General features: G+C 48.2%; 2 protein-coding genes across 3 annotated transcripts; both read right to left on the minus strand.

The window, feature by feature from the left end:
* Positions 1-55,702: 55,702 nt before the first annotated feature.
* On the minus strand, positions 55,703-119,118 carry LOC119441304 (heparan-sulfate 6-O-sulfotransferase 1). Its single transcript, XM_037705926.2, has 5 exons — positions 118,537-119,118; positions 107,978-108,155; positions 97,199-97,512; positions 72,229-72,326; positions 55,703-62,488 (listed from the first exon to the last, which is right to left on the minus strand). Exons 1-4 carry the CDS (start codon positions 119,025-119,027, stop codon positions 72,236-72,238), a joined length of 1,074 nt encoding a protein of 357 aa, XP_037561854.1. The 5' UTR covers positions 119,028-119,118; the 3' UTR covers positions 55,703-62,488; positions 72,229-72,235.
* Positions 64,965-68,161, minus strand: LOC125942891 (uncharacterized). Of its 2 annotated transcripts, XM_049661145.1 has the most exons (3): positions 67,082-68,161; positions 65,996-66,036; positions 64,965-65,520 (listed from the first exon to the last, which is right to left on the minus strand). In XM_049661145.1, the coding sequence occupies exons 1-3, from the start codon at positions 67,470-67,472 to the stop codon at positions 65,368-65,370; spliced, it is 585 nt and encodes a 194-aa protein (XP_049517102.1). In that variant the 5' UTR covers positions 67,473-68,161; the 3' UTR covers positions 64,965-65,367. The 2 variants fall into 2 exon arrangements, with proteins under 2 accessions (XP_049517102.1, XP_049517101.1); XM_049661144.1 differs by lacking the exon at positions 65,996-66,036 and having other exon boundaries at positions 64,965-65,561.
* Positions 119,119-144,179: the final 25,061 nt, after the last annotated feature.

A 144,179-nucleotide genomic window follows, 5' to 3' on the forward strand; every position in this document is an offset into this window, starting at 1 on the left:
ACAATAGAAGGATTAAGTGCCAGTGGTGGGCGCCCGTCGCGGTGACGGTGCCGAGATTAGGCAGAGGCGCAGCTCATGACATGCCAATTATACATGACACGTGGTGAGGCGAGTAGAGCCGGCTGGCACTGAGCAAACGTAGAGGGTGCGTGACGAAGCCATTAGCACCCAAAGGTACACAAAGCGACCTAAAGAAGAGGAAATATCGGTGCTTCGTCACGTACATCGCGTGCAGTCACCCTGACAGCGAAAGCTTAGATGTTCGTGACTGTCGCTGGCTCCTGATGTGCGCGTGCCGGGCGTGTAATGGGCACAGGTAGCGTGAACGCAGTACTCAGGCACCCTTCCCATTGTAACCGTTCTTGCATTTCGTTTCGGAGACTATTCACAATCGACCATCGTGAAAAGCTTCTCCGAGCAAGCATTTACTGAATAGGGGTACGTGAGCCCAAAGTGTTGTTTGACAGCTTTCATGGACGTATGACCCGCAGCTACTACGCTATCAGTTTTTCTAATAAGTGCGAGCGGAGAAGGGATCACACCAAAGGTCAATCACTTTGGCTGGCAGGTGCTGCCTGCTTATTAGAATTCTATTGAACCCATTGTGCTGGGCACTGTGGCTTTGCGCGGGAGCAGGCATGCTATGCATCTGTCACCCCCCCCCCTTTCTTGGAACGTTGTTTTTATTGGTATGTTGTTTTGAGGGAGAGGGAGAAAGACACCGTAAAAGGTGGTAGAGAAAAGGGCGCTTGGAAGAAGCGCAATACTGGCAGCGCCGGCGAACAAGACGATCCTAGCACGGGATTCGTGATTGGTGCGTCGGCAGATCACTCATAGCCACTCGGTGGCGATTGGGTGGTAAATGCTTGGGGCGGGGCACCGGAGGGTAGAAAACGTGGCCCCGTTGCCCCGTCCAGGCGTTCTGGACAAACTACGGTGCTATGGGCCATCGACTATGTCGATATAGGGTCGCCCTATGTGTATCAGTTCCGCCTTGTATGTGTACTTGCATTTGTAAATTCTTGTAAATAGTTGTAAATAGAAAGTGTTTTTTTTTCTCGTCATCTCTGTGTCTACTTCAACCCCGCGAACCTGTCGCCGCTATCGTTAGCGGCAGTACATCCTCTACTTGCGTAGACCGGCTCTGGCGGTGCGTCTCGGACGCCCAAGTAGAGGAGTGGTACGAAAAGAACCTGGACTTTACTATGTCTTTCTTAGCACATTGACCGGTGAGAGGTTGAACGATGGCATCAAAGGGAGATACGGCAGAGACGGAAGCGAACACGGCAACTGACCACATGGACCATGGTGGCACTGTCAGTTCATCGGAAACAACCAGTGTGTGTCTTCCGCCGGCGGCTGCTCGTCACCGAGGGCAGGAACAACTTCACTGCTGACTGAAAGTTCACCGGTGCCGCAGTCGACGAAAGCGCCACACTCTTGGAGAAAATCAATACCGAGAATAACTTCGTGTGTACACCGCTGCAGAACCAGGAACGCAGCTGGGAACACCTTTCCAGCCAACAAGACATTAACGACGCAAACTCCCACAGGATGAAGTATTTCTCCACCGACGCCACGAAATCTTGTAGATTCGTGTCAAGAAAACAACTTTGCGGCCACTGCGATCTTTCAAGGAACGACTCATAACAGAAATGGTTGCACCAGTGTCCACTAAAGCCGTTGCACATACTCCATCTATTAACACCTGTATCTTGTTCTTAGCATCGTAACTGGCGGAGGCATCTGAAGTAAGTCATTTTGTGCGACCTCACCTCCATCGGTCGCGCGGGCTAGTTTCCCGGTGGTGGCGGTGGTGATAGCCGCCGTCGCGGTGAAGGCGAGCGGCGCAGTCGGGCGGACGGAGGTGTCAAACTACCTTCAGAAGCGGGAAAACTATTGCGCCGATTCTCCTGTCGTGAGGTGCTCCTGGGATCGTTGTTGTGACAATTGCCGGCGCGAAGAAACGTTGGTGGTGGATCGTATCGTGATGTTTCCCTGCGCCGACGACTGAACCAAGCCATGCGTCCGGTAGCACCACAGCAATAACACACAGGAGGTTGGCGATATGCACTGTACGCCTGAAAAGCATCGTCGCGACGGTGTCGGACAAATGCATCTTCATGCTGCGCTCCTGGTGTGTAGCAGCCGGCTGACGAGGATAGCTGAAGCGGCGTTCGTACCGCGACTGGGTAGTGATTGCGCTGCGGCCTCGGCGGCGAGCGAGAACTGTAGTTGTAGTCCTCTATACGCCCGTTGCAGCGATAGAAAAATGATGAGCGGGGGCTGGGATTGGCGCAGCGTCATAAGGTGTCGAGTGCACGTGTCGGGTGAGCTCTTCCCGTACAATCTCACGTATTGTAGTCGCGAGATCAAGGGACGTGTAGTCGTCAACACTCGCAGCGGTAGTCACATTCGGTAACCGACCGAATTAAGCGTGATACGCCGCATCTTCAGGGTCTCGAATGTACGACAATGCCGTATGACGTTAGCTACTGTACTAAGCTTCTCTTTGCCGATGAGGAAGTGATATACATCCTCGGCAATTCCTTTTAAGAGGTGGCCGACCTTGTCCTTCTCTGACATGCGAGGGCTGACGGTCTTGCAGAGCTTCAATATACCTTGTGCACGTCTCGCCTGGCATTTGAGCTTTTTGCAGCAACGTTTGTTCAGCCTGCTTCCTCTTCGCGACTGAGTCCCTAAAACACTCCGTTATTTCCGACACGAACCGATCCCAGGTCGTGAGGGTGTCCTCATGGTTGTCAAACCACACAAGTTCCGTGTCCGTTAAGAAAAACACGGCGTTGGACAGCTGAGTTGCTGCATCCCAATGGTAATAGTTGCTCACCCGTTTGTAGTGAGTGAGCCACTCATCCACGTCCTCGCCAGACTTGCCTCCGAATGTGCGAGGCTCTATCAGGTGCTGACGCTGCCAGGGACCAGCCGCGGCTGAAGCAGGTACCGAAGGGGCCGCTGTAACCAGGGCAGAGGCTGCAGCTGCAGAAACTGGTACAGTCCGGGTTCCGTCTTCACCGCGAGACATGTCGACCACCAGCGGCAACGGCGGCTGTCCAGCTAGGCGGCGACTTCGGCACAGATCAGGTGGTTGCAGAACCGTGTTGCGTGGTTGAGTATCCCGCACCTCCACCACAAAACTGTTACGGATAAGGCGTGTTTATTTACAGGTGATGGATGAGAGTCTAGGAAAACTGTCCAGCACCGGTTTCGTTCTGCGCTCCGCACCCCAAAAAGATCCGTCTTCCTCCTCTGTAACGCCTAACCAAGGCGTTACAATATCAATAAGGGACCGAGACAGGCGTGCTCGCTATCCCCGCTGCTGTTGATGATGTACATGGTAAAGATGGAAAGGGCGCTAGAGGGAAGCAATATCCGGTTTAATCTCTCATGCAAACTGGCGGGTCCAATAGTGGAGCAGCAGCTTCCAGGTTTGTTTTATGCGGACTACATTGTGTTGCTAGCTAACAACCAAAGTGATATGTAACGTCCGGCTAATATCTGTTGACAGGAAGGCGAGAATTTAGGTCTGAAATTGAGCTTTAAAAGATTAGCTGTTATGGTATACTCAATAAAAACAGTGAACACACGCTGTCAATACAGTGCCAGAAAATACCTCGGGTAAAATAATATAAATACCTTGGTATATGTATAAACAAAGGCAATAGATGTATGAAAACACAGTAAAAAATAATAACAGCAAAGGGGAACAGAAATGCGGCCATAATTAAACACAGAGCGATATGGGGATACAATAGGTACGAGGTGCTCCGGAGTACGTGGAAAGGTGGAATGGTTTCAGGACTTACATTTAGAAACGCAGTTGTTTGCTTGAAGTCAGGGGTACAATGAGGACTCGATGGCCACGAAAAGTCAGTGGGACGCCTCGCATTGGGCGCACACGGGAAGACTACTAATGGAGCTGTGCAGGGTGATATGGGCTGGACAAGTTTTGAAGTGAGAGAAGCTCAAAATAAAATTGATTCTGAATAACGACTCAGGAATATGGAAGAAAGTAAATGGGCTGGGAGAGTGTTCAGATATTTGCACAGGAAGAACATAGATTCACAGTGGAGGAAAAGAACTAGAAACCTTACCAGCAAGTACGCGACCGGTATTGTAACATGGCAACAAAGAATGGCAAGCGCAAAGTCGGAGATGCTGAGACAATCTCATGGGTGGCGGCAATGGAAAAGAAACCTTCTATGAGTAACTACTCAAGAGGAAAAAATGAAATCGGGAAGAAACAATTTACGATAACTCAAAGGGAAGCTCTTTACTTTTCGAAGCGAGATCAGGATGCCTTAGAACGCGCACTTATAAAGCGAGGTACAATAAGGAAGAAGAAGCATGTGCTTGCTGCGGTAAAGCTAGGAAAACAATGGAGCATGTTCTATTAGAATGGGAAGATATATCTGCCCAGCGGTCGATTTGGGCACCTCTGGCCTCCTTGAAGTCTTTGGGTTCTGCGAGAGCGGGGCTAAAGTAAACGTGTCCACAATAAAGATTACAAAGACGCGATTGGAAGCTTGGTGGAAGAAAAGTAGGAAACGACAAACGAAAACAAAGTTCCCAGTATGGGTTCAGAAAGATTCGTGATAAAAATTCTTCGTGTTTTCTTTTTGTCTTTTTTTTTTGTGATGACATTAGGCAATATAACAACGAGCTTGGTGGCGCAACCCACCGCCCCGTTCCAAAGGGGACGCTCTGGCGGCGGCGCCAGCCGCAAGGCCAGCCGTGCGAGGGAAACAAAAAAAAGAAAGCTCACCTTCGTGCATAGCCTTCGCAGCAAGTGTTTCCCGGTAAAGATTACGGTTGCATGAGCTGCAGTTGCCGGGAAGCGTGAGAAGCAGTAATCGAGGGGCCCTTTTATGCTAACGCGTTCTCCTCTGACAGGCGAAGCTTAAAGGCACGTTCACACCGAAAGCACTTGCCCGCTTTGCCACTCCGCCTTCGGTGTGAACGTGCCTTAAGCGTATCCCAATTTTTTCTTGTCCGACAGCCATAGTTGAGGAATATTTTGGTAAGTTCTACAAACAATTAACACAAGCAATGGTCTCCTTATATATATGGTCTCCGTACCTGTACTTATATATATGGTCTCCGTACTCCGTACAATGGTCTCCGTACTTATATTTAAACAAGAAAAATCACTCACAGGCAGCGGCGGATCCAGGTTTTTTCTGAGGGGGGGGGGGGGGGGGTCAGCTTCTGTCAATGATGATGATGATGATGATGAAGATGATGATAGTAGCCTTTCTTATTATTATTAGTAGCCTTTCCCCGTTTCTACTCACGATAAACCCATGTTTTATACGTCTAGAGCCACACCTGTAGCCCACCGTGGTTCCTCAGTCAGCTCAGGCGTTGCGCTGCTGAGCACGAGATCGCGGGATCGAATCCCGGCCGTGGCGGCCGCATTTCGAAGCAGGCGAAATGCAAAAAATGCCCGTGTGCTTGCTTTGTAGTGCACGTTAAAGAACCCCAGGTGATCAAAATTAATCCGGAGCCTTCCACTACAGCGTGCCTCATAATCAGAACTGGTTTTGGCATGTAAAACCCCAGAAAGAGGAAGAAGACCTGTAGCGAAGCCAGATATCGGTTTCTCCGAGCTTATAGGAAAAGGACGTTACCCAATACAGCCATGTGCTTGGCGGCTGTGCCTGATAATACAGGGTGTTCAAAACTATAGCTTTATGCTTTTCTTAAAATTAGGCACTGGGAGGCACGCGAAGACCACCTGTGCAAATAAGTTATGTAGCCAGGTGGGCACAAAGTGAGATTGTAGTAAATCAGTCGGACGCCCAGTGGTGAAATGAACGTAGGTTTATTGACGCACACTCCTTTTATAGCATGAGTGAAACTCGTGATAAGGCCACCGCTGCTTGCGTGGGTGATAAGCGATGAAATGTACATGTGACGTCAGTACATAACACTCCTTCCTTCTAAGATTAGTTATACAAAGAATACAAAGCTACGTTGGGCTATTCATTAATGCCATAACGTAGGACAGGCCGTCGAACGCGCGTTGACCTTCGAGGCGCGATCGAATCTTGGTATGCTCTGGGCTTGCCTCTGGTGCCTCTGGGTTCGTCAGCTGCTGCTGTGGGCGTCTTGCGCTTGGCTCTTGAACAGGTTGACTCGAGCTCGCCCTTGTGGTTGCTTCTGGGGCCGTCGGCTGCGGCTGGGGTCGTGTTGCCGTGGGAAACAACTCGGCATGGCAGCCCTCCCCGGTACCTTTGTCTGATTCGGACCTCGTCCAGGCGCTTCTCAGTTGGTTCCGATGTCGGTGATGGCGCTCGCCGTTATCCAGTTGGACCGTGTACGACACCGGGCCTCTGACCGCCACCACTCTGGCCGCCTTCCACCTGGGACCTGGAGTGAAGCTTTTAGAGTAGACAGTGTCACCGACACAGTACCTCTTGGTAACTGGGTGTTGAACCTCAGGTGCATGTTGTCGGTCCGGATGAAGACGATCCAGCGCAGTTCTCAACCTTCGCCCCATCATCATTTCTGCTGGCGATTTCCCTGTGACAGAATGTGGCGTCGTGTGCTGTTTAAACAGGAATCGCGAAATCTTGCACTGTGTTGTTCCTTCCCGTTGCTTTTTTAAAGCTTCTTTCACTTCTCTTACCATCCTCTCGGCTCTGCCATTACTGGCGGGATGATAAGGTGCAGTAAAAACAGTACGCACACCATTACACTTCAAAAAAGTTTGCAACTCAGCGCTTGTGAAGGCCGTTCCATTATCCGAAACGATAACGTCTGGCACACCATGTGTCGCAAACATTTTCCTTAAGCTTGTCACGACGGCCGCAGCTTTCATTGATGACATGATTTCAACCTCCGCCCAGTTGCTGTACGCATCTACCACGACAAGGAATACATCTCCTTTGACTGGGCCCGCGAAATCCATGTGTAGACGACTCCAAGGTTGGTCTGGTTTGACCCAAAAGTGAACGGGAGCCTTGGGGTCACTTTGTCGGTTGCTCTGACATGTCTGGCAGTACCGTACGTACTCTTCAATCTGGTGGTCCATTTTTGGCCACCACATGAGCCCTCTAGCTGCTGCTTTCATAGCGCTCATCCCCGGGTGATTTGCATGCAGTAGTTGGAGCACTCGCTCTCTTGCGGCTTCGGGAATTATCACACGATTCCCCCAGAGTATGCAACCGCGGTGCAACGACAACTCTGTCTTCCTCACCTCGTATGGTGTAAACGTGCTGTCTAGTTGTGTCGAAGGCCAACCACTCAGGATCCAGTCCTTCACCCTGGTCAAGACGCTGTCTTTTTTGATCAGCTTGACGATGTCCGGTGCCTGTAACGGTGCACACTCGACAGCTTCCAGTAGAAGCACGTCTCCAGGTGGTTGTGGTTCGTCCTCGTCCCCGGGGGCTGGCAGTCGACTGAGTGCATCAGCGTTGGAGTTGTCCTCACCTCGCCTGTACTGGATGCGATAGTTATACGCAGACAACAACAAAATCCAGCGCAGCATTCTGGGTGACAGTACTTCCGGCACTCGCTTGTCCGTGTTTAATAAACCCAAAAGCGGTTTGTGATCTGTTATCACCGTGAATTCTCGCCCAGCCAGGTACTGATGAATTTTTTTTACCCCGAAGACGACTGCTAGACCCTCCTTGTCAATTTGGGCGTAGTTACGCTCACTTGCGCCTAGAGTTCGTGAAGCATAAGCTATGGGTTGCTCCCTCCCGTCAGCTGCTTTATGGGCCAGCACCGCCCCCACCCCTACAGGGGATGCGTCACAGCACAGCATCAAGGGACGCTCGGGGTCATAAGAAACAAGTACGGCATCGGAGCTAAGTAGCTTCTTCAGCTTCTCGAAAGCACGTTGGTGCTCACCTTTCCATTCCCATTCGTGGTCGTGGTCTAGGAGCCGGTATAGAGGTTCCGCCGCTCCGGTCCTGCCCTTGAGGAAACTGCTATAGAAGTTCAGTAGCCCCAAAAAGGCTTGCAGCTGCTTCTTGCTAGTGGGCGTTGGCGCTTGCTGGATGGCGTTAGTCTTGCTTTGGCTCGGGTGGATCCCTGTATTATCAATCCGATGTCCCAAGAATTCAATGCTCGTCTGGTTGAATTCACACTTCTCCTTGTTAACTCTCAACTGCGCTCTTTGCAAACGCGACAGCACAGCCTCCAGTCTTTCTGCGTGTTCTGCTGCGTTACGCCCGAAAATCAGGATATCATCAAGATAAGCTTTAACGCCAGGAATGCCTGCCAACAACGTGTCGATGACTCGTTGAAACACCCATGGCGCGACAGAAATTCCAAACGGTAGCCGCCTGACCTTGTGTAGCCCCTTGATAGTGTTAACTGTGAGCACTTCGGCCGACACCTCATCCAGAATAAGCTGTTGATAAGCTTGAGCTAGGTCGAGCTTAGTAAATATCTTGCTTGACCCGAGAGTCGACAATATTTCCGCGGCAGTAGGCAAAGGATACCCGCTGATTTTAACTGCCTTGATAAGGCCACCGCTGCTTGCGTGGGTGATAAGCGATGAAATGTACATGTGACGTCAGTACATAACACTCCTTCCTTCTAAGATTAGTTATACAAAGAATACAAAGCTACGTTGGGCTATTCATTAATGCCATAACGTAGGACAGGCCGTCGAACGCGCGTTGACCTTCGAGGCGCGATCGAATCTTGGTTGGTATGCTCTGGGCTTGCCTCTGGTGCCTCTGGGTTCGTCAGCTGCTGCTGTGGGCGTCTTGCGCTTGGCTCTTGAACAGGTTGACTCGGGCTCGCCCTTGTGGTTGCTTCTGGGGCCGTCGGCTGCGGCTGGGGTCGTGTTGCCGTGGGAAACAACTCGGCATGGCAGCCCTCCCCGGTACCTTTGTCTGATTCGGACCTCGTCCAGGCGCTTCTCAGTTGGTTCCGATAATACAGGGTGTTCAAAACTAAACTTTATGGTTTTCTTAAAGTTAGGCACTGGGAGGCACGCGAAGACCACCTGTGCAAATAAGTTATGTGGCTAGGGGGGCACAAAGTGAGATGATAATTATCGCTGTGAGCAGCCCAATTAACTAAAATTGAACAATTATTTTTTGTCGACTGCAGTAAGTGGGTATGTTTGTATTGAAAACTTAGAGGCAGTCGTGTTTCTTACTGCAGTCAATAAGAAGTTAATTAATCAATTATAGTCAATTCGGCTGCTGACAGCGATAATTATCATCTCACTTTGTGTCCCCCTGGCCACATAACTTATTTGCGCAGGTGGTCTTCACGTGCCTCCCAGTGCCTAATTTTAAGAAAACCATAATGCTTAATTTTGAACACCCGGTATATCTAGCCTGTGTTGTTTCTTAAAATAAAATTTGGGATGATATGTTGCAGGTTCGTTATAAATGCGTAAGCACGGGTCCATCTTTGGAGTTCTGTTGGGACACCTTGTTTTCCTTAAGGAGATTCTTTGTGTTCAGCTGAGACACCTTCGTTTGCTTTGAAGCTCCAACGCGGCAACCACTACGCTGGTTGTTTACGATATGCGAATCACCGCGTATGAAGACTCACGACACCACCTACAAGAAGAACGATATGGTGTAGTAGCCGAGAGCGCGAGCCAGCGTCTTCATGTTTTGTTTCCCACGCTACGCCATTCGTTTACACAAGGCGCGCATCTGCTCCCGTTTCTCCAACCACTCGACGCCATCCTAGGCCCACGCGCTGGCGTTGGCCGCTGACGTCACGCTCCCCCACTTCGCAGCCGCTGCTCGAGACTTAGCCCCGCTCCGCGAGAACGCCCACTCAGATAAACGATTGCGGCGGCTTTGACCCTACTATGCTTAATGTACGGTAATAAAACTGCGAAGTTACAATGAAAAACTTGTAGCGTACGAACGGTACTGTGCTCGTACTGGATATTGTCAACGTGTAACTGTGCTCACAATGAGGGCTACAGTTAAAAAAAAGTTGCCCATGCGTAGTTCTTAGTTTAGCTGTTAGTTATTATTTATACAGGGTTTGTCCGAAAAGTAATGTCAGTGAGTCGATTAAAAAGAAATTATTGATCAGATCAGTACAACACAATAAAATGTTTCGTCGTTACATTGCTTCTAGCGAGATTTCCAACCATCGAAGGCGTCACGGTGGGCCTCCTTAGGAATGTCCTTTAGAGCCTTTGTGCAAGCCTTTTCGACTTTGCCAACTGTCGCGAAATGATCTCCTTTCATCGGAATTTTCAAGCGCAGAAAGAAGAAGAAGCCTGGGAGAGCCACGTCAGGACTGTAGGGTGGCTGGGGAACCGTTGGCATCTTTCAATCGGCCAGGAAGCGGGTCACAAGGAAGGCGGTGCAGGCTGCATGGTGCGTTGTCATGGTGAAAATTCCAATCGCCCCCGATATCAGGCCGGGTGCGATGAATCCTTCGTTTGAGTCGCTTGAGCACTTTTACGTAGAATTTGGCGGTCACGGTTGTGCCATGGGGTACAAACTCATGGTGGACAAGGCCACTGATGTCAAAGAACACAATCAGCATGGTCTTGACCTTTGACTTGCTAATTCTGGCCTTCTTGGGGCGAGGGGACGCCGAGCTGTGCCACTTGGCACTTTGCCTTTTTGTTTCGGGGTCGTATTCAAATACCCAAGTCTTGTCACCTGTGATGACATTGTCCAAAACGTGGGGGTCACTTTCGCACAAGTCCCAAACCTCCTGGCACGTTTCAACTCGGCTCGATTGTTGGTCGTCCATTAACATTTTGCGCAAGATCTTCGCGCACACTTTTCGCATCTGAAAATTATTCGTCAAAATCTCGCGAAGGGTACTTTTTGGAATGTTTACTGTCTGTGCCACTAACCGGACACTCAAACGAGGGTGTGAGTATAAAAGATCTCTCGCGCGCGTCACATTTTCGTCGGTGATGGTCGTTGACGGCGGTACAGCGCGGGCTTCATCGCTGACCTCTTCACAACCTTCTAAAAAGACCTTGTGCCTCCGGTAAATTTCACGTTCTCACAAACAATTATCACCAAAAGCTGTCTTTATCATAGGAAAAGTTTCCACTGCAGACTTGCCGAGTTTCACACAAAACTCGATGGCAATCCTTTGTTCAAACGAGTGCTGCATTACGGCTTGCACGGTAAATGAAAATGAATTGACGAAAAACCTTGTCCTTACTCTCCAGATGGTCGCAGACGACTGAGCGACCGCGCATGCGTAAGCTAACTTCCCCCTCCACCAATCCCAACTGGTCTTAGTGCGCTGCGACGTATAGTCGCTTCACAATGTAATCACTGACATTACTTTTCGGACAAACCCTGTATATTAACACTTCAGCAAGTGATTTCTTTCATTAAGCAGGTTGGTCGCGGAACCGATGACAGCCAATGAGGCAACCGATGACACCCCAAGGGGCAACTAAGTTGATCAGGTGCGAAGGCGCTCGCACGGACATTGGCGTGCTTGGCAAAAGGGACGTCCCCTCGTTCATTCGACGCCACCGACGGGACGGGTAAGGCACCGCCGGCGCCAGGAGGTCCAAGGTGTTCGTGAGAAAAAATAACTAGGGCAACTTCGCGACACCACACCCCGACGGAATACAACTAAGATTGTGAGCGAGCTAGTTTTACTTCTACGTGGCTGATATCACTGGTACTCGAGAAAAATGCTTTTGAAGAATGCTGGTGTGGCCATATTTTTTTGCGACAGGGGCCATCCCCCTGTCAGAGAGGGGGCGTTGCACAAATCTGAGGGGGGGGGGGGGGGGTCAGGACATCCGGACATCCCCCCTGGATCCGCGCCTGCTCACAGGGACATGTAATGGCAAAGAGAGCTGCACGCAAACCATTTGACCAACTGATCTGTACAAGTCCTCTCGTCATGCATTACAATTAACTTATTTATTTATGGTGTTTTACGTGCCAAAACCACGATCTGATTATGAGGCACGCCGTAGTGGGGCACTCCGGAATAATTTGGACCACCTGGGGTTCTTTAACGTGCACTTAAATCTAAGTACACGGGTGTTTTCGCATTTCGCCCCATCGAAATGCGGCCACCGTGGCCGGGATTCGATCCCGCACGATCTAGTGCTCAGCAGTCCAACACCATAGCCACTGAGCAACCACGGCGGGTATGGATTGCAATGACATTTAAAACAAACCACATTAACGAAAACAACAAATAGAGACGGGATTGGCGATCTCTCTTTCCCGTATTTTTCTGCACTTTTAACAACGGAAAAAGTACAAAAAGTAGTGCGTGATGGCGTGCTTCGCAGGACTTCGTAGGACATGTTTTTCCTTATCCTATATACAGGGCCTTTTTTTGACGTACATTATTAGTACTATACGCATCTGGAGCACTTCTTTGTCCATCGTAGAACTCTGTCGGGCCTTTCATCCTTGCCTGTTGCCGTCTTATTTTGCTGGTTCCGATTACATGCTATTGCGATATTGCGAAAAAAATAATAAAATACCAACTAGACGAATCATACACCTTTATTTAAATGTAACGTAGCTGGGTAGGCGTACTCTAAAAATTCACAGCTACCGTTAATTCACTTCCTGCCATATTCATGTTCCTACCGCTGTTAACGCACATGCGAGGCGCGGGAAATGCGGCGCAGTGCGCCATTTTCGTATTCATGTATCATGTAAACACCGCTACTAAGCAACCAAGAAGCTTTCGTTCGCTCATGGCCGGCAGGCGCGGACGTGCGCGCGCGCCCGCGTGTGTGTGTGTGTGTGTGTGTGTGTGCGTGTGCGTGTGCGTGTGCGTGTGCGTGTGCGTGTGCGTGTGCGTGTGTGTGTGTGTGTGTGTGTGTGTGTGCGTGTGCGTGTGGGTGCGTGTGCGTGTGCGTGTTCATGAAGCGCGCAGTGACGGCCGTAAGTCCGAGACGCGCGAAAAGAAATTATCATCATCATAAGTAATAAGACGACAAGTTCGCGCGCACTTCCGGAAAATGCTGGGCTATGATCGTCCAGCTTCGCTGTTTCAAGCGTTGCGCGGGCGAGTGCAAGGTTAAGCGTTTTTTTTTTAGTGTTAATCTTTTTTCGCTGTCATTGTCATTTTTGCTCAGTCATGGTCATGACTATGACTTCTACAATCATCCTTTAGTGTTTCCTTCACTTAGTATCCACGTGCAAACCCATTTCAGTGGTTTTTAGGTGTCATTCTTTTTCGCTGGGTCACTGTATGTCATGACCTATCACTTATGTTCGTCATATACTCTTCTTAGTATGCCAATTTTGGTACATACCAAGTTAACGAAACGACCATGAGAGCACAAATACGTAGGCGGCTAGATAGATAGATAGATAGATAGATAGATAGATAGATAGATAGATAGATAGATAGATAGATAGATAGATAGATAGATAGATAGATAGATAGATAGATAGATAGATAGATAGATAGATAGATAGATAGATAGATAGATAGATAGATAGATAGATAGATAGATAGATAGATAGATAGATAGATAGATAGATAGATAGATAGATAGATACTGTCAAAGTAGCAAATGTTCACCAAGAAATGCTTCGCATTTAAAAACATGTATAGCATACCTGATTAAATCAAGCAGGCTAGGCGACTATTTATCACCGCCCCGTTTCAAAGGAGATGCCAATAAATCATCATCATCATGAAGAGACCGGAAGTAGGCACCACGACATCACATCATGACGCAGAGGCAGTGAAGACATAGCTTACCCTCGATCGCAACTTGCAATCGTCCGTAGCTTGCTTTAAGGGACTCTGAAACAATTTTGTACAAGCGTACTGAGTCGTTAGGTAGGTCCGCCTGATCATTAAGTGACGCGTCTAAGCGCTCCACGTAAAGTGTGTGACTTATGTTTTAAAAATGTGCATCGCTACCAATCGCAGTGGCGCTACTCCCCTGTTTTCAGCCGCCCCCTACCAAATACCGCAGTTATCCCAACTGACATCAGTTGGGCGAGCTATCCGATTGGCTATCCAGGTCGAGTCATCGAAATTTTTCTAACTTTATGGAAAACAAATGGTGTTCGTGATAGTTGGAATGTTGGCTAATGTGTGTCTATTGACCCTTTTCGCGGAGCAGTTTGTTTTATAAAAACAAGATGGCGCTCACGGTGGCGCGCCATACTTCTCCTCAGAGACCGCGCACGAATACGAAACCATTACTGCTTCTACCTTGCTTCTGTGCGATCAGCTATCGAAAATGCAACTGCGTTTTCGCTAACACACTGTGCTCCAGTCATGCTAGATTGAATCATGTGGATGGAAGACGTGTGCAGTAGTTGGCTGGAAAAATAGTGACTGGCATGTTAAGGAATAGAATGAATCTGTGTGGCCAAGTTCGCGGACCGCTGTTGCAACTGTCCGAACGTGTTACCGGCACTTCGTGATGTACGGCTTTCCTCGAGGATACAGAAATTTGCTCATCCGCCAGCCTTGTATCGCTAACCTTCAAAGAAAGGGCTTCATCCCCAGAACGTCGGCAAGAGTGAGTACCACTCATTAAACAATGAAAAAGGAAGTAGCGCTGCTTTCTGTCATAGTAAGTTTCGCGCACGTTATCTATACACATCTGTCCCAAATGGCAGGAAAACTTACGCCCACTCTATCGCTGACGTATCAAGAATACGCGAATGGGCGCACACTTGAATATATGCCCACTGTATAGATAGTATTCATGTGACGTCACGCAGCCATATCTCACCGCGCTGGTACCCTAAGATGGCGACTACGATGACGTCAGTGCAACGTATTATCACGCGCAAACTGTTTTGTTTTTTCACAGCGATTGTTTTTCACCGATTTATCATTGTTATCGCTCTGACGTTCGACGCAAGACGCGCTTTTTGTTGCTGCCATGCTGTCATGTTCCTTGCTTACGCCCCTTTTCGACCTGCTGCTACCCCAATATGGTGTCCGTGATGACGTCCGTGCAACCTATGTATACGCACAATAAATGAGGGACTACACCGATGGCGCACGAATGGTCGAAGCTGAATGTCTTGTGATGGTCCGCAAGACTAAGCGAGTTACTAGCTGTAATATTGTAACGATGTTGAGGCACACAGGTTAACAAAACGATATTTATTCAGGGCAAACCTGTGCCCACGACTTAAGGTCACTGCGGTCGTGAAGAATACCCGGCAGTCGTGTTCTAAAGCTGGCGTCCAAAAGTCTTCTTCTTTCTTCTCGAGAGTGCTGTCTCGTGCGCGTGGCGCATGCGAGCCCGGTCCAACCGGGTGCTCGTGCCACGCAGAACGCTGCCTGTTGTTGCTGAACAACACCACGGTACGGCGTGCACAATACGAAGGGCGCGCAACTTGAATGTGGCCAAGTTGTCGCGGCATTATCCCCCTCCCTAACGCATCGGCCCGATGCGTGAGAGAAAGTAGTGGTTCCTGTGAGCTCTCACTTTTTTTTTCATCATCTCTCGTGGTAGGATTTCATGCGGACGATATGTACAACTTCCGTGGGGTTGCGCCGTCTTGAGCTCTCGTGTCCAGCGGATTTCACTTCGTAAGTAACGTCACTTATACGACGAAGTATTTCGTAAGGGCCGAAGTAACGGCAGAGAAGCTTTTCCGACAGTCCACGGCGTCGCACTGGGGTCCATACCCACACCTTGTCACCGGGCTGATAATGCGCATCACTACGTCGCTGGTTGTACCGGCAGGAGTCTATGCGTTGTTGGCGGCGCATTCGGTACCTTGCCATCTGTCGTGCCTCCTCGGCTCTTTGCAAGAAATCATCTAGGTCAGATGAGTTATTGTTTTCTTCGTCTAACGGCAACATAGCATCCAGAGTTGTGGTTACTGCTCGGCCGAAAACAAGTTCAAATGGGGCAACTCGTGTTATTTCTTGAGCGGCCGTATTATATGCGAAGGTGATGTACAGCAAAATTTCGTCCCACTGCCTATGTTCCACATCGACATACATCGAAAGCATGTCTTCCAGTGTTCTGTTGAGACGTTCAGTTAAACCGTTTGTCTGAGGGTGGTACGCCGTAGTTCTCCTGTGATCAGTATGTGTCATTTGCAACAAGCATTTCATTAGGTCCGCAGTAAAGGCTGTTCCACGATCGGTAATAACAACTGTGGGAGCGCCATGCCTGAGCACGATATTGTTGACAAAGAATTTTGCAACTTCGACAGCCGTTGCACTGTACAGGGAATCAGTTTCTGCGTAACGAGTCAGATAGTCCGTGGCCACAACTATCCACTTTTTGCCTAAAGATGATGTTGGGAAGGGTCCAAGGAGGTCCATACCGACTTGTTGGAATGGGGCTTTTGGTGGCTCTATTGGCTGGAGGAGGCCTGCCGGTTTTACGGACGGAGCCTTGCGCCTTCGACACTCGCGACAAATCTTGACATAGTGCTGCGCGGATGCTAATAACTTAGGCCAGTAGTACTTCAGACGAATCCTGGCGAATGTACGACTCACGCCCATGTGTCCAGATGAGGGTTCATCGTGACATGCACGCAAAATTTCTTCTCGCATATAGCTGTGGGTACGACAAGTAAAAACTTTGTCTCGCTGTTCTCGAAGTTTCTCTTGTAGAGGACACTTCCTCGCAGGCAGAACGAGGATAGCCCTCTAGAGAAAATACGCGGGAGTTGAACGGAGAGTCCCTCCAGGCGCTGTATAAGTGGGAGCAATTCCGGGTCATCTCGTTGTTGTTGAGCGATTTGTGACGCGTGAACAATGCCAAGGAACGGGAAATCATGTTCTTCTGACACCGTTGTCTTGACTGGTGCGCGTGACAAGCAGTCGGCATCGCTGTGTTTCCTCCAGGATCGGTATACGACAGTAATATCGTACTCTTGCAGCCTAAGGCTCCATCTTGCTGTCCGGATGGATCCTTGAGATTCGCCAGCCAGCAAAGCGAATGGTGATCACTGACTGCTCTGAATGGTCTACCATAGAGGTAGAGTCGAAATTTACATATTGCCCAAATGACTGCTAGACACTCTTTCTCGGTTGCCGAGTAGTCTGCCTCTGCTTTCGAGAGCTTACGGCTGGCATACTTTCTCCTGGCCGTTCTTCCACTGCACTAGTATGGCACCGAGGCCGACGTTACTCGCATCGGTATGAACTTCAGTGTCGGCTGTCTCATCAAAATGGGCAAGGATTGGAGAAGCTTGCAGGCGTTTCTTTAACTCGTCAAAGGCGTCTTGTTGTTCGCTTTTCCACATGAAAGGTACATCTTTTCTTCTTAGTATTGTAAGGGGCTCAGCAATCTTTGAGAAGTTTTCCATAAATCTTCTGTAGTAGGCGCATAAACCCAAAAAACGTCGCACTGACTTTTTGTCTGTGGGTGTCGGGAACCTCGCAACGGCTGCTGTCTTTTCCGGATCTGGCCGAACGCCTTCAGCACTGATGACGTGTCCGAGAAACCAAAGTTCGTTGAAGCTGAATTGACATTTTTCCGGCTTAATTGTCAAGTCTGCGGCGCGAATAGCTTCTAATACTAGTCGCAGTCGCTCTAGATGTTGGTCAAATGTTGCGGAAAATACAACCACATCATCCAAATACACTAAGCACGACTGCCATTTCAATCCAGCGAGCACAGTGTCCATCATTCGCCGGAACGTTGCAGGCGCCGAACAGAGGCGGAATGGGAGCGCTTTAAATTCGTAGAGGCCGTCAGGGGTTACGAATGCTGTCTTTTCACGGTCCCGCTCATCCACCTCTATTTGCCAATAACCGCTCTTGAGATCCAGGGAGGAGAAAAACTTTGCACATCTGAGCCGATCTAACGTATCGTCGATGCGCGGCAGGGAGTATACATCCCGCTTAGTTACGCTGTTTAATTTACGGTAGTCAACGCAGAATCGAAGAATCTTTTTTATTAACGAGCACTACGGGAGACGCCCATAGAACGCTGGAAGGCTGAATAACGTCATCTGAAAGCATCTCCTCTACTTGCTTCTTGATGATCTTTCTTTCTCTTGGTGAAACTCGATACGGGTGCTGGCATACTGGTCTTGTGACGTCCTCTGTTATGATTCTGTGCTTTGCAACAGACGTGCGCCGTACCTTCGATGAAGTAGAGAAGCAGACAGAAAAATCCTTTATCAGGTCATGTATCTGTTTCTTTTGGGCTTCTGGGAGTCTTGGGTTAACGGTAATTGATCTGTCGACACTGCAGGTTCCTGGCAGAGCAGTTGACGTTGCCGTTAGGCTGCATAATTCGGTCGCTATACAGAACTCGTGGAAAAAGGCAATAGCTGTTCCTTGTGCGATGTGTTGGAATTCATTTCCGAAATTCGTAAGTGCGACATTTGCATGGCCATTCTTAAGTGCACAAGACCCCGAGCCACGCAAATACCTTTGTTCAAAAAGAGCTCTATGTTTCCATCCGCTATGCCTTCGCGGTCGCAAAATATTTCATTCTCCACAAGAACCATTATACTGCAGCGTGGCGGCACAGTTACATCATCATCAACGACGCGGAGGGCAGCAAGACGTCGCTCCTCCGATTCTTCCACAGGTATAGCTTGTTTTGTCGAGAAAGACACACTGGACCGACGTAGGTTAATTATGGCGCCCTTAGCTTGTAGAAAATCCATTCCCAATATTCATTCAAGTTCCCGTGAACATTCTGGCAGTACAATAAAGTCAGAAACATAAGTGAAGCCTTTTATCGTGTGTCTTGTGGTGCATCTGCCAAGGGGCGTAATAAGATGACCGCCTGCCGTACGTATCTGCGGTCCAGTCCACTGCGTCACAACTTTTTTCAGGTTCTTCGCCATCTTGAAGCTTATTACCGAATAATCAGCGCCGGTGTCGACTAAAGCATTCAGCTCGCATCCGTCTATTATCAACCGCAAATCTGACGTAATCGTTTCGTTCCTGCACCTGTTCACTGGAATTATCTCGTCATCGTACTGGAACCGTGTTGGAGGATCTTCGAAACTCTGGTTATCAGCGGCCTCACCTCCACAGGTCGCTTGCTTCAGTTTTCCTGGTGTGGGCTTGGTGAACGACGCCTAGACAATCTTGGAGACGCGCGTGGGCTAGGCAATCGGTAGCGCATGGGCGACGGTGACCGTGATTCATGTTGGCGAGGAGTAATGGTGCTTTGGCGCGTGGACAAGTATTCTTCGATCTCTACTAGCCGTTCACCGTTTCGCGGGCATGGTGCACTTAACGGAAAACCTCTTAATCCAGCTTGACGGCACGGGCAGAACCTATACAGGTGACCCGCTTCTCCGCAGTGAAAACACAGAGGCCTGCGCTCCTGGTCACGCCAGACGTTACTTTTCCGGGGCCTTTGTTCCACAAAACGAGGTGCACTACGTGCTGGAGGCGGATAGGCAGCCGGTGGTTCCAGCAGACGAGGTGCACTACGTACTGTCGGCGGGTAGGGAATGGTCGTGGCAACTGCTCCACTACTGTGTACCGCAGGTTGCCTGAGTACGTCGGCGTACGTTGGGGTGCGCCGCATCGGCTGTGGCTCACGCTCTGGACTCCGTATGACCTGCCTCAGTTCGTCCCGGACAACGTCGACGATAGATAGTGCAGTTGGTGTCTGAGGTGTCTTCAACTTGTTGAGCTCTTCTCTGATCACTGACCGGATGAGCTCCCGCAGGGCTTCAAGGTCATTCGGCACGCATCCAGAGAAGGCATGGGCAGGTGCACAGCTTGCCTCCTGGTTGTATTGCCGAGCCCGCTGTTCCAGCGTCTTTTCGACGGTCGTTGCTTCGGCTCTGAACTCTGCGACGGTGCGCGGTGGGTTGCGGACGAGAACTGCGAAGAGTTCTTGCTTTACCCCACGCATGAGATGGCGCAGCTTCTTATCTTCATTCATGGTGGGATCAGCACGCTTGAACAGGCGGGACATGTCCTCAATGTACATCGCCACGTTCTCGTTTGTGAGCTGGTTCCTCGCTTGAAGTGCAATTTCCGCCTTTTCTTTACGATGCGTGCTGGCGTATGTTGCTAGCAGTTGTCGTCGAAATTCCTCCCAAGAGGACAAAGAGGGTTCGTGGTTCTCGAACCACGTTTTTGCGAAGTCCTCCAAAGCGAAATATACGTTACGGAGCTTCTGTCTCTCATCCCAATCATTAAAGCTCGCCACTCTCTCGAACAGTTCCAACCAGTCTTCCACGTCTTCAAACGAGTCGCCATGGAATGTTGGCGGCTTGCGAGGTTGGCTTACGACCAGCTGTGCCGGTGTTACCTGGCTAGTCATTGTGGCGGCGTCCGTTGTCCGAGTTTCCCTTGGCGTGAAAAGAAGAGGGCCGAATTCGGGCGAGTCACCTCGAAGACGGCGGCTGGTCCGCTGGTGCACAGGTGTCAGTTCCACGGGATGGACTCGCTGGTGGTCGGGGCTACGCTGACTTTGGTTCGTGGGGCTTCGACTCATACCCAGCACCTCCACCAGAAATGTAACGATGTTGAGGTACACAGGTCAACAAAACAACGATATTTATTCAGGGCGAACCTGTGCCCACAATTTAAGGTCACTGCGGCCGCGAAGAATACCCGGCAGTCGCGTTCTAAAGCTGGCGTCCAAAAGTCTTCTTCTTTCTTCTCGAGAGTGCTGCCTCGTGCGCGTGGCGCATGCGAGCCCGGTCCAACCAGGTGATCGTGCCACGAAGAACGCTGCCTGTTGTTGCTGAACAACACCACGGTACGGCGTGCACAGTGTCCAATACGAAGGGCGCGCAACTTGAATGTGGCTAAGTTGTCGCGGCAATATATATTTGCTACAGGGTATTACAATGTACAAAACAGCTACGTTTCAAGCCTTGTGCGCAGCAAGAACAAATCTATCGGAACTGAGCACACCCGCGAGCGATTAGGCACAAAATAATGAGATAGTGGCCGCGCACCGAGGAACTTCACTGAGTCAGAAACTGACAAGCATGCACTTCTTCACAATACTTACCGAATAAAGAACAAAGAGCAAAACACGCTAATCCTGACTGAATTCATGAGCGGAATGTTTGGATAGCTTGGAATAGATATTTAGCCCCGCATTTAGAACAAGCACCATATACGCTGCTTGCGCCGTTTGGACACAGCTTAATCGGCTCCGAAAGCGCTTTTGCATGTTCTCTGAAGCTGTGATCAAAGCTTTGTGTCGTCCACCTAGTCGATATCTCCGAAAACAGAGGTTTTCTAAGCCGCGCCGGCGTCATACACTTCCATTGTAAACAAGGAGGCAACGGAGGCAGTTGAGGCAAGCAATGGACGCGTCACCACGTGATCAAACGTGGCAGCGCCCCGGGATCGCCGCGAAAAGGGTCAATAAAGAAAGTAAGAGAAAGAGAATACACAACGGCAATTTATTACTACTCTCAAGCACTCCCGGCAGACAGCAATTAAGTATCGTCTGCTTGTGTTACAACGTTCTCCGAGTTGACGCGAGCTGCGCGGTCAGTGCTGGACTCGAGATTTCTTTTCTCCAGCACCATGAATCACCCTTACTACGTTGCGGGCTGCAAATCTAGTGATCGCCGGAGGATTACTACAACAATAGAGAGTTTAAGCGCGTCCGGTATTCGGGTAAACGCAACAGCAAGCGCATTGTGCCTGGGCGTTTTACCGCATGAGCGGGTATGCGGATGCGTGCACTACCTGCACGGTGCAGCCACCTGGTGGCGCATAGCTCAACCAGACAAACAAAGAGATAATACCTTTATAGTTCTAACCAATTGTATTCTACTTTGCTGTTGGTGTAAATATTTACATATCTTTGTATATTTAAAGTTTGGGACAACTTACACCCTGTATAAAAACACCCTGTATAAAAAAATTGCCCCCACCTCCCCGAAGGGAATCGTGAGGAAATGCGAATGCATTTCTTGCGCCGAGAGTACACGGCGTAGCAAATTTAATGCCGTAAATTAATGACGAGACGAGGATTTGTACCGTAACCATTTATTTACACATTCATCAGCACCTGTTAACGGTAGCCGAAACTCACACTCATCGAAAGGACGCGCCCGTTGACCAGAGACTCGCGGCACGAGGCACACACCAGGTACGACTTGAACGGCGCCAGACGAGGGTTGTCGTCACAGACGGCGATGATGGTGTCGTCGGGGCCTCCTCTTCCAAACTCGTTCCAAAGAACCCGAAGCGCGTTCAAACGACTCGAGTCCTTCTTGATGTTCCCTATCACGCTCAGATTGTTGTCGAACCACAACCGATCGCAAACCTTGCAGCTGTGACCAAAGCTGTGGTCCTCGAAGTCGCGCTTGAAAGGGGCGTCCGGCTGCGTAAACTGCCGAGCGCGCGCCGCCGCTTGCGTGGCGCGATCGAGAGCGCGGGCGGCAGCGGGATCAGCCTGTCGTCGTTGCCGCTTGGACTCGGCCTCGCGCCGCTTCACTCGAGGATCGGCGGCTCGCCGTTGACGTTTCTCCGCCGCGTCTCGAACACGAACTTCAGCATTCTCGGCTCGCCGTTGACGTCTCACAGCGGCGTATCGAGCACACATTTCCGGATCTTCGGCTCGGCGTTGGCGTTTCGCAGCGGCTTCCCGAGCACGGAGTTCGGTATCCGCAGCTCGCTTCGCTCGCTTGCGTTCGGCATCACGCGCTCTTCGCTTCGCAGCCTTGTCTTCCGCTTCTTCTCCTCCGGTTGATGATGACGTTGAAGCTACTGCAGTGACGTCACCTCCAGCGAGAGGTGTAATGCTCGGGTTGAATTGCATTGCACTTCTTGTTAGGGGTACCGTTGCCGTCAGACATTCGCCTTCACCGACTTCTGCCATCGCCTTGAGAGGCGCCCAGCCAGCGAACGGTCGAGAGTGAGGCACGCGCTTCACTCCATTTGCGAGCGAGCGAACGGGAGAATGAGGCGCAGGGAGGAGAGAGAGCGAACGGCGAGAGAAGGAGCGGCGAAGCACTGCACCTACCCTCTCCTAGACTCTCTCCACACACGCGGGAGCTCCGCCGAGTTCCCGCGATGCGAGCGCCCTCACACGCCAGAGCGCGCTCCTCCTCTCCACTCACTCTCCGCTACTCCGCCCGCACCACGTGCTCCGGTTGCTAGGGGCGAGGATAAGCGCCCGCACCCGCAGCTGTTGCTATGGGAGAGCGAGTGACAGCGGAGAGATAACACCTGCCGGCGCGCGGACACCGACAGACGCCTGACATGCCCCGACTAAGAAATGCATTCGCATTTAAAAGCGGCTGAAGAAGATGACGATGGCTGCTAGAGGGCGAACTGGTAAAGCGTTTGCTCAGGGTTACATGTGCAAAAGCTTCTTGTCATTCAGAGTGTTTTCTTTTATTTAGGAAACAGGAAATGTGTGTAAAGTGTAACATGGCAGTGTACAAACGTATTCACTGGTTTGCAGATGATTCATTTCGACTTTATGCTTGTTTTTTTTCCGGAGTGGTACATATGTGCCTCTTGTACAATGTTTTTCATATAACCAAGAATTACTTCCTTCGTTACTTGAATGAAGCTTCCAGTTGAATAGTTTTAATTTCCAGGTTTATATAAGTTTGTAATATGAGGCTTATAGATCCGTGTCTCGTGTACTAGAATGCTAAAATTATTTTATTTATGTAGCAGTACTCAGTCTCATCGTACACTGCAATACAATGGGGCACACTTAATGTGACACTGATTTCCCCCGTTTGAGTATTCTATGCTATTTTACTTGATTGTTGCTTTTTTGGTTTTATGGTTCTTTTAATTTGCACCATTACATTATTTGACGTATGCCAAAGGCAGTATTTTTTTATTTTAACATGTTCCTAGTGTTTGTTTTTGCTACTATGCGGCGTTATTCCTTTTTGTGTTCTTTTCAAGCTTCTATATTATTGGTGACATTGCTTGTAGGCAGCTACCATGCGATTGAATCTCACATTTCTCAGTGTGCTTCTTGCAGTTGCTGTGATATCAATCTCTAAATAACTCTAGTCTGTTCATCTGACTGCATGGGCTGTTTACTTTGCTAAATAAGAAACTACAAATTAGTTTGTATATTGTAGTCATTGTTTATCAGTTTCTAGTTCATTAAGAATTGTATCTGCGAACTTTAGTCATTGTTGGGGTACATTTAATTCAATTTACTTTGTATTTCTTATACATTTCGCTGAAATCTTGCACTTTTTCAATAAACTTTTGCTATGTCGTACTGGCCTCATTCCATGCGCACTTGGCGCAAAAGCATTGGCCTGGAGGCTCGTCCAGACGCGGCCATTTTTTTAGCGGGATTTCATTCCCATTTCGGTTGTAAACATCGTTGCTGCATACCAAAGACAGCATTCTAGATTCATTTTCGTGGACATGTTCACTTTCATGTGACTTGGTAGAGGATGCGTCGGCATCGACAGGCAACAGTGATTGGCACTGCACCAGGAGCTCTTTTGCACTCGACACCGACCCTTCGACTCATCTGGAACCCCCGAAAATTAGCTTCAGATTATCGTAAACCTTTCAAGACCATTTCTAGACCAGCTTTTTGATGACGTCTTAAAAACGTTTAGAAATGGGATATGAATAGCTTTGGCGAAGAGCTTATTTGTTTCTTTCCCAATCCAATTTCTAGACGAGCTTTTCGAATACGTCTTTAAGACATGTTATAGATCGTCTCAGAAAAGTAATTAAGCCGGACGTTAGCCGATATATACGACGTTTTACCGACGAAGTTGTCTCACTGATGTCTTCTTTAGACCATTTTTATCGTCTTGGATAAACGCTATGAAAACATTATGTATCTCTTTTGTGCTACCTGGGATATATACATATATATTGATTGCTGATTATCACTACTAAAACATTGCAATCTTTGTGGGTGCCTGCTCATGGATGCAGACTCGGGAACACGCCGCTTTGCGTATACTTTTTTTTTCGCGCTATTCATTTGACTCAGAAATTGTGGATGGCTCAAGTTAATTCGCTTCGGCGTTGGTACCGCAAGCCATGAATCTGAATCACGGTGTAAGAATAAGCAAGAGAGATGCTGACGACTCTCCTCACAACGCGCGCGAAAGCGCCGCCCGCTCGCGTCCAGATTATGTTCGGCTCGGTTACAGCTTGGTCGGCGCCGTCGTAGAGGGCGCTGCGGAATGCGGTCCCAGCCTCGGCGGCAAGGCGCGTGCTGCCGCTGCTTTGTCTTCCTGCTTGCATGTGCGGTCGCGCTGTTTTCAAGGCATGCTTGGGTACTGTCGCCATGGGCCCTCGACAAAGGTGGCAGCGGCCTTCCGAGGGGCGTTTGAAATGACTAGAAAGTGCTTCGTTGCGAACTGCAATTCTGGATAACGGACTTGTGCGGAGCGTGTGCCTTTATTCAAAGCGCTGTCCGACAGCGGTCGTCTAGAGCAGTGGCGCCGTGCAAGTGACCGAACGCTAATGCCTACCGACCATGTCTGCGCCAACCATTTTAACACGAAAGTGTTTTATGCCGGGGTCCACCAAGACTTCACTGACGTATTTCCGTCACGGAAATACGTCACACGAACATACACGAACATAATACAAAGAAAGAAACCAGAAGAAAAAGTTCCACAAACATGCAAAATTTGGAAATCGAACCCACGACCTCTCGGTCCGCGACGATAGATCGCCGAGCGTTTAACCCATTGCGCCACAAACGCATTTGCAGAGAGCTACACAGACGCGCCTTATATATCTAACACTCCTCCGTGTACCCGCGCTCTTGCTCGGGGCGGTGCCGCCGCCTACGAGCAGAAAAGAGAAGTACTGCATTATGACACTAACGCGCACCGACAGTGAACGCTTCGGTGGTCTCAGCACTACGACGCCTCGATGCCAGCATTCGAAGGGACGCTGGCATCAAGAAGCACTACCAACGCGTTCTCGCAGAAGCACTACTAGGTGGCGTTCACCGTACTCAGCACAGCGGAGCGTGGCCTCCGCAATTAGCTCTGAAAATGTTTCTGAAGTTGATCGCGGAGGCTGCAATTACGACGCGCTGTACGCGCTGATTTGACTCGGTGACGATTCAGTTACGTGCTTTGTCTTGCGCGTTGTATTAGTGTGTCAGTTACGTGCTTCGTCTTTCGCGTTGTGCTAGCGTGTGCAGCGTAGTGCAGCTTCCATATGCACGACGGTTGCTCATGGTCATCGACGTTGGTAGTCGTGATGGAGGAGACGTGCCACCAGGCGTCAGCGTGGGTGCATCAACGCCTAAGGGCGCTTTAGCCACAAAACACCAATAGACATTATATATCAATGTGCAATAAACATTACACTACTTCTGTGAAGACACGTTTCACTTTCGTGTTCTATACCGATTCCTATATAAGAGGGATCAACCACATTTTTTTTTTCAGAGGATGCGATATCGATGGCATATTACGCGGAGCTCGATAAAAGGGTGCCCACCTTATTTCCGAACTGTCCAAAGAACCTCACACGGTCAAATAAACCTCGAAAGCCGCTGCGGAAGAGAGAACCTTCTGTGTGCCACAACAGTATGTGCAAATTTTGCTGCATGTACAAGATATATACTGGGTGACTTAACTATAATGCACCAAGATTTAAAAATATGCAAATGTCACGTAGCTGGACAGAACCAAGGTAATGTTGTCTGCCGTGCTTGGAGATACTCAGATTATTTTTTTGCATTCCGACAAAATACATAATTTTCATAATGGATTAATCAACTTTTCTAACGCTATAATTAGATAAAAAGTGTGAACGAGAGCATTGTACAGCAACATGGAAAACTCCCGATACAGCTCTCTTTTGCTGAATACGTGATACATAAACTCGTTTTCCGAGCGTGACAGCAACCCGCGAATACACGCAAAATTGCCGCGCGACTGGCCGCTTGAGGCACTTTGCGTGAATTCGTGGGCTTCTCTCACGCTCGGAAAAACACTTCTACGTAGCGCGTATTGAACAATAGAAAGCTGTATCGGGAGTCTTTCATGTTGCTGTACAATTTTCTCATTGGCAATTTTAATCTAATTATATTTGAGAAGTTCATTAATTAAGACTAATTATGTAATTAGGCGGAATGTAAAAAATAATCTCAGTATCTCCAAGGGAAGGGAACAACATTACTATGGTTCTGTCCAGCTACGTGAACTTTGAATATTTTTAAATATTTGCGCACCCTGTATAATACTGCTGCTTTCTGTGTAGATGTGTGCCTGCTTTTGAAATTTGTTCCATCTTGGCTACTCAGTTTTTTTTTTTTTTACAATTCGCGTGCGGTGTATATTACACGCTTGCATGTTTTTATTCAACATTTTTCCATTGTGGGAGTGTATGAGCGTAACCTTCTGCGATGGTTATCCCATATTAAAATTATCGAGCTGCTTCATGCACAATTTTTTCGTATTGTGTCCTTGCAAAAAAAAAATAAAAAATAAAAGGTATATGGGATTATTGTGTCGTGGGTGTAAGTGTAATCGTGGACAGGCTGTAGCATCCATTGTCAAACCCGCTTACATTGGCATGTTCTCATATGGAATTTTAAGAAAAAAGAAAGTCAAAAAGATCATGCAAGAGCCACTCAGTCCTCAGTGGACGAAAGCCAAATTAAGAAAAAAGAAAGTCAAAAAGATCATGCAAGAGCCACTCAGTCCTCAGTGGACGAAAGCCAAATGAAGAATATACACGGTCTATGTTAAGCCTGCCTTCATCCCGCCTAATAAATTCCCATTTGAAACAGTTTTTTCATAGCCGATGTGCATTCTCATCATAAGTTCTAGCCATGAACAGCCACTTTACTCTAGTGCATTGCATGTCGCAAGTTTGCGCCGTTTCATTTCTTAATTTATATCGCGGCCACACTGAATTCGCGCAAGGATGCTTGAGCGGTTTTCTGAGTGTGAATGCAAGCAGCGATAAGTATGAAATACAACATTATCCGATGCAGTCACTATTTTCTTCTCATCGAGGGATAGCACGTCGGCTAACGCTTTTATTTTTTTTATGCTTGGATGAACGGCTAGACCGGATGAAAGAAATTGTGCGCGCGAGCGTAACTTGAGTTGACTTTGAGCGCTGCCCGATCGATTCGTGTTCACGTCATTCACGCCCTGCACAAGGAACCTTCATATTAGCGAAGCATTAACCCTGGTACACTTATCACTGTAATCTTAAATAACGAATTTCCTTCGCGCTTTGAGTTTTATTCACTCCACTATGAGCGAAAATTTAGGGGAGGCAGAGCAATGTCAAGCTGCCGGCGCCGCTAAGCTGGGACCGCTGAGCGCGGCGCCATCTATCGGCTCACCGCAAAGCTGCTCGGTGCGCCCGCGCGCAGCCGAACATATTCTGGACGCTCGCGCGCGCGCAGTGTTAACACCCAAATTATTCTTACACCATGATCTGAATATACTAAATCTCGCAGGCTGAAAACGAAACTACAGGTGAACTCGTAATTAAAATTAATGAAAATCTGGTGCGTTACGTGCCCGAAGCGCAATATGATTAAGATGTACGCCTTAGCTAGTAGGGGACTTGAGGTGAATTTTGACCACCTGGGGTTCTTAAACGTGCACTACAACGCAAGCACACGGGCGTTCTTGCATTTCACCTCCATTGAAATGCGGCCGCCGGGATTCGATCCCGCGCTCTCGCGCTCAGCAGCGCAACGCCTTAGCCGACTGAGCTACCGCGGCGGGTCACGCTGTTGTGAATTGCTGCTTTGTTTCTTGTTTACCCGTTATTTTATCAGCGCTTTATGGGATCGCCGGTGAAATGTTCCTCTTATGTAGCGATTTCCTCCAACGCACTTCTCTGGAAGGGAAGGAAAATGGAAATTTGAGGGTTGTAACGAACGTTTAGCATAGCGCTATCTATCGCTTTATAGCGTTGCCGCGACGGTCTCAGGTAGTTGGTAGTTATACGCGTGGCGTGCTTAGGCAATGCAAGCAAACCAACTGGTAGCTTGCAGATACGGTAGCGGCAATGGTAGAGCGGCATATGTAAATGCTTGTTAATTTAATGTTCCAGTGGGAGCCTGTGAGGTACCTGGATAATTAAATAAACTGAGGTATGTGTGCCTACTCGCACGTAGCGTCAAGCGTTGAATAAAATTAGAGACTTGCAGCGTTCCATCATCAAGCTGAAGCGCTGGTAAACAAAACGATGCACGAGAGAGTGGTTTCCTGTTATCCACATAACGATAGGCCTTTGTTATCGCAAGACTAATTATTTGCAACGCTGAAAAGGTCATTTCGTATTCCTCTTGTTCCATAGACATGTGGAAATGTAGTTGACAATTTAAGGCAGAAATTTGGGCTAGTTGGTTGTAACTGAACTTAGACATCGTAACAAGTGCTGATGGACGGGAACACAAAGAAGAGACAAGTAGACTGGACGGGCGCTAGACAGCAACTGTTGATGTCTAGTTGATGTCTAGCGCTCGTCCAGTCTACTTGTCTCTTCTTTGTGCTCCCGTCCATCAGCGCTTGTTACGATGTCTAAGTATAGTTTACAAGTCAGGCCGCATTATTGTTCCAGAGCGGATGATGTGTTGCCATATACGTGGTGTCTTTTTAGCAGCACCAATATTTTAAAAAATTGCCTGTGGCAGATAGCACAATTATAAACCTTGATCAAAATTACTCGATAAAGCGGCCATTACCTTACGAGAAACCAATATGCTTTTTGAATAATTTACTTAATTGCGCTAATAAACACTCTAACTACTTTGCAACACATATTTTAATCTACGAATGGGTATTCTAAGTCGATATGCCTTGCATAACCACTAGCTACAATTCGTAGATAGAAATATGTGCAGCAAAGTAATTAATAAAAAGTTAATTCGTGTAACTATGTCAATTGTTCAATTAAACGTTTTGATTTTTCGTAGAAGTAATAGGCCACCTCATCGAGTAATTTAGAACAATTTAGACAGCACAATTGTGCTGTCTGCCACAAGTTGTTAGAATTTAGTTCCGCTAAAAAAAAGGAACCCTGTAGAATGATAACATACCGATGTTCTCATTCTACAAGATTTTATTTTTTGTAACTAAAGCAATATGTAAAGAAAAATTGCATGTGGCACATAGCACTTGGGCAAGCGCAATGGTCCAGTCATATCACATGCTTCAAACCATTACGTTATTAAGCTGCTTTCTGTGTCACATAGAGAGAGAGAGAGAGAAACATTCTTTAATGAGATGCTGGAGATATTAGCCTGGCTATTCGCCTGACATGCTATTCCAGGTGCTTAATAACGTAATGGTTTCAAGTAGTGATTTGACTAGCCCATGGCGCTTGTCATATATCTAATTGTCATTTTAATTGAGTATGCTGTTACGGGTAAGCTGAACCAACCACTGATCGAGTAGGCTGAGCTTACCACTGAGGCGAGCATGACAGGAGAAGGTGAATACGTCATTGCGGAGTAATGACAGAACAAGATGTTGGCCTTCAGAATAACACACGGATGTAATGCCCTCTCGTTTGCGCCTTCAAATAAATAAATTCTAAGTGTGGCCTGTATGTGCGGCATATGTATTTTTGTGTCCTTATTAACTGCTAGTTTGGACCGATTTTTTTTTTATGCTGCTGCACTTGGTTTTGACAAATCTATCGGTCCTAATTTAAACCACAAGAGTGATTAATAAGTAGAATTTCGCCGTCTTCAGTTTTTTTTTTTTTTTTTTTACTCACATTGACTTGCATACTTTGAAACAGCTAGGATAATAAATTCAAATTCGAAGCTGCATCTGGCTTATGCTTTCTCTTGGTTCTGGAGTTCATTTACAAGATGAAAAAACGAAAGGACGCCGATCAAAAGGTGTTAATAAGAATTGGACGTACCGAATCCTTGTTCACAACACGACCTGCTCGAAACGACGGCATTCTGCGTATGCAGGCGGGACAGTGGCGCACCGACGGAGGGGGCGGGGGGTTGTAGCCTGCACCCCCCTGAGGCCGACTTAACCCCCCCCCCCCCCTTTTGTTTAACCCCTTTTCTTTCCTTGCACACTTGAGTACTGCAACTAAGATGGTAAGACGCGTAATCGTCTGCACAGTCGCAAAAAGCGCATTTTTTGACAATTTCCCGTGAAGAAATTGGAATCAGCTGCTGTTTAGATGGTATTGGCAAATTGTCACCCCCCCCCCCCCCCGCCCCCCCTGGCAGAGGTCCTTGGTGCGCTACTGAGGCGGGATATTGCCATTGTTGCGATACAGCGTTTTTTCTGTAGTCTGGATAGCGAGGGATTCGAGATACTCCCTTCAAATCCAGTTTCCTTGGCAATGATAGCAGCCTTGTTTCGTCAGTGGCATATTCAGGCTGCCACGTGTTCCGCGCAAGTGCATTGGAAACGACATTGTTTCTTCACTTCTGATTAATTTATAATTCACTCTTTGACATGGATTTCTTGTTTCAAGCGCTTTCAAAATGACTGATTTCGCTGATGTAAAGCTAGTCGCGATTCGCCCAGGCTGTTCTGCATACAATGCTTGGAACATATCTTCTGCATCTTCACATCTGCCTGTTCATGTTGCAACTAGTGGGCCGAAACATGGGACATTGACTTCATAGGGTTTCAGAACAATTGGGATGGCCTTGCTCACTCAAGGGAGATAGGCGAGGGTCGCGCGAGCTCGAGGGCGCGTGGCCGGCAATGTGGCAGGCCTCAACGATATGTCATGGAACGAATGAAAATTTCCGGTTATGCTCACTCGGACGTCATCTGCGCAAGTCTTTGCCAAAAATCTGGTCGCCAGGATTAAAGCAACAATCTTACAGCGATCCCAGCTAAAGTTACTCTAATCAGGACGCTCGGGGCAGTAGCGTATCGGGTTGAGGGGGGGGGGGGGGGTGCTAACCGGGCTCCCCCCCCCCCCTTTTTTTTTTCTACGGCCGGCGCTCTGCCCGCTTTTGTGCCTGGCACGTCACCTATTAATAACGGCGCGTATCCTTCGAACGCGTCTCAACGCTTGTCCGACGCCTGGGAGCTTAAAGAACGAGGCACCACAGTCAAGACGATCGCGGTGCTGTAGCTCCCCCACCTCCGCAAGAAATATCGGGGCTACGCGCCTGGCTCAAAGTACGTCGCGAACATTCTGACTGCGGTGACACCGGAAGTTTCATTCGTTGGGTCGTCTTCTCGGACACGCCTCGTGCGGGCGTCATGATCGAGCCAGTGTGATGTAGTACAAGGGGAGGATCTTTCCCCTGAGGAGATGCTCAAGTGGCGGCAAACTCACATATACGACGCCGCATATATCGACTCACTCCGTAAGGACACCATCACTGCCACTGCCAAGGCTGCTGTATGGAAACAGATGGTCTCCAGGAATAACAAAGTGAGGCCTCCCAAGTTACCCGAAGGTTCATACAAGGCTTTTTTTTTTTTTTTTTTCGTATTCGCGGAGGTTTCAACGCCTCCCGCTTCAGCCACTTCCAACTCTCCAAGCTTCTCTCTACGGCAGCCGGCGTTCCAGCCACTATGGAGCTGCGACAAGACGTCGTTACCATCAACCCCACCACCAACACTGTTACCCTCAGCACGGAAAGCTACGATCGCCTGACGAAATATCTCGGCATCAAGTCGCTCACGGTCGGCGGCCAAGAGCACGAAGTCACCTCCTACCAGTGGCGCACCGACGGGGGGCGATTCGGGGGTCGTAACCCCCCCCCCCCCCCTGAGGCCGAGTTAACCCCCCTTTTGTTTAACCCTTTTTCTTTCCTTGCGCCTTTGAGTACTGCAACTTAGATGTAAGACGCGCAATTGTTTGCCCACTCGCAAACTTGCGCATTTTCTGACAATTTCCCGTGAAGAAACTCAAATTAGGGCTGTTTAGATGGTATTGGCAAACTAAGGCAAACTGTCACCCCCCCCCCCCCCCCCTGGCAGAGATCCTGGGTGCGCTACTGCCTCCTACCATTGGCGCACCGACGGGGGGGGAGGGGGGGTGTAACCCCCCCCCTGAGGCTGAGTCCCTTTTGTTTAATCACTTATCTTTCCTTGCGCCTTTGAGTACTGCAACTAAGATGCAAGACGCGCAATCGTCTGCACACTCGCAAACTTGCGCAAAAAGCGCATTTTTTGACAATTTCCTGTGCAGAAATTGAAATTAGTGCTGTTGAGATGGTATTGGCAAACTGTCAACCCCCCCCCCCCCCCCCGCGGCAGAGATCCTGGGTGCGCTACTGCCTCCTACAGCGTTCCGAACTCCGAGACGTGCAAAGGCATTATTTACATCGACAGAGCATGCCTGGGAGAAGTTATATACGAAAAGGACATTCTACCCATGCTTCGTAAGTGCAATCCACAAATGCATTTTCTAGAAGCCAGATGAATGGGAAAAACTTCCGACGCAGTGCTCGTGACATTTTTGGGGACGAAAGTTCCTTTTTGGATCAAATATGAAATGGCAATGCTCCGGTGCAAGCCTTTCTGACAAAGAATGGAGGCCTGCACACGCTGTTGGAGAGTTGGACATCGACCGGACGTGTGCCCTACGCACAAAGAGGATACTTGCCATAAATGCGGAACTGTGAATCCTCCGATTGATCATGTGTGCATTCCCAAGTGTGTACTGTGTAGTGGAAGTCATGAGACTGGATCCATTCAGTGTGCACTGCGATATAAGCCCAAGATCTCAATCCCCAAGGCTGACAAGACTCCTCCTCCATCAAAGACCAAATCTCCTCCTTTGACCAAGAAACAGGAACCTCTACCTAAGAAAAAGAAAGATGAAGATTGGCCTCTTCTATCGGCTGCTCCCTCTAACAAGACATCAAGCCCACCTCAGGTAAGCTGGGCATCCTAAACATCCTGATGCCCCCATCTATGCCCTCCTACAACAGATGCAGGAAGAAAATCGTGTTCTGCACAAACAAATTATCGACATCCAAACCCCTTCACTATGTACAACTACTACTTTTCCATCTGAACCCGCTATTGATAAACAACCCACTATAGCCCCTCCCCCTGTCAATGAGAATGGCGATAACACATTATAATCATGGATACTTCTCCTCCTCTCACTACCACTGAGTCAGAGTCAGAGTCAGAAGTGGTTTTATTTCGGCATTGAATGAATTACAAAATATGTGTATACAGAAGGAGGTCCCATAGTCGGAGACTGAATCGGGACCTCCTACAGTAGTTAATGTAGAAAAATTAATTAAAGCAGCAAACAGCAGTAGCAAAAACAAAAATAATATGGATCGCAGACTACCGCCACAAAGCGCAAATCTATTGAGGATGGGAGAGATACTTGGGATGAACATGATAAGCTGAGTCGTAAACTGGCCGCACACATTCGCAACTTTAACAACCGCTTTGAGGCCCTCGAGAAACGCATGGATGCCGTAGAGGCTATGCTTGAGTCCCTTACTACAAACGTTCATAACCTCAGTACCAACATAAACGCTAAATTTAGCCAGGTTGACGAGCGACTTACCCAAATTGATGAGCAATTCAATCAAATTATCGAAAGACTCGATCGCCTGCATGGCCGCATCCCCTAAGCGCTCCAAAATAGTTGTGTGGCAGTGGAACTGCAGGGGCTTTTCCAAAAAGAAGGCCAGTCTGCAATAATACATAGCCAATCTCACGCAACCCCCCGCAGTCATTGCTTTACAAGAAATGCATGGTTACGTTAAATTCCCCGGATACAACACATTCCAATGCAGAAGATGCGAACGTCCCAATACCGCGATCCTAGTACAAAAAAGCACTTGATCGTTACTTGCTCCCATTTCGATGGTATCGACATTGATCACGACTTCATAGAAATACTTTCTAAAAAGACCCGGTCGGCTCCCCCTTTACATCCTTAACATTTACAGCAGCCCCAGCTCTAAACACCACCACTTTACTACCGTTTTTGCTCGGGCTGAACAGGAAGCTCAGAGAACCCCGCTCCTCATTGCTGGTGATTTTAACTCTCCAAATCAGCTATGAGGTCATACTACATCCGCACCTAAAGAACGAGCTTTATGGACCCACATTCAGGATCATCAACTCACCCTCCACAATGACTTCGACACACCTACCCGCCTAGGAAATAGTGTCTCCAAATATTTTCTTTTTTTTTTTGTATGGGGTTTTACGTGCCAAAACCACGATCTGATTATGAGGCACGCCGTAGTGGGGGACTGCGGAAATTTGGACCACCTGGGGTTCTTTAACGTGCACCTAAATCTAAGTACACGAGTGTTTTCGCATTTCGCCCCCATCGAAATGCAGCCGCCATGGCCAGCATTCGATCCCGCGACCTCGTGCTCAGCAGCCCAACACCATAGCCACTGAGCAACCACGGCGGGTAGTGTCTCCAAAGATACATCACCAGATCTCACCCTCACCTTTCGGGTCAACTCAACTAAATGGGAAAACCTTCAAATCAATTTTGGTAGCGATCACTACGTCATTCAGATTTCTGTTACTTTCCCTCACAAGCCCTTTAACACTCGACCTCCCAAACTTATGGATTGGGACAAATTTCGGCAAACTCGAGCAAATAATGCTCCCAATTCCGTACTTGATCTACAGCAATGGATCAGTAAACTCCAAACGGATGTTGACAGTCAAACCACAACTATGCCACCTGATGCTCCCTTTCAAACAGCTGATGCCAAACTGCTACACATGTGGCAAGCGAAGGAATCGCTATTAAAGCGGTGGAAAAGATGCCGCCACAACCGCAAGCTTTGCATCCGTGTAGCTAGGCTTGATCACGGCATCCAAGCATATGCGACGCAACTAGTTAATCAGCAATGGGGCCAAGTATGTGAGAGCATGCATGGTAATCTCAGTAGTAAAAGGACTTGGCAACTGCTGAGACATTTGCTTGATCCCTCGACCTTGCGTGCGCAACATAGTCACTATATCACTCAATTATTGCACAAACACAAGAATAATATTCCCCATCTTTTTCAGGAGCTTGCACGATTACACCTCCCTCCAACCACAACTCACGAGAATGCAAACTACACAGGCGAGGTTAATCAACTTCTCGACGCCCCAATAACAGAGACAGAAGTTCAACATGCCTTGGTTTCCCCTAAAACTACATCTGCTCTGGCTATAGATAACGTAAGTAACAAATTACTCCGAAACCTGGACGACAAATCTGTCTCCGCCCTCACAGAATACTATAATCAATGCTTCGATAACAGCTCCCTTCCGAACGCATGGAAAACCGCTAAAGTAATATTTATTCCCAAACCCAATAAGCCCTCTGACATAGCTAATCTTAGATCTATTTCCCTCACGTCATGCTTGGGCAAAATGCTCGAACATGTCATGCTTAATCGTTTAAATAAATACGCGAAAGGCCATCAGTTGTTCCCGCCAGAGATGATTGGCTTTCGCCAGTCACTCTTTTGCCAGGATGCCATGCTAAGGCTCAAGCATGACCCCCTTACACCTACAGGTAGCAAAGACACCCAAGCCATGTTGGGACTCGACCTTCGCGGTGCATTTAACAACATAGATCATGAATCCATCTTACGTGAATTGAATGTTATTAACTGTGGTAGAAAAATGCATGACTATATACGCAAATTTCTTACCAGTCGTAAGTCGTCATTACTCTCAATGATCAAACTTCTCTCCCAATCACCCTAGGTAGCTTTGGCACTCCTCAGAGATCTGTGCTCTCGCTGTTTCTATTTAACCTAGCTATGAGGTCTATTGCAGGGGCGCTGGAAAAAATACCGGATCTCCAATATTCTTTGTATGCAGACGACATTACCCTATGGATTAAGGGTGGTTCAGATGTCTACATTCAAGATACCTTGCAAGCGGGTGCAGATGCAGTGGCTACAAGAGCCGGGTTCATGAAACGAGTGCTCGCCCGCTAAATCTGAGCTGTTACTTCTATCCGCAAATAAACGCCATATGCCCAACATTCAGATTAATATTAACGGGAAGCAAGTTTACGTCGTCGACAAAATCCGTGTACTTGGCATGCACATTCAATCTAACAGACTCAGTACTTATACACTTCAAACGGTTACTGCCAGCGTAGACCACACCACACGGCTTATAGGAAGGGCGTCTAATAAGCATGGAGGTCTCCGTGAAGCAGAACTGCTAAGACTGGTACAAGCGTTTTCAGTTAGTAAAATCACATTCTCCTTTCCCTATCTACACTTAACTAGGGCCAAAGAAGATAAAGTTAACGCACTGATACGCAGACTCTACAAATTTGCCCTTGGAGTTCCAAGTAGAGCCTCCACTGAGAGACTTTTGGCTACAGGTACTTTGAATACATTTAGTGAGCTCGCAGAAGCCCACCTGACAGCTCAATACCAGCGCTTATCGAACACCCACACTGGCAGGCACATCCTAAACTCCGTAAATATTACCCCAGCACCCATGACCAATGAGAAATTTAATATTCCCCACCTGATTCATGAGCACTTTCATATACCTCCTCTCCCTAAGAATATGCACACTGTTCATCATGAACCTAGAAGGCAACAACGAGCTAAAGCCCTACAGAAAAAGTTATCTAACTACAAAGACGTGGTCTATGTCGATGCCGCAGAGTATCTGTGTGGAAACAAATTGGCCATATCAGCCGTTGACTCCACTGGCAGTGTTATGACGGCAGCATCCATTCTAGCCTCTTTGGAGGAGGAGGCGGAGGAGGCGGCGGTGGCACTCGCCGCAACAATACCCAATTACTCTGTCATAAGAAGTGATTCAAAAACTGTCATATTGACCCTTTTCGCGGAGCTCCCGTGGGCGCTGTCATGTTTGATCGCGTGGTGACGCGTCCATTGCTTGCCTTAGCTGCCTCCGCGATTACAATGCAAGCGCGTGACGTCGGTGCGGCGCAGTAAACCTCCGTTTCGACGCATATCGTAAACGGTGACTGTGTGCACGACACGAAGCTTTGGCCATAGCTTTAGAGGATATGTAAGTGCTTTCAGAGCTCATTACGCCTTGTCCAAATGGCGCGAGCAGAGTATACGGTTCTTATTCTAAAAGCGGGGCTAGAAATGTTTTCCAAGCTGTCCAAACTTCCTGCTTATGAATTAAATCGGGATCAGCGTGCTCTTCGTTCTTTATTTGGCAAACATTTTGACAAACGGTGCGGCCACTATCTCATCGTTTATTTTCAGCCTAATCGCTCGCGGGTGTGCTCTGCTGCGATAGATTTGTTCTTGCTGTAGCTTGCAGCAAAGACGTATTATCGCTAGGCGATCCCTCGCTTACTCTGTGGACCGTCATGAAACGTTCAGCTTCGAACATTCGTGTCTTGTCAGTGTAGTCGCCGTCATTCATGCTTCGGCAAGTGGGCACCCATTCACTTATTATGGATACGTTGGCGATAGGGTGGGCGTAAGTTTAGGTGCGAGTAGGGGTGGATGTGTGTAGATGACGTGCGAGAAACTTGCTATGCCAGTAAGTGGCGCTACTTCCTTTTGTAACGAACGGTACTCACTTTTATTAAGTGCCGACGTTCCGGAGTTGGTCCTTTCTTTGGAGGTTAGAATTATCTTTTTTTATCTTTGAGGAAAGCCGTGCATCGCGAAGGATGGCTACACAGGCAGTCCTTTTGTAGCAGTGGCGACACAGGCTGATTCGATTCCTTAATATGCGAATCACTATTTTTGCAGCGAACTACTGCACATGTCTTCCCTTTATCCTTACACATTTTGGAGCATGAATTGGGCGCAGTGCATTAGCGAACACCCAGTGTTGCATTTCCGACAGCTGATCGCACAGTAGCAGGGCAGAAGTAGTAATGGTTTCGTATTCGGGCGCATTTGCTGAGGCAACGTATGGCGCGCTGCGGAAAGCGCCATCTCGTTCCTCTAGAACAAACTGCTCCGCCAAAAGGGTCAATACAACTTTGGAGCGGGTAGGGTTTGCAGGACAGCCTTAGATATCCTATCCCATAACCCGCCATCCCAACTTCTGAGTTTAATCTGGACACCTGCTCACGCAGGCCTTATCGGCAATGAAACGGCCCACGAAAGTGCTCGAGCTTTCACGAACCGAGCGCAGGCTAGGCTAGGGGACGGTTCAGACGCCAATAATCTACCTCCAGCATTCACCTCCAAAGACAAGTTACTTTCATACCACGACATTTGCGGGCATTGCTGCCTAGGTCGCCGAACCCTCCCACCTTTAATGTGTCGGTCGTCACGCATACACGAGGTGCTATGGCGTAGACTGCAGACTCTCACTTTTCTATCCCCTGCCTTACGTCACAAAATTTACCCTGGAATATACCCTACCTCAGCCTGCAAGTTTTGTCCCGCTAGCAGAGCGGACCTAAACCACATTATGTGGCAATGCAAGAACCACTCCCCACCCCCTCACCTTTGTAGAGTTTTAAGTAGTCGGGAGCTGTGGGAGGCTGCCATGCGCAGCCATAACCCCGAACTTCAGGAAGCTATCCTGAGGTGGGCTGAGGTGGCAGAGGCGGCCTACTGCGAGTAGGACAACCTCTCTCGCCTTCTTCTCGCAGCCCCTTTCCCTTTAAGATGGGATAAATAAAGTTGTTTCTCTCTCTCTCTCATTCGTTGCGTATAACATTGTTCAGCGCTGTGTCCGCGTCATCCATCCGTGCCTCGTCCCTTTTCATGTGCTAATAAGTATAAGACATGGAATACCAACTCGCCCAATCTTACGCTCTTTCAAGTTACGTTGTTTAGGTTGGCCAGTGACCTCGCTTGGCCGCACGTCATTGAGTTGACGCTGCCATTCAACATGTCCCCAAGAGGAGGCCTTGCCACATGTTCGGAAAACCTCTGACGCGCGGTGCATATATGTTCTGCCTGCACGTTGCACCATGAACTGGTACATGTGAAGGACACGGCGTAAAATTGTATTTTGGCGCAAACTGCTACTACGTTTAAAGGCGCAGACAACCGCTCAGAACATGAATTGAGATAACCCTGTGGATGGAAAGATTGTCTATTGTATTGGCTAGAACGGGCCCTGTTTTTCTCATTAAACGTGGATTTATATTTTTAATTCTTCACTAAAAGTCGTGAACAACGACCTTTGACGCCCCTTGCGGCAAAAACATGAACCTATTTAAGAGGTCCACCACGTGAACTTCTACCAGTGTATGCTGGTCCTGGTCTTTTTATTAATATTGAAATGCAGTAACATTCTTTCTATTATAAGTTTTTTCTAACATACAATGTGAAGATAAGCCTTCACTTGTAGTGAGTAGAAAAGTGGTGCTGCCTTCGCCTTCGTTTTCGATGACTTGGCTTGGCTCCTCTATCAACTGAATAACGACGACGAGGGCCAGCCAGCCATGACCACCATAGAGTTATTATACTGTATATTACCTGTATATTAGCTGTGTATTAAGTCAGTATATTAACTCTATGATGACCATGGTGTAAGAATAGAACTATTCGTACACCGTGGCCATGACGTAGGTGTGTACTTGGGGAAAAAATGCGGTGCAGCTATAAGAAAGATCTGTACAGCAACGCAAACTTATTGTACCAGTCTATTTACCTTTAAAAGTGGCTGGAAAGGTGACAATATAGGTGGTTAACCACATTTGCACTTTCTTCAGTAAAAGCAGGACGATGGACAGCGGGCTATCGGCATCAGTATCACTTCTCAGCGTTGCTGGAAGAGGGACTCTTAGTTTTTTAGAGGCTTCTCAGATTGAAAAATTCTGCTTACAAAATATCCACGCACTTTTGGAAGTAACCACTGCAGGTGTAAACACTACCGAGGGTGAGCTTTTCATTGCGCCATAAAAAAACTGGGTCCATAAATATCGGTTGTCAGTCCCTTTAAATCAACAAAAGATGCAATTTCGAAAAAGGGCTTGAAGCAGCATATGTATGATGTGAAAACGAAAAATGTCGTTTGCGACATGCTTCCGGAGGACGTGGCAGCCTCCAACTATGGCACTGGCCGCCTTGGACAAGGTTGTCATTATCGCCAAGAATCCGGATTTCACGGTAATATCTGGGGGCTTGCTACCGAGGCTACAGATAAGGCCAAATCGCAGCGATGGCATTATTGCATCTGCATATGGAAGATGCCTAGGTGGAATTTCTAACAGTTACTGTTTGCAAACAAGGCTGCGGTATAAATTAGTGGGAACACTTATCAGTCATATGCAATAAAATTTTTTATAGCAAAGTTGCAGGGGGAGCCAAAACTACGTCATTACATTCATTACTGCCGTTCACTGCAATATATGCCCAATGTCGCGCAGAAATTTGAACTTGTATGGAAGAAGACGGCTTTTCGACCAGCAGAACCACTACCTGGCCACGTGCTCGCTGAACTTCTAATAAAACAGCAAGAGAAACTTCGGCGTCCTTGACACACCACTTCTTATGATCTGACACAATTGCCTTTACGATAGCTGCTTTCTGTTTCAATGTGATGATCTTTCGTTACCGCTTTTAGTTGGGTCCTCTCTAGCATCGCGAAACCGGCGAAACGGCGACGTGGATGAATAGGTTGCACGCTGCAACACCAACAATGTTCGTCGTGTTCGAGCAGCATGTGGTACATACAAGGAGGCGTGGCCTCTGAAATTGCACCGGCGCAATCTCCGAGGCCACACCTATAGCTGCACTAACTAGCCTGCACGGTGCCGCAGTGAGAGAAATTGTGATGGCGATCTAGAGTCTGCTTATGCCCAACTACGATAGTGGTGACAAGGACCAAGCAGTGTTCGACGGCGGATTCAATGCAAATACCTAAAAGTTTTAAACCTCGGCACCGAATGTGTGCTCTACCCTGCAGAAAGCAGAAGTGAGCCTGCAAGGGTCTGTCATTCCTTGTTTCGGATATAAATCAAGTTTGGTGTGTCTATTGGCAGGATAATTTTACTTTGTTGAAATGAGGTTATAAAAACATGGATATCTTCTGGGATTTCAGCGCGAATGTCATTTTGTTGTATACAATAATTTGTTATATCCCGTTTCGTTATAACGAAGTTTCACTGTAACATATTTGTTAATCTTTTGTCTTACCTTCTAATTGCAGGTGCCAAATCTGAGGTCAAATATCGTTGAAACACACTGAATTTTCTGCGGGGGCATCAGCCTGTGGAACTGTCTTAAGTCAGCTCCCTGAATCATGAAGTGACCACTTTGTGATAACAGAAAGCCACAATGCAAAACTCTAGGAGGTGCATTAGAAACATTTTACTATGTAGTGGCATGTTACTGATTTATTAAAAATTCTTTGAAACCTTTGGCCACTTTAGCACTTCATTTGTGTGAATAATCATGCTTTATGTTAAGCGTGGCTTTAACACGTGTTTATCGCTTTTGTGGCTTTGCCAATAATTCAGTGATGCTATGGTGGGTTGTAAGAAATGGGCCATAGGGATTGGTGCTCTCTGTAAAGCCAAGCTTTTTTTCAATATTGCGAGGAATAGGAACATCCTCATTGATTTCTCTATGTAGCAGATAACAGGGAGACACTCAATTTCTTTATAATTAATGCTACAATGGAATGGTGTTTTGTATAACTAAATTCTTGTGCGTGCCAAACATTCATGCAAGGAAAACTTCTGTTATAGCGTAGCAGGAGTCTTTGATATTGCTACACGCGTGTGGTATTTGATTGTTTGGATGGATGGATGGATGGATGGATGAGGCTGAACCCTTTAAACCGAGCGGTGGCATACGCCACCTAGCCATGACTATTAACATATTTTGTACTTTGTGGTAGGTGAAATTTCACCCCTGCCTTGATTTTATCTACCAATCAGATAACCTCTGTTTGGTTATTTCTACCTGCTTAAAGTCAATTTTGCCTTCACTGTCCCTAAACCCCAATGCTTTGAAAAAATCAGCCCCGCTGCCTTGCAGTGTAGGGTTAAGCCCTTTACAGAAAAGTATGAGGTGTTCAGCCGTTTCCTCTTCTTCTCCACACGCACAGCACAATGTGTCTATACCTTGGTACTTGACTCGGTACATCTTAGTCCGCAATACTCCCGTCCTGGCTTCAAACAACAAAGAGCTTCCCCTAGATTTATCATAGATATTTTCTTTGGCAATTTCTTGCTTGAAAGTTCGGTATGTTCCCAGTGCTGATTTCGTCTGCATCCCTGTTTTCCACAGACCCCTCTCTGTTTCCTTAACCTTTTTCTTAACCACTGTTTCCTGGTTTGCACCCCTCCTGCAGTCCAAATATTTGATTGACAGTTTTCTGGTCAGCTTCCTCCATTTTGTATCAACATTCCTCATGTACAAATAACTGAAAACTCTCCTTGCCCACCGCTTTTCTGCCATTTCTCTCAATCGCTCCTCAAATTCTATCTTGCTGCTGGCTTCCCTGCCCTCGAATGACGTCCATCCCATGTCAGTCTGTACCCCCTGATTTGGTGTATTTACGTGTGCTCCCAGAGCCAGTCTACCTACCCCTCGCTGCTTAACTTCCAACCTTGCTCGAACCTCTGATCTCATGCACAGGACCACATTGCCGAAAGTCAAACTAGGGACCATCACCCCTTTCCAAATCCCTCTCACCACTTCGTACCTATTGTAATTCCACAGTGCCCTATTTTTCATCACAGCTGCATTTCTGTTACCTTTAGCCGTCACATATTTTTCATGTTCCGTTAGGTTAGGTTAGGTTAGGAGGTGCAAATACCTTGTTTTCACATTTTATAAGCACCTTGTTACTTTTATAGATATCTTTTAAAAGATTTCTTACTCCATCTTCCACATCTAGAGTGCCCAGTATGGCCCACAAATCCTTTTGGATTACACTGTCATAGGCTCCCTTGATATCCAGAAATGCAAGCCATAGGGGCCTGTGTTCGTTTTCTGCTATTTCAATACACTGTGTCAATGAGAACAGATTATCTTCTAACCTTCTTTGTTTCCGGAACCCATTTTGTAGTTCCCCCAGCACCTCCTCGCTCTCCAATGCCTGCAGTCTGTCCTTTATAATCTGCATCACCACCCTGTAAACCACTGACGTCACTGTTATGGGACGGTAGTTGTTTATGTCGGCTTTGTCCCCCTTTCCCTTATATATCATGCTCATCCTGCTCAGTCTCCACCCGTCGGGGGCTTTACCGTCCATTATCATTTTGCTCACTGCCTCTCTTAATGCTTTCTTAGATTTTGGGCCCAATGTCTTTATCAGCATAATTGGGATGCCATCAGGACCTGTCGACGTGCTACTAGGAACCCTCTTCTCTGCCCTTTCCCACTCGCTTTGTGCCAGTGGAGCCACTGCACTGACTAGTCCATCCTCACCTGATTGAGCACATGCTATGTTTCGTTCTTTAAATTTTTCTGTCATCATTGTTCTTATATGTTCCATTGCCTCATCTCCCTCTAGTCGAACACCTTGAGCTGTAACTATAAACCTCTGCTCTAGGCTAGTCTTATTACTCAAGGAGTTGAGATGTTTCCAAAATTTCTTCGCTGCTTTTCTGTACTTTTTGTTTACTTCTGACAACCATTACCTCCCCTTTTTTCTGATCTTCTCATTGATCAAATGGGATGCTTCCCTTCTACAGTTTAAAAAGTTATTCCATTTTCTGCCTACATCAGCCTCTGGTTCACCCCTCTGCTTTGAATATCTGTGTTCCCTGGATGCTTCCTGACGTTTCTCTATGGCCTCCTTAACCTCCTCATCCCACCAGCTCTTGGGTTTACGTCTTCTGTTCCCTTTTGTCGTGACTCGTACCTTAGTAAGCTCTAGCTCAAATAGCCCTGTTAAATTTGCATATGTCCATTCTGTTTTTGTATCCTCTGAAATTACTTCCTCAATTTGCTGGGTTGCTATTTCAAGCTGCTTTTCCGAGTAAAATATCCCACCTGGTTGTTCATCTTGCCTCCTACCTACTTTCATTTCCCTTCTAAAACTCACCTTAATACGTTTGTGATCACTACCTAGACTTCTTGAGCCATATTCATCTATGCTCATTACATTTAGCCTATCGTGCATCCTATGTGACATTAGTGCATAATCTATCGTCGACTGCAGGCTCCCTACCTCCCATGTTAAGTGCCCTTCACACTTCTCAGTACTGTTGCATACAACTAAGTCATGCATTTCACACATATCCAGCATCATGTTGCCTGTTGAGTCTGTGTACCCGTCCATGTCTTCTATGTGTGCGTTCATATCTCCTAGTATAATAATCTCGCACCCTTCTCCTAGCTCATTAATGTCACTTGATATGCATTCCAGCATTTTTTTGTTTTCCTCTTTGGCATTTGCTCCTGTCCACAGGTATACAAAGCCAAGGAGTGTCTGCTCTCCTGCAACTTTCCCTTTTAGCCATAAATGCTCCTTGCATTCCTGTTTGACCCTTTGCCAATTCATACTTTTATGAATGAATGCACCAATTCCACCCCCTTTTCTGCTGCCCTCTGTTCTATTGCAATATTCTCATGCATAGTCAGGATTACAGGGACGTTGCTCCATGTCCCTAAGATGTGTCTCCACAAACCCGTATACCATCAGCTTTTCCTGCCTTAGTTGCTCGTTTATCTCCTCCCACTTCAGCCTATTCCTGCCACCTTGCATGTTAATGTAGCCTATGTCAGAATGACCTTGCCCCTGGTGCTTACGTCTATTTCTTCTCCTACCGATTCTACGTTTCTTGAATCTTGGGGCCTCTCTGGGTCCGTCTTCATCTACACTGGTGGTTTTAGGGCTCTGGGTCCCCCCAAAAAAGCCGTAGCCTGGCGCCCTATCCTACTACCTACCCTCCCGCCCGTGGCACCACTGTAGTGAATGGCATCCTGTGCAAAAGGGTAGGGGCCAGACTCGTACACTTCCCGGTTTACCTCCATTATGCCGTACCCAAGTGGTCGGCTCAGACCCCTAATGACCCGGTTAGCCTCAAGCACACTCCGCTCCATCCCACTAGCCTGGCCCCGGACCATTGGGATTCTGCATATGGTCACATGCACATTCGCAGAGGTTTCTCTGAGTTTACTCAACCCAACCTCTAACTGTCTGTTTAGGTTCTGGCTCCTTCCCTTCAGCACATCGTTGAGACCAGCATGGATAACGACCAGATTTTCGTGCTCCATGTTGTCCTATACCACCTTCTGAGCTTTGCCATTGCGTCAACCATGCACTTCCCTGACTGGGCCTCCACCCTCACCCGCCCGTCTGCCTTCACTGTTGTAAGGACGCCCTCCTCAACCCTAGCTACGTTGGAGTCCCCCACCACTAGGACCCTTCGCTCTACACGTTTGCCTCCCGCCTGCGATTGTCGTCCTCCAGTTCGCGCTAGCTGGTTCTCCACCTACCGTGCGCCACTGACAGGTGACGATGTGCTCCCTGCCGTTCGTCCCTTCCCACCCGAAGCCTGCCGCACTACCTCGCTGTAGAGTTGCGGAACCGCCGTGTTGCCGCCGGCTCTCGCCTGCTGTTCAACGGCCCTAGGCGTCCCTCCCTGCTCTCATGGCATGTCTCTGCCTGAGTCTCCGCGCTGTCCCTGCCGCCCGCCTGAGCTGACCCGGGATTACGCGCCGCCTGTGCCATTAGCGCCTCCACCCGCTCTTCCAGCACGGCCCGCTTTTCCCGTTCTTCTTGTAGCTCGCCAGCTATTCGCTTTACCAGGACAGCCTCGGCCCCCTCCCTGTGAAGCAACTCGCCGATCCGAGTTTCGAGCTCAATTCGCCGCTCTCGCTCCACCTTCAGCTCCCCTTTGAGCTCTTCCACACTGGCTGCCCATTCCCCTTCCATCCGCCGCACAGCCCCCTTAAATCCTTCACACGACCTGCACGTGAAGCTAGCCTCCTCAGCGTCGGCTAAACTGGCGAAGTGCGTCTCGTCCAAATAACACCAACGTTTGCACTCCTCGCACTGCACCAGCTCGTCATCACCCCTGTCCTTCCTAGCCTGCCACACCATTGTCCACCCGACCAACGAACGAGAAAGCCCACCAAAATACCTGAACAAAGACCCACGATAAGCCGTATGGCAAACTCGCTATCTGGCTACCTCCGCTAGCTTCCCTAACGCGGTTTAAAACTGCCGCTTTACACTGCTTTCACCATGCAACACGTGCGCCACAACCCGCTTCCAAAAAAAAAATTATAATAATAATAGAACTATTCGCTACCTACTAACGTCCTACCAAACTAACCAAGAAACTAAAAAAAGCATGAAAAACAATATATATAGATAGCTCGGGTACCCTAACACTTCTATCAACCAAATAAAAATAAACAAAAATTGAACTTATTCATCGGTATGCTGCTCCTGCTGCGCTGAGCTCCACTCGGCCACGACCGTCCTGTTCGGCTTCACTCGAGAGAGTGAACCGAACAGAGTTATCGTTTGACCGAGGCGCGCAGGCGCCATCACTCGAGAAAAGAAGAGGAAGAACGAGCTGGGCTCGCGCTGTGAACCTAACCGGTCAGCGCTGCAACCGCTGTTGTAAATACAACCTGTAAATAGTTGCCCGTCTTACTGACTCGTTCTTCGCGTAACATCATGGTGGAGGTGGAACGTTCCCCGTCCTCGCCACGGAGCTCCGAAGCGGCCGCACCGTCGTCTTCTCAGCCATGGCTTCCGATGGAAACACCCTGTCGCCACCTACACCTGCGGCGCCTACCACAACGTACATTACGGTTCCTAGTCTCCGTGATCCTGGGACATTCTCCGCCCAAAATGGCGTTGACGTCAACGACTGGCTCAGCATGTATGAGCGTGTTAGCCGAAGCCACCACTGGGACCCTACCATCATGCTTGCCATTGTGATATATTATCTGGACGGGACACCGCTTGTCTGGTTTCGCACCCATGAGGTTGAGCTATCCAGCTGGGACACTTTCAAAGAGAGGCTTCGCGACCTCTTTGGCAACCCGTCAGGTCGCCAACAGGCTGCGCGAAAGGAGCTTGCTACCCGTGTCCAGTCGTCGACAGAATCGTATGTCGCCTACATACAGGACGTGCTCGCCCTTTGCCGGAAAGTCGACGAGCACATGACCGAGGTTGACAAGGTGGGCCATATTCTAAAAGGCATCGCGGACGACGCCTTCAATTTGCTCGTCTATAATGACGTCTCTACTGTCGACGCCATCGTCAAAGAATGCCGCCGCTTCGAGGTAGCCAAAAGCCGCCGCGTTGTCCCACAGTTTTCCCAGCTCCCAAACACCCCTGCCACGTCCTCTTGCTCCGCTCTTCCTGCCACACGACCTTTTCAAGAGAACGTCACTCGTATCGTTCGCCGTGAGATTGAAGCGGCGAGTCTGGCCCCCCTTCATCCACGACCCCTCGACGGTACCTTTGACCCAGCGGCCCCTACTATTTCCGTCATACAAGCAGTTGTGCGGCAAGAAATTGCAAACCTTGGCATCCCTACCGCCTGCTCTGTCTCCCGACCTGATTCGGCATCCATTCCCATGGCCACATCCTTCAACGACCAGTATTTCACTCCCCGACCACGCAATCCTGCTGAATGGCGTACCCCCGACGACAAACAGATCTGCTTCCGCTGCCACCGAGTTGGTCACGTATCCCGCCACTGCCGCAGTACCTGGATGCCGCCGTACTGGAGCTCATTCCCTGCTCTTCGCCCATACGCCGACGCTCGCCGTTACTCACCTCACCGTCTGCACTCTACTTCTGATGCCCCCGACAGCCGCTCCTCCGGGCGATCGCCGTCGCCTCAACGCCGTCACTCCCCATCACCCCAACCTCGCCACTTTTCCTCGCCAAACCGCCGGACGGAAAACTAGGCCATGCAGCTCTTGGAGGTAGTGCTGCATCCCGTCCGTCCTGTACAAATCCTCCGCTGACGCTCCTCACGAACGCAAACCTAATTGACGTAGACGTGGATGGTGTTCCATTCAAGGCATTGGTTGATACTGGAGCGCAAGTGTCCATAATGAGCGCTAATCTTTGTCGTCGCCATCGACGACAAAGATCACTCGGGCCGTACGCGTCGCCAATGGCGCCACTGTTGCCGTCAGTGGTATGTGCACTGCGCGCGTAGGAACTGCTGGCCGCCACGTTCCAGTCCTGTTCACCGTGCTGACCAGTTGCCCTCATGACCTCATCTTCGGGCTCGACTTTCTGACGACGCATTCTGCCCTCCTCGACTGTTCCACCGATCTTGGCCCACTTTGACCCGTCCGCACAAACAGAGGTCCGAACCGATGCCAGTGGTTATGGGATCGGCGCCGTCTTAGCGCAACGCCAACATGGACACGACCGCGTTATAGCCTACGTTAGCCGACTCCTGACAACTGCAGAGCGCAACTATTCGATTACCGAGCGCGAATGTTTTGCTCTCGTCTGGGCTGTTTCAAAGTTCCGCCCATATTTATATGGCAAGCCCTTCTCAGTAATCACAGACCATCATGCGCTGTGTTGGCTTTCGTCGCTCAAGGATCCTACTGGCCAGCTCGGTCGTTGGGCTCTCCGACTACAAGAATATCCCTACACAGTGACGTACAAGTCGGGACGCCAACATCAGGATGCAGATTGCCTCTCTCGCTACCCAGTCGAAGACCCGACCTCTACGTCTGAGCCTGACACCGACGCCTGCATTCTCTCTGTTTTTCCACTGGTCCATGTCGCTGACGAGCAGCGCCGTGACCCGTCCTTGCGTGTCATCATTGACCGCCTGGAATCTCCACTTGCTGACAGTTCCCTTCGCTTATTCACACTTCAAGATGCCGTACTCTACCGCCACAACGTTCACCCCGACGGCGACATGATGGAATATTATTCCACCTGCAAATCTAGATCAGTGTTGACAAGATAAGTGATATGATATTGGGTCTTCCCAGACCGTAATGGGCAGTGTATGCTGTTTCCAGAAAGATCACTGAAGCTAAGCAACATTTCATTGGATAGTTGACATTGGAAGAAGACAGACCATCTGGGCTGCAATAAGACCTAATTTTAGCTTCAAGAGACTATTTAAAATGTCATCTTTGTGCTAGTGCTTCCCCTAGCTAACAATAGATTAGGTGTTGAACTAAAGTTTGCAAAGGTCAAGTCCGTTGTACATTTTATAGTACGTATATATTCACAATCACCATGTTTATTGCTTATTTCTTTCTTCACTTAATTTTTTCGTCAAAGTGAAGATGTGGTAACTTTATGGAATACATTCTGTGTTGAAAAAACCTACGTTGTGTTCAATTTCACGTCCTCTGCACTTTAAACGAAGTATATTTTCACTGTCACTATCTTTTGTAAATACTATAAATACTGTAAAACAAAATTTAGGGCTTAATTAGCTAAATACAAGCGACTAGAAAAGGCCATGCCTTAATTTACCAGTAGATGTTTAAAGCATTTAAAAACGTTTTCAAGAGATCCTTAAAACGTCCAGTGGAACGTTTTGTAGCCGTTTTCTCAACGTTTCCAAGATGTCTTGCAAGACGTCTTGTAAAAGGTCTGATATCCCACATTTGGCGGTGCATTAGACGGTCTTAGCGACGGCTACAAGACGTTTTAGGACGTCCGACAAAATCTTGGTAAGATGTCTTGAAGAAGTTTTTAATATCTTGCCAAAACGTCTCCAAGATGTCTTGTAAACGTTTAATATGGTTTTCAGGACTTCTTTATTTTGTCAAGACGTCTTGAAGACGGCTTATAGACCAATGTGTGTTCAGTGGGATGGGACCTCAATGTTTGGAAAGGAGTGTTTGTGCTCAACCTGATTTAGAAATCTCATCAGGCCAAAACTCGAATAAGCAGAAATAGTCTGGGATCCACATACCAAAAAAAAAAACATTTCAGAACTGAAAAAAGTGCAGAGACGTGCATGCCCGTTTCTTCTCCAACAAATTTCGAAGTATACTTACTCTCCATCTGCTCCAATGGTAGCTAACCAAATTCAGCCCCTCCACATAAGGTGAAAAATTTCTTGATTAAGCTTTCTTCATTCATAGGAAATTTAGAATCTCTCCAGACCCTTACGTCATGCCCTCAGTTACACGGAAAACCCGCCACAAACATAATTTCACCTTAGCCCCCACTTTGCTCAAACAAACCAATATAAATATTCATATTTCCCGCGAACAATCACAGAATGGAATTCATTACCAGAAGATGTGTTTCAAAATGAAAATTTTGTAAATGCCATTGCCAACAATGTATAATTGTGTCCTTTTCATGTTTTCCATATTCTGCCTGTCTGCTGTTAGTGACCAACCCTGTATTTTATTGACTGCACTACTGTTTCTTGACGTTACAAAAATTCAGTTTTATTTTTGCCCATCCTGCTTGGACCAATGATGTCTGCAGTATCGTGTAAATTAAACAAAAAAAAGAACATTGAGGGGTTTTAATGGATCTGAAGCTGGGAGTGGCTTCCCCCCTGGCTGATGCGTGCCATCGGGCGCTGTCTGGAGCCTGGACATTCTGTTGTGCGGTGCCAACCAGCGAGCACCACGTTTTGTACAGCTCTTAATAAAACAGTTGTAGCATTACGAAGATGTGTTAGCTTCCATGGCCCTTTACCCGTCCTTCCTATATTTTGCCTTGCGCAAGTCAGCGTTCTGTAGGTCTTTCCTTGTTGTCCCGTTTATTATGCTGTTTTAATTCAGAACAATGTCTGCAAACTAGCCTAACACCAATTATTCTCAAGTTTATTTAAACAACGAAAGTCAGAGACAAAGAAAAGAAAAAAGAGGAGGGGGCTTATTATGCGTTTCCTAGACAAGCAAGTTGCAATATTTTCAGAATGCTTTTCTACTGCGCAGCGTGGTCGACGGTACGGTCAACTACCAGAAGCCAGAAACGCAAAGGCATCCTCAAATAAGTCTCTGTGATGTCGGCCTCACGGACATCCTAAGGATGTCCTGCACTAATCCTAAAGGACCCTGATCAAGTCCATTTGTCCGTCCCAAGCAGATACTGAGAATATACAAGGTACATAATTGGAGGACACTTTTAGGATGATGTCAGGACGTGTTTCAAGGCACTACCGTTTGAGACATGAGAACCCATTTGTGAGGCTCCATTTTGATGTTTGTGTGCTTTAATGTGCTCCGAGATATAAGTTTTGCGTCTTTGTTTCTTGCCACCATTTAAAAAAAATGTTTGGCATCAAACGAACTACCTCAGGTGCAGCACCACCTATGCACTTACATAGCATAGCCTTCGAGATCGGCTTTTCTTACTTCAAGAAAACCATCGGTGCGCTTTGGTCACCACGACCAATAATAATAACACAAAATTATTAATAATAATAGTTTAAAACAAAAGGTTTGCAAAAAAAATCAGGGTAGCTTGCACTAGTGGCGCAAGGCTAAAGTTCACTCACGACGTTGCCACTACACTTAATGATCGTGGGCAGATTGACGCCATTTTTGTTGACTACTCCAAGGCGTTTGACAAGGTATGTCACGCTAAGTTACTTATGAAACTTGACACTATTTTCAGAGGTATAAACGGCAATCACTTGCTTGGCTGGATAAGAGACTACTTGCATCTGCGGTACCAGTTTGTCTCATTTAATCAGAAGCACTCATCTTCAGTCGGTATTTCCTCCGGCGTCCCACAGGGCTCCGTATTAGGACCACTTTTATTCATTATTTACATTAATGATGTCGAGAGCATTGTTACTAACACTGCTGTGAAGCTCCGTTTGTATGCAGACTGTGTCTTGTACTCTAACATTATCAGTGTCAATGCCCAGGAAATGCTGAATAACACGTTCAATGCCTTCTGCAATTGGAGCAAGACCTGGCAAATGGAAATTAACTTCGATAAAACGGTATCTATGACTTTTTCAAACAAAAAGGAACCCTTGAATTGGCCTACAGTAATGGTGAGAAGATATTGACTTATGTCACCGAGTTCAAATATCTTGGAGTAACTTTTTCTTCCAACTTAAAATGGCACAAACACGTGGACTTCATTTGTTCCAGGGCACTAAAGCGACTTGGATATTTAAAAAGGACACTAAAAACAGCAACCAAGGAATGCAAACTAGCAGCTTACAAATCCCTCGTGAGGCCTGCTCTAGAGTATACATGTGTTGTCCTGGTCACCTCACTGCGTATCTGATATATCAAAGCTTGAGGCTGTGCAGAAGAAAGCTGTCAGATTTATTTGTAATCGGTACGATCGCAATTTCTCCCCTTCTCTGCATGCTGGTCTGTTATCGCTTGAGCCGTTGGCACATAGGTGCACGTGTGAAAGGATAATTATGTTGCACAAAATTGTACATGCTTCTGTCATTGTCGACGTACCTGTGACATTTGTTAGCTCCTCGGCGCATGTAACACGAAGAGCCAATCCTTTGAATATTGTTCCCTTTCGATCTCACTTAAATAGCTTCAAATTTTCTTTCTTGCCATTTACCACTGAATTGTGGAATAACCTACATACTCATCTCCGAGAATTGCCACCTGAGCGTCTTGTAGACGAAGTTCGTTTACATGTGACATGTTGATTGCATGTTGTCTTGATCTACTTACCCACTCCTGCTATGTCTCAAATCTGAGACAGCAGTATTTGTAAATAAATAAATACACAGCGGAGTTGATCGGTTCCAAGCTGGTTCTAGCTATACGAAGTGATGCTAAGTTATACGAAGTAATGCCAAGTTATACGAAGTGTATAAGCATTTCCTCGTGGTCCATGGCATCGGGGAACGCCTCGTGAAGCACTTGCAGTCCGAGCACACGTAGGCGAAGTTGGGCGAAAGCTATACAGTGTACCGGCGGCGCACAGCAGACGACATGCCAGGATGACGTCACGGCGCATGCGCAGTAGCGCGCAGCTGGTGGGAGCTCGGCCGAGCAGCTGCCAGAGGTGCCTGCTGCAGTCACACACACCGCAAGCGTTCGGTGCTAATGCGAGGAAGTGGTGAAGTGCCGATGGCGTCGGCAGCACCTCTGCACGTTGCCTCGTTGGTGCTGCTACAATTTGTTTCTCTCTCTCTCTCGCTCTCATTTTATCTTTCTCTCCAAGGCATAGCGCTCGATGCTCTGCGAGGTGGTTGCTATGCAACGCAGTGGCAGGTGGCACACATTACGGCCGGCTTAAACAGCTCCGCTGTTAATATACTTTTTACAGCGGAGCTGTTAGAACGTCGCTATAATGATCATTCCGTTGTCCGCAGCTTCTCCGAGCTGGGGTAGAGAGAGCTGAGAGAGTGAAAGCAGAGTATAAAAATAGCATCGCGCAGCATAGTGGATGTGAGGTGGAGAGAAGGTGTGAGGCAGGTGGTAGTGGGACGCGTAGAGCTGCTGCCCACGCCGACCGCGCTTCCCCGGTGTGCGTGACTGCAGCCGATGCCTCTGGCAGTGGCTCGGCAGGTTTCGACCAGAGAACTGGACACTTGTCGCTTCCGAAAGACTGACGCGAGAGATTGCTAATCTTAGCATTCTCAATCTGCACTGGCATGTCAAAAAAATTATGTGCGGCTCTGCTATGGCAAGTACCATGCAGTGCTCTACCAGCGGAAATGGGGGAAGCCCAGCAAAAGTTAGACTAAGTGTGTGGTTTGCCACTACTTTACTAGGCTTTCCCCATGCTCCGCTGGTCTCTGGTGTTTGCAATAGCAGCATAGTTTTTTTTCTACCTACGCGGGAATATGTAGAATTTCACGGGCGGGTGTCAGCCCTTCGTGTTTTCGAGGCTGTTGTGGCACTGAACAGCAGGCGGACAAATTGACGGGAGACACAAAATCGCAGACATGGCCACGTTGCGACTTTTTCATTTGCTCCCTCGAGCGGCGCTGCGGGGCCGACGTTGGGCCCCTTCTTCGCTGGTGGCACACAAGGCAACATCGGAAAGCATGCCTTGTTCAATAAAGGAAATGCTACTACTAGACATGGCAACAGTTGCCAACAAATTGGGTAAATGTAAATCCAAAGTGCAGTATGATCACGGTGTAACATATACGCTCATTAGGTGGGGACACTTCTCGGCTTGCTAGCTAGACGCGATCGACCAGATAAAGTAGCAAGGGCGCGCGTCTATTGGGGCGGTGACGGCAGCGGATACCTATCGGCGGAACGACGCAACTTCAGTTAGAATGCAGGCGAGAGCGTGCGCCGACAAGGAACGTGCGCATGCCCTCTCCCCGGTGACCTACTTTCGTGCGTCACACAATCATTTCGGATTTCCCGCTAACCGCCGGTTGCTATAACAACGGGAGATTAAACCAATAAAAAGCTTTCTGTGTTGAAGTTGCGTCGTACTGCCGATAGGTATCCGTTGCCGTCACCGGGCCGATCGGCGCGCGCCTTTGCTACTTTATCTGTTCGATCGAGTCTGGCGAGTGTCCTCCCCTAAATAGTATATATATCTTACACCGTGAGTATGATGCAGTCCGGTATACAATGCTGCTATTTCTGAAAAATAATCTAACTGATGCAGGGCATGCAGATGCACAGGCGCATTAAAATACCGCAACGTCACGACAACACTGCGTCAATCAACACTTTCGTGCCCACTGCAGTACCTTAGTGACTATGACATTATTTGAGGTCACGAGCTCGATCCCAACAAGTGGCGGCCGCATTTCGACGAGGGTGCAATTCAGAAACACTCGTGTGCTTAGGAGCATGTTAAAAAGCACCAGGTGGTGAAAATTAATCCGCAGTCCCCCACTAAGGCTTGCCTCAATTGGATTGTGCTTTTGGCACATAAAGCCCCATAATTCAATTAAAGTACACCACTTGTGCCACAATGCGATGCACGATGTGAGCCAGTGACAATGTAAGCCTTCTCACAGGCAATGAACAATGGTGCACAATGCCTCAAGGAAACCGCGTATCGCTGTGCGTTTTTGCATATCACACAGACAAACACTAGTGGTGCACACATTCACGGTGACATATGACATCAACTCAACTAAACTGCACTATTTGCAGTCACCACCAATTATCGTCAATCAATGCAAACAGCACGGCAAGCTTCTCGTACATAGGTTCCTACAATGCGTGGGATCCACATGGTTATTTCTTTCTTTATTTGGCGGAATTCACCACAAGGCATATGGATTTGAGAGTGTTGACAAGCAGTCACATGAAATTCAATCATTTAACTGTCTGCGGCAGTTTCCCTTTATGGCTTCGGTATTTCTTTGCGGTGGCAGTGAGACTCAACAAATTGAAATTGCGTATAAACACACTTCGTTGTATAGACATTAAAAATACATTGTGTTTATGGACAAGTTATAAAAAGTTATCAAGAAAATCGAGAATTTCATTACAGTGGAGTGTTTTATATCAAGGTTTAACTGTATAAGAGTACGAATTGAATAGTAACAGTTCTAGTAATCTGAATAGTGAATGGAATATTTTCTATTCTGATTCTCAAATTCTAAGACTAGCAGTCAGTGGCCTTCCAAGCCTTTCAAGAGTGCACAGTCACTTTCAGTAGAAGGTACCGCAGTATTGACAGGAGCAATTGAGACAACCCTCACGAGGCACAGACAGAATGAACAGAGACAACAGCAGCTTGCATGCAGCACATGCAAAATTCAAAGCAAGCTGCCACAGGGAAGCATGTATACCACGTCAGATATGTGGTCACACTAGGCTAGTGCGAATATGAATATCAAATATAATTTCAATGAAAATTATTCGAATAATTGTAGCATTTGCATCAAACCTTGAAACAACCACCAAAGTTTACAAATCTAAAAATGAGGAGGCTGGGGTGGCTTTACTTAGAAATATGGGAACAGTTTTATTTCAGCGAACAGATTATTTTCAAAGTCTATTCAGATATTTTTATGCAAAAATGCAATTTGTTCAACATTCAATTTTCCCCTTTTTTTACGATGCCAGCAGTACAGCAAAACTGCGTACAGAATTTCGCTCAGTTGTAGCACAACCTGCTTAAAATTTCATGATGGACATGGTTGCGGAGGAATTTGGCGCAAGCTGAAAACAAGTCGCAGTGTCACAACGTACACATGTAGCACGCAACCTTGAGTGCGCTGCTCTGGCAGCATAGGCTGGATTGTGCAAATGCAATTTGGTGCTTTCTAACAACTTGTGAGCTTAGCCCGTTCCATCCAGTGAGCACACAGATGAATTGGTAGGCACGCCCACTGTAGTTGGCTGGTCGACCGCGAACCTGAACATTGCTCTTATAGCCTGTGTGCAGGGTCTCAGGCCCATTTAACGATAAGCCACTCGTACGAACACACCAGCATATCGACAATCTTCTTGTGACGCTCTGCCACTTGGCCACCAACCCAGTCAGCAGGAAATTTTTGTCGCAGCTGCACTGCCCTTTATGCTGTTATACATAACCAGCACAGCTTCACTGTTGGTCAGCAACCGAAGTTAGTTTTAAAGTTAGTCACTCGAGTTTTGTGTCCGGTCGATGCAGATCTATTTGTATGGCTTTCGGAATGCTGAGAAACCGCCTCGTGAGTGAAAGCAAGAGCACGGGACACAACGTGTAAAAGGCGCCAACTTTCTTCATGGCCACCAATCTTCAAATGCGAGCATGAATCACATCAGAAAAATTGAGCAAAACGTCGTACGGTGTCCAAAATTTCGATCACCATTATACATTAGTACAATAACTAAGGTGGCGGTTTCGCAGGAATGTTCAACTAATCAATCAGGTGCAAAGATCAGTTGGTGGGTGTAGATTACCTCGTCTTCAGCCAGTGGCGCACCAACGGGGGGGGGGGGGGGGGTGTAACCCCCCCTGAGGCCGAGTGAACCCCCCCCCCCCTTTTGTTTAATCCCTTTTCTTTCCTTGCGCCTTGGAGTACTGCAACTAAGATGTAAGACACGCAATCGTCTGCACACTCGCAAACTTGCGCAAAAAGCGCACTTTTTGACAACTTCCCGTGAAGAAATTGAAATTAGTGCTGTTTAGATGGTATTGGCAAACTAAGGCAAACTGTCAACCCCCCCCCCCCCCCCCCCCCTGGCAGAGATCCTGGGTGCGCTACTGTCTTCAGCTTGTATTGTCTGTGATCTGTGCCCATTACATGTGACTTGCTCACCAAAACCAAAGCTAGGAATAGTACATGTCTTCCAATTTATGTGTTTGTTCTGAATACTTTGAAAATTCCAATTCTGAAATGAGAACTGAAGTGAATACCCAACAAAGTATAATCACACTACGTATTACGTTCTCGGGTGCTGAATTTTCCCGGCTATGTCATTTTCGTCAGTCCCTGCATAGCTCCTATAGGATCCACTGCATTAGGAACCTCGCTGTCATATTGCAACTGTGGCAACATTCCCACATAATACGTTGTGAGCTGGCATTCCAAGCTGGCCATGTTGACTTTTGACGCGGCTTGGCCTGGCTTGACTATAGGATTAGCCACACGAAGTAGTGGGAGCATTGTGCGATAGGGCAAAGGCGGCAGAGGGCAACCGGGCAGGCTGTGCCATTATCATAACCATTATTATTGTCGGTGGTTGCACTATCCATGCTTCTCGCACATAACTTAGCTGCTTTGTACTGCTGACTCATCACACGAGCTTGCTGCGTGCACGGAGGTGTTGGTGCACGTCGTCCTACTGCCCTTCTTTCCTGCTGTGCATGCGCCGTGTGAGACACAAGGAGTCAATTCATCGTGTGCAGCATCACACCTCCAATGTGCCCAGTGGCCTGCCTTGTACGCACAGAAACTGTAGTTTGTCTATCGTGGAAGCATCAGTTGGTTTCCAACCATGGCATCAAGAAAGGGAAAAAATTTTTCGAAGCAAGAGAAGTTGAGCATTTCCCGCACAATGAATGAAAACCCAACATGGAAGATGGTTTGCATAGCAAGGAAATTGGGACTCCTGCCTTCTAACCTGAATTTCATTGTTTCAAAAAAAAAAGACATAGAAATTGAGAAAAAAGCCTGAGCCTTCAATGTCAGATGCAAGCAAACCTGGGGTTCCAAGCACATGGCAGCCAAATGAGGCCGTTTTCAAATAGTTTAAGCAAATCAGAGCTGCAGGAGTAAACCTCGACAATACCATCATGTAAAAAAAGAGTGCTGCAGATTGCCAACACGCTCAGCATTGATGATTTTTGTCGGTAGAATCAACTGCTTTAAAAAGAGGCATGGGATATGCTACCGGACGGTGAACAGAGAGGCAGCAAGCATCGACATGGCAACCGTCAACACCTGGAAAAAGGCCGTAGTGTCCATAGCCAAGGATTACAAACCCAAGGGCATTTTCGATGCCTTTTTCAAGGTGCAGCCATCTAAGATGCTGAGCGTTATAAGCGAAGCTTGCCACTAAAAAAAATACAGCAGGGAGTGTTTAAGTATGCTGCTGAACTGGAACTCTGATGGTTCAAAAATGATGAAGCCCTGGGCTACAGGAAAATTTGGGAACCCACACTGTCTGAAGAATATCAGCCACCTGACCTGCCACTACAGAAATACAGTTAAACGTCAGTGTATCGAAGTTGGTAAAATTGGCACTTTAGTTCGTTAAACTGAAATTTCGTTATATTAGAATTTTACCTTTTATGCAAATAATTACAGCCACCAACAGATTTTGCTACACGGAAGGGGCTGTAAAATTTTCCGTATTATCGGGCAATCGTAAAAGAACTGCAATCAGAAAGAAAAAACATTTTGTTGAGTTTGAGAGTCAGCGAGCAAAGATGAGGTTTCATGCCATGTCGATATCCTCACATCAACGGTACAAAGCAAAGCCTGCAAAGCTTTAGCGTCCACTCCGTTGCCGCAGCTTCTAGTGTCACCCAGAGTGGAACGACGCTATATTGAAGAGCACAGGCAGAGGAGAGCGAACGCTTCGTTTGCCTCTCACTCAAACGCGTCTCTGAAACTCAGGATTATGCGACCTCCAGTGCCTAATGCGTGGGTAAGACAGTGCCCATGAAGCCACAACAATCTCAGCTTGCCCAACCTTTGCACCTACTACAGATTAGCTCCAAGATGGGGCATGGGAGCCACATAAGCACTCAGCTGCGAGGACAGTCATGCAGCCAGGCTAGAGCAGACCCCTGCCCAGCCTCGCACTTTCCCCACCATCTTTTGCAGCTCACCCTCGGATGCTTTTTCCTCGCACCCACAGCATAGGGTGCACAATACGATCCTATCGCACGTGGACTTTATACACATGAGGGTCTTGCTACTACGCTACTCCGCTTCGGCGGCTTCCCTCTGTGGTGCGGTGCACGATTTGAGAGGGGCATTTGCAAGCAACCGTATGTATTTCAACCATTTGACAATTCACGTCTGCGGCAGTTTCTATTTATTGCCTCCATATTCCTTAGCAGCAGCAAATTTTGTTATATTGAAAAGTGTATAAACACACTTCATTATATATTTAAGTGTAAAATACATGGTGTTCTATGGACAAGAAGTTTTAAAAAGTGAAATACTGCACTACGTTATATCAAGAATATCGTTATATTGAAGTTCATTATATCAAGGTTTAATGCAACAGCGAGGCGTCGATGATGTGCTGGCTTTTTTAAAGAGGTTTTGGCGCACGCGGACTTGAAGATGGGCAGCTAGGGCAGAAGAGTTGTTCTTTTTCTGGACAATAAACTGCTCCATGCATCCAAAAGACACCACGTCTCTGGAATACATTAAGGTGGAGCATCTTCCGACCAATACGACAACCCACCTTCAGCCCTTGGATGATGGCATCATAAAAAACGTGGCACCCTTCTATTGTGAAACGGTCCCTGGCCAATGTAGAGCACGGGCGGCATTCGACAAGCAACAAAACCTAAAGTGCTGTGCATTATTTAGCAACAGCATGATGCACTATCCCTGCAGCTAGAACTGATTCGCAAAGTGGTTTGATGGGGCAGATTGCACAGCTGAAAAAGTAGATGAAGCCTTCACGGACTGCGACAAGCTCGACACAGCCATGGAAACTATTGGTGCAAATGGGATCACATACGATTACGTTTCTGTGGATGACACCACCCTCACCTCCGAGGTTTTAACCATTGACAAGATCATGGTTAGGTGTGCCGAAGCCTTGAGGAGGAGGGGGAGCAGCTGCTAGAGCCCACCTTTTTGTCGGCTGTAGCGGCACTAGATTTACTGAGGAAGTAGAAACATATTGCTCTTATCTGGCGTGGAACAATGTGGCAGACAATCCTGCTCAATTTTGCACTAACATTGCACTAACAATCCTGCACTAACATTGCAATAAAATTTAGTGCATTTCCCCACTACTGTCATTTAAAATTTTTTCTGGTTTCCCAGCTCTTATGTTTTTTTTCTCTTTTTACGGTCCTACAAGAACATATTGGCGGGGTTCTACTGTAGCACAGTAGCAAGAAGTACATTCCTAGATGCTAAAACTATTGACAACTGGCAAGACTGTTGCTATGCAATGAGAGAAGACTGCTGCGCATGTGCAAGCAGCTGGCACAAAATTCATGACCATTAAATAATGTTTAAAACTTTCCTGATTCAACATCATTTATTATTCTTAATTCGAAGTATTTGTTTACTCCTTCAAGGTGCTTTGTGTTCAAGACATTCTAGCTTCTAGTGTAATGAAAAGAGTTCATTTACAGCAATTGGAGGTAAATGAGGTTAATCATTACCATTTAACAAATCTTCTATGAAGAGGCTCACAGAACAAGCCATACAGCCACCTCTGTAATCAAAGTATGAAATTAAATATTCTTTTCATGCAGAATTGACAAAAGGCTCAATAAACTTAAGTTGTGTGTTTACAGCATAGCTGGTAAATTCCTGATTTCTCATGTTCATGCATTATTAATATTTAGGTTCATTTCTGATAATCAAACATGACTGTGCATAAGAGCAAGAAGCTATGTTTCTCAATTGTGCAAGTTTGTGTTCAGCATCTTACAATGGACAGATCTTCCAACACCTGCAGCCCAAAGAATTAAGGCAAATAAGGCTGTTGGTTTCTAGCACACTTTCTCAGACATGGTCGCTCAAATTTTTTACTGCCTGCCAATCTCACTACCTTTTCGATCATGAAAAATAAATGGCCATAGAACAAAATGGCTTTATGGTAAGTGAAGTTCAATAAATGCTGGCTTACTTGCAGGGCTCATTTTTGATGCAGAATCTGGTGAAAGTGCTTCAGTAACAAACATTTATATAAATGACTGGGTTTTAACTATTTGGGTAGCAGACTAGTAGGGCATGTCACGTGCCTGCATTTAAATGTTGCCCAGCACATTATTTAACTATGCACTGACGTCTAAAGGGTAAGCTAAGCAAAAAAAATAGGTTTGCAGGGCAGGGGACAAGCATTTCCCTTCACATCGTGGCACAGAAGCTGCTGGACCCTCGACGATGGCTTTCTGCAGTGGTCACAAAAGGAAACGCATAGGAAAACTGCAGTCATCTTGCTTCCACGCAGGCACAACGGATACGGCATACAGATAGCCATATGGGATGTAGCCGTAGCAGTGCATCTTCTCTTAGAGACACACTCAACACGGGTTGGCAGCACCCCCAATGTTTCCAAGAGGGCACCGTTGGCAGAAATGAGATACCCGGTGTTTACATTCCACACTGACTGCGACAGTGATTACGTGCTTCCTTCCTTCATGTTCCCTACTCCTTGGTGTGGAGTAGCCATCTCTCTTTGTACAACTGCAATGGCTGGAACCACACTGTGCCATGCATGGCAGTGGTCCTTGAGCTGCCATCGTGTGTTCATCACTGCCACGGTAGGGGACACGCCACGCCTGAGTCAGCTCAGAGGGGCACCGGGAGGGCAGACCCAACAACTTCTCTCGAGGGCCAGGCCACTGGCAATGTCTCAGCCACAGTGTCCCTGGGGATATCAACAGCACAAAGACCACGGTAATCAGCTTCCCTAGAGCACAGGGGCAGCTCACCAAAAACCACTCATTTCAGTGGAAAATGCACAGTCATACAAGTCACACCTGCACTGCAAATAAGTCACACGTGCAGTGGATCTGGATCCAATTTGAGCTGGGTACTGTGACAAAGGCACTTTCAATCGCTACTTTGCTCGATCTGGATCCCCTCGATCACGATCGAAGGATGACATCTTCACCACAACTTTCACTGAATATTAGGCAAATTTGTCAAATGCTTTGGCCCCACTTAGCCACACTTGGTGTGCTAGAGCTCAGCCAACTTGATTCAAGGTGTTGGACAATGTAGCAGCGATAATTGTCGATAGAAAAATTCGACCAAGAATAGGCTCATTTGTAATCGAAAGTGCCTGTGTGACCCCGATGTAACTCAACGCATGCCCTCTGACACACTGTCACACATGCACAGAGCTATACAATGCTCAAAAAATACTTAACGCGCACCAGTGCACAGTCACACAGATGATTAACTTGCATGTCTCCCTAGACAACACCAGATAAATCCTAAATTACTCCCTCAACTAAAGGAGTACCAACACAAAATTTCAAACTTGAGATGTTTGTGCTGTTCAAGTTCTCAGTATACATAGCTGACTGAGTACATGTGCTAAAAGTTACTAAGAACATATTTTGTGGGTTAAAATAGAAACCACAGAATCTCAAGACACGGACACCAACATGATGCATTCTATGGCTCTCTGTGGTGTTCCGAGGGCTGCTCACATCACCAGTCAGGATGCTCACACAAGGCACATTGAGAGAAGAAGCTGCTTCTTTGCAGGGTTTCCCGTGAGCTCGTTTTCAGCTCCTCAATCTTCCATGCGCGCTATCAGAAAGCATCAGCACCAGTTTTCATCTGGAACCAGACTGCCATTACGGGGGCATCAGTGCTTGGCCCAACTGTGTCCCTCAAAGCAGAGGGATGACATGACAGCTTTCATTCACTTGCCCATTTAGGGCCCCAAGTTGAGTGGAATGAAGAGATGCTGCTGTGCTCGCTCGGTTCATGTTGTGGCCCATGCCGCCAGGTGCCCATTGGTTCATATGGGCACAAACGTACCCCGGCCTGGCGCTCAGCTTCAGGAATAATACGCTTGAGAAAGCAGCCTGCACCCTCAAAATTCTGTCGAAACCCTCGTAAACACAGAAAAACAAGGTACTGCAGCCAGTGAGTAGCGCACCTGGCTTGGCTGTGGGAGGTGCATGGTGTGATCCCGATCGCCGGACACCCACTGGTTTAAAAGCGGGTACAAGCATCCTCCGGCCAGATGTCTGGCTTTCCGGGGGTGCCTTGCTTGGGAGAGGTTCACACAGACCACTATGCTTACTGTGTAATAAAAAAAAAAACCAAACATACATCAAAATGGAGTACGTAATTATTACCGAAATTCGAAATCAAATTTTAGCGTACTTAAGCCTGTTTATTAAACTTTGTCACTATATATACAAAGTGTGAGGAAGAAGATCGGCACTCTGAACAGCCCCGTTGCCATTGTGTGGCTCGTACCCAGTTCGCTCTCTGGCTACGCCCTACCTGCTGGTGCTGTGTTGGTCGCTGCCGCTCTACGACTCGAATAAACCCCCTTTACAATTGGTGGAAGTGCTGGGTACGTCAGGAAATCTGGAATTTCGCAACCGGACACTACAGCCTGTCTTCATTATGCCGGAAGAAGGACCACCACAACCACAACCCGCTGCCCCGGTGACTGCCTTGGTCTGCCCTGGCCCGTTATGTCAACGCGACCCACCCATCTTCAGTGGTACAGAAGAGCATGACGCAGAAGACTGGCTCGCTGACTACGACCAGGTGAGCACCCACAACAACTGGGACGACACCTAAAAGCGGAATTAAGTGTCGTTTTACTTGAGCGGTGTCGCCAGCGTGTGGCACCGAAACGACAAACGTGATCTCACGACGTGGGCGGCCTTCAAAGCTAGCGTAACGGAGGTATTCGGGCGCCCCGCCGTTCGCAAGCTTCGTGCCGAGCAACCTTTGCGTGGTCGTGCGCAACAGAGCGGGGAGATATTTACTAGTTACATAGATGTTGTCGACCTCTGTAACCGCATTGACGCCGCAATGGCTGATGCCGATACGATCAGGCATATCTTAAAAGGCATTGAAGACGACGCCTTCCAATGCTGCTTGCAAAAAACCCGGCAACAATGTCAGAACTCGTCAGTCTCTGCCAAAGCTTCGATGAACTACGCAAACAACGCATAGCCACCTGCCAATCTCTTCCACAAGCCACTTCAATGACGAGCTTGGCTGTTGCCCCGGATAACACTTCGCTTTTAGTCCAGATCAAGGAGTTCATCCGTGAAGAAGTTGCTCGTCAGCTTTCGGTAAGGCCGCTTACACACGGCCAGTCAAGTTCTCCATTGGCGCCTGCTCTACAATATGTCTGTGATAATATATTGCATGCGGGAGTGGCAAGTAAAAACATATGAAGACAGTGTGCCATGCGGTGGCGAAGAGGACACCGACTCTTGGCCAATACCCATGAGTGGGTATGTACATTAAGGTCGTCATCATCATCATCATCGACACCAATTGGTGAGCGTCGACAGTGGCGCCTCGAAAAGCGTGGCTCGAGAGAGTGTGGCCCGTGGCGTGAGCAGTGCGCGAGGTTCGGCGTTCGACGGCAGAGCGTCCTCGCTGGGCGCCCGGCCCATAGGAGCTATTGCCGCCCCATCACTAGATCTGCACCCGAATCAGGCTACCTCGTCCAGTTCTTCCGCTGGGCAACTGGTCCAGGAGGGCTGGCGGTCCTGAGCCTGGCTGATCGAGCATTCGGGTGAGCGGCTACCAGGGCTACCTCGTCCAGTTCTTCCGTTGGGCAACTGGTCCAGGAGGGCTGGCGGTCCTGAGCCTGGCTGATTGAGCATTCGGGTGAGCGGCCACCAGGGCTACCTCGTCCAGTTCTTCCGCTGGGCAACTGGTCCAGGAGGGCTGGCGGTCCTGAGCCTGGCTGATCGAGCATTCGGGTGAGCGACCACCAGGGCTACCTCGTCCAGTTCTTCCCCTGGGCAACTGGTCCAGGAGGGCTGGTGGTCCTGAGCCTGGCTGATCGAGCATTCGGGAGAGCGGCCACCAGGGCTACCTCGTCCAGTTCTTCCGTTGGGCAACTGGTCCAGGAGGCCTGGCGGTTCTTAGCCTGGCTGATCGAGCATTCGGGTGAGTGGCCACCAGGGCTACCTCGTCCAGTTCTTCCACTGGGCAACTGGTCCAGGAGGGCTGGTGGTCCTGAGCTTGGCTGATCGAGCACTCGGGTGAGCAGCCACCAGGGCTACCTCGTCCAGTTCTTCCGTTGGGCAACTGGTCCAGGAGGGCTGGCCGTCCTGAGCCTGGCTGATCGAGCATTCAGGTGAGCGGCCATCAGGGCTACCTAGTCCAGTTCTTCCGCTGGGCAACTGGTCCAGGAGGGCTGGTGGTCCTGAACCTGGCTGATCGAGCATTCGGGTGAGCGGCCACCAGGGCTACCTCGTCCAGTTCTTCCGCTGGGCAACTGGTCCAGGAGGGCTGGTGGTCCTGAGCCTGGCTGATCGAGCATTCGGGTGAGGGGCCACCAGGGCTACCTCGTCCAGTTCTTCCATTGGGAAGCTGGTCCAGGAGGGCTGGCGGTCCTGAGCCTGACTGATCGAGCATTCGGGTGAGCGGCCACCAGGGCTACGTCGTCCAGTTCTTCTGCTGGGCAACTGGCCCAGGAGGGCTGGCGGTCCTGAGCCTGGCTGATCGAGCATTCGGGTGAGCGGCCACCAGGGCTACCTCGTCCAGTTCTTCCGTTGGGCAACTGGTCCAGGAGGGCTGACGGTCCTGAGCCTGGCTGATCGAGCATTCGGGTGAGTGGCCACCAGGGCTACCTTGTCCAGTTCTTCAGCTGGGCAACTGGTCCAAGAGGGCTGGCGGTCCTGAGTCTGGCTGATCGAGCATTCAGGTGAGCGGCCACCAGGGCTACCTCGTCCAGTTCTTCCGTTGGGCAACTGGTCCAGGAGGGCTAGCGGTCCTGAGCCTAGCTGATCGAGCATTCGGGTGAGCGGCCACCAGGGCTACCTCGTCCAGTTCTTCCGCTGGGCAACTGGTCCAGGAGGGCTGGCGGTCCTGAGCCTGGCTGATCGAGCATTCGGGTGAGCGGCCACCAGGCCTACCTCGTCCAGTTCTTCCGCTGGGCAACTGGTCCAGGAGGGCTGGCGGTCCTCAGCCTGGCTGATCAAGCATTCGGGTGAGTGGCCACCAGGGCTACCTCGTCCAGTTATTCCACTGGGAAACTGGTCCAGGAAGGCTGGTGGTCCTGAGCCTGGCTGATCGAGCATTTGGGTGAGCGGCCACCAGGGCTACCTCGTCCAGTTCTTCCGCTGGGCAACTGGTCCAGGAGGGCTGGCGGTCCTGAGCCTGGCTGATCGAGCATTCGGGTGAGCGGCCGCCAGGCCTACCTCGTCTAGTTCTTCCACTGGGCAACTGGTCCAGGAGGGCTGGCGGTCCTGAGCCTGGCTGATCGAGCATTCGGGTGAGTGGCCACCAGGGCTACCTCGTCCAGTTCTTCCACTGGGCAACTGGTCCAGGAAGGCTGGCGGTCCTGAGCCTGGCTGAACGAGCGTTCGAGTGAGCGGCCACAGGGCTACCTCGCCAGCTGTGGACGTGACCCGGTGGGCTGCTGCAGTGTGCTCCGGGGCGCAAACCCCGCCGTCGGGAAACCGGGCACGCGAAGGCTCTGGTACATCGACTGTGGCACAGAGCCACCTGAGCTCCACGAGGCGGTTTGACCCTGCAGCTCGACCCTGCTGTCCAACCCTGCTGTCTGACCCTGTTGACCGACACTGCTGTCCGACACTGGTTCCGCGACGTCTCCGACACAGCGACACCTGCTTCCGCATGAACTGTAGGCAGATTACGTTTGACTGATCTATATATAGCTGCATGTTTTCTAGAATGTATTTTGGGGAACTGTTGCGTGTGTGCCATTTCAACGTATTACGTGTGTCCAATACAAGTCTGATGTGTTTTTGTGCTTCTGCGTGCTGCTTCTATCTCTTTCTGGAGTGATCCTGCACCCAATAACATCACAATGTCATCAAGGAGCAGGTAGCCGACCACGTCCCGCCTTCTTTCCATCAGGCTCCGACTGCCGCTCCCCTGACATACACCGAAGTCACTGCGAGACCTGGACTGCAGACCTAAGGTCCACTTTGCCCGCCTTTGCCCCCGCCTGTATCCCCTCCCGCCCTACCAGTGGTACAGCATGCCCGACATCAAGACCATTGGCGCACGGAAGACAACCGTCCGATTTGTTTTTATTGCGGCCGTGCTGGACACGTGGCATGTCACTGTCGCCTACTTGCACCGAACGTCTCCAACAATGTGCGTCCATATGCGCCACGTTTCCAACAACGCCGCAATTATTCGGACACCTATGAATCTCCTCCTGCCGCTGAGACCGCCTTCTCCGCTCGCCGTTGCTCCGTTGGCGGAGCCCTCTGCGCCAGGAAAACTAAATATCGCAGTTCAGGAGGCAAGAACTGCGGTGTCAGCAAAATGTATAAGGCCTCACAGTTCACAGAAAAACGTTATTGAAGTCGCAATAGGAAGAATATTGACACTAGCCCTTGTCGACACCGGCGCTGCACTTTCAGCGATAGATGCCCGTATTTGCCGCAAAATTGGAAAGGTGACGCCACCGCTTTCTGGATTATCCCTTCGGATCGCCAACGCGCAGCACGTCGAGCCATCCGGTGCGTGCACCACTCGTGTCGTCATTCAGGAGGTTCTCTATGTCATCGAATTCATCGTGTTATCGAATGTTATCGAATTCATTGTGAAAGCCTTGGGAGAGCAGAGCCACTGGCTTCACCTTCAATCTTTGGCACAACAGACGACTCCGCTTATCTTTCCGCACTCGAAGAATCGCTTCCTCAGTCACTGCCACGTTCATTTACACCGTCTATTGCCAGTGACCTCACGACGACGCAGCGAGCCGAACTTCTTCACTTGCTCCAAGGCTTCTCTTGCTCTTTTGACTGTCAATCAACGTCACTCGGCCGCACAACTGTTTCGCACACTATCGACACCGGAAGCCATGCACCCATTTGGCAGCGTCCGTGCGGAGTATTGGTGAGCAAAAGACGCGTTATCGATGACCAGGTGAACGATATGCTCAAACGCGGTGTCATCCAGCCTTCTAGTAGTCCCTGGGCATCACCAGTCGTCCTAGTTAAGAAAAAAGATGGCACCATACGATTTTGCGATGATTATCGAAGGCTTAACAAGATTACTCGAAAGGATGTATACCCGTTGCCACATATAGATGACGCACTGGACTGTTTACAAGGAGCGGAGTTTTTTTCCTCCTTAGATCTCCGCTCTAGCTACTGGCAGGTGCCCATGGCTGACGCTGACTGTCCAAAAACCGCGTTTGTAACACCAGATGGCTTGTACGAATTCACTGTAATACCGTTTGGTCTCTGCAACGCACCCGCCACATTTGAACGCATGATGGACGGCATCCTGCACAGCCTGAAGTGGCATACTTGTCTGTGCTACCTCGATGACATTGTCGTCTTTTCCCCAGATTTTCTGACCCATCTTCGCCGTTTACATCAAGTTTTGACCTGCCTCCGGAATGCTGGTCTCCAGCTTAACTTGAAGTGCCTATTTGCAGCTAGAAAACTGACTATACTAGGCCACATTGTCTCTAAAGAAGGCATTCTTCCCGTCCCTGCTAAACTTCGTGCCGTATCCGAATTCCCTAAGCCCACTAACTTGACTACGCAGCTTCATTGGACTATGCTCCTATTTTCGACGATTCGTTCGCAACTTCGCTAATGTGATCGCACCCCACAACCAACTTCTCCAAGGCAACACTGAACTTTCTTATTGGTCGGAAGCCTCTGAGGATGCGTTTACGACTCTTCGCCACCTACTTACGTCTCCGCCAATCTTGTGCCATTTTGACCCAAGTGTACCTGCAGAACTCCACACTGACGCCAGTGGTGTAGGCCTTGGTGCCATGCTCGCACAATGTAAAAACACTAATGCCGAATACGTGGTCGCTTATGCCAGTCGTGCCCTTAAAAAACCTGAGGCCAATTACACAGTAACAGAAAAAGAGTGCCAGGCCATCGTATGGGCACTTCAAAAATTTTGCCCATATCTTTACGGTCGACCCTTTGACACGGATCATCACGCTCTTTGCTGGTTATCTAGCCTCAAAGATCAGTCGGGTCGCCTTGCTCGGTGGGCCTCCACCTCCAAGAATATGATATCCTTGTCGTCTATCGCTCTGGACGCAGACACTCTGACGCCGATGCCCTCTCGCACTTCCCAGTTACTTCAGACGCCAGTACTTCTACCGAAAGTCATGATATCTCACCCTTTGACATCATGGACATGGCCTCGGAGCAACGAAAAGACCCATGGATCGTCATGATATTCGATATTTTGTCCAACCCTCTGGTGGCTTCGGCAACTCGAGCGTTACTCCAACAGGCCCAGCATTTCGCCATCCGCGACGGACTTTTATACCGCTGCAACTACGTACCACAATGACGGCTGCACATGGCTGTTAGTCGTGCCCCGCCAGCTTCGAAACGATTTATGTTCCGCTTTTTACTCCGACCCCCAGTGTGGTCACAGCGGAGTGTCGAAGACCTATACACGGCTTCGCCTACGCTACTATTGACGCGGGATGTACACCTTCATCCGCAAATACGTACGCTCCTGCATTGCCTGCCAGCGACACAAATTTGTCTCACATCTCTCCACCACACCTCTCCAGTCACTTCCCTGCCCACTCACCCATTTGACCGTGTCGGCATTGATTTATACGGGCCTCTTCCATCTACTGGCGCTGGCAACCGATGGATTGTTGTCGCCATAGATCATTTGACACGATATGCTGAAACAGCCGCCTTACCTGCCACATCAGCAAAAGACGTCGCCTCGTTTATTCTACAGAACTTTGTTCTCCGCCATGGCGCACCTCGTGAAGTGCTGAGCGATCAGGGTCGCGTATTCCTCTCGGACGTGCTACAGTCACTCCTATAAGAATGCCAAATTATTCAGCGCACAACTACCGCTTATCACCCCACAGACGAATGGCTTAACAGAACGATTCAACAGAACTCTTGGTGACATGCTATGAATGTAGGTGGCGTCGGACCACTCCAACTGGGGTCTTGTACTTCCCTCCGTCACATACGCATAGAACACTGCCTCCCAAGCTACCACCGGATTCTCTCCATTCTTTCTGCTTTACGGCCGCCAGCCCTCCAGCACCATTGATACGGTTTCTCCCGTACCGGCGGGACCCTGCCAACTGCTCACCTGTTGCTACGGTCGCTCAGCACACCGAGAAATGCCAACAACTTGCCCGTTCGTTGACGTCTGCTCAACAGTGTCGCCAAAAACAGCGTCCTGACCTCAAACCACCTCCTCACCGTTTCGCCATCGACTCCCTCGTGTGGCTTTGGGTCCCGCCTGTTGCTGCCCCTGGCCTTTCGTCGAAGCTCCTTCCGAAGAACCACGGGCCCTACCGCGTGGTTGCGGAAACATCGCCCGTTAATTACATTGTTGAACCCGTGTCGCCATCTTCCGATCTCCGTCGTCGCGGGTGAGAGACTGTACACATTGGCCGGCTCAAGCCATACTACAATCCGCTGAACTCTCCGTAGGTCCCCCCCCCCAAGGATGGCTACTCTTCCATACCAGGGGGTGATTGTGAGGAAGAAGATCAGCACGCTGAACAGCCCCGTTGCCATCGTGTGGCTCGTACCCAGTTCGCTCTCTGGCTATGCCCTACCTGCTGGTGCTGCGTTTGTGGCTGTCGCTCTACGACCCAAATAAACCCCCTTTAGAAAAGTAACGGTAGGAAGAAGCGCACTGGTCCAAACACCCTTCGTGATTGACGTCAGCTGTTGGCCAATATCCGCCATGTATAGGAAAGCGCTTTACTATGAAATAAGGCATCCAGAAAAAAATGAGGAACATGGCTTCTGTTGAAAAGAGAGCGGTTGAGAGATAGGTGACTTCGAACTCCGCTTGCACGATCCATGCACCACGCACAACTGCAAAATTTGACTGAGATGGTCACAGCAGCATAGGCTATCCATGAACTGTGCTTTTTCACCAAGCCTGATGGTTGGTTCAGGGCACCTTTAAATATTTGTGGCACCTTGAGAATGTGAGGCTTCGTACCGTAATTATGGAGTCACCAGCTATATAGGAATGAAAAAAATTTAGAATATAAAATTTTTGCAGCAGTACTCCTTTAAACTTTTTCAACTAATGTGCACATATCAAAGCAAGAATTACTTCCATGGTAGTATTTCATGGCAGTACTAGGTGGTGGCAGCAAAGTGGTGGTCCACCGACGGAACTCTTTATTCAGAACACACTCCTTCAGACAAGTCTAAAACATTTAGCATGTTGCAGTCCTCTACAATGTTCTGAAAACTTTCCAGGCATCGTATTTATAATGCCACTAATCAACTAGCATCACACCATTTCATCAGAGCTTGCACAATGGTTGAACTTGTGTCGAGAATGCAGGAGTGAATAAGTTAACTCATGCTTAACTGCCTCCTGCACTGTCACAGCGAGCTCAAAAGTTCTGCACTCCTTCAACTTGAGTAGAAAGTGCAGCAAAATATAGCAAGCAACCTTGTCGCTGTGGTCACCCACCTGGCTGCTAGCTGGGTCCACGTTCCTCGAGGCGCTGCAGCCGCTCTGACATCAGCTTGCGGGCGTAGTCGTACAGCTGCACATCTAAGTGGTTCAGCCTGCAACCCAAAATGCCCATGTTATAAACCTGAGTGTGCCACACTTACACAAATGCAGTACGAGCCTTTTTTTCTTCCTATTTGCCCTGAGATCTTTGAGTGGTGCCCTCTCGCATGTGACATCAATGGGGGGACTCGCTACGTGAAGGCAACTTGAAGCTGTCGGCCGTCCTGCTGTGCTCGAGTTTTTGAAAAGCGAGTTTGCAGGTTTTTCGACCAGAATGTGCGGAATTTTCTAGCACGCCACTCCCTGCGAAATCTAGCCAAGTAGTCGTCACGACGCTCAGTGTGGATTGCTCCTGGTGACGTCTGCTAGTCATCAGTGTGTATGCGTGCGTGTACGGCGTTGGCTTCTGGCCATTGCAGTTTCGTTTTCATGGCGCACTCATAACGACTTGTCGGCCCTTTTTTGACAACTGCGCGATTGGGCCTTCAGCTACGGTGCCTGTGCTGTAATAGTGTGTTCGTTCAGTGCATGCTGCGTGTTCGGCCGCCAACTCCGTTTGCCACAGACATTCAGATTTTGTTGCTGCCCAACGCGTTAAGCATATCACGAAAGAAGCTTCATGCCACTCTCAAGAAACTAAGTTGTCACTGCGGTACGTTAATGCATGCATTGCTCAAGTGGCATTGCAGCAAAATGTGGTCTGGAACGTCTGATACAAGGGCGGACAAAATTAGTGAGCAAAATAAAATTACGCAGTCTTGTGCTGCAGTACTGACCTTCGCATAATTCTTAATTCAAATGAATTACTTCGACCGTGACACAGCTCGCCCCTCAATGTTAGTCGACTCAGCGTAACCCTTTGCTTCCTTGCTCCTGCCATGGGTAGCGTACACATTCCCCAGGCTAGATTCGTCCAACGATGACAAAAATAGGTGACAACCTTTTCTCACATCACTGTTTTCAATATATTTTGCTCTGTAAGCGGGTCATACCTATTCAAAACTAAAAGAAGAAAATTGATAAGTTTAGCTTTGCTGGAAGCCCTGTACCGAATCAGTTGCCGGAGCGCTAAACACACAACGAAAAGGAAGGAGGAGGGGAGGTGGGTGCAGATGTATAAAAGCAAAATGTTCACAGGCTTTTCTGCGTTAATTTAACATAATATTTTTATTATTACGCTGATAAAATAATATTTTCCGAGTGGTTCCCGGTAGACAAAAAGTGCGTTGAACAGAAATAGCATTATGCTAACCTCATCATCATAATCAGCCTATATTTACGTCCACTGCAGGACGAAGGCCTCTCCCTGCGATCTCCAATTATGCCTGTCTTACGCTAGCTGATTCCAACTTGCACCTGCAAATTTCCTAACTTCATCACCCCACCTGTTTTCTGCCGACATAGAACATCATTTTTTTTTCTACATTTTAAAGTGGTAGTGCGATTTATTTGCGAGAAAACAGTACAAAGCACCCCTGACAATTGGGAATGATAGCGCGTGGTGCCCCACTTATGTTCAAGGTAAACTGCTTCTCAGTAAAATAATGAGACGTTTGTTGTCAGAAAAAGTTTTATGTTTACAACCCCAAGTTACTGGAATCACGAGCGAAATGTGAAATTAGCATTCAACTACAATACCGCTTTGTCAACGAAAAATTTTGCGCATGAGCCCTGCGATCGTGCTTCATCTTCAAAGCTGCGTAGGCTCTCATTTAATGACTCGGTGCGATGTTTTATGACTGAGTCACGAGATTGTGTCCCTGCCCACGAGAGATTATATGAAACATAAAGATATATGTAAGAAATAAATTCCGATATTCTACGAGCCAACCCCACCACATGAATATCAGGCACGTAGTGCAGCACTCGGAATTAATTTTGACCACCTGGGGTTCTTTAGCGAGCACCTAAATCTAAGTAGACACGAGCTTGTTTGCAATTCACCCCCATTTAAATGCGGCCGCCACGGAAGAGGCTGAATCAGCGACCTCGACCTAAGCAGCACAACGCCAGAGCCACTGGCCGATCAGATCGGGCGGGTACATGGAAGATACACTTAATGTGCAAGGTTTGTTGTCCTCATAATGCTGGCACTAATAAAACTAACACTTGGAAAAACTACAGATGGCAATTGGAGAGTGTCGTGCTACGCGAGCACGCAGTCAGAGCGCGAGCAAACACATGAAAATAAAGCTATTCTAGCCAGAGCGTAGCAGACGACAAAGGCGAATCCTCCATCTGACGTCATGGGAGCGCGTTCGCAGCGCTGCCATCGGTAGCGCACGAGGCCAATAGAAGCTTTATAACACTGCCGCATGGGCACTGCCATCTTTTACCATGTGACCATGCAGAGGTCACGTGCAGAAGGTGACCATCCAAAGAACCAATGAAGGTCCTCCTGGCCTCCCTCTCACTACAGCTGACAACAGCAAATGCAGAAAAGCACTGTATTCACTTTTCCAATTCATTATTATTCACCAGTGATGTAAAACTTTCTAGCAAAGCACAAACGAAATGTTACTGCTGGTAATAATTCATGCCATTAGTGCCTTTTTTTGCACTGATGGCAGTAAGTCACTTGAGTGTGTGCATCTTCTGATGTAGCGAGTGCACATACGTTTAAAGCAAAGTTTTGTGAACTGATACAATCAGTTCTTGTGCAGCTCTCAAAAATAGGTCCACATTTGGCAGCATCATTGGTTTACGAGCACCTGCCTCTAACGAAAGTAATTGCAAGAAAGAGATAAACATCAGTTTTCGTGACGCTCATAACTAAACAAAAACATGCAACAAGGCCAAATCTAAAGCTCGCAAAACACAGGTACAAGTAACTTGAGAAAACCAGTGAAAAAAATTGAGACGCAAACACGAAGGAAAGAAAAGACACCACAACGCTGGACTCGCAACTGACATATATTTAAAAAAACAGACCAACCCTGAAACATCAAACTACTGATGCATGCACAATTGGTGCAGATGCTCGCAGCTTGAACATGAAAAGAGCCCAGAGGAGAAGAAAGGTACTGAGGAAGCACTGCTCGCTGAGCCAGTTGGTTCGTATTGTAACTTGAGAAAGCCAGCGAAAAAAGTTGAGATGTGTGAGTGCCATCGCCTACACTACGTGCCGAGCTCGGTACTTCTCCTTCTGCATCAAGTCGGGTTGTCTCCTCAAGACATCGTGTCGTCGTTTGGTCCAGTGGAACCTTGTGCAGGCCACTGGAGAAGAATATGCAACATTTTGAAATCAGAATGCTGGAGGCAGGTGAGACACCTTTAAGACTGGCTTAGAATCTTTTGCATGGAAGGAAAGAATCCTGTGATTGGACAGTGCAGGCTTCAAGAACAATGACGACACACTGCACCGCTAACTGAATGGTATTGGCATGAAGTCAGACAGCAAATTCCCGCAAGAAGCAAGATGAAATCGTCAGGCAGCTCAGCCACATACTTAGCTGGAGCCTCTGTACCCCCCGGACAATGAGCGCACCTTGGGAAAAGGCCCAAAGCACAGCATTGAGCCGACTTTGCAGAAGCATGACTTGTTGGCCAATGGGTGCAGAGTTGCTGACAGGGTGTATGAGCACCCTGTCAGCAAGAAGTTGAACGAGTTAAACCTGGTGAATCTTGCAACAGCAGTGAAGAAAAATGATGCAATAGAAGAAAGTGTTTTTCGGCGCAAAGACACAAAGTGAACTGCACGCTCAGAGCGATAGTAACCGAAGATAGCTCATGGCAGAAGGTACTCAGGCAATACCTACAGAGAAAACACAACTTCCTGGACACACATGACCCGTTCGAAACTTGTGGCTCTCAGGACTTGGTTGCAGTTTTACAAAAACAACTACCGGAGGCAACCAGTGCTGTATCAATTGACATTGAAGACCTATTCTGTGCCCCACGAGGAATTGTTCCTTTGCATTCGAGAACTGATTGTTGAAACAGGTGCCGTCAAATTTCATAATGAGTGTGGTGTCAGCGCCAAAGCGTTTCTTGAGTTGCTGACTATGTATTTATCGTCGACCATAGTTCAATTTCGAAACCACCACTTTATCCAGAAACAAGAAATTTGTATTGGCTCCTCTGTGGCCCCTGTGTTATGCAAGATATTTCTAAGTTTGATAAAATGCTAATGGAGGTCACAACTAACAACGATAGAGTGCTTCGCCCGTTCCGACATGTAGACAATTCTGTTTTTCATGTTAAGGTTGCTGCCCTCTGACTGTTTGGAAGCTGCAATGGAAGACGTTTTAATTTACATCAAAGGGTGTTCTGACACTATGACTCTTACCTCTGAACTTCCTTAAAAAAAAGTATTAGGTTGTTAGATATAACACTGTTTTGAGACGACAGCCATGTTTGCCAGATTTACTCACCTAGAACTGAGTAGGCTTTACTACCATTTCAATCAAACCAGTCTGAGTCGTTAAAGAGAAGTATAGCCACCTTATGTTTCCGGAGTGCGCTACAGAACAGCTGTGGTCACGTCATCCAGGAAAGCCTTGAATGTCAAGTTCAGAGGCTAACTGCCGCGGGTTTACCTGCACAAGTGCTTAAGTGGGTAGCTAAAAGCCCACGCGTAAAGCTTAAAAGACAAAACAAAGGTGACCAAAAATGCGACAAAAACAAAGAAATAAGAAAAGTTCATGCGATGCTTTATATTCATTAAGTGTCGCACAATATCAAAAAAGTTTCTGGACGACATGGTATACAGTTAGTGTTTTCCGCTCCGTGTAAACTGTCAGAGGACTGTGCACGTGCATTGAAAATGCTGGAAATAAGAGGCCTGCAAAACTAAGCATATGAACAAATACGTTAAGTGAGCGACGCATGTTATCTATAATATCCCGTTAAAGGACAGCATCACTTGTTGGCAGCATTATATTTGGACAATGAATATTACGTTGAATGAGTTCTTGCATCGAATAAGCTCAACAAATCAGAACGCACGAAATCCGTGTACTGACCACTAAGCTGAGTGTGGTCATATTTGATGCATTGTAACCTGTTCGATACTCAAATTATGCAATGTTTTTTTTTTACGCACAGTGGTAGACAACGTCCTTGACTTCAACCAGTGATTATCGAAAAATGAAAAATGGCCTTTTTCAAAAAACTGATGTTTTTGGGAAACCGCTTATGTTTCAGTGCAATTTTTGAATATAATGGTGCTTGACAAAGCAATGAAAATTATTTCTAAACAATGTGAAAACTTAAAAGTCCATGCGCACCGAGTTTTATTATCCTCACTTTAATTAGTCTAGAGCAATAAATTCCTCAATTACAGGTATTTTGGTCCGTTTACCATGTTTGTGATATTCTTTTTCAAAATTCCTCCCATATCTAACTGTAATAGAATACTCATAAGGTAGCATTTCACTTGTTTGTGAGAAAAAAATATAGTGATCGAGAAGTGTACCATTGTTTCTCTATGTGCGCTCGAAGTTCAGAAATCACAAAATTGTCGAAAAAGTGTTTTTGGCGGCCGAAATTTGTGTTTTTTTTTTCAGGTAAACCAAATTTTTTTTTTCCACAAAACTATGTTCAGAATCATTGTTCTGGGCCCAAAGCCCGTGCCTAAAGTAAATTTCATCAAAATCTGGAACGGTGACCAGGACCACATGTTATTTGAATTTGCCCAGGGGATGCCTTTAAATCATCATCCTTAACATCACATCGTGCCCCTTGTCACGTGAAATAAGATGCACACCACGTAGCGTCGATATGCGCAAACTTTGCACTGCAGTTGTCTTGCATTCCACCAGGTGTCACCACTTGAAGCAGCAGTCGCATAGGTACAAGGGAGATGTCTTGAGGAAGAACATTAACCCTTTAACCGTTTTGGACGAGTACAGCTTGTCTATGCCGAACTGTCCCAAAACCGTTTTGCCGTCCACTGGAGATATCTCCTTCTGAGTGTTTTGAATGAGAGATGCTCGTTTGCGGGCAAATTGGTGTGTTGCTCTGCAGATGACAGCACTAGGCAGGTAATTTCTTTTCTTTTTTTTTTTTCAACCACCATATGCCATTTCATTGGGGGGGCAACTTGTGTTTTAACGAATGGCATCCGGTGGGGGCGACACGTGTGTTGCTGGTTCATTGTCGTGGAAAAGAAGCCTTTTGCCGTCGTCCAGCTCTTCGTACATTAATGATTGAGACACCGAAGTTTACTTCATTTCTGGAAGCGAAAGCAATAGCGATGACTTCGAAATTAGCAGTTCATCAGATGAAGAACACTGCTCAAAAGACACTATTGGGAGTCTGCGTCATTGGCGGCGCATTGATATGAATGAGATCCCCACGAAGCCTCCTCAGTTCCCGTTTCTTGGCATCCCCAGTATGGCATTCAATATAACATCGCCTGATGACTTGATAAAACTGTCCGAACTGTGCTATTGCTTGGTTTTTTATGGTTGATTACCAGCAAGTAGCTGGTCTCCTTTATCATGAACAATAATAAACCTTATTATGGTAATTTGACTTTGTACGTGTTTGATTTTTTTTCCAATATTGAAAACTTGCTTTTCAGAAGGAAAATATTCAATATCAAATTTTTAAAGAATAACCAGTTTGGGCATAGAAATTGTTAAATAATAAAACCAGTAAGTGGTTAAGGAGATGTATAAATAATCCTATAATGAAAAAAAAAGTAAGGCATACCTGAATAAATCAAGCACACCAGGGTCACCACCCCATTTCAAAAGGGATGTCAATAAATCATCATCATTAGCATCGTATTGTGCCACTTGTCACGTGATGTGACATGCGCGCCACGTAGCATCAATACGTGCAAATTTTGCACTGCAGTTGCGTTGTATTCCACCAAGTGTCCCGACATGTAGCAGCTGCATGTAGCTAGACCTAGTCAACTCAAGCAGGCTAGGTGACTATTAGTCACCCCCTCAAAGGGGATGTAAATATAAATGATCATCACAGGTCAAGGGGGGTGACATGTGCAGTCTCGGTTTATTCATCGGTGCACGTTATGGCGAGGCCTCCTTGCAAGGTAGGGAGCTCCTCCAGCTTATGCTGTGCCGCGCAAGCTTGTCACTCCCCATGCTGGATAGAGTTCAAGCTGACTAGTGGATAAAAATACTGTTATTCCTGCTTTAGTTGAAACCTGTACTACAATCGCATCATCCACAACTAAAACATTTCGTAACTTTAATCTCACATTTAGCAATGCATTACGCCATAGTAACTAGGCTACTGTGGTGAATGTTCTCTGAAAGTCAGCAGCAACAGTTTACACAAGTTTTTTTTTTTTTTTTCATGAAGCTTTCTTTCTCTTCTGCGTGATATTTCAGCACACATGGAAACACAGGATGGCCTCCTGCATCAGGTGCTGCTGACTGATCACATCGTATTTCCACAACTTCACCACTGATTATACGGCGATAAGTGCTTTTGATGAGCGCTAGCCCCTTCGAACTGGTGTTCAAATGACGCAGTCGTGAGTTTTGTGTATATTATGGGCCGACTTGTTCCATCGCAAAGCATCTTTCAGTACCCAAAATTTAAGTTTCTGTTACACATGCTCTGTGCCCATTTTGCAGCCACGTACAAAGCCCGTGCCGGCTTTTGAAGGCATGGCGCTGCTACGTAGAACTGTGAAAGCCAGACAACGATGTAATGCGTTCAGCAAGCGGTGCACTTTGAGTCAACACAGTGCACACTGGCTCAACGTGCACGGCTGCTGTGCCTATGTGCTCGAGACGATGCAGTTAATATTTTCATCTCATTTTGTGCGCTCCTCTCCCATGGTGCGCATACGGTACCCGTTACACTGCCCCTTCTACCACCATACCTTTACTATTCCAAACATTCGAACCCCCAAAAATTGCTGTTGTCATTTTTTTTAATGAGCTTCGCTACAGCACAGCCATGTTATGCAGCAAAAAATACAAACTGTATTGCGGTAAAGCACACTTGCCATGCAGTGAAGCATGTTAAAAGTAAGAAAAGGACACTGTCACAGGGACCCCAATAAAGCTTCGGTTGGGGCTAGTTGGTACACAGTATTTTAAGGTGAAAAAAGAAACATTTCAGCGCAAACACCCAAGCCAAAGAAGAGACGAGACAAGCACTGGCGCTTCTCAACAACTGCTTTATTCTTCTTACGACAACACATATATATACAGGGTGTTTCAGCGAACACTTTCAAAATTTATTTAAGGTTGCCTGTGGCAGACAGCCCAATTCTAGTTAATGAGCTGGTCTACTCGAAGAGGTGGACATTACTTGCACAAGAAAATTGAAATGCATATGACTAATCAACAAAAATTCACTAATTAAGATTTTAACTAATTACCTAATGGCCCATATTGCAATTTACAAATTGTAGCCGTGGAGTTCGCAAGGCGGATCCACTTGGAACGAATTCTTGGGATGACACCAGTTTCGAGATACTAATCACCAAACTTTGTGGAGAAATGCACTGGCGTTCCAGTTAATTTTGTGCTTCAATGCATAAAGTGTAGTGGGGAAGAGAGTCCGCAGCCATTGAGAGAGGATGACGAAGCCCAGCCGCCCGGAGAGTGCGAGACAGTGACCGACGCTCTTGGGCCAAGGCTGTTGTTACGTAACCCCTGCTTGTAAATAAACCCCTTTACAGTTTGGTGGAAAGGTGCTGGGTATCTCCTAGTCTCCCAACCTGGAACTACGTAGCCGTACCCTGCCTCCAGCGCCAGCGATGGCTGAAGAAACCACCACCCAAGGTCCTTCTCAGACTCTCTTCCCCACTACAAAAGCGATGTTTTGTTAAGAAATTAACTGGAATGCCAATGCATTTCTCCACAAAGTTCGGGAATTAATATCTCGAAACTGGTGTCATCCCGAGAATTCGTTCCAAGCGGATCCACTTTGCGAACTCCACGGCTACAATTTTTAAATTGCAATATGGGCTATTAGGTAATTAGTTAAAAACTTAATTAGTGAATTTTTGTGGATTAGTCATATGCATTTCAATTTTTTGTGCAAGTAATGTCCACCTCTTCGAGTAGACCAGCTCATTAACTAGAATTGGGCTATCTGCCACAGGCAACCTTAAATAAATTTTGAAAGTGTTTGCTGAAACACCCTGTGTATATATATATATATATATATATACTCTTAACCGCGCATGCTCACGCAACACATGACATATAAATATGCATGTCACACCAGAGCCAGTTACCGAAGATGTGTGCACCAGAAATTATATTCGGCCGAGTATAGGGACAAGGAAGTTTCCAGGGCCGGCCGCGTGTGTTCATTTATGCGTCTGCCGAGAATTGATGTCTCATAAAATCGTGGTGCACAAGCGCAATCGGCAAGTGTAAGATGGCCAACAACCTTTGTCTGCATTATTAGTCACTTTTTGCCCATGTTCCCTAAGTCGCTCATTCATGCATCGCCCTGTCTGCACGATCTTTCTACATGAGAGAGGTAAGGCATAAACCACACCGGAGGTGCATGGGATGTAGGAGATCTCATGCCTGATTTCCCATCCACGCCTGCTCTCACCGCAAGTGCAGGAGCACAGCTTAGCAAGCTTGTTCAGCGCAGAAAATGCCAGAGGGAAACCATGTCTGCTAGCAACTCTCTTGAGTTGATAAGTGATCTTATCAAGATAAGGTACTACCACAGGCCTGAAGGTCTCACGTTCAGTGGCCGTCCTCTTTCCGTTTTTTTTCTTTTCTAGATCAGGGCCTCAGCAACTAGGAGCGATATAGAGAAACCTGCTGCCAAAAGTCGGCGCACCTGATCGTCAAAGCGCATCTTATTATGCACACACAATTTTTTTAGAGCCGATTCCATACATGAGAATGCAATTCCTCTTTTTACTACTTTGGAATGAGCCGACTTAAACGCCAAGAGTTCCTTTTTTTGCGTGTGGTTGGTAAGCCCAACACACATCGTTCGTGTACCTCGAGCCTAAGGTCCAAAAACTGCAAAACATTATTCTGGGGTAGCTCGTGGGTAAAAACAAGGCCTTGTCCGTGTTGCTTAAAATCATTTAAAACTTTATCAATCGTATCGCGGTAGGAAGAGTCAAACGTTTTTTTAAAAACACTATAAAATCATCGATGTACCTAAAAACTTTTTTAATTTTCCTCTCGTTAAAAACGCTTTCTAAAGACCGGTCTACACTAGCTAAAGAAATATTGCACAGGACTGAAGCAACACAGGACCCAATGCATATGCCATTCCACTGTAAAAACGGCTGGTCATTGAAAACAATAAAAGTTACCTTAAGGTAATGCTCCAACAGATTAAAAAAATTCCCCACTGTCAATCCGACATCCTTCTGGAACGGTATCGTACCGTTTTCCTCAATGCGAGAAGTTACACAAGTCAAAAGTTCACACTGTGGCACTGAATAAAATAAATCTTCTATATCGACCGAAAAAGCATATCCAACATCTTCATTGCCATGCAAAAACTGCACTACCGTAAAATTCCGAGCAAGCGCCCCCACCCGTGCAAGAGCCCCCCCCCCCCCCCCCTAACTTCACTGCTAATTTCAAAATTCCGCGCCGTTCCGGGAAAGCGCCCCCCCCCCCCCTTCCGCGCTGGTCTGCCACATCCAGTCCACGGAAATAATGGCAAATTCGGCAAATCGCACTGGTGCGCATCGGGCGCCCGGATGAGCCATTTCATCGAATCATGGTCGTACCCGGGCGCCCCAGTGGGCACGCGAGTGCATCGGGGCGAACTGCGGCTGGCGGTCTGTAGTTCACGGACCGCCGGCCGACGGCGAGATCTGCCTCTCGCACGGCACAAAGGAGTTCCCTGCGGCACAGTGACGTGACCACTCGGTGACTGAGGAGTGGTCGCGGCTACGCTCTGGCATCGCCGGCAGCTTCAGCGCTGCTAATCACTCGCCACCGATATCGTCGCTATAGGCCTTTTTCAGTTCACTTCGAATCTGTAGCAGACGGCGCTTCAGAACGAACCGCCGACGCTCCCAAGCAGCAATGTTTTGTTACCGTCGTTGCCGCTTTACCCTCTCCTCGCAATAATTTCACACGATGAAGAAAACATGGTGATATTTGCGGTGCCACCAGCTGCGATGCGAGCATGGCCGAGCCGCGGTCCGCTGTCGGTAGCCATGCACTGAAGCTGAGCTTGACTTATATCGGAACTCTAATTAGTGCTAAACGTTTCACCGTGGACATGGTTTTTAATAAAGTGAACATTACGCGTCATTATACTCTCGCGGACATAATTTTGCCTGGAATAGAAGCTGCATAACCAATGTTCGTGTCGCCGGTCGCGGCGACGCGCCGGTGCAGCGTCGATGCGCTTTCTGTAGTTCTTTTGGTGGTTTTGAGTAACGGTGGTGTTGAGAGTGATAAACACCACTAACAAATCTTTGGCTTAATAAAGTTCATGTTCAATAAAATTTTAATGCTATTCCAACTGCGCTTTTTTTTTTTTTTGCGGGAAAATTTTGTCGTGGCCATCTTGAATTTTGGTGCCGTTCCGGGATAGCGCCCCCCCTAACTTTGCCGGTAATTTCGACTTGCTCGAGGGGGGGCGCTTGCTCGGAATTTTACGGTACCTGATCTGATTTCTTCGTCATGTCAAGCAGCTGGCCTTCCTTCAGGACAACATTAAATAACTGCACCCATAATTTTCACGTACGTTATTTGCTGTGCAATAAACTTGCTTTTTTTTGTACCTCTGGTTTGTCAAAAAAAATTACATGACCAATTGTATTCGTATTCGAAAAATATCCAATTCGATTCGCACTTGGTTTTTATTATGTAAGTTTGCTTCAAAATTGAAAATTTGATATTTGCACACCCCTTGTATTCACTCGTGTAAGGCCCAGCCATTTTTTTCCTTATTTTATTACAGGGCGCAGGCCTTACACGATGCAGGCTTATGGCTACTCACTGAAGCCCTGAACTGTGCTCAGACGAATGAATAATGACAAATGAGAGAATAATGCAACCACAGGCCGCCAACCGTTTTATTGAGTCGTCCTCGTCGCTACCACTGGGCGAGCTTGCCTCACCAGTGCCCTCCCAAATAAAACCCAATGCCACGCGTTCAAAATTCACGCTATCGCTTTTTGCAATGTTGCCAACTTAACGATGCAGCCAAAGCTGCTAAACAATGCACCTCAGCCCAGCCAATTCACAACTCACTACCTAGCAGCCACGCCGAGAAACAGACGATCAAGGTTCATACTTGAAGCGAAAGGAGGTCTCCTATCACAGCATGCGCTGAATGCCTTGTAGTTCACAAATCGTCGTGGTGCCACCGCGCACAAGCCCGAAAATGAACAAAAGACGGATGTTGTGTACCATTTTGCGTGGGTGGAAAGACAGCAATGTAGGATTTCACTGTTTCCAGAAAGATGCAGACGACGCACATCGGAGAGCAAGTTGGATAAGAAGCTTCGCATTGAAAAAAGGTGACTGATACTATACCAACTTGTTCGAAACACTTCATTTGGGACGACTTTCTTCCTGGCGAGTAGACCATTTCTTTTTTTATTACTTATTTATTTTAAATATCTTGCTGGAGTTTCAAATCGCAGAGTGTACTTTGTTTAGACAGGCGCTTTGAGAAATTATAGTGATGTACGCTTAAGCATCATTTGGTTTTCTTTGTTTGTAGTTTTATGCCCCAGCATCAGTGCTTTAAGCCTAAATGCTTTAAGCAGCAGGAATATTCTCGCTAATGTACTTTTGTCTGCAAGCACGGTAGCAGGAATGATAACTACCTCGGAAGGTCTGAACTTGATCATGACACATGTTACGCCATAAGGTGACATTTCATTTTCATAGCACACTTAACGGTGCAAGCAGAAGATGCTGTCTTCTCATTTAGCACGGTGAGATGTCAGTTTATCTGGTTGTCAGAAATTTTGAAGCAACTGCAGACAGCACTCGTTCCAGCTTTGGAGCATTCGACCAGCACACAGCACCGCTAGTTTGCTTTCCAACACTGTGCACACAGCTAAATTCATTACAACTGGTTCACTTCATTTAAAATTCATGCAGTTACACTAATACAACTGACTTTGCCAAAATAAAACCTTCGCTAAGTTTTGGAAACCTGTTGAAATTAGGAAACTCGACTTGGTCCGACTGGTTGCATTTGCGACAGTTGTGGGGGAGCACACGCTGCCACCTTCTCCCGCGGGCGCTCGCCCGTCGCCGGCGCACGGAGCGCCCGCGACAGCAGCCGGGTGGACATCTCGTGCGCGCACACCGCGCGCTGCGGGAGCCGGGCGAACACGGGAGAAATGCACTTTGCCCTCTCCCGGTTCTCGCTCGCCTCTCGCGACGCGCGTGCCGCGCGGGAAGAGGGAAAGCATCCGGCGGGCGAGGAGGACACTCCCCTCGCGGAAAGGCAAAAAGGCATAAAAGAGCGCGACCGAGAGACCCCCGCTCGCTCTGACCTCGCTTGACCTTCTGCCTGGACGGATTTTTACCTGCTGAAAGCCGTGAGTGACCTCGTTCGCGTGACTACCACACGCGACGAGGCAAGCCTATTTTATTAGTTGTTATACAGAGCGGACTTCCCTCTACAAGTGTGTTTTATTGCTGACAGCAATAAACGTTGTTGAGTTGACTCGCTGGTTGCCTTATTCGCCCGAACCCTACGTAGCTGCGATTACACGCGCTACGGGTTGGGGAAGACCCCCACATTTGGCGCCCAACGTGGGGCCGAATTCGGCAACACGGCGAGTTTTCTTTTCTGTTTTTTGGAGCTGGGACTACTGAAGTTGCAGTAAACAATGGCGACGGGCTTGTCTGACTTTCCAGATTTGTTCATGTTGTCGGAGGTCGCGGGAGATAATCAGATGCCTAGTGCTAACGCGGCGGCAGCTTCCGAACAAACCGGTAGCTTTGATTTTGAGTGTTTCACGCGGAACAGTCGGGATCGCGGAAACGCCACGTTGGCAGGGTTTAGGCCTGAGAGTAGGCCTAACACGCCTAACACCTCGCCGCGTCATCCCGCGGACTCAGAGCCACCTATGCCTCTAAATAGTTCGACGCAAGCTGCGGATGCGTCCGAACCTTCGGGCGGTAGTATTCCGTCAAGCGAAATAATGCTGCAGAATGCGCTGCAAGTCATGCAGAGCTTAGCCGGCGCCCTGCAGAACACCATGCGGGCCCCGTCGCAGAGCGAGCGACCACGAATTAAGGTAGACATGCCTACCTATAGTGGGTACCACGATCGCACTAGTGCAAACGAGTACCTCGACCGTCTGCAGTATTATCAGCAAGCAACAGGGCTTTCAGACGCCGAACTTCTCGCGCGCGTGGTCCCTGCTTCACTGACTGAACAGGCGGCTCGTTGGTTCCGACTGGCCGGACACAGAGCCCGCACAGTAGAAGAGTTCCGCGCGAACTTCCGCGAGGAATTTCTTCCGGCCAACTACGAGTGGCGTTTGAGGAGAGAGTTGGAGTTGCGTACCCAGCATCCGGACGAGTCCCTGCTGGAGTATGTTCGAGCGATGGACGAACTTTATCGTCTCGCAAGCCCTCTCGCCACCGACGCCGATAAAGTCGAGCGCGTCACACGGCAAGCGCACCCGACTTTCGCGGCCTACTTCAGGGGATGTAGGTACCGAGACTTAGACGAGCTCGCCACCGAAGCAAAGCGCATCCAAGGGGACATCCTCGCGGCGCGAGCATACCGTCCGCCTCCACCCGCCGCGCTGTCACTCGAGCCTCGTTGCGCGTGGAACGGCGGCGGGATCGCTTCACATTCCCCGAGGGTCGACGCGTCGGCATCGTTCGCCGACGAGCAGCAGGTCCAGCGTGGTTGGGAATTATCAGACCGCGCCTTGGACCCGTACGCCTACGCGCTGAAAACAGCACAGCATAACGCGGCACGCAGTGCGCCGCGGCAGGAACTGGCGACTAATGCGAGAACAGAGGAGCGGCACATGCCGACCGCCGAGCGTGGAAGCTACGGCCCGCCGGATTGGAGCGACGGGCGCCCACGCCACCGAGGCTTCGGTGGCCGTTGCTACCAATGCGGCGGACTGGGGCACATCGCCCGTGACTGCGCAAGCACGCCGGGCCAAGGTCGAGCACGTGGTTCGGGAAACGGGCGAGGCCGCCGGTGATCCACCTTGGGTCCCGGGCGGCGATCTCGAACACAACTGGCGATTTCGATTTACTTGCGCCTTTGGCTTGTCGCATAGGAGATGTCGCGGACTCGCAGGCGCCGTTCATCGAGCTAACGATAGCCCGAAAGAAGTTTGCCGCATTACTGGATACTGGGGCAAGCGCTTCGTTATTTGGTGACGAGGTGTTGCAGCATCTCCGCGAGAACAATATCCGCTTAAGAGATAGTGACATCACTTTCCGCCTTGCTTCCGGCACAGCACAATCGAGCGGTGCAGCTAGACTAGTTATTCGTTGGGAGAGACGCGTCAGGCGACAACGCCTTGTACATCTTCCCGGTCTGTCAGTGCCTGTTATTTTAGGTCGAGACTTTCTCGCCAAGTCGGGTATTTTGATAGACATCGCCAGCGGAGGTTACCGAGAGAACGGAACGGGTGTTTTGAAGCGTTTCGCAAAAGCGCCCGTGCCTGCGGCGACACGCCAGTCTCCGGGGGCGGCGCGAGCGGGCCACACCCAGCCGCAGCCGAGCGAGCAAACCGTAATCGGTAAAGACGATCAAAGCAACGGAGAGACGGTAGCACAACATTGTGCCGCGACGTTGCAAGGGGCAGCGCACCCACTTTTGTCAGAGGTCAACAGCCTGCCGGAGAGAGAACGGGCACGACTGTCATCGCTGTTGTACGAATACGACGCGATTTTCACGGACCGGCCGGGCCTCACTACGTTAGTCAGGCACAGGATAGACACGGGTGACGCTGCGCCGTGGAAATGTAATCCTCGGCCGATAAGCTTGACTAAACGGAAAGCACTTGACAGCGCTTTAGACGAACTCATCGACACAGGCGTTGTGGAAAGGTCGAACAGCCCATGGGGCTTCCCGGTAGTTCTAGTCCCGAAGAAGGACGATACTTATCGCCTTTGTGTAGACTACCGCAGGCTGAATGAGGTTACGAAGAAGGATGCGTACCCTCTACCCTCCATTTCCTCTTTAGTATCTAACCTAGGCGGGGCGAAGTACTTTACGACGCTCGATGCTAGTCGGGGATATTTTCAGGTCGAAATGGACGAGCGTGACAAAGAGAAAACGGCTTTCACTTGTCACCGCGGGCTCTTTCAGTTCAAAAGAATGTCTTTTGGCTTAGTCGGAGCTCCCGCTACTTATCAGAGGTTGATGGACCGAGTTCTAGGAGATGCGAAGTGGCAACATGCTCTCGCATATCTCGACGATATAGTGGTTTATTCGAAAACATTCGACGAGCACTTGCGCCACTTGAGAGACGTCCTAGACAGGCTGAGGTCCGCGGGTATCACGTTGAACCCGAGTAAAGCTCAGATAGCTGCGAACAGAATAACGCTGTTGGGATTCACGTTGGACAACGGCCGCATTCTGCCGAGTGAGGATAAGCTCGAGGCTATACTGAGCTACCCGTCGCCGAAAGATATCGGCGAACTGAGACGCTTTCTGGGATTGGTGAACTTTTATCGCCAATTCATTCCAGACTGCGCGGCAGTGCAAGCGCCTTTAACGAAGCTCTTAAGGAAAGACGAGCGTTGGACTTGGGGTCCAGAGCAGGAGGCGGCACTGCGCGGCCTCACAAAGGTGCTCGCTGACACGGCAGAGTTGCAGCTGCCCGACTTGAACAGGGAGTTTGTGATTCAAACAGACGCAAGCGACCTGGGTCTAGGTGCAATTTTGCTTCAGGAGCACGGAGGCATTCTCCGACCGGTTGCGTTCGCGAGCCGTTCGTTGACGCCGGCGGAAAGGAACTACTCGGTGACAGAGAAGGAGTGTCTCGCGATAGTTTTCGCTCTGCGAAAGTTTGACTATTATGTCGACGGAGTGGCTTTCACAATTGAGACTGACCACATGGCTCTCACTTGGTTGAGGCGCTTGAGTGAGCCGAGTGGTCGCCTGGCGCGTTGGGCACTGCTGCTGCAGCATTACGACTTCACCGTGCGCTACCGCAAAGGAAAAAGCAATGCCGCAGCGGACGCACTTTCGCGAGCGCCTGTCCGAGGCGAGGGAGAAACCCTGGCCGTAGCCCGAGTAAGGGACGCGGAACAACCGTCGATCCTGGGCGAGAGCGTGAACCACGTAGATGTTGTCGGTTCCGCAGGAGTTGTCTTCAGCAGAAAGGAGCTGTTCGAGGCTCAGCAGAAGGATCCGTTTTGTCGAAAAGTGCTTGACGGGCTCCGAGAGCCGGGCGGCGCGGCCGCCGCGCACATGGAGGCAGCTGGTATTGCTGTCGGTGCGGAGCGCTCAGGAACAGCTGGTAATGCTGTGAGCGCACTGGATTCCTATCTGCTGAATTCCGACGGCGTCCTGCTGAGGTATATTCCCACCGAGAACGACACAAGTGAGGCGTTTAAGGTGGTGATACCGCGCGCGTTGAGAGGAGCACTGCTACGCTACTTTCATGACTCGTGCATTGCTGGGCACGCGAGCGGCCCCAAGACTTACGTTAAGTTGTGTCGCTTCGCTACCTGGCCAGGCATGAAACGGGACGTGATTCGCTACGCCCGATCGTGTCATGTGTGCCAAAGCGTGAAGCCCCGAGGCGGACGACCGCCCGGCTTCATGCAGCCTATCGACAGCCAGACTCCCTGGCAAATCGCGGCATGTGACATCATGGGACCGTATCCCACAACACCGAGCAGGAACAAATTCTTGCTGGTGGTCACGGATCACTTCAGTAAATGGGTAGAACTTTTCCCCCTACGAAAACTGACGGCACGGGTGATCATGGATAAGTTGATGGAGGTTTTCACCAGGTTTGGTTTTCCGGAGCAGTTGATAACGGACAATGCGTCCTACTTCACTGCGAAGGTGTTCGTTGACTCATGCGCCGCACTGGGCATTAAGCATAAGAAAACGACAACCTACCATGCTCAGTCGAACCCCACTGAACGAGTCAATCGCAACATCAAGCACATGCTTGTCGCGTTCTCTGAAAGGCATAAGGACTGGGATACCTACCTTCCAGAGATCGGGTTTGCATTGCGATCGACAGTAAACCGCTCGACTGGGTATGCGCCTTCTTCTCTCAACCTGGGGAGAGAGCTGCCGAATCCGATGGATAGGGTTCTCGCGGATCGCAGCGGAATGCCAGTCGCGCCGTCAGCACGAGCTGAATACGCGACGCATCTACGTGCCAAGATGACGGAAGCTTTACATAAAGCACGCTGTAATCTTCGCACTGCAAGGGCACAGCAGAAGGCGCAGTACGACCGCTCGCATCGGAACGTCCACTACGAAGTGGGCGATCTGGTGCTTCGATGCCAGCACGTTCTCAGCGATGCTACCAAACAGTTCGCTGCCTCGCTGGCGCCGAAGTGGACCGGGCCGTATCTAGTGAGAGAGAAGGTTTCCTCGCTTGTTTACCGGCTCGAGAACAAGAAAGGAAAGCCGATCGGCGGACCGGTACACGTATGCGACCTGAAACGCTACGTGCCGCGTGATGAGCAGTGTGATGACGATCAGGCCCTCCCTCAACCGCGATCGGTGAGAGAGAGCAGTCAGAACAGAACGGCGAGCCCGCAGCCGCGCTACAATTTGCGTAGCAGGCGAAGGTAATCTGACTGCTAGTTGCGTAACCCGACGACTGCGAGGAACATTCGTAAGTCCGGGTGGCGTTGCGTACCGCGTGAGCATACAGCCGCGCCGGGCTGGCACCTTGGTAGTTCCTGCCGGGGAAGCGAACGTCTAGTGACCATGGAGCGCCGAGTATGGACGACGAGTCGTCAAGGCCACGACGGGAATGTGGCGTGAACGCTCGACGCGTGGGTGTGCGGTTTCACCAAAGACTGCTGTGAGGGCCAGTGCGGTGATTATCCTGTGCTGCGACTCGAATTGGTGATGATGCTTGCGAACATTCCCTTCGCAACAGACGTCGATGGTGTCCCCGGATACGGCCAACTATGCTGCTGATCACAGTGCCGTTCCGTGCAGTTTGCTATGCAGTTGCTGATAATAATTTCCAGGAGCAGAGCAAGACGAGATACGGCCGTGCGAATTGCCTGCAGTACGCGCTGGAACAACTGACGCCCTTGCAGTGCTGACGGCGCTACGCCGGCCTTGGAGCCGCACGAACCGCACGGCGGCCGGCAGACGACCACCCCTCCAGCGCAGCCGACACCTAGGGCGCAGCACTGAGAGCCACCTTCGAGCCCCGACAACGATCCCGCCTCGCAAGCCCGAGCAGTGCAGCTGACCAGCCGCCTCCGAGTCGGCATCAAGTGTCCGCCAGCTGAGGGCTACATCACCACAACGCTTCCTCGGTCGCCAACCTCGGCGGGTACTCAGGCAAACGGACGTCCCTAGGTGCCAGCCTCAACGTACGGGGGCCTTCTTAAGGGGGGGAGGATGTGGGGGAGCACACGCTGCCACCTTCTCCCGCGGGCGCTCGCCCGTCGCCGGCGCACGGAGCGCCCGCGACAGCAGCCGGGTGGACATCTCGTGCGCGCACACCGCGCGCTGCGGGAGCCGGGCGAACACGGGAGAAATGCACTTTGCCCTCTCCCGGTTCTCGCTCGCCTCTCGCGACGCGCGTGCCGCGCGGGAAGAGGGAAAGCATCCGGCGGGCGAGGAGGACACTCCCCTCGCGGAAAGGCAAAAAGGCATAAAAGAGCGCGACCGAGAGACCCCCGCTCGCTCTGACCTCGCTTGACCTTCTGCCTGGACGGATTTTTACCTGCTGAAAGCCGTGAGTGACCTCGTTCGCGTGACTACCACACGCGACGAGGCAAGCCTATTTTATTAGTTGTTATACAGAGCGGACTTCCCTCTACAAGTGTGTTTTATTGCTGACAGCAATAAACGTTGTTGAGTTGACTCGCTGGTTGCCTTATTCGCCCGAACCCTACGTAGCTGCGATTACACGCGCTACGGGTTGGGGAAGACCCCCACACAGTTAATTCGAACATACCGCGCACCGACAATGCTCTCAGCAGCACAGCAAATAACGCGGCGGCGCCTCCGACCGACATTGCTCCGACACCGCCATAAAGCAAAAGCTTAGGAGAGACCCCTCAATGCAACGGCGGAGGCCCAGTCCGGCCAACGAAACTGCCCACGCCGGCAAACGCTCTCTTCCCGATAACGGCAGAAAACGAAGCTTCAGGAAGCAGACTAAGCTGGCGCCGGGCCGGCTGGAGCAGCGGCGCCGGCACAGCGGCGGGCACGCACGGAGACAGTCGAAGGTGAGAGAGCCACGAGGAAGTTGAGAGAGAGGGTGAGGGGAGCCACCGAAGCCACTGCCTACGAAGCGGCAGAGTTGCCAAGGCCAAATCCGCTTCCCTGCCGCCCTCCTCCCTCACCTTCGACGGTCTCCGAGCGCGTGCGCCCGGCGCCATGCCGGCACCACCTGCTCCCTGAAGTTTCGTTTTCTGCCGTTATCGGGAAGCGAGCATTGGCCGGCGTGGGCAGTTGCGCTCGCTATGCGCTTGTGCGCCGCGATATTTCACGACACGCACCATTCGGGCATCGTGCTATGGTGCTCGAATACTTCAAAAATACGTCCTTCTTTTAATTCGAACAAATTTTCGGGCCCCTTCAAGTTCGAATTATCGAGATTTGACTGTATTGTGAATTTCATTAGTTCGAGGTTTATGCGTTTCAGCAGTAAAACCAGCTTCACAAATTCCCACAGCATTCCTGGTGGATAGCATTTGTTAGTAAGCAATTATAAACGAATTGCAAGAAGGTCGGGCCATAATAGCATGGTTATGAGCGTCAGCGCGTGCGGTGCAGATCGTGCCGAGAACAATGCATCGACATGGCTCATGGCGCCTGAGATTTACATGTGTTGCAACACACGGCGATGTAAATCTCGGATGCCTTGACTGACCGCACTTAGTGCTTATAGAAAGGCGCCCACAAATTAAAACAAAAATTGTAAAAAGATACGAACATTCGTTCTGAGCAAAAAGCAAAAGAAGAAAGAAAAGCAATGTTTCACCAGAAAGGCAAAGAAAGCATTGGTTGCGATAGCAAAGAGACAATTACAAAAAATAAGGTTTGTAGCTTTATCAGTGTCACGCATGCTTGGGCAAACATTAACAGATCTCACCGGATGACCACGAACTCGCTGTCACAACGCGAGCGAATGCTTTGCACCGTGTCTTGGAAACTTGAGATTGCGCAACCGCCAACACTAGACGCGTGGGAACCCAATGCCCATCAAGGCACCAAAGCTTCCAAGATACCATGTGCATATGCATGCACGCGAGAAGGAGAAAACATGCTTGCTAGGAGAAGAGGGCAGATAGTAGGTTCCTGCCCCCTCCCTAGCACTTGCTTGATCACATTACCATGCATTCACTGCTTCCCCATCCCTCTTGCACAGAAGGAATCGTCAGCTCTCATGTTTCTCCAAGCACTGCGAGCTGCCGCGCGCGCCCTGCTACCTCCGCAAGTTGCTTACCGACGCGACAAATGGCACAGATGGCACTACATTCCGGTGCACATGCTTTGATAGCATTTTAAAGACGATAGTCTTTCTTGGGGAACTTAAACGCTGAAAATTTGGTCTGTCTGTCTGTCTGTCTGTCACCCGATTCAGCCACCCGGCCAAAGTTGGACCACTTGCTTACCGCCCACACTACTTAAACTGGTACGACTGTTCACACTTGTGAACGTTATCGATCACAAAGTAAATATTACGCATATCTGAGGTGCAACATCACTAGGTAAGTATTAGGAGGTGTGTTCCTTTACTAGAAAATACATAGATGCGTAACTCTAAAGACCCTAGTTTCTTAAGCTGCGCTGAAAATGCCATGCTATGCGCGCCGACGAACGACGTTCCCCGACTGCGCGCCGACAAGCGCCCTCTGCCATGGAGGAAGGAAACCCTCTGCACAAGCTCATGTTTCCCGATGTATTGCCAGATGGCGTCCATGTCTCACGCAGCGCCTCCTCAATTTTATCAATGCCAGCCAGATGCGGCCGATTCAACATAAAGGAAGCGCTGTCTGAGGCAGGGCAAAACATAAATGGCCGCTTGATGAAATAATGCGGTAAAATGAAATCTGTTCAAACGAACCTTCATGCCAGGACGGAAATGGTACGAGAACAGCATCACGGGTGGCCGCGGATCAGACCAGCACTCATGTAGTACGGCCAGCAGAAGACTATCGTCTTTCGACGACATTTGCAGCGAAGCACGCAGATACGCGGCAAATTTTTGCTACTCAAACATTTCATGCAGAAGGACGCTTGAAAAAACTTTTGCCTCGACCAATATTTTTATAGACTTTTGCTAGGTTTACTAGCCATACAGGCTCCTAGTATATGCTTGAAATAGCCGAAAACTTAAAATCGAAACAATGTCATGAAATGGCATCGCTAAATTTACAAAAAATATACACGGTTTTCAATGCAACTACGATCGGGAAATGCAAATAGTGTGTTACATCACAAATTTCATTAAATTGAGGTTCGTTATACGATGTTTGCCTGTATATGTATGTTCACCCCTGTTTTTTTTGAAAACTATTACATTTAAGGCGACAGCCTTAAGTGGCTCGTTGCGCGATAGCCTTGAAAAAAAGATGCGGCGTCTAGTCAAGCGGTACAAAAAAAAAACAAAAAAAACATGTAACCTTCTCTGAGCGAGCGGCAGGTGGAGAGGGAACGAGCGACGCATGCAGACAGAAAAAAGAGAAACAGGTGTTGCGTCACTGACATGACACAGCGGCGGCGGTTGTGGCGACAGTCGACTGCAAAGCAAGAGAGACGGCGATGGAAGACACTTCCCTGGGGCCTAGCGGATTGCGCAGTAGGCCTCAGAAGTACACTATGGCCGAGGATGCTTGCCAAGCGAGAAACGAGGTGTGACGTGCAAAGCGGCGGGAACAAGGCGCTTGACCAGAAGTGCGGCTTTTCCCTGCTGAGAGGATGCAACGTAAATAAGTCTGACCTCTCAAATTGTATAGCTTATTGCATTACAGCCAAACCTCTTAATGTGTCTGACAATACGTACCCGCTTAATGTGTAATTGTGGTTTAAACATAGTCGCAACGATTCCCCCACCCAGCCCCCATTGAACCCCATGTACTGGCTGACTGCTTAAGCTGTAGTCGCTCATTGCCCACTAAACGGTTAGTGCGTACTATTTTTGTTTTTTATCTACACGCACAGGCACAAAATCGACAGAATCTCATGTGCATAAACGTTCGATTCTCAAATTTCGACACCCGTATGACAGTCACCAGCAATAGTGAACTTAAAACATGGCCAACATGACGTATTTCCTGCTCATACAACTGTTGCCGATTGCCGCGCACAAAAGCATGGCCGTCGATATTAGCTCCCGGTAACGCGAAGCTGCCAGTAGGGCGTGTGAATTCGCTCTCGCCATCGAATCTAATTCAAGTAGTAACCGCGCAGAAGCATATTTAATTGCGAAGTGCATTTCTGTTGTGACCATGGACGTCGCTTTGAGGTTCCGTATAAAGTCCAAACATGGCAACATCATCGCCGCGCGCTGTACGCTGCACGTGGAGTGAAAGCTTGCGAGGGTCAGCTGAATCAATCTCGCGCGTGCGAGGGAGAAATGCGGGGCTGAAGCGCGCTTCTGTCGCGCGCGAGGCACGGGGGGGAAGGCAAGAAATGGAGGGGTTTACTTCGACGGCGGCCACGCGGGCGCCGTATCTTGAAAGCGATCTGCGACGTGGAATAAGTGCGTGCCCGCGCGAGCCTCATCTTCAAAGCAATCTGCAGACAAAGTCCAACTAGTGCCGGTTGCTTAATATACACTGTGCTTTCGACGTCTAGTCCGCGTTGAAGCGAGACACGGCACACTCGCTGCTGCTGCCGTGCCTCCTCACTCCAGTGTATTGACAGCGAATTTCCCCGGTCATCGAGCGAGATGTGTTCATGTTTACCTGTGCATGCGTTACACTGTGCTTGTTAACTTAGTTAGTAAGCGGGGCCTCATAGACAAACAGCTCATGGCCTTATAAAGTTCGAAGATGCCGTCGTCGCGGCAAGGCCACCACGGTGGCCAGTGAAAATCACCGTTTTTTGCTGCCTACAAGCAAACGAAGCCTGTCTGAGTGCATGTGTTTGAGAACATCATGGCGTAGTACTTTTCCAGCCAGTAAATAGCAGCTAAACTGGCATTGGCGGTTAATTCGTACATCGTTTAGTGCTTACCTAAATGTCATTCCCAGCCGACTGCGTATTAACAAGGTTTGACTGTACCAAGTGATTACCAAGTGTGCAGCAGGCTTTCGCCTTCACGTGTTACAGGAGTGCAACATGCTGCCAAACATTTTATTGAATTCTCCCTCCTGTATGAGCCTGAAAAAGGCTTACAGTGTGCTTAAATAAATAAGTTTTAAAAAATCCTAATCATTCACTGTAAGCTGCTGCTCTCACATGAAAATCTGCTAAGGTGGCCTGATGATCTGTGCTTTGAGCTGGAGTTAGCGTGTCTCCCACACAATTCACTGTGCCACAAATGCTGCAGCTATTGAGGTCACCATGGGGGGGTCAGCAGACATGTGCATGCTGACCAGTCACGTTCAAATTACCCATTGCGGGATTGAAACAACAAAAGTGTTGGCCTACCGAATTGTACGGGCTATCCTCCTAGACTAGAGAAAATAGACTTTGGTACAATGTGCGAAAACAAAACTTTCTTTTTCTGTCTGGGCCCTTGATAAAATCTCAAATAAACAAGGCACATCATGCTTTGAATGTTTTTATACATACTGTATTAGAAGTGTCTAAGATGTGTGTCAAGCTGACTAACCACAATTCTTGTTTTAATTTCTGGTTGTTTGAAATGAGCTGATTTTCGGATGTTCAGTTGAGACTTAGCGGGAGTGTAGAAGGGACGCACCTGCGCACAGCCTCAAGGTCTTCAGGCGGCACACGCCCCTGGGCAGCAGTGCTGCGTGTTTCGTTGAGCTGCTCGAAGGGGCGCACGAAGCGTAGGCCAAATGTGGCCTCGAAGAGCTGCTGTGAGCGGCGCTGCTCCTCGGTTAAGCCAAAGAACGCTGTACGGCGCAAGTTCTCCCGTGCACTAGCCAGCAGCAGCAGGTCACGCTTGCGCTCGCTCATGCCCGACCGGTTGTAGCACCCAACGAGGGTCAGGTCGGCCAGCATGCGTGTCTGACGGTTCACAGCCAGGTTCCACGGGCACGCCAGGAACTCCTGCAGGGTATCAAGTGAATGCCGCACAGCCACACCCGGTGTCAGATGCAAGACACCAACTGCCATCGGGCATTAAATGGCAGCAACTGAGTCTGAAAACACAACCAGTTGCAATTTGAGCCATTCGTTACCAAGCGCTTTCACAGCAAGCAAGTAAAAGCTGCTAGAATGTGCAGCTTCCCACAATGGCAGCCTGTAGTTCAGATAATTATGCTGAGCTTCAGAAGAACACTGTGCTGGTATTAGCACATATTTCCATAGCTATCTTTTAATTTATCTCAGCACACTCTAAAATGATAAAAAGGGCATGTGCTTCTCTTTCCCCACACTCCAAGTTGTCACATAGCTGAGGCTTGTTCTGTCACTCTGTTAAGCCACTTCACTCCATCATGCTATATTGAGAGCTGTTATGGGGTTTTTGCAGCTACACATGCACTATTTGCACTAGATCTTCACCATATGCTGTTGTTGTACTATACCTCCTTCACAGCAGTCATCATCATAATGTGATTGAGCCAGCAATAGAGTAAGTACTATATGCACAAAATGTCAATGAAAGACCCTCAGCCAGTAATGAGCCCGGTGAAGAGCAGTGCTGCATCCAAGTGCCCTACTGGGACACAGACAAGGTGCAAAAGCTGAGAGCAATTGCTTCAGTATGAACTGTGATACACAAGACGGTCAAAGAAACAGAACTGAGCACATCTGTAACACCAAATAATCAGCCTGTCTAAATGCACTTGCCACAAACGTTTTCTTCATTGTTGCCATTTCCCATGCTGGAGATGTGGAGAGCTTGCACAGTCTTTTGCAATAAAGATGATTGGGTACGTCGCAGCACTGTCACTGGCACTGCCCACAGTCTAGTTGAGCAGTAAGCAGGCCCTGGGAAGTGTTCCTGACCAATACCCTTGCTCAACGTACAAGACTGTGCTGCCATGTAGAGCAATGCTAAGTTGCTCTACACGGTGCCCCTCTCATTTCTAAAATGGGTCTTGTCCGGGCTTACCATCAAATCCCGGTGGCAGACGAAAACACCCACAAGGCAGTCATCACTAACCCCTTTGGCCTCCACAACTTCCTACCTAAGCCATTCAGTCTGTGCAACACTGCAGTCATTACAATTTGTCATTGAATCAGTGATGTGTGGTAGACCATACGTGTTCGTGTACGTCAACAACATTTGCGAGTCTCAACGAACATTTTCAGCACCACAGTATCCTGCTCTAATGGTTGCTGGCACATGGCCTTGTCACCAATGCTATAAAGAGTGGCTTCGACCTCCCTGCACTTGAAGTCCTGGTTGGATGCCACCGTGACTCCAGTGGCATCCACCCTCTTCAGTTCAAGGTGCAGTCCATTGCAGATTTTCCCAAACCCTCCATCATTACAAAATTACACCAATGTCTGCGCACGGTGAATTGCTACCAAAGTGTAATCAGAGGCTGTTCAAGCCTCTTCGCTCACCTGGACCCAGTGTGAAGCACAATGCAACCACTCCGGCTTGGGATTTAGCCACCAATATGGCCTTTAACAATGTTACACTGCCCTTCTAGCCCCTATCACTAATTATCCTTTCCTGTATACTCGCAGAGAAATAACATTATATAAAAGTAAGCGATGAACCTGCTCCTACTTAACTGCAATAACGGGCATAAGTAAATGGAAAAAAAAGTTTAAATAAACAGGTTTTTTTAGTAATATCCAAAGCACAAAATTTTCTGGAAGAATGCCAATTGAAAGAATAAAATGTGGGCACTGTACGCTTGGTGTTCTGGTGTCCTAAGGATTGATCAGTGAGCACAGGAAGTGCTCGCATAGTGTGTTTATTGTGATGATGTTGCGAGTAATGATTTGATGAAATGACAGGTCCTGGAATGCCCTAGAGTGACACAATGACTACGAATATCATGAATCAGGCAACGACACAGTCACTGCTCTCTTGCCACTGATGATTATAATAAATGCTGCCACCACAGCCTCAGGAGCAATGCTTCTGTCTTCTCAAATTGCCTTATGCCACACCAAGCTAAACTTGCCACTGTACATTCAGTGCAGAGTTGCTCACTATTTATCTCGATGTTGGGCACATTGTTGAGGGTTGCGCCCTCCCAATGTTCGATCACAAGCGCTTGGGTTCAGTATCTGGGAGAAAGAGCAACACAAGGTATTCACTCACCGCAGGTGCAAGGCATCGTAGACAAGCTCAAGTCTGAGCAATACCCAAAGTAGCCAATGAATGAGAGGAAAAAAAAAGTTGCATGACAATTCAACCTCCAGTTGGAATCAACGAAAGACAAAGTCTACCTCAGTGAGTTGGGGTTGAGAATGGGTTGGATTCTATAGCGACAGGGTTCGATAGACGTCAACGACAGGTTGAGTCGCGTTCCAAGTTCTTTTAGTGCATGCATGTGTGTTTGAAATTAAGGAGACGTACACAACGTATATTGAGTAGTAGAGCACAACTTGAAGTACTTCAGTTGCTCTCCAGGAAATTCGGGCGCACGCACGTCCCAGTGGCGCTGCTGCTCGGGGCTCACATAATCTGCGAACTACAGTCTGCCGCATACCAAGCACGTAGTTCCAAAGGAATTCCACGTGAACTGTTTTTTTTTAATCAGGGGCATCGTACCGGGACACGGCAGCCCTCTCTGTCTCGCTCCGGAATCGTGCGACTGCTCACATCTTGTCCAGGATGTGTCCCTCTTTCACATCTTCATGTGGTCCCTAACAGCTTCTTTTACAGTTCTACGATGCTCGCCGCGCAGCTCTCGTTCCTCGCACACTCGATCCTCCTGGTGGCTCTGAAGAGCTCGATTCAGGCTTCCCATTGCTCAGGCGTCTCAGCAGTTCTTATTACACGCTGCACATTTCTAATAATCTGACGTCGAGCTTCCCGTTCCTCAGGAGTTTCAGCAGCTTTCTTCACTACACAGCGACATCTTCTTTTTCAGCTCCTCAAAGTTCACATCAATTAGCAATTTCTTCGAGTGCGGCACGGCAATGCGAAGGCAAGTAACGAGCGATAAAGCGTCAGCCTAATTCCATGCCCCTCCCTCGATGTATTGAAATTTACAGAGTGCCCTCGAGATGTAGCTATTGAAACTCATGGGAGCGGACAAGACGAGAAAGAAGAAGACGGCGGGCTCCAAAGGTGCGCGCACTAAGAAAGCAATAAAGAAAAGAAAAAGACGAATCTTGATTTTGTTCGCATCGAACGCAGCTGTCTTGTCTCGTTTCTGCGACATGGTGCCGTGAACAGGATTTAGCGGCTACTCCTCTTCCAACTGGCCACGAACTACCAGAACGATGCACCGGCCACAGAAGACGGACGAAGAGGAGGCCCGGGAGCAAACCAACGGCAGCGAGACGAGACATCGACGGCAAGGAGCGGCACGGACACACAGGGCGACCAAGATTCGGATGACGCCTTGCCACTAAAATCTGTAAGCGATCAGTGGTTTCCTCAGTTATTCAAGATGAACAGAGAAGTGATTTTGAAGAAGCGAAAAACGCTGAGGACGCAAATAACACACCTAGTGAGCGATGCTGAAAAGAAACTGGAGGAGAATCAGGATCCTTAGGCGATGTCGCTGATAGCCAGCCAGATTAAAGGTATTGCAGACTCACTAAATAAAGTGGATGAGCAGATGGAGCAGTTTGTAACACCCGAAACAGCTGACTCGGAGTTTGCGAAAACCACTGAGTATGAGTTAAAGATAATAAGTGCTCTGCACAGCATCAACGCCTACCTTTCTCGGCAAGAAGTAAGGGAAACAGCGAGGGTGCAACCCAACTTTAATGTCGAAGATAGACAATCGCAGCAAGCAACAATAGTGAAGCTACCGAAGCTAGAACTAATTAAGTTTGACGGCGACAAAATTAAATGGCAGAGATTTTGGCGGCAATTTGAAACAGCTGTACACGAAAGAACCAACTTGAACGAAAATCAGAAATTTACGTACCTTCTGTCATCACTAACCAGAAAAGCGGCAGCTGCCCGTGGAGGGACTACAGTTTTCAGACAGTAACTATAGCAACGCCATTGATCTACTCAAGCAGAGGTACGGAAAAGATGACGTGCTGGTAGAAATGCATATGAAAGAACTGACTAACTTGAATAAAGTAGCAAGCTTCAACGACCATGACGGTTTAAGAAAGTTGTCACAAAAGGTGCAAGTGCACATACGTGGATTGGAATCTTTAAGATTGAAAAGCGAGTTCTATGCATCGATGTTGCTTCCCATCCTGAAAAAAGCTTTGCCAGTGGATATGTACATTGGACTGTAGTTAAAACAAAGAGAAGCGATCAGTGGATCTTCATCACGAGATCAGAATGTGGCTTTACGTCAAGAAGATATTCTTAAGCGCTTGATGAAATGCATCGAAGATCAAGTAAAGTGCAGAGAGGAATTGTCAACAGAAAGGAGAGAAAGCTACAGCCACACGACTGAGAGTAAGGAGTATACAAGAACTGTTAATTTTCAAAGTACAGCGGCAAAGTTTTGCATATTTTGCGAGAATACCACTCATTATACTGATGACTGTAGGAAAACAATGCCTTATGAAGACAAGAAAATGAAGCTCAGAGAGGCAAACAGATGTTTCCACTGTAGCAGGCCTCGCCATACTGCTAAAATATGTAAGACAAACATTAGGTGCAAGATATGTCGAAAATGGCATGCGACGTCTTTGTGCCGAAGCAAATAACTGACAGCACAGTGTATAACCTCTACTCTTGGTGAAAGTGAAAATCAGGAAGAGAAAACATCTACTTGCCCGTTTATGAACATCGTTATGAAGTGTATTTCTGCAGACTGCAGTTGCATTATCAGAAGGTAGAAGGCAGTCATGTTATTGTCGTGTTCTGCTGGATACTGGCAGCCAAAGATCATACATACTGATGAGCCTATCTGAGAAACTTGGCTGTAAAGTTAAAGGAAAAGAAAGATTCACGATAGGCTCATTTGGAGGAGGTCAAAATGAAAGAGTCATGAATTCAATTGAAGTTAAACTGAAAAGTGCCTCCAGTAGTGAAGAAGTGGTATTGGAAGCACTGGAGGTAGGCATAATTTTAACAGAAAGATTACCATTCCTGCCTATTTCACTGCAAAAGAAGTATGAAGAGGACGGATTCAAGCTGGCTGACGGTTCATGTAAAGGCACATCATGCATAGAAATTAGAATACTTATTGGATCAGACCAGTAATTGGCAAGTAATGACAGGTGGGATACGAAGACTAGAAGAAAGGTTGACAGCAGCAGAAACCATTTTCGGCTGGGCAGTACAAATTCAAGCTAGGATATCAGCAACAATAAAGGAGAAAGAAGTCAACCGTAATGGTACTTAACGTCAACGTGGATAACTGCGACATACAGACAAAACTCAGCCATTTCTGGGATATTGAAACTCTAGGCATAAAGTGCCCTGAGAAAGAAACCAGGAGAGAAGAGGAAGTGATTCAGCACTTCAAAAGGCGCTTGAAATTGGAAAAGAAGCGATATTCTGTCAGACTTCCATGGAAAGATAACGTGGAACTTTATGAAAACAAGAACGTAGCTATGAACAGATTACGACAACTCACTCGACGGCTACAGAAGGACGAAAGTATACTCCGGCGTTACGACAGTGCGATTAGAGATTATTTTAAAAAGTCACAGTTTCGCCCAAAGGGCGAAGCAATGAATGCGATAGCAACACAGCAATGTCATACGAAGTAGGGTGAGCGGCTTTGGTAGCAATATGAATTGTAGTAAACATGAGCTGATTAAGTAAGTAGGTGTGCTGCGGCGTAAGTAGACCGACATGAAGAGAGACTCGATGATCACGAGAAGGCGCGTGTGAAACGGTGGTGTTGATGAGAAGCGCTTCCCGTGGGCAGCGCGCGTGCGAAGGGACACACCTGTAGCGCTGCACTGCCGATCCGGGCAGCATTACATGTGTAGCGTGCGTTGGAAAATGTGGCCCGACTATTACTAACTGAATGAACAAGCGTGGTGTGAGCGCGCACAAACAAACATGAATAGATCACAGTGAATGACTGCAGACAACGACTGTCAGAACGCTGGCAGCAGGCCCATACGCTGCAGCGGGCGAAGGTACGTGCGGTCTATCGCTTCAACAGAAACTGAGTGGCGAATGCACAGTGCATAAAGGTCAGATTCGTATGGAGATAAGAGACGGTGCGGCGAGCGACGAGCGCGGTTGTTGGCAGAGTAGAAGTGCGCCCCCCCCCCCCCGCCCCTTCCCCCTGGCGCTGGCTTCCCGCTTCCTTGCTTGCGCGTGAGAGAGATAAGAGACGGTGCGGTCGAGCGACGAGCGCGGTTGTTGGCAGAGTAGAAGTGCCCCCCCCCCCCCTCCCGCTCCCTCCGGCGCTGGCTTCCCGCTTCGTTGCTTGCGCGTGGGAGATTGAGTGCGTTCGCTCTCCGCGATAGCGCACGTCCCCGCACGCTTCCGCTCGGGCATACGGCGCGCGGTGAAGATTTTATCTATACGGAACCTCACGGCGACGCCGACGGCAGAAATCCGGTTGAAGTGTCCATATAATTGCTATCGCAATAAAATGGAGTAGCAGAAGTGGTTGAAGAAAAAAGTAGACCGATGACACACTGCTACTACATGCCGCATCAGGCAGTAATAAGGGAAGGTCGACAAACCACAAAGATAAGAATTGTATTTGATGCGTCTTCATCGTCGACAAAAGGGTTTTCTTTGAACGATAACCTCGAAACAAGACCGAATCTCAATGGTGATCTGGTGCATATGCTGATGAACTTCCGACACCATCACATACCAATGACAGCTGATATAGAGAAAGCATTTCTGCCGATTTCAATGCACGAAGAAGATAGAGACGCATTGCGTTTTCTTTGGTGGGACAGAATTTCAAGTGGTAGCGACGCAAAAATTGTACCTTGGAGAATGTCAAGAGTAACATTAGAAACAGGTCCGAGTATTTTCTTACTTGCAGCAGCTGTGCAAAACCACTTAAGCAATTTGGAAGATAGCTTTTCGGAAACGATTAAGCAGCTGAAGAACAACATTTACGTCGGCGACGTGATACTGGGAGCCAACTCGCCAGAAGAAGCCGAAAAACTTTATAAAAAGTCAAAATACATTCTTCAAGAGGCGCCAATGACACTCAGAGAGTTCAAAACGAATGAACCTCGATTACAGCGAACTATAAACATACAAGAGAAAAACACAGGCATGGAAACCTCAACCCAGATAAAGGTACTTGGCATCAGATGGAATTACGAGGAAGATAAATTGTACCTCTCATCTTTTAACATAAAGGACATCGATACGAGCGGTACAATCACGAAGAGGCAAATGCTACAGCTAACGGCAAGAATATACGATCCGCTGGGTGTCTTCACTCCATTCACGGTGACAGCTAAGCGAAAAATACAAAACACGTGGAGGAAGGGAACATTTTGGGACGACCCACTACGAGAAGATGAAACGGCGTCGTGGAGGAACTGGATTCAAGAGCTACGATTATTACAAGACTTCAGCATACCTAGATGGTTTGATATTAACCAAGGCAGCAGGCCTCTTCACACGGATCTTCATTTGTTTTCCGATGCAAGCCCGTACGCTTATGGAACAGTAGCCTACTTGATAAATACCTACAAAAACCAAAAACAGTCTGAGCTACTCATAGCAAAAGGACGAATAGCTCCAATGAAAGAAATGTCTTTGCCAAGACTCGAGCTAATGGCTGCGACGCTATCTGCACGCCTCTCTGAATATATCAGAAGAGGATTTGTAAGAAAACTAAACGAAACAAGATATTGGACAGACTCGACCATATTTCTAAGTTGTTTACGTGCAAAGAAAAAACGCGACAATTTTGTCGAAAACAGAGTGAAGGAGATAAAGGAAAAAACGAAACTGTCAGAGTGGAATTACGTTGCAAGTGAAGAAAACCCAGCTGATTTGATGACTAGAGGTGTAAGCGCAGAGCGTCTAATAAACTCAGAACTATGGTGGCATGGTCCTAAATGGTCAGTTCCAAAGCAGAAGACGACACTGAGCATGGTGAAAGTTATGCGATTAACGCATGCACGTCAAATGCGGCAGTGATTAACGCGGAGAAGTATGGCACATACATACGATTACTCAGAGTCACAGCTTTGGTTCTCAGGTATATCCGGAATATACGAAAAAAGAGACCGATCATCGGAGATCTGAGTTTTGAGGAACTGAAGCATGCTGAGATGACCAATAATCAAGCTAGAACAACAACACATACGAGAAAACATCGTACAGAGCAAGAGCATTCCTCCGAAGACAACAAGGATGTTTCTTCATGGTACGGAAGTCTTTGAAGACGATCGAGGTCTGATAAGACACAAAGGTCGGCTACTCCAATGTGGATTATCATACAACGAAAGACATCCTATTGTGCTGCCAAAGTGGACGGCTGGTACAAAGCCATATCCAGTAACTCACGCTGCACGGAGGAATAAGCGTCACATTATCACAGCTTCGAACTAAGTGTCTAAAGTGCCAACGATTTGGCGCCAGACCGCTGCACCAAGAAACAGCCCCACTTACTGCTGACAGAGTCAACGAGCGACAACCATTTGAAGTGATCGGAGTGGATTTCGCGGGTCCGTTACTTATAAAGGACACGATGAAAGGTACTACAACACAGTATGTTGCAATATTTGTATGTGCTACTACACGAGCTGTACATCTCGAAGTTGTGGACATGACAACAGAAACATTCTTACATGCAATCCGAAGATTTACAGCGAGACGAGGGCTACGTTGCATCATTTACAGTGACAACGCACGGACGTTCAAGAAGGCCAACAGAGACATCAATTGTATGATTAAAGAACTACGGAAGAAGTCTCCAAAAGAGCAAGCCAAGGGGACCAAATCAAATGGAAGTACATCGCAGAACAAGTGCCTTGGTGGGGAGGCTTTTATGAAAGGATGGTACGAAGCATGAAATCAACAATGAGGAAAGTTATTGGAAAAAGACTTATCAAGAGAAGAGATGCAAACACTAACAACTCAAGTTGAAGCTGTCCTTAATAACAGAGCATTGACCTATGTATACAACGAACCGGATGAGCCTCTACCTATTGTGCCGGCTGATATAATAGGTGGAAAGCATAGGATCAAAGACAGTACAGAAGGTGAAAAAAAGATCAGCATAGAAGAAATGTGGAGAAATAAGCAAGAAATTACGAAAGATTGGTGGAAAAGATGGAACAAGGAATATCTGAAAGAACTGAGAGAGCAGTGTAACGCAAGAAAGCAAGAAATGACAGTGAACCAAGGAGACATCGTTTTGATCGGTGCACGCACTCCTAGGTCCTTCTGGAACATGGCTAAGGTCATTGAAGTATATTCTGGAGTCGACGGGAAGCCGCGCTCCTGTCTCTTAAAAAGGAAGACTCGTTCGGAGAACACCTTTACACACTCGAAGGTTGCTTCCACTGATGAGAAGGAAACTTTTCGCGGCCAGAAGCTATTGAATCTCGTGGGAGCGGACAGGACGAGAAAGAAGAAGATGGTGGGCTCCAAAGGCACGCACGCTAAGAAAGCAATAAAGAAAAAAAAGAATCTTGATTTCGTTCGCATCGAACGCAGCTGTCTCGTCTTGTTTCTGCGACAGTTCCTCTACGTACTGAAGGCGGAGCCACTGCACAAGACACTATATCGCGTCACACTTCGCGTGAGGGGCATAGGAAGATGTCTTTAAATTTCCGCACTATTTTGTGGGTCAGCCCAGATTTTGACGTATAATAATGCGTTAATTATTGTTGAATAATTTCTCAGGTATTAGATGCCAAAACTACGATCTGATTATAAGGTGGGCAAAAGCACCTGTGGTGTAATGGTTACAGTATAAGGCTTCTGGGCTAGAGGTCCTGCATTCGAATCCAGGGTTGTGCACGATAATTGATTTTATTTATTTGAATATATATATATATATATATATATATATATATACATATCCAGAACATCATGGTGAGCAGCCCAAGGCACATACACCCAGCAGCACACATTGGCCAAAATTTTTAGACTGCACTATCTTCGAGATCGGCCCACAAAAAAAAGGCTAGAAACAGACTTGATCAAGAAGAATGGTGTTAACTCGATAAGAAAGACTTTGCCTCGTAAAATATGCATGCGCCTTGTGCTCTCACGCAGATGTCTTTCCTACAATTACTCTCCCAAGTGTGGCGGATGTCCACACGTAACTGGAAGTATGAGGGTGCAATTCTCGACAACAAAGGGTCAGTGGGAACTGCCCACCGGACCTTGTAGAGCTAGGAAGGAGCTACAGACAGCCCGGTCCTCGCTCTGTTATGCCACAGGTAGACAGAGAGAGAAAGCAGAGACAATAGAATAGGCAAACACGTGCACAAAGGCCAATGGGGCAATCCGTACAGGCTTCATCAGAAGTGCCACAAGTTCACAAGGACCCGAGTGATTTACCTGGAAGGTGACATCTCGCCAGTCTGAACCATTGAAGCAGAGGGGCAGCTCGTCGGCAGTGGGGGCACGGCCTCCACACAAGTGGCGGGAGCCTCTCCAGGTGGCACCACGTTGCACGTGCCGGAACTCGCTCAAGAACCGGGCCACAGGTTCCCGCAGGAGCGTCACGTAAAAGTACCTACAAGCCCATCAATCACTGCACCCCTTCAAACCACAAGGACTACTATCTAGAAAAAACTTATCTTACTGCAGGTCTGCTTCACAAGCTTTTAATTTTTTGGGCGAGGCATCGTTTGCGCTGGTCAAAAAAAGTTGATGCTGCGCGTAATGACAGCCTGAATCAGCTTCAAAAGTAACACCACAGAGCCCCTTCCATGTCCACAGCAAGGACTGCCGCTCGAGGAAGGATACGGCATGGTTCACTGGCAGAGTGGAAGAGGCAGGCTTCAATGGCCACTTCTAACCAGCACAAAACGAATGAGCCCTTTCCGCAGCCGTCTTTGTGGATGGCAAATACCAGTTACCCTTTCCTGTCCCATTGTCTGTCAAAGAATACTCGTGAAAAAATTAGAGGAAGGCGAGCTGAAAACGGCTCAGGATCGGTGAAAAGTGTCCAAAATGCACAATCTTTTGCACAATCTTAAAAAGCTTGTGCAGCGAGTCACATGTGAAAGTACATGAAGTGAACAAAATAAGTGCATATATATAGTTACCATGCCAGAGTCAAAAAAACCCTTTGTCAAGTGTGCGGAAAACATTGTATACCTGATGCCCCTCATATGCAGCAAAGTCAGGCAATCCTAATCATAGAGTGAGAAAACAGGAGTGAATGTGCGAACATTGGCTGTCAGCCCACTGCAGCAGGTGTGGGCAGTTAAAGGAATGCATTGTTCTGAGCAGACAGAGAGACTGCCCAAATGTGTTATAAGCATTTTTCAAGGCTAGTTGGTTACAATACATAACAAATGAATAACATCGCGAAACGTGACGGAGTTTGACAAGGACGAGATGAGAAGGCGACACACAAATGCGTATGTGTCTGTGGTCTTCTCGTCTTGTCGTCCTCCATTTGCGCAGTTATTAGTAGTTCACTATGCGTGTGTAAGCACCCCTTTTCGATTGCTCTATCAGAGAAGCAGTTAAGAATTCTTAGGCATGAGGATATACGCCATATCTCTAAGTTTAGTTCAACTTTGCATTGCATATGACGATTCACTGGTGGTGATAATGGCCTTCCATGATGGTGAAGCCAAACTTAATTTCCTAGCAACCTCCTAGAGAAGCCTCCTGTATTTTTTGTTCTTACTAATAAAGAAATTTGCAGTAATTAACTTTTAATTGATTAATTACAGCCACAATGTCAACACGACGTTTCTGCAGCACATTTGAAACATCACTTTCAGTCGTTTGCTACATGCTGCCTTTTGTGCAGCTCTTTAGCCCGAACTCCAAAGCATGGCCACGGCAGCTTTTGAAGGCTTTCTTTAAATCTCAGAAAAAAAAAACAGTTTTGCAAACAACTAAAAACAATGTCTTCAAGTGACCTCAACAAACTTAGTAGGGACATTGGGGCCATCCAATTAGTATTTAAAAGGCTCAAATAATCAGTAGCAATTAATAACAAGAACACATTACAAAAGAATACTGTAGGCTTCTCCAGGAGGTTGCTAACAACACAAGGTCGGTTCCATCAACACAAAATGTTTCAGATTATTTTTTAAAACCTGCTTCTATGTTGTCTGCAACACCCCCCTTCCATGTGTTGACATGCTCTGCTGAAAAAAAAAGTGAGTCTGCATTTTCTTCGTCCCTCAGTGTTTTTTCACCCTCATCATTATCAGCATATTCATGTCTACTGCAGGACGAAGGCCTCTCCCTGTGATCTCCACTTACCCCTGTCTTGCACTAGATGATTGCAACTAGCACCTGCAAATTTCCTGACTTCGTCTGCCCACCTAGTTTTCTGCCGTCCTCAACTGCATTTCCCTTCTCTTGGTATCCATTCTGTAACTCTAATGTTCCACCGGTTATCCATCCTACGCATTACATGGCCTGCCCAGCTCCATTTTTTCCTCTTAATGTCAACTCGAATATCGGCTGTCCCCATTTGCTCTCTGATCCACATCACTCTCTTCCTGTCTCTTAACGTTAGTCCTAAGATTTTTCGTTCCATCGCTCTTTGTGCGGTCCTTAACTTGTTCTCGAGCTTCTTTGTTAACCTCCAAGTTTCTGCCCCATATGTTAGCACCGGTAGAATGCAATGATTGTACACTTTTCTTTTCAACGACAGTGGTGAGCTCCCAGTCAGGATTTGGCAATGCCTGCCGTATGCACTCCAACCCAATTTTATTCTCCTGTAAATTTCCTTCTCATGATCAGGGTCCCCTATGAGTAATTTACCTAGATAAACGTACTCCTTTACAGACTCTAGAGCCTGACTGGCGATCCTGAATTCTTGTTCTTTTGTGAGGCTATTAAACATTATTTTTGTCTTCTGCATATTAATCTTCAACCCCACTCTTACACTTTCTCGGTTAAGGTCCTCAATCATTTGCTGTAATTCATCCCCACTGTTGCTGAATAGGACAATGTCATCTGCAAATCGGAGGTTGCTGAGGTATTCGCCATTGATCCTCACTCTTAAGCCTTCCCAGTCAAAGAGCTTGAATACTTCATCTAAGCATGCAGTGAATAGCATTGGAGAGATTGTGTCTCCTTGTCTGACCCCTCTATTGATAGGTAACTTTCTACTTTTCTTGTGGAGAACCAAAGTTGCTGTGCAATCCTTGTAGACATTTGCCAAGATATTCACGTATGCCTCCTGTACTCCTTGATTACGCAATGCCTCGATAACTGCTGGTATCTCTACTGAATCAAATGCTTTTTCATAATCTATGAAAGCCATATAAAGAGGTTGATTGTACTCTGCAAATTTCTCTATTACCCGATTTATGACATGGATATGATCCATCGTAGAATATCGCCTTCCTGAAGCCAGCCTGTTCTCTTGGTTGGCTGAAGTCAAGTGTTGCCCTGATTCTACTGAAAATTATCTTGGTGAATATTTTATACAATACCGAAAGCAAGCTAACGGGCCTATAATTCTTCAATTCTTTAACATCTCCCTTCTTATGAATGAGTATAATGTTGGCGTTCTTCCAGCTTTCTGGTACATTTGAAGTCGTGAGGCATTGCATATAAAGGGCCGCAAGCATTTCAAGCATGATATCTCCTCCATCTTTTATTAAATTGACTGCTATTGCATCTTCTCCGGCAGCTTTCCCCCTGGTCATGTCTTGCAAGGCCGTTCTAACTTCATCGCTAGTTATAGAAGGAGCCTCTGTATCCTGTTCATCACTACTTCGAATAAAAGTAGCTTGGCTGCTCTGGGTACTGTATACGTCAGTATAGAATTCTTCCGCTGTTTTTACTATGTCATCGAAATTGCTGATGATATTACCCTGCTTATCTTTCAGAGCATACATTTTGCCTTGTCCTATGCCAAGTTTTCTTTTCACTGATTTCATGCTGCGTCCATATTTTACTGCTTCCGAATCCGAATCGAAGTCCAACCTCAGTATATTTGTAATCGACCACCCTTGCAATATCTCTGGCTTAATTTTGGAGGCCTTTTTGTTTTCCTTGACTATATTGTTTGTATCATGTTCCAATGGCATTTTTGGCAACTATTTGCACAACAGTTCCCGTACTTCCACACTAATGTACTTTCCACAAAAAGTATTGGGACATCGCCTGGCTATGCAACACATGCAACACAAGCATTGTTGCATTTTCTGTCACCAAATCGCTACAGGGTATTGGGGCCATCATTTTCTATTGTGATCGAATTCCTGCTTTGCAATTTTCAGGCATTCAGGTGCCAAGCGGCGGGGTCGGGCAGATACTGGTGGTCCTTTCGTGACAATGTGGTGCGTGACCTTGTGCAGGATTGGGCGATCAGCCGAGGGAGGTTGAAATTCTGGAAATTCTTGTAGGATGGTGGACCAAGGTGTCGATACCTGGGTGTGTGCTTGTAGGAGACGCAAGGGCGGTGCAGTTGTGGTGATGCCTTGTACCGACAGGTTTGTCGTGGAGTCCAGCAGGCGGCGTAGGTCGACAACCAAGTTGAACTTCCACAAAAAATCGGCACCGATGATGGGGCCGCAGACGTCAGCGACGGTGAACAGCCATCGAAAGGGACGCTGCAGTCTGAGATGAAGAGTCACTGATTTCTGGCCATACGTTCTAATATTAGAACCGTTGACCGCAGTGAGAAAGGACGAGTCGTGGCGATGTCGTCTTCGGTCGTCAAAGGCAGGCGGAAGCACACAAATTTCTGCGCCAGTGTCTACAAGGTAGCGAACTTTCGTTACGCGGTCGGTGACGTAGAAAAGATGGCTTGACGTAGGGCCAGTAGCACTTGCCGTCATCAGTGACTGGCCCGACCGTTTCCCGAAAAGTTACACTGTGTACGACACTGACGTGCACGAGTGCCGTATTGGGCGTGGTACCAACAAATAGCGGCAGTGGAATAGAGAGAGTTGCTTTGGTTGGGCGTGCGATGACGTAACTGGTCTCTACCCGCAGAGAAACGCAAGGTAGCTAGCTCAGTAGTTAGTTGATGCACTTGCTTGCCAAGCTGTGCGTTTGAGGCGCTGAGTTCGTCAAAGCGCTGCTCTAACTGTAACAGACTCAAGACGGGCGCCTGACAACGGTCGATGGCAGATACGAAAGGATGGGAAGTATCCATGATCTGGTCTGCCGTTGTTGCTAAGTCTTCAATGGAGGTTGCCGCAGGTGAGGCACAAAATCATCCGTACCTGATTCGGTAGACGTTGAAGGAAGAGCTCGCGGACTATTTTTGAGTCCGTTGAAGATGAATTGCCTCCGAGTAGCATGGTCATGCGATGAAGCAGCTCAGTCGGCTTTCGGTCGCCAAGTTCCTACGATAGAAGCTGTTGAATGCGTCGCGACTCGGAGTCAGTCGTGCGTCGAAGTAACTCCCGTTTGAGGATGTCGTAGGGGTTGTCGGGTGGGGGAGTGAGCAAAACATCGCGGATCAAAGCTGTGGTGGTCGGGCTGAGTGCACTCACGACATAGTCGTACTTGGCCGTTTGCGATGCGATGCGGTGACGGCGGAACTGCGCTTCGATGTGGAGAAACCAGAGCTCACTATCTGCGGGCCGGAACTCGGTAAGCTTGAGTGTGGCGATAGAAGGTGCGACATTGTCTTGGGAGTTCGATTCCATGGCGTCGAAGAGAAGCGACGGGACGAATAGTTGCGATGCGGGATCACGTCCGAGGTCACCAACTTGTGGGAACGGAAGACTCGGAACAAATAAACATTTATTCGTCGGGGCAACTAAGCTGATGTCGTGGCCATGATGTCGAGTTTCTTCTTTGTCTTCATCTTCGGTGGACGCGAAGCACACTGTCCACTACACTATCATTGGTAAGTGCCATGATATGCTGCCCACTTGCATTTGGCTGCAAGCTCTGGCATTATTTTGCACATTTTCCTCTGTGCCCTCTTGTGTGCTATAAGGGAGGTGCTAAACATGCTTTGCAGCCCTTGTAGCATCAGCTGGAAGTCCTGTCACAAATATTTTGCATGTTTACTATCTCAGATGATGAGGCATAGCCATGCCAAATGCACCATGCTGCTCTCCTGAACAACCATGAAATTTGCGCAACAGATCATGTTTGCACTATTTCAAACCTCACCCTGAATTCAAGAGCTGCACAGCTAAGCACGAGAAAGCATACTTCACTGACGTCACTAGCTGGGCTTGTTGGTGAGCCATATGACCAGTAAACAGAGCATGCAGCGGATGTGGATAACTAGGAAGTGAAGGGGCATGCTTGGCGTTTCTTTGTAGACACACCATTGCCACATCATATAGACACATCATAGTCAAGGTACACATCCCATGACAAAAGCATGGCTGAAGAATAATGCTCAGTCTGTGCAAAAATAAAAAGCTTCACATGAATAGTCAAATGCACTCGTGAGACCTCAGATGGGCAACCACTACGTCTACTGGTGCAACATTTGTGCCAGCAGTCACTGATATTAAAGATGTAATAGCAATGCAGGCCACTTATTCATCATTATTATTGTGACGCAGCAGTTATCACAATGTTTATTACGCGTCGGAGATGCGGCGAACCGACCATGCCCAAAGCACAGCACACACTCAAGAAAAAGCCCCACAAGCAACGATGAAGAACCCCCTGTGAACCCCACATGATGATGATCATGTACAGATGACAATGAATAGCTTAATAAATGCCCACATTATTATTATTATTTATTAATGAACTTCGTGTGCACATTGCAAAAATTTTTCAACACACGAGGCTGACATCCCAGTCAGGGAATGCATTCCATTCATCTAGAAATAAAGCTATTTGAAACACTCATTTAGAATTTTAGCTGGTTGAATGTACTGGATGTGGCGATCTATAGATTTTCATTTGTTATAATTTTGAAACATTTGTATTTGTCAACAAGCAAGTTGATGATCAGTAAACATACTTCCATTGCTCATTGCTTTCACAAATCTAGCAAGAGTAAGTCAGGAAGCATTATGTTTCTAGTACTGTTTTTGTTTCGCTCTTTTGCATTATAAAGTTAGATTTTATTAGCATGTGCATTAAATGTTTTGCAACACGTTTGAACGGTTCTCTTTACAGCTAGTAAATACTTGTTCATGCTTCTACACTTTTGTATTACGCATTACTTATATTTGTTTATTATCTCTTTATTGTATCTACTCACTTTGCAATTTATTATGTTTACATACTTATATAATGCTGCTTATTCCTAAGCTGCTAACTCTTGTTTATGTTTTTTTTTTTTCCATACATTGTTTAACAGGAGGTCCCCCTGACAGTTTTACTATGGGACCTCCTTCTGTACTTATATCTCTTCACATATAACCTGTATAACAATGTTTTATTAACCTTCAAAGTATAGTGTGGGACTGACTGTGACAATACCTGTTAAATATAAACCTCTGGATTATAGCAACATTTTTTTTTGGTTTTATTTGTAATACAGATCCCAAACAGTCCTAGCATAATCCATAAGAGGATTTATAAGCAAGAATTTTTACCCCAGGTGTTGACCCACTTATGTTTCACCTGAGGCCCCAAAGCGTTTTGATAGCCTTAATGAGACCGTGAAACGATTTTGATGATTTTGTACAAACACAGTGAGTCGTTAGTGTATGTCCTTCTGATCATTAATTGATGCATCTAAACAGTCCACGTAAAGCGTGTAATTTATTATAAGGTTTCAAAAAGGTATATAGCTACCGATCGCAGCACGCCAATCGACTGAGTTTTCAGCCGCCCCTGACCAAGTGACGCGACTTGACCATATCACGTCAGTAGGGCGAGCTATCCGATTGGCTGCCCAGGGTGCATCATCTATAACTTTTCCAACATTAAGGTGAACAAATGTTGTTCGTAATAGTTTATATGTTAGTTAATTTGTTTCTATAAAAAGAAAGTAACAGAAAGAAAAGGCACAACGACATGTATCACTACACAAAAAGCACTTCCGGCCCACAGCAAGTGTCGTCTGCTTGTGTTACAACGTGCTCAGTGTTGACGAGAGCTGCGCGGTCAGTGTTGGTCTTGTTCTTTCTTTTCGCGAGCATCATGGTTCGCCCTTGTTGCGTTGTGGGCTGCAAACGTAGCGATCGGTGACATGTCAAGCTGCGACATCGTGCCCCGCTGCAAGGCAGCAGACGAGAGGAGTGGCTGCAGCGCAGCGGACTGTCGGTATCCAAACGGCGCCAGCATCTACGCGTTTAGCATGTCTTGACCACAATAGAGTTTAGCATGTCCGGTATTCGGGTAAGCAAGGCACTTCAGAGCCCAACACTGTCATTGAATGCTGTCGTAAGCTTGATGAAATTGTTGTGTGATTATGTATCCGGCTTAAGGGAGAGGTTTGATGAAATTGAAAAGCTTGCGAAGGAAGTGTCAGACAATGCTTCGTACAAAGCAAGCACCCAGAGAAAGCGAAAACAATCGACACGATTGTTTTCACGCCACATGCCACAGCCACACGATGCTTCAACTAAGTTACACTGTGAAACTTTCTTCTTCATGATTAACAATCTCCTGCATGCTCTCACAGCTCGCTTGAGCACTTACACCGAAGTCTGCTCGCAGTTTGCTGCTATTGCAGATTGGAACTGCTTTTCCCCAGTGCAGATGGTGCCTGCAGGCAATGGACCTCGTGAAAAAGTATCCTTCTGATCTGGCTGGCACATTTCGTGATGAGCTTGAACAGTTTATTTCATTCGCGAGCAACGAAGGCTGTTTTTCTGTGGCAGACATGCTGAAACTACTAATTGGTGAAAAGCTTGAAGGTTCAATCCCAGATGTTCATGTTGGTGTTAGAATTTTTTTTGTGCTTGATGGTCACAAATTGCACTGGCAAACGATCATTCAGCAAGTTGAAATTGATCAAGAACAGGCTTCGATCAACGATTACTGATGCTTAAGCCTTAGCAATGCTGAGCATGCAGACGGAGATTCTTAGGAGGGTCAATGTTGAAGCTCTCATCAACAAAACTGCCCCAGCAAAGGGTACGAAAATGCTTGTACAAACGTACATACCTTTCTTTCGTTTCTTAAAGATGAATAAAAAGAGAAAACATGTTAAGACGTACACACGGCCAATTTCAAGGTTGAATTTCTGCGAAACGCATAACCTATTTTCTACACTGTGTTGAAGTAGAAAATTTTTGCAAATTGTAAATTTATTCCACAAGTTGATAGCAGAAAAGACGTGTGCAATATGAATGTGTTTCCTTCTCTTATAAGTGTATATTGCCTGCAAAAATGTAAATGTATTACCTGTTTAAAAGTGAACGATTTGTGCATAAATGAAAATATGTATGGTTGTTTATTCGAGGGAGTTATTAAAAACATTTTAGTGACAGTTCGGTATCGATCTCATTTTCTATAGGTGCCACCTTTTCTAAAGATTAGTTCCCCGCATGATGAAAACATTTGAATAACAAATCATTTAAATTATTTGTTGTGCTCAGTCCACATATACAATATACATAATGTCACTGTTTGTATGGAAACGCTGCCTCAGGAGAGCTTAAATTTGTGTTGCTGGATGAAATCACAGAACAGCCAGACGATTGGTAGCGTACTACTGTATGGATGTGCGATCAGTTTCAGAAAAAGGCCCACTTGCCTACTTCGGCAGCGCTATCACACGCAGGCAACCAAAGCGTGCGCTGCCAAACTTATGAAGCACATAGAGGAAAAGTAATTTTTCCCGAATGTGCTTCCTGATTTTCGAGGGAAGATGTCTATTGAAACAAGGGTAAACTGCGCTAAAGGTTAACAGGAATGGAAGAAACACATACAACACTTCTAAGTGTTGTATGTATTTCTTCCTTTCGTCGCAATTTCTCACGCAGTTTACCCTTCTTTCAGTAAGAACCAACTATGCCGACAAATCTTAATGCTCTCCATGTCTCTTCGTCTCCTGGTATAGTTCAATTCCAATGACAATCTCTCCACGTGCTCTGCGAGAAAGTAGATGCCCCAGGCGATGTTCATAAACACTCCGGAGATCCTTCGAGCAAATACGGCATGTGTTCGTTGTAGCGAATTCTAAAGAGCACCAAGTCTCAAGATTGATGAGAGGGTAAGGCGGGAGGGGGGGCACCCCCCTTGTTTTTTTAACTGGGCCCTCAGCAATCTGGCCATGAGTAAAGGGGTGCCAACTGCCAGATGATCACTGGTGGCCTGTCTCGGAAATGACTCAAGCATAAAAGACATTTCAACAGTAACTACAGAAAATGTGCATATGTTATCGCAGAAGTTGCTCAGACATTCTGAAAGTATGTGTCACATGTGGAGCACCTTGATAAACAACAGATTCATTTCTGAGAGCTGGTGCGGCATCTGCCGGCATTTCTCTCAGGTCAGAGTGGAATTGCACATACTTAACATTGTTTCCAGCATAGGGCTGCATAAACATGATCGTAAATATGTATACAGATTGAAAAATTCCTATAGAAACGAGAGTTTCACAGCATTTAACGAGTAACCACTGCAGCACTGCACACTCCCGATTATTAGCTCTTCATTGCACTAAAAAAAAAATTTTAATATGTGCCACAACGTGGTACAACAGATGTGTATAGAAATTTCTGCACGAACGCCTTTATGTCCTTAGCCAAAAGGCGTCTCGGTCTTTAGCTAAGATCAAAGTGTGGGCATGAACTCCTGCGGCACTTTATTTATATACTAGTTTTGTACGTGTCTATGTATGTGGCGTGCATTTCTTTTATCTTCCGTAGTGGTGTTTGAATGATCCATGAACATATACGTTACTTGCAACTTGGTGCTTTTTCTCTGGCTGTTGTCCGATATTTCAAACTTGTGTGCCCTTACCCATTTAAAGCGTTTTCACTTTCGGGCATTTGCTAGACTGCCTGACCGAATGTGCGCTCCATATTTCATTCGAGTCCCACCTGTATCGAGATTCGACAAGACGCGCGATGCCTGCTCACCGGCGCTTGGCAGGCGATCTCTCGGCGCGATCCATGGCCCGGTCGACGCAGGCCGTCAGCTCGGTCCAGTCGGCGTGCAAGCCGCACTTCCAGCCCGTCGAGTAGCGGCTGAAGAGCCACGAGCGCTGGCCGCCCGCCGCCGCCGACGGGGGCCGCGCACACCGGCAACGCTTGCGGCCGCGCAGGCACTGGCAGGGCCGCTCCAGGGCGAGGTCGCGCACGAGGTGCCGGCCGAACACGGTGCCGCCCGTCTTCTGAATGTGCAGGAACACCATGACGTCCGAACCGCGCATGTCGAACTCGAAATCGTCACGCAGCATGTCTTCGAAGGAGAGCTTGCTGGGCCGGCCCTCCCGCGTCACGTACCGCGGAGGTCCCAGACCCGCGCGGCCGACATTCGCGCGGCGGTTGGGCAGCCTTGGAAACAGGTAGGCCGCCGCCACGAGCACGAACACGGCGAGCGCGCACAGCAGGGCCACGCCGCGGACCATGCCTGCGCGCTCATCGCCGCGGCACGCACGCAGGCGACGAGGTGGTGAGAACAGCAGACGCGAGGGTGGGTGGCTAGGGCTAGTCGAGGCGAGTCGCTAGAGGCTCTCTTTTATCTCGAAGGCCATACTTTTGCGCAAAGGTGGCCGAAAGCATGGCTCCCAAGATTGAGCGACTCGGAGGGCCGAAGAAAGTTGCCGAAAGCGTGGAGAAATGAACAAAAATAATAATAATAGTCAGTGAGGAAAAGCCAGAGCATACAAAACACACGATAAAAAGCAATCTTGAAGTCCATGCTTTGTCATACTGCAAGCATACTTCGAAAGTGGCCGACATCTTCTTGACAAGCACGCAGCCTCCTCGTTTTAGAATTTTGTCGAGGGATCATATGCATGAATAACTGCATTGCATGCCAATGCGATTGTACATTAGATGCTGCAAACGAATTATTGAACGCTATGCACTGTCAAGTAAAATATGTATTTTTTTTCATAAAAGAATATATTCTTATGTCCCAAAAATTGTGACAGAAATAACTGATATCAATGTTTCCGCGTTTTCTTTTTTTTTGTCTATTTAATAAGTAAGGACAATATCACACGAACTTTAGAACTATATCAGCTCGAAACCAGCAGCTAAGGCGCGAGACTAAATACCGACCACAACATCGCCCAAGGTTAGCGGTATAGAAAACATTATGCTGGCAACTCTGGGCTGCTCACCAAAACTACAGTGGCTAGAATAGGGAAGTGTGATTACCGCCCGGTGGCTCCTATGGCAACCACCGTCGCCGCTTGTGATGCATCCGCCAGGGGGCGCTCGCACTCGTTTATACGTCAAGCAGCGCGCCCGATACGAATTGGTCCGCGAGTTTCTCCCGCTTTCTGTTGGAAATTATCGTGCGAAGTAATGTTTCGTGCGGTGCCGACAAGTGCTCAGGGTTGAGCCGCCGTCAAAGTCGCTGTTTTGTGCCTGTCTGCACGACTGGTTACAAATCGTGCAAAAAGAAGTTGTCGCTCTTCGGGGTACCGTAAGACGAGGAGACGTACCGAAAGTGGCAGCGCAACATACCTCGGGTGGACAAGCCACTCGAACGAAATGCCGCTTTGTGCGAACTGCATTTCGATCCGCAGTTTGTGTCGCGTCACTTTGAACACATCATCAGTGGTGAGCTGGTGCGCCCGCCGCCGCCTGGAAAGGAGCAGGCCATTGCTACAGCCGGATGCGATACTGACGATCTTTCCAAACGTCCCCAAGTACATCTCCAAGCCAGTGCCTAAGAAAAGTAATCCCAAAGAAATGTTGGACCCACAGTTTGCACCTCCAAAAAAAGAAATAGCGAATCGACGTGGCCTCATCCGACACATCGGATGAAGCACCCACGCTTGGCGCCAACTCTGGATTACCAAAATGTGATCGTGCCTTCCAATCAGTGGGGTAAGCACGTTTTTTTCTGAAACTTCCCTTTTTGTCGCATATAGCGTCTGCATAGTGGGGCCAATCATGAGCTTGCTTCACGCCCAAAAGCTTGTGCTGTTTCGTTGCGGGGACAGCATGATCGAACACTAAGTGTTTGTACGTGGTGTCGAGCTCTCACTTGATGAGCACTGCGATTCTCCATCCCTCCTAGAGGCTGTTGACAGCATGCAGCTCTGTTCTGACGCTGCGTGGTCGGTGGAGTTCCCTCTTGCGCGCAGCTCCAACATGACAAGCTGGTATGAAAGCCTCTACCCCACGAAGTGCAAGGGGCTTGTAAGTGGCCCTGAGAAGTGCTGCATCGCCTCCAAGTACCTCAGAAGGCTATTGATCAACCAGAGGTGTCGACCTAGGCAGCTAAAGCGTAAGGAAAATTACGTCAGGAAGCTATAGGCAAGGACCCAAGCTACGGTGCGCCGCCTAAGAGCCAAAGCGAAAAGCTTGGACGAGGCTCTCGCGCAGCAAAAACAGGCAAATCACGCGATTGAAGAAAGTGCACTGAAGAAGAAGATCGAGAAGCTCCCACCCAAACAGAAGGTAGCAATCATGCAGTGCTTTGAAGCTGCAAAAATGATCAATAATCGCACCATATTTTGCTTATAACATACCAGTTTTCAAGAAATCTTGCAAACGTGAAAATATTGAGCGAGCCAAGGCAACTTTTATGTAACATAATCATCGGTGCATGCCAATTAAGGGCAGTTACATATATTTAAGTGAAATCCGATTGAATCTTTCTTTAACGAACAACTCGGACTCAATTCATCTTTGCAAGCAAGAACAGTTGTTTTCGTTCAAGCGTGCGTTTATAGACAGTAATTTGGCGCGTAAAATAAGACCGCAGTGAAGCAAAACTCGAGGCGTGTCCGCGCGGCCTCCGAGGTAAACATGCCAAGACGGCCTAGATCTCGCAAGCAAATGACGTGTTGTACGCGAACTTATAGGGCGCATATGTCGCTATAATGTTGCTGCGATCTTCGCGAACACGAGTGGCTGAGCAAGATGTGCCATTTGAGATAAAGACAAGGAAATTCGCATCGCGAATCGGGGCGCTTATCCGGCTAGTCGATCGTCGGGCCTGGTCGGGCGACGTGAATACAAGCGTCAGCGCCGCCTTGCGGCTGCATCTGAAACGCGCACGCGAGCGGCGGGGCCTTCGTTACACTTCCCTATTCTAGCCACTGTACCAAAACTAGAGTACAGTGGGCCTCTTCGATTATGCGATCCCGTACTGTCCGCAAACCGTCCGCGGCTTCCGGTCTCACTAGCCCTGACAGAAAAGCGCGTCACAGTCACGTGATCCAGCTGTCGGGAGAACGGGGACTGTCCGAGACATGGAGGTAAAAAATATGGTCCGAGATTTCGGTCGAAGCACCACGACCGGAAGTCACTCTCCTGGCTGCCGTCGTCTGCTCTTTGCTACTCGTAGATAGCCCCCTACCCAGCGTTTTTATTAGCGTGGCCTCCGCAATGGTGCAGTCTCAGAGGCGTACGTCGCCGACACAACCATGAAGCTAGCACAGTGTAACCGTAGCTTGAGCGCGTAGAACGTTTTCGCAAAGCGCAGTTTATTACGTCGCGCTAGCCAGCTCATTGCCTGAGAAATTTAAGGTGAATTCCCACACGGACGTAAGCAAAATCGTGGTGGTGGTGAAATATATTTATTGGCCCTAAAATTGCTGTGGAGAGACTCCGAAATCATGGTCGTGCCACGTCGCTGTTCAGGCAGAAAGCACCCGCCTACATCCTCAAAGCTTGCGAGACCGTCTGCTAATTAAAGGCCCGACGCGTGAGAGAGCGCGTGTACACCGCCTACTAATCCTGCACGTCAAAAATAAAACGCTCGAACTTGGTAGCAAAAGAGATCAACATATATGTAAACAGCAATCCGCGAAGCTCCTATATTGTATACCACCCCAGCTACCGGCATGAAATAGCCACATTGCAATATATGATTCCTTGCCCGTACGCTAGTTTCACTTACCCGAAAAGCAAAATTTACCTGCAATGCGCATGACTGATTTCGTGAAACACATTAAGAAAAGCAAGCATGTGCGCCTGATCGCTGTGCTGCTTTCTTTAAAAAACACGAAGACTAAAGCTACAACAATTAGACGGCTCGTAAAAACTTGCATGATGGCACACAAAGCACCGATGTAACAGAAGCGATAACTCAATGCACAGTAGTTGCCGTCTGGAGCGCGCAACGTATGCAGAAGCACACGAAATCTTTCACAACATGGCGTCAAACACCACGCTCATCTTTTTAAAGACAGCCGTCGTCTGCTAGCTACTTGCGCTTGTCCGAGCAAACATCTGCTGACAGCTCCAACAGTCCGCGGGCAGTCCGGAACTTCCGGTCCGTGAAAAAACGAACGCGCTTCTGACAACACTCGGACTAGTGGGCGGAGCTTCGGAAGCTGTCCGAGCAAAATCGAATGCGGCACAGCAGTCCCAAGCAGTCCGGGACTGTCAGGGACTGATAATCGAAGAGGCCCAGTGTCTAGTACAGTGGTACAGTGTACTAGAAGGGGGCAGTGGGCTTACTCTCTGGCGGAGGCTATGCGATGCGGCGGCTCCACGAATGTCGCAAATATGAGCTTCTCTGATAGCCCGAGCGGCGGCGCTGGCGTCGGTTTCAATTATTCAGTTATTTGTACATGAGGAATGTTGATACAAAATGGAGGAAGCTGACCAGAAAACTGTCAATCAAATATTTGGACTGCAGGAGGGGTGCAGACCAGGAAACAGCGGTTAAGAAAAAGGTTAAGGAAACAGAGAGGGGTCTGTGGAAAGCAGGGATGCAGACGAAATCAGCACTGGGCACATACCGAACTTTCAAGCAAGAAATTGCCAAAGAAAATATCTACGATAATTCTAGGGGAAGCTCTTTGTTGTTTGAAGCCAGGACGGGAGTATTGCGGACTAAGATGTACCGAGTCAAGTACCAAGGTATAGACACGTTGTGCTGTGCGTGTGGAGAAGAAGAGGAAACGGCTGAACACCTCATACTTTTCTGTAAGGGGCTTAACCCTACAGTGCAAGGCAACGGGGCTGATTTTTTCAAAGCATTGGGGTTTAGGGACAGTGAAGGCAAAATATACTTTAAGCGGGTAGAAATAACCAAGCAGAGGTTATCTGATTGGTGGATAAAATTAAGGCAGGGGTGAAATTTCACCCACCACAAAGTACAAATTATGTTAATGGTCATGGCTAGGTGGCGTATGCCACCGCCCGATTTAAACGGTTCAGCCTCATCCATCCATCCATCCATCCATCCATCCATGGAACGTGGGTGCGACGGCGCAGCTGCCTAGTGCCCGCCCAGTGCCCGATCATATTAGTTGGAGTTGCTGAGCTGCGTTGTTTTTTCTGTGGACGTCGTCGCGTGGGTTTCTTTTTTTTTGCGATAGCAATTATGTGGACACTTCAATCGGATTTCTGCCGTCGGCGTCGCCGTGAGGTTCCCTATAGATAAAATCTTCGCCACGTGCCGTATGCCCGAGCGGAAGCGTGCGGGGACGCGCGCTTCCGCTATTACGGAGAGCGAACGCACTCTTCTTCTTCTTTCTGGGGTTTTACGTGCCAAAACCAGTTCTGATTATGAGGCACGCCGTAGTGGAGGGCTCCGGATTAATTTAGACCACCTGGGGTTCTTTAACGTGCACTACAACGCAAGCACACGGGCGTTTTTGCATTTCGCCTCCATCGAAATGCGGCCGCCGCGGCCGGGATTTGATCCCGCGATCTCGAGCTCAGCAGCGCAACGCCGTAGCTGACTGACCTACCCCGGCGGGTAGCGAACGCACTCAATCTCCCACGCGCAAGCAAGGAAGCGGGTAGCCAGCGCCGGAGGGAGCGGGGGGGCGCACTTCTGCTCTGCCAACAACCGCGCTCGTCGCTCGCCGCGCCGTCTCTTATCTCCACACGGCTCAGTTTCCGTTGAAGCGATAGACCGCACGTACCTTCGCCCGTTGCGGCGTATGTGCTTGCTGCCAGCGTTTTGGCAGTCGTCTGCAGTCATTCAGTGTGATCTATTCATGTTTGTTTGTGCGCGCTCACACCACGCTTATTCATTCAGTTAGCAATAGTCGGGCCACATTTTCCAACGCACGCTACACATGCAATGCTGTCCGGATCGGCAGTGCAGCGCTACAGTTGTGTCCCTTCGCACGCGCTGCCCACGGGAAGCGCTTCTCATCAACACCACTGTTTCACACGCGCCTTCTCGTGGTCATCGAGTCTCTCTTCATGTCGGTCTACTTACGCCGCAGCACACCTGCTTACTTAATCAGCTCATGTTTACTACAATTCATATTGCTACCAAAGCCGCTCACCTTACTTAGTATGACATTGCTGTGTTGCTATCGCATTCATTGCTTCGCCCTTAGGGCGAAACTGTGACATTTTTTCCTTCAGTGTTTTTTTTTTTTTTTTTTCGCACATAGCCTGCAAGAGATTAGTATGCCTTGCAGTAACTGAGCCATGCCGCGGCATCGACAAAACCACTGTTATGCGCCTGGGTGCCAAACAGGCTATGTTTATGTGAAGGATGGGCTGAAGTTGTGCTTCTTTGGCGTCCCGAAGGATAAAAACAGGTGGAAAGAGTGGGAAAAGAACCTCCATAGAACCTCCCCTGGACGACACGAGCGCAGTATGCGAGCTCCATTTCGAGCCACGTTTTGTGCTCAACTCCAATGCAGTTCCTGATCACTGTGAATTGTTTTTCTTTTTATGGTGTAGTTAGGTCAGTTAGCGAAGGAAACTGCGAGGAAGGTACACTGGCCTCCTTACTGTAAGTTGAATCTCTCGAAGCATCATGTGACCGAAATGAGTGCAGTCAAACTGCTGCTAGCGCTACTGCCACAGAGGCCACACAAACGTGGTACCCCAGCATTGCACAGGCCTGCGGGTTTCAAACGACCATAACAAGCACGTGGCCAGAAGCGACTCGAGGCTCACTTACCACATTGCGGGCTATGTTGCGCGGAAGTGTATTGTCAATTCCAGCACAAAATGCCAAGAATGCATAAAGCTGCTCACTATGACGCCACCAGGCGAAAGTTTTCAACTTGCCCGGCTAACAAACTTCTGTGACCGAGGAGGCCTCCTTTATGTCTCCAGTCAGCTGTACGGCTTTGTGAAAATTCTAGGGGATCTTTTCACAGAATGCTTCTCTCAGAGTGAGCTACACTCTAACAGCGTTATGGATATGCTGGAAGTTGTTAAGAGTAAGCTTTCCCTCGAAGTTGTCTGTAATGTGCAAGCTCTTAGCCTCACAGCTAAAATAATTAGTTTTTACCTTGTCACACGTCTGCATTCTTATGTGAAAGGAATGAACTGTGACAAGGCAGGAAAGCGGCAGAGGGCCAAGCAGCTGAAGTTGAGCCATTGCACATGAGTTGAAGTGCATGAAATAATGGCTTGCTGTACTTCTTGAAAATAAAAGCTTTGTGTCAGCAACAGCCCTGTTAACTTCATTTTGCTTACCCATATATAACTGTACATAAGCATAGGCCGGAGCCTTTGTCAAGTTAACTAGTTTTCACTTTTTGTTCAGGCCTCCCTCCATTTCTTTATGGAAAAAACAAACCTGATTTGATTTAACAAATGTGTGCCGGCGTAATGATGGTTAATAATAAACGCAGAAGGTTACTGTGAAGCATGGAACAACTAAAGTTGAACAATGAAATATTTAAGCGATATATACATATTCATTTTGGCTAAGCGAAGGTACAAACCTGGTTAGCATGCCTGATTTTTTTTTTTTTTTTTGAGCCCAGCTGGGAAGTATGCACGCACTGTTTTCTGTGTGACAAAATTTTACATTAGGTCGACACGGCATGAAACCCAAGAGTTGCCGTCTTCCTTTTCCACAAGGTACTATTATGGCAAATATCATGTGGCCTAAACAAATATAGTGCTTGCTAAAGATATGTAAAGACTGTCAAGTATGCCAAAATTAAAATCAAATAAGAGTGTGAACTGCTTCGAACTGAACCGACAGAAACGCGAGGAAAATCAAAGCTTCTGCAAGCAAAGCTTCCATTGAAGTTGCCAGTGGCGCCACCTCCTGGATGCGACGCTGACTGCGTCAGAGCAGCGGCTGAGTAAGCCCACTGCCCCCTTCTAGTACACTGTAACAGTGGCTAGAATAGGGAAGTGTGACGAAGGCCCCGCCGCTCGCGTGCGCGTTTCAGATGCAGCCGCAAGGCGGCGCTGACGCTTGTATTCACGTCGCCCGACCAGGCCCGACGATCGACTAACCGGATAAGCGCCCCGATTCGCGATGCGAATTTCCTTTTCTTTACCTCATATGGCACATCTTGCTCAGCCACTCGTGTTCGCGAAGATCGCAGCAACATTATAGCGACATATGCGCCCTATAAATTCGCGTACAACACGTCATTTGCTTGCGAGATCTAGGCCGTCTTGGCATGTTTACCTCGGAGGCCGCGCGGACACGCCTCGAGTTTTGCTTCACTGCGGTCTTATTTTTATGAGCCAAATTATTGTCTATAAACGCACGCTTGAACGAAAACAACTGTTCTTGCTTGCAAAGATGAATTGAGTCCGAGTTGTTCGTTAAAGAAAGATGCAATCGGATTTCACTTAAATATATGTAACTGCCCTTAATTGGCATGCACCGATGATTATGTTACATAAAAGTTGCCTTGGCTCGCTCAATATTTTCACGTTTGCAAGATTTCTTGAAAACTGGTATGTTATAAGCAAAATATGGTGCAATTATTGATCATTTTTGCAGCTTAAAAGCACTGCATGATTGCTGCCTTCTGTTTGGGTGGGAGCTTCTCGATCTTCTTCTTCAGTGCACTTTCTTCAATCGCGTGATTTGCCTGTTTTTGCTGCGCGAGAGCCTCGTCCAAGCTTTTCGCTTTGGCTCTTAGGCGGCGCACCGTAGCTTGGGTCCTTGCCTAGCTTCCTGGCGTAATTTTCCTTACGCTTTAGCTGACTAGGTCGACACCTCTGGTTGAGCAATAGCCTTCTGAGGTACTTGGAGGCGATGCAGCACTTCTCAGCGCCACTTACAAGCCCCTTGCATTTCGTGGGGTAGAGGCTTTCATACCAGCTTGTCATGTTGGAGCTGCGCGCAAGAGGGAACTCCACCGACCGCGCAGCGTCAGAACAGAGCTGCATGCTGTCAACAGCCTCTAGGAGGGATGGAGGATCGCAGTGCTCATCAAGTGAGAGCTCGACACCACGTAGAAACACTTAGTGTTCGATCATGCTGTCCCCGCAACGAAACAGCACAAGCTTTTGGGCGTGAAGCAAGCTCATGATTGGCCCCAGTATGCAGACGCTATATGCGACAAAAAGGGAAGTTTCAGAAAAAAACGTGCTTACCCCACTGATTGGAAGGCACGATCACATTTTGGTAATCCAGAGTTGGCGGCAAGCGTGGGTGCTTCATCCGATGTGTCGGGTGAGGCCACGTCGATTCGCTATTTCTTTTTTGTGGAGGTGCAAACTGTGGGTCCAACATTTCTTTCGGGTTACTTTTCTTAGGCACTGGGTTGGAGATGTACTTGGGGACGTTTGGAAAGATCGTCACTATCGCATCCGGCTGTAGCAATGGCCTGCTCCTTTCCAGGCGCACCAGCTCACCACTGATAATGTGTTCAAAGTGACGCGACACAAACTGCGGATTGAAATGCAGTTCGCACAAGCGGCATTTCGTTCGAGTGGCTTGTCCACCCGAGATATGTTGCGCTGCCACTTTCGGTACGTCTCCTCGTCTTACGGTACCCCGAAGAGCGACTTCTTTTTGCACGATTTGTAACCAGTCGTGCAGACAGGCACAAAACAGCTACTTTGACGGCGGCTCATCCCTGAGCACTTGTCGGCACCGCACGAAACATTACTTCGCACGAGAATTTCCAACAGAAAGCGGGAGAAACTCGCGGACCAATTCGTATCGGGCGCGCAGCTTGACGTTGATGATGATGATGATGTAGTAGCGGCCAGCCCCTTTGTAACGGGTGGACACACGCAATGTCCTGGCCTGGAGGGTTTAAACAAATAAATAGATAAATAAATAAAAAAAGGAGAAAGAAAAGAAAACACAGAAAGGAAGGAAATGTGCACTTGTAGGTCACTATGCAAACTAGAGTCACATCCGGCGCACACTGGTCCACCACTCAGTCAGTCGCTTTTTGGTGGCCACTACAGCGCAGGTCCGGCCGACGTTGTGGCCATTCGCGATGTGGTTTCCATCCTCTGCCTCGAGCAAGTGAAAACCGAGTGCCCGAGGGAGATCTGTGTCCTCTGCCGGAGCAGTCTGCAGGCCAGCGCATCGAAGGATGAGATGCTCTTGCGTCTCGGCCTCCGCCCCGCAGAGCCTGCACTTGGTGCACATACCGGTGTCTTGGAAGCGGCTGCGGTATACGAGAGTGCGCAGTGCCCCTGCCCTCGCCTCGAACAGGAGGCTGCTTCCAATGCTGTTGTCATAGAAGCACTCCGCACTGATCCCTCGTTTGTTCAAGGGTAGATTTCGACTCCATTTCCTTGCTCCAGATGGTGGTTTCCGCTTCCTTCACGCGTCGGCGGACCTCGATCGACCACTTGGCTGCAGTGTCGGCCTCGATTTTTTCACCAAAGAAGCCGTACTTCTTCTCGATATGGTACACCCGGCGTGTCCAGTCAGTTCGCATGCATGTCGCCGAGAGATACTCGAAAACTCGGCGAGCCCATTGCGTGCGTGGTAGGAAGAGGAGACGGCCACGGTAGGCGATCTTGCTCGCAGCTTCCCGGGCCTCGAAGCTCGACCATCCCACATCTCCCTGCACGGCCTCATTGGCTACGTGGCCATGGCATCCAAGAGCAGTGCGCCCAGCCTCCCGCTGCTGACGCTCCAGCCACTCTCGTGTTGCTGGTGAGAGGCAGGTAACTGCATTTGCAAAGGTGAGGCCGGGTACATGAACCAGTTTCCATAAATCGCGGATCATCAGGAAACGGTTACAGCCCCACAAGCACCGCCGGCGGAGGATACGTTGCGCCCGAAGAGCCGCCTGCCGCAGTGCGGTCTCGTGGCAGCTGTATTTATCTGCCTCAGCACAGAGAGTGACCCCGAGGTACCTGTACTCATTACATATAGCCACCGGCTTGCCCCCGAGAGTCCGGACAACTGGATCAGTAAGCCCTCCAGCCAGACAGACGACCGCCGACTTCCTGGTACTGAAGCATAGCCCGATGCGCGAGATTTCCACCTGGCAAATGTCGAGGAGGGTCTGTAGATCCTCTCTGTTCTCTGCCATGATTACCAGGTCATCCGCGAATGTATAAACGAGTGAGAGCGCCCCCTGGCCGATGCATCACAAGCGGCGGCGGTGGTTGCCATAGGAGCCGCCGGGCGGTAATCACACTTCCCTATTCTAGCCACTGTAACTAGAGTGACCTCAACGTTACTAGATCTAGTAACGTTGGAGTGACCTAGAATATGGGAGAGTGTCCAAAGCGCCGCGCGAATGCATGGGAGGAGCGAGGACCTTTTTGTGTGAACTCCCGCGCCGCGGCGCTGCTGTACCGGACCCGTGGGCTTTCTGCGCTGCGGAAGCCGCGCCAAGGCGGCGGGCGTCTGCTACGAGCCTGATATTTTGGTTGCTATTAGCCAAAATCGCGATAATTTCGGATATATTAAGTACCACGTCACCACAAGGTAATACTGCAGTAACTCACTACACAGAGAACGCGTTTGCCGGCTGTGAATATGGGTATTTTGTCCATATCCTTCTAGCTCGCTTGGTCCGCGCTTACGCGGCTGTTTGAGTAACGCATTCCGCGCGCTTACTTCATTTAGTTATGCGTGGAATGAGCAACGTGAACGTGCTGCAGAAGAAAATAAGCTTGAGGCCGCGATAATAACCAAGAGAACGTAGCAGATAAGGCTAACTAATGCTAACGCTTTTGCACCTTATAACCGTTTCCTTTCTTTTATTTCATGCATTCGATTTGCTTTACAAGACTGCATCCAGCGCTCTGGTGTTTCTTTATTACGGCGAAATCCTTAACTGCGCTCCTGGGAAGCGGAATGTGTCTGTTGGCAGATGCCGCGGTACCAAAAATAAATACAAACCGCGTAACTCTCGCGGCTCGTTCACTTGGTATACCAAAGTATAGTGTGGAAAGGCACAAATGTGTGACTAAGATGGCTGATGGGTCATGGCATTAGTAACTTCACATACTTGCACTCACGTCACGATTAACGATAACAATATGACGTGTGGTCATATGACGATGGCCAGAAATCCCTCTGATGCTGTGGGTGTGACGATAAAAACGTGTTGAATGCCAATCTCGATCTCAACGTGTCGAACTTACCCATATATCATGAAGAATGGAGAGCACAGGTAAAGGGTAATAATAGTAATGATAATTTTTGGGGTTTTACACCCAAAAATCACAATATGGCAATGAGAGACGCCGCAGTGGAGGGCTCCGTTAATTTCGACCACCTGGGGTTCTTGAACGTGCACCTAAATCTATGTACACGGGTGTTTTGTGCATTTCGCCTCCATCGAAATGTAAGCCGCCGTGGCCGGGAATCGAACCCCCGTCCTCGAGCTTAGCAGTACAACCTATCAAAGCCACTAAGCTATTGCACGGCGTGTATAGGTAAAGGGTACGCGAGAAATATACGCGGCAAAAAACAAGACAAGTCAAAATAAATGAAACGCTAACAGTGCAACATTGTATACGTATGCCTAATTTCATAATTACGAGCAAGCGACGCGTCAGAAAACGAACATGACGGATTACGTATGTGCAACTCGTCTTTCGCCTTCTTGTGTTGCAAGAGCGCAAACAATAAGTGAATTTTAACATGAAAGTAACTTTAGGAATATTTATTGCGTATGCTCGCTGGTTCGTACACAGCAAATATACTTACTGATCAATAACTACGTACTTGTAGTTACGTAATGAAAAAGGCAACAAATAACCAGAACATAAACTTTTCATTTTTTGCTGTTATTGAAGGTAACTATGTAGATCCATTGTGAAATTTGTAGTGCATCAGACAGTAATTTTCAAGACGATTTTCCCCTCAATATTCCCCGCAAGCAAAAACATCGTCACGCGCCATGAATGCTTGTTAGTTTACGTAAAAAAGCACACGTTACGCAATAAGTATACGCCATATAATGAGAAGTTATATGTTGGTAATTTCAGAGAGCATTCATGGATTATTAAAACAAGGCTATTCCAGTAATAACTTTTACATAAGAAATTAGTAAATGGCTAGGCCAGTAGTAGCTATCTATTCATTTCAATGTAGAAAAAATATATTTGTTTAGCTATATTGGCTGCATCGAATGGCTTTTCTTTCGAATGTCTGAACTTGAAAAAATCTTCGCTCACGGTGAACCTTAAGGTACATCATGCGCGAAATTTGTATTGAAAAGATAGCGTACAGCAAGAATTGTTCGTGTACGCAATCTCTGAACAGAAATAAGCCAACAATATTGCGGCATTAGGGCCGTCTTTGCTCTTTCTCTTGCTTCCCTTACACCTTCTCACTCTGCTATGTTCATAATAAAATACTGTCGTGGCTAAAAAATATTCGAATAAATACATATGCATATAGCTGTAAATCACTACTGACCGTGAGCGAAAAGCGCGTAATGGCGAGCGAAGCGGTCACCTGCACGCACGTAAGTTTTTCACTTGACTGCGCGAGTAATTTACTTTTTTCGTTACTCTTATTCTTGCAAGCAAGGTGCTATTGCCCGCGTACCCATGCGAATAACGTTTCTTTATTTACGTTCTTTCCTTGCGCGGGCTCATTTAGCGCGTTTCTACGCACGCGCAGTCACCGTGATACCGTTCCCGAACTGTAGCACCGGAGCTAGACCGCGCTGATGAGTTTGATACGTTAGTTTTTGCATTATCTTACTGCCGAAGCACAAAGAAACGCTCAAAGATGGGTAATCTCCATGCAGCACTACACTGTTCAAGTTAAATAGACTTTAAGTGCTTTGCATGGAAATTGAACGCAAAAAACTACAGCGCGTAGCAGACGACCCTCGCTTCCCGCGCGCTTCGCGAGCGCGAAAAGCCCACGGGTCCGGAGCAGCAGCGGCGCGGCGGGGCAGTTCACATGGCAGTTCACATGGCTAGATGGGTAGGTGTGCCGACCGAGCGTAGTTCACCACTTCTCCGCATCATGACGCAAAATTGGTGCTGCGGACAGTAGAGCGGTTCAGCGGCGCGCAACGGCGGCTGCGCTGTGTAGACGAGCTGCGTGTCTGATAGTATCGCTTGCCTCTGATTGTATCTTTGAAGTTCGCGTTATAATACCGTTCTGAGCAGTGTAGGCCAAGCCAGAATGAGGAACTTGTTGTTGTCGTCTAGTCAGAAAAAACGAAATGCTGAAGTAAATTTTCTAGCTTGGCAATCGGTCACATTTATTGATATAAACGCGGCGCTCCAGCCCATTGCATTAAAGACGTAAATGCATTTTTTCCATGCATAAAACAATACTGCAATGGTTTTATACGGCATGTGGAACCGTGTTTACATGATATTTAGCGAGTTCTAATGTTTCAATTTCGAGAAATCCCGCTATTGGTTTTATTGCTGCGTCAGTTACGGTATCTAAATTGGTGCGAGAAGAATTGTGTTGGTAAGTGCATATGGTTCACTGTTTCATTGTAATAAAATAAAGCAATATGTCTTGGACTAGATACGTGAATATATTTAAAATACAAGAAAAGCTCTCGTAACTTGAGTCAGCAGACACACCAACATAAATTAGCTAGCGCCAGCAAGGCCGCAACGTTGGTCCACCACATCATATAGCATTGTTCACAGCACACGCCTCATCTTCAGGTGCTTCCTCTTCTCCCTGTTGCTTTCGCGCGCCATGTTATTGCCCTTGACAAGAAAGTAAAGGCGTGTAATTGCACAGAACTTCACAACATCGTTTGTGAGCTCTTTCTTGTGCCGCTTACAGCCGATCAAATTCGGGGGATTCAGCTGCAGAAAGGATGCAAAGTCGGCGATAGACTGTTCCTTCGTAACTCAGTTAAACTGAAGCACAGCTTGAAGGCGTCTTCGAGCGATGCTACCAGTTTTTTTAGTGCTTCAGAAGGGAGTAACAGCCCTGACCTACTCATTCTGTTGAATTCAGTAATGTCCCTGAGCAATCGGAGCACTTGGCTCTTTGCAGGAACTTCCTTGCTACATAACCTGCTATATAGAATATCAGCCTAGAATCACTTTTCTTTTCCCTGTAGCAGCGCAGCGGTGCTCGATGTCGCAGGCGCTGAGCACCTCATGTGCGGCTTGAAAATTTCCAACGTCGAGGAGCTCATGGACGTACGCTTTTCGGTGTACCGCTTGCTCATTAACGTCGCCGATACAATCTAGCCACCGTACCGATACTGAGCAAGCTACTGAGCAGCCCGGGGCGAACATTTCCGCTGTCAGACAGCGGAACAATTCCGCTGTCTTTGTCACAAATTTAGAGCCCGACTTGCAGTTCGGAGCGAAGCAGTAGGTCTCCTTGGTGGTCTTCTTTGGTGGAGCAACGCCGCCGCTAATCTCCCCGGTCATCTTTCCTACCTGGAACATTCCACATCGCTTAGGAACTTACAAACAGTACGAGAGATGCGGAGCTCTTCACCTTTGAAACTGACACGAACAGACGACATACAACTATTCCAATATGGGCTTTATTTTTTTTGCTCGCCGCCAGTCCGCCAGCCCCCTGTAGCAGACGACGTGCGCTGCGGAACCGTTCTACTGACCGCAGCGCCAATTTTGCGTCATGACGCGGAGAAGCGGTGAACTACGCTCCAGAGGCGCCGGTCGGCACACCTACCCATCTAGCCACCGTAGTTCACAGAAAAAGGCCCTTGGCGGAGCCGGCGCTTTGGACACTCTCCCATATTCTAGGTCACTCTACCAAAACTAGCTCTTTCATGTACTCAGAATGGAGGCCGAAAATCCCTAGTCAAGTCGACCAGTTGAACAGGCGAAGTGAAACTGGCTGTGCATATTTTTTCGCTGTTGCCCATATGATTAATGATGGACCCGCCTATGCGCATTGTTCTGCTTATAATATTTACTGTGTTTGTTTGTTTGTTTTAGCCAGGATTGCGTTATCTCGCGAGCGCTCACATGAATTCACGGGTAGATTGTTAAGACTGTCAACAACTTCATCTTCGGCGATGCCTTATGTCTTGTGTGGCATGTGCGATCATTTTGATGAATCGTCTTGGTGGCGACGATTGTTGACCCTTTTTGTCTATGTAAGTGGTCGATTGCGCGTGATAAGGAATCGGTTAGTCGCATTAACCTGTGTGTGTGTTTATTTGACCAGAAATTTAGTTCGCTCCGCGGTAAAGCTTCAGGCTCTTTCTATGTTCTCAGATTGCGCAATCTGTTCACATCTGTGCGCCCACTAACCTCATGATTCCAAAAAGTCACGTTAGAAACTTGATCTTTCCGTTTTCTTGAACCAGTAAGCTGTTGTCGGTGAGAGCTACGGGAAGTCCGCGTGGCAGGTCGAAAAAGTAAGGCGACTGTTGCAATGCACCTGTCAGCGCGTTTGTCAACGCAGGTTATAGGCTGACTTTATTTGAACTTGCGAATCGATAAGTCGCGCAGTGTGTCCTGCTATGAAATGCAAAATATGCAAAGGCACAAACGGAACCGAGATCGAGTTTTCTCAGACGTGCAAAATTTTTACAATAATCGGTTCAGGTCAGCCTGCTAGCTGGAACCATGCAGTGCTGATGACATGCTGACTGCAAAATAAACTGCACCACCATGAGCTTAGCAACTGCCTTTGCTAAATGTGTTGACCATCGACAAGATCGAACGACCTACAGAACGCTGATTTACGCACAGCAAGATATGTCAAGGACGGGTGGGCTGGGCCAGGAAACTAAGAAACCGCCACAACAAACAGGTGGGAGGGCAGGTAGGTGAATGGCTTTGAAGGCTACGCAGAAACAAATATAGGAATGCTAGGTGCCGCCACGCCGTTCAAAAATCAGGTGAATGTTGAAGAATGCAACAGTGACTAACGTAACAGAAAATAATTTTAGGGGCGAAGCTCCTTAGGGTGTGGGTCTGTCCCTCCTCTGTAGTAGTAGTCGTCGTAGTAGGTAGCCACGTCTACTTTTATGAGAAAAAAAAAATTCCGAGAGTTGTGGCCGTAGCGGAATCGAACCAGGGACCCCTCGCTTCTGAACGCGTGGCGCTAACCACTGCGCCACGAAGCGCACATGGACAGACGCACCTAGATGGCAATAAATACCCAACATTAACGAAAGACTGCGCGTTTCTAACGCGTTTGTGCTAGCGCGTTACGGCCCGTGCAAGAAGCTGGTGTAAGACGCTGTGGCCTCTTCGCCTTACCCCCCCCCCCTCCCCCCCGTATTCATAAACGCTCCTCGACTTGAACTTCACTTGCCACCGCCTTCGGCAGCGCGTTCGAAACGCGTTGAAGGCGGTGGCAAGTCAAGTTCAAGTCGAGGAGCGTTTATGAATACGGGGGTTCTACTCTCTCAGCAGTCATGTGATGGCGTCGGCAATCGCGGTGCACGTTCCGGCATGTGTAAACGGCTGCGTAAGACGCTGTGGCCTCTCCCCCTTACTAGAGAGTACTGCACGTTTCTAACGCGTTTGTGCTAGCGTCCCCTTAAGCGGCAGATGGTGCAATTATAATGAAGGGCGCTGTTATAAAATAGGAATGACGTCACCTATGGAGCGTGTCATTGGTGGAAGTCAATCGTTCGATTTAGTGCGGCGAGACTGGGCGAATTACACGGAAGATTCACGGTTTACCGATGATTCCCTCCGGAGCTTCGCCCACTCATCATCATTCACCCCGTGGATATGCGGTTTTTTTTTTTTTTAGAATGGGGCGGGGGGGGGGGGGGGGTACCGTATAAAAGGCGTCAAGAACGAGTCGCGAGAGCGTCTCGTCACTGCCGGATCGCTCAACACCAGAGGGCCGTGGCCAGTCGCCTAGCTGAGGCTCACCTACCCTGTCGTAACACGTGCTAACTTAGATTTCTCATAAATAAATGCAACATAGTTTCATTTCTCTTCAGAATAAGCTGCAAGTGTAAACCTTGCGCCCACGTTCATCTCCTGCGTGCACACGTTGAAATCTGGCGCACGCACGTACGAGGAGGGGGCGGCGATAAGAAGGCGAGCGCGGCACGCAGTCTCGTGACTTCACTAGGGACATCCAGGGACATCTCCGCCTCGCAAATCTAGGGAACCGCACAAGACGAGATCTGGCAACACTGGTGTGTTCTGGTGGGGATTTAGTCGCTCCCAGCAGCTAAGCAGTGCATGCGGCTGATATGAAAAACGTAAAGGCCATGAAAGGAACAAGTTGAGGACAATTATTTTGATAAATCTTTGTCATTCAAGAACCTTGTTTACATGTTTGTACATATGCAACGGCCAGGGTAAAACCTCAATGACGCTGTCCCTCGTTGCAATAGATTGCGCAGGAGCAGCTGTTACCGGTCGTGTATTGTAATTACACTGAGATTATAGTCGCAACAGTGAGTGCATATAAAAAGCAGGAGTTCTGCAAAATATACATTAGAAATGCGAAGATAGAATGGAATATACAAATGCGAAGATACAACTCGCTAAAGGGTAAAAGAGAGTCGCTGGAAACAAAGTTCACTGCTTGTATACACAAAACTTCGCAACAAGATATTTAAATATACGTATAAGTCTCCAATAAATCTACGTATTTAAGCAAACGTCACTGTATATAATGCGTCAAACAAGACAAATAAACATGTTGCGCAGTGACAGATAGTAAACTTTGCGCATTGCAGAAAGACAGATGATCCAGGCAAGAACAAAACTATGATCGCATAAATCGTGATATGTACTCGGGCCATGCGGCGGTCGCGACAGCGTCATATGGGTAGAATAATAGAGGAATAATGCAGAAATCCGTACGAAAATGTGAAATTTAAAACCCTGCACAGCACCAACGTACAATTATTCTGCACCCAAAATTAAAGGAGGGTATTGCTTCGTTTCAAAAAAGAAATAAAAGGACGTAGCTAAAAAGGAAAGAAAAGGGCAAACGAAAGCCACAGGTTATGCGGCAAGTTGAACTACCCAATATCAGACTGTGTTTTTCCCAAACGCCGCGTGGGCCGGGCTTTCAATGAGCAAGGTCAGTCAAAATTGGTTAATGATGTCCTCGTAGTTTTCGTATTCGAATGATAGCTTTGATCATGATGCTAACTGCTAGAATAAACGGCGAAAATTTCTGCGGTTTTAAAATCTAATGAACAGTCATACGTTTTCATAATTACGAGCTTATATGGACCTCAAGGAACAGAACTTTTTACTTACATTGATTTTTGCTGCTTCGCTATCTAAATAACAAACTTCTCTCGGTGGGGAAGTTGAGCGAAGCGGTCAATGACTTCGGACACGTTGATACCGACGTCTCTGTAGGTGTATAGAAGCGCCAGCCTAACCATGCGTTCCACAGACATTGTAGAGTGCAAGTAGTTTTTTAGTAAACTCTTGTTAAAAAATATTCTCTCGGCGCTGGCAGTGGTCACTGGAAGGGTGACTAGAATCTGCAGCAGTTTGTACACATTTACATAGAACCTGCAGTCGCAATGAGAGATGGGCATCTATGCCGGTGCTAAAACCTAAACACTCCCTCGGTGTCGTTGGCATACTTGCTTAGGTACCTTGCACAAACAGTAGGCTGTTCAATTCCAGCGATGTCTGTCGTTTCGTCAGGAAGTATGGAGAAGCAGCCTGCTTTTGCATCTAGGCTTTCTTTGATAATTCCTCCACAAATTTCTATAATTTGTTTTTGTGCATCTGGGCTTAAATACGAGGCATTACTGGGGCAACTTTTCAAATGGTTCTTCAGATGTGTATCTCCACAATCAGCTCGCATGCGAAGAAGCGCTTTGAAAATACCTGTATTTTCAGCGGGGGCTATCCTTTAATTCATAGGGCCACTGTCCTTGTGGCGACAGAGAGCCATACCTTGTCGCCCGCAAAAAGAATTTCCTCAATAATAGGCCCTTTAGTTTATTCTGTTTTCTCATATTTTACTTTGCGCGCCCTGGTCCAGCTGACCGCTCACGTTGGGCACGCTTCCTGAAAATGTTTGGAGAAAATTATCAGCTGCTAGCTGACGGTCACGGTGATATTTAGTATTTTCGTGTGTGGGGAAGATTGCGAGCGCGTGCTTCTATTTCTGGAACGGCTTGGACACGAGGGCTCCAGCGCGTGCATGTTGGCCCAAGTTTATAAGAACATTAACCCCATAAAGTTCCAGAATTGAAAATCTTTGAAAAGCACGCCTTTGTAAATGTCAGTGCACCTATCGCGTCAGAAGTTTATGAGAACTTTATACCCATAAAGTTTCGTAATTGAAATCCATGCGCTCTGTAGATTCCGCGGCCGCTGCGAGATGCCGCAACGCGCCCTCTCGCTATCGAAAAGCCCTTGAAATTTTGTGCTCGGATGGGGCTCCTTGCGTTACGTGACTCCATGCAGGTGCAAGGGCGTTGCCAAGAAATCCAGCCCGAGTTCGCAATGTTCGTGCCGAAATGTCTTTTCGAGCGTGAAAAAGACATAGACAAAATCCAGAACGATTCCCGGCGTCGGTGGTAGGTTTGATCGGCGGTGCAGGCCAGCGCGAAAAAATTTCGGGGGGGGGGGGGCTGAAGCCCCATCAGCCTCCCCCCCTTCTGGCTACGCCCCTGGTACTAAGGCTAAGCAAACCTGTTTCTGACAGCTGGAATCCTATTTAGGATTGCTTTGCGTGGTATATATATATATATATATATATATATATATATATATATATATATATATATATATATATGTATTTGTATTGCCCATTGGTTCCATTGGTCATTAGTGCAATTGGTCATTCCAACAAAAACCACGGTCACGTTCCAGTTGGTTCAGTTGGTCCAGTTATGTACTAATTTACGATTGGAAATTTTCCGATTGGTACCAATTAGAAATTTTCCAATTGGAGTCAACTGCATTTTTTTACAGGGGCGACAACAGAGCAGGAGCCGGCGTTGCATCGTATATATTTTGACGCGTGAGGAAAACGAAGACCGGTGAACGTGCTTGCGGTCCCTGGTTGGAAAAGAGAAAGAGGACGACGCTGAGTGCATCAACCAGCCAGCCGCTCTTGCGCTCACCTTCGCGACCTAAAATAAACGGTCCCCTTCATCTGTAAGGTTTACAAACGGTCCTCTTTGCACGTAACAAAGTGGTGGAGGTGCGGGGTAAGCGCTCATAACAACGGAACCGTCACTGCTGCAGCTTCGTCGAAGCCGTCGACTCGCCGGCCTCCCGCCATCTGCCGTGACCATCTTCGCCATGCCTGAAGAGGGAGCCGCTCCGAGGGCAGCGCCGAGCAGTCCAGTGCCGTACTACCGAGTTCCACCCACCTTCGGAGGAAAAGCGGGAGAAGACGCCGACGAGTGGCTCGTCCACTATAAACGAGTGAGCAAGTCCAACGGGTGGGATTCAACCGCTCAGCTCACCAATGTGGTGTTCTCCCTGACCGACACCGCACTCGTATGGTACGAGAACCACGAGGAAGCGTTTACGACGTGGGAACTTTTTGTTGAAGAGCTCAAGGCCTGTTTTGGGGACTCAGTCGCCAAAAAGAAGCGTGCTGAGCAGACATTGTGGCAACGGGCGCAGCTACCAGGTGAGACATGCACCATGTATATTGAAGAAGTTTTAAAGCTGTGCAAAGTGGTCAGTGCTCGCATGTCAGAAGAAGATAAAGTCGGACATTTGCTGAAAAGAGTGGCTGAGGACGTATACAATTTTCTAATCGGTAAAGAAAGCCTAGGTTCTGTGTCCGACGTCATTCGGCATTGCAGAACTTTTCAAACGCTCAAGATGCGTCGGATTACGCCAAAGTTTGGTCGGTTGGCAAACGTTACGACGGTTGCCAGTGTGGATACGAGCCCTTGCCTCGACCTTCCTTCGACCATCCGACAGATTGTCCGCGAGGAACTTTCCCGCCGCGATGAGATGTCGCGTTCAACAGCTGACCACCATGTCATGTACACGTCGCGTGAGGGCATGACTGCACCACATTCGGCCCCTTGGCAACCGATGGTTAGCACAGCGGCCGTAGAGTACAGCGCGGCCCCACAGTTTCGGATGACAACACGCTCTCCGACTCCACGCTATGACCGACGCGCACAGCGCACGCCTTCTCGACCCCCGATGTATCGTCATGACAGCCGCCATGAACCAACTGAATACACCAGAGAAAATGACAATATTCGCTTCATCGACGAACAACCAATGTTTCGACCTCCCCCGGTGTGTTACTCTTGCGGTGTCCCGGGTCATATATCGCGGTTTTGTAACCAGCGCATGAACGCGTGGTATGGCCAGCCTTCAGAGTTTTCACGGCCCTCCGAACGGCCCCATGGTGTCTCGTGGCCAGCCCACGCATCGTCTGGTTACGAGTATTGGCCGCGCAGCTCCCGGAATCGCTCCCAGCGTCTGACAGGAGTTTGATGATGATGATAAGTGGTTCTTGAGGGAAAGGGAAAGGTTGGCGCTATCTTCTGACGCCCCCACCGCGTCCTCGTGCTTCCCGTTCTCCCTCACCGCTACGTCGCAACGCATCCCCTTCGTCACCGGAAAACTAGCTAGCGCGGCCGATGGAGGTGAGGTCGCTGGAGATGTGCTACTGACAGAAATACCTCCTGTGTTGATGCTTAAAAACAAAGTGCGCGTTTTTGTAGATAATGTGCCTGTGATGGCTCTGGTGGACACAGGCGCAACAATTTCGGTCATGAGTGTCTCTTTTAAAGACGTGTCAGGGCGAAAGGTGTTGTTTAAATGGGACGAATATTTAAAGTTCTGTGGAGTGAGTGGCGAGCCTTTGCGACCTATTGGTGTGTGTAGCGCTGACGTGTCTTTGGGAGGCTATGTTATTCCCACAGAGTTTGTAATTATTCCTCGGTCGACCCATGATGTGATCCTCGGCATGGATTTCTTGCGGAAGTGTGTGCCACTGTCGACTGCCGCACAGGGAAGGTATTCGTAAGTGGTAAGATTCCGTCAGGACTCCTTGAGAACCCTGTCGATCGCGAAACTACATTGTGTGTTTGTGGTGATACGGTCGTACCTGCATCATCTACCGTTTGTGTTCCCGTTGCCTGTTGCGGCGCCAATTCTGACAGCTTTGATGCTACCGTAGAACCGCTGCACATTAACTGTGTGAAGAAGAATGTGTTGGTGCCAGTTTGTGTAGTGTCGATCAAAGGCGGACGCGCTGGCTTATGGACCGTAAACTGTTCTCAGGAGCCCGTTATACTACCAAGCGGCTTGAAATTAGCCTTCGTCAGGGAACACGCGTCCTTATCAGTGGCTGAACTTACAGAAGTGCCGGAAGAACCTGATGGCCACAGTTCGGAAACGGCCCTTTTGGCGATGGTAAATAAATCGCTCAGCACAAGTGAACGCCGAACGTTAGTGGGTGTGCTTTCGAAGCACGTTTCGGTATTCGACTTTGCGCAGAAGGACAAAATGCCTGCAATTCCCGCGTCTCGAACACGCCATACCATCAACACAGGTTCGGCAAATCCGATTAGACAAAAGCCATATTGCGTTTCACCATCAGAGCGCCAGATTATCAACGAACAAGTGCACGAAATGATGAAAAAGGGAGTCATACAAGAGTCAGCGAGTCCGTGGGCAGCTCCAGTGATTCTTGTTAAAAAGAAAGATGGATCTTGGAGATTCTGCGTCGACTATCGCCGGCTGAATGCTGTAACAAAAAAGGACGTGTACCCACTCCCACGTATTGATGACGCAATAGACTGCCTTCATTCCGCCTCTTACTTTTCCTCAGTAGACTTACGATCCGGCTACTGGCAAATTCCGATGCATCCTGAGGACAAGGAAAAGACTGCTTTCGTAACCTCTGACGGGCTCTTCGAATTTAATGTGATGCCATTCGGACTGTGCAACGCTCCGGCCACATTCGAGAGATTTATGGACACTATTCTGCGCGGCTTAAAGTGGAACATCTGCATGTGCTACCTCGACGACGTCGTCATCTTTGGCCGCACCTTCAGCGAACACAACTCGCGTCAGGATATTGTCCTGAACTGCATCAGGAACGCTGGCCTAGTTTTAAACTCTAAGAAATGCCACTTCGGAGACCGCCAAACCCTTGTGCTTGGACATCTCGTCGATAAGGACGGCATCCGCCCGGATCCCCAGAAGACAGCAGCCGTTGAAGCGTTCAGTGCACCACGCTCTGTCAAGGAGCTCCGTAGTTTTCTGGGGCTTTGTTCCTATTTCCGCTGCTTTATTCCTAAATTCGCCGACGTCGCGTATCCGCTGACATGTCTGCTACGAAGGGATATCCCCTTTGAGTGGACTCAGGAGTGCGACTCTTCTTTTCGTCAGTTGAAGTTTATGCTGACGTCACGGCCTGTTCTTCAACACTTCAATCCTTCAGCTCCGACGGAACTTCATACGGATGCCAGTGGCATAGGTATTGGTGCCGTCCTAGTTCAACGCCATGGTGACCGGGAACACGTGATCACATATGCATGTCGATCCTTAAGTAGGCCTGAGCAGAATTACACTGTCACGGAGCAAGAATGCCTCGCGGTAATATTTGCGGTTCAGCGGTGTCGCTCTTACCTGTATGGACGCCCCTTCACAGTTGTCACCGACCACCACTCATTGTGTTGGTTTGTAAATCTTCGTGACCCTTGTGGCCGCCTTGCGCGCTGGGCGCTCCGACTCCAAGAATACAGCTTCAGCGTCTCTATAAGAGTGGTCGACGACACGCTGACGCGGACTGCCTCTCGCGTATGCCACTTAGCACTACGGGCTGTGACGCCGACGACTTCGATCACCTTGTGGCTTCTCTGTCACCGCGTTTTCCAGACTTCGACTGTTTCAAAGCCGAACAGCGAAAGGACGCTAAATTAACACCGCTATTCACCGCTACGACCACCTCTACTACAGCACACGATTTCTGCGTGCGTGATGGACTCCTGTACAAGAAGAACTTTTCCGGCACGGGCGCACGTTTTCTTCTAGTGGTGCCGGAGAGCCTTCGCATAGCGATCCTGAGTGCTATGCACGACGACCCTACGTCTGGCCATTTAGGTTCGGCGAGGACACTCTACCGGATTCAGGAACGATTTTATTGGCCTGGAATGCGACAGTCTGTTGAAACGTATGTGGCCAGCTGCATGCAGTGTCAGCGCCACAAACGTCCATCTACTGGTCCAGCTGGTCTCCTGCAGCCGATCCCGCCTCCAAGCACGCCTTTCCAACAAGTGGGCATTGACTTCGTGGGCCCTTTTCCGAAATCAGCCAAGGGAAATCGTTGGATAGTTGTTTGCGTCGGCTACCTCACACGCTACTGCGAGACGGCGGCCATGCCCTCCGCAACTGCCAATGACGTTTCAACATTCCTGCTGAAGTATGTCATCCTGCGACATGGTCCGCCTCGCGTGATCATCAGCGACCGTGGACGACAATTCACAGCGGATGTCGTGGAGGAGCTGCTTCGTTTGTGTGAATCCCACTTGCGTCACTCGACACCGTACCATCCACAAACGAATGGGCTTACGGAGCGCACCAACCGAACAATTGTAAACATGATAGTCTATGTA

The sequence above is a fragment of the Dermacentor silvarum genome, chromosome 2 (assembly GCF_013339745.2).
Source record: "Dermacentor silvarum isolate Dsil-2018 chromosome 2, BIME_Dsil_1.4, whole genome shotgun sequence".
Taxonomy (NCBI): domain Eukaryota; kingdom Metazoa; phylum Arthropoda; class Arachnida; order Ixodida; family Ixodidae; genus Dermacentor; species Dermacentor silvarum.

Excerpts from the sequence above, each read along its gene's own strand:
- LOC125942891 (XM_049661144.1), bottom strand. The coding sequence starts at position 67,472 with ATGCAGCTATATATAGATCAGTCAAACGTAATCTGCCTACAGTTCATG. Across the intron at positions 65,562-67,081 it reads CAGTGGAAGAACTGGACGAG|GTAGCCCTGGTGGTCGCTCA; the intron begins GTAGCCCTGGTG and ends GAACTGGACGAG.
- LOC119441304 (XM_037705926.2), bottom strand. The coding sequence starts at position 119,027 with ATGGTCCGCGGCGTGGCCCTGCTGTGCGCGCTCGCCGTGTTCGTGCTC. Across the intron at positions 108,156-118,536 it reads AGATCGCCTGCCAAGCGCCG|GTACTTTTACGTGACGCTCC; the intron begins GTGAGCAGGCAT and ends ATGGGCTTGTAG. Across the intron at positions 72,327-97,198 it reads GACCTTGAGGCTGTGCGCAG|GCTGAACCACTTAGATGTGC; the intron begins GTGCGTCCCTTC and ends TTTGGGTTGCAG.